We start from the raw sequence: 144,179 nt of genomic DNA on the forward strand, positions 1-144,179 counted from the left end.
ACCCTCCAGTTACAGGCCATTACAGTGTTATTGAAACCTGATAAAGACCAAACACAACCCTCCAGTTACAGGCCATTACAGTGTTATTGAAACCTGATAAAGACCAAACACAACCCTCCAGTTACAGGCCATTACAGTGTCACTAAGACCTGATAAAGACCAAACACAACCCTCCAGTTACCGGCCATTACAGTGTTATTGAGACCTGATAAAGACCAAACACTACCCTCCAGTTACAGGCCATTACAGTGTTATTGAGACCTGATAAAGACCAAACACAACCCTCCAGTTACAGGCCATTACAGTGTTATTGAGACCTGATAAAGACCAAACACAACCCTCCAGTTACAGGCCATTACAGTGTTATTGAAACCTGATAAAGACCAAACACAACCCTCCAGTTACAGGCCATTACAGTGTCACTAAGACCTGATAAAGACCAAACACAACCCTCCAGTTACAGGCCATTACAGTGTTATTGAGACCTGATAAAGATCAAACACAACCCTCCAGTTACTAGCCATTACAGTGTTATTGAGACCTGATAAAGACCAAACACAACCCTCCAGTTACAGGCCATTACAGTGTTATTGAGACCTGATAAAGACCAAACACAACCCTCCAGTTACTAGCTATTACAGTGTTATTGAGACCTGATAAAGACCAAACACAACCCTCTAGTTACCAGCCATTACAGTGTTATTGAAACCTGATAAAGACCAAACACAACCCTCCAGTTACCCGCCACTCTCACTAATGAATACAGACTTGAAAATCATTACAAATGCTCTTGACACTCGTCATTATAATCCATCTTAATCAGACAAACTTCATCAAGACAAGACATGCCTCGGACAACATCCATAGATTATTTAGTCGATACTTCTCAGCATACCCATACTACAACCATGATTACATCATTAGATGCAGAAAAGCCATCTGACAGTCAGTTGGACATTCCTCTTTAATACATTGCATAGATTTGGCTTCGGAGAGTCGTTCACCCACTGGGTTAAAATACTGTACAGCTCAGCCAAAGCTACAGTGTCACAGATGGGATCACATCAGCTGCATTCACACTGCGACGGGGAAGACGGCCTGCATGCCCACTCTCTCCTTCATTGTTTTCCATCTTCATAGAAACACTTGTGGCAGCAATATGACAGAACAGTGAAATAAATGGAATTCATGCTAATAACAGTGCACCATGGGTGTCACAGATAATCATCTGCGTGCTATGTGGGCCTGTGTATATTTTAATGAATATTTCTGAATGGACCAAAGCGAACCTGATTGCTCCTTTGAAAGCCCTATATCTCCCTCTCACATTAAAACAATATTCTATCTGGGGTCTTACCAAGGAATTGTATAATCTTAGCATCAGCTCATTTAACTTAAACTCCACACACCTAGAGATGTAACCCAACATCCTATTGGCCTTTTTAATTGCTTCCCCACACTGGCGAGAGTGGGACATGGAAGCATCAACATACACACCGAAGTCTTTCTCATAATCAATTTCACTGGAACCCATAAAATATCTGTACTTTATATTTCTGCTACCTGCATGGATTACCTTACATTTATCTACATTAAATTTCATTTGCCAGGTATCAACCCAGTCACTAATTAAATCAAGATCCCGTTGTAGCCTCTGTCCTGCTCGGTCAGTATCTGCTACACCACCCACCTTGGTGTCATCTGCAAATGTAACCAGTTTACTGTATGCATTGGTGTCAATTTCATTAATATGAATTAGGAACAATAGTGGTCCTAAAATTGAACCCTGCGGTACCCCACTATGAACACAGGCTGACTGTGACATTGTGCCTCTAATAACATTGTGCCTGTTAACTAGTTTTCAATCCAAGCTGCTACAGTTCCTAAATTCCCTGCAGCTTTCAGCTTAAGTGAGAGCCATTTGAGGGGGACAACATCCAAGGCCTTCTGCAAATCTACGTACTTTATGTGATCAATTTCTCTTGTAGCCTCCTCAAAGAACTCAAGTAGATTAGTTGAACAGGATCTACCTCTCCTAAATACATGTTGGCTACCCCTCAGAATGTTATTTGTATCTGTCATGCCCGGCTTGTCCGATCCTCGTGTGTGCCACGCGCCCTGATTATCCACGTGTGCTTCCGCGATCTTGCCCAGCTGTCTCTGATTATTTTCTTGTCTATTTCAGTCCACGTCTTGCCCTGGTTTTTGTCCGTCATTGATGTTAGTCGATGTCAGATGTTTCCTGGTCTCCATTTCCCGAATAAATCCCCAGTTTTCCCCTTCTTCTGCCTGCCTGCCTCATCCCTGCCTGATTCTTCCTGCCCGCCTGCCTGTTCGCCTTACCCGTCCGATAACCCGTGATTCTGACAGTATCCAGGTAATATACCATTTTCACTTGGATTATAGCTTCCATTACTTTTACAATTATGCAAGATAAAGTAATTGGCCTATAGTTTGTTGGTTTACATCCATCCCCTTTTTTGAATATGGGCGTTATCTTAGCATACTTCCAATAAGAAGGTACCACACCCGCAGATAACGATTTCTGAAATAGTAAAGTTAAAGGTTGGCTAATAATATCCCTCATCTATTTTAAAATTATAGGTAAGATGCCATCAAGCCTCTGCGATTTATTTATTTTGAGCTTAGCCAGGCTTTGTACTACAGCAGCCTCAGTTGTACATACAGTGCCCTCCGCAATTAATGGTACCCCATTGTACAAGGGGTAACCCTTTTTATACAAATCTTTACAAGGGGTGCCAATAATTGTGGAGGGACTGGATATTGTTTATATACGACACTGTATTTGTACTTAATGGTGGTAAGTTAATCATGTCCTCTACTGTGAACACCCCTGTAAAATAATCATTAGACTCATTTACTATATCAATTTTCATTTTCAATTATAAGGCCCTTACTATCCTGCAGATGAGTGATTTCAGCTTTTAGAGCTCTTTTGGAGTGAAAATATTTGAAGAAACTTTTAATACCATCCTTAGCCTCCAATATAATCTTCCTTTCGACATTCCACTTACTGTAGCGAGTCTGATGTTATTTTTTGAGTCAACCTATAGACTTAGATACTCCTGCTTTATTTTGAAATCATTAGTTATGTTCTACCTTAGTATCTCCAGCGTACAGTGTGAAATACCCAGTAATACTCACCTCACTACCCCCAGTTTACAGTGTGGAATACCCAGTAAGACTGACCTCAGTATCTCCAGTTTACAGTGTAAATCCCCCAGTCCAGCAGAGAGCAGCTTCACTCCTGAGTCCTGCAGGTCATTGTCACTCAGGTCCAGCTCTCTCAGGGGTGAGAAGTTTGATCTGAAAGCTGAAGCTAGTGCCTCACAGCACTTCTCTGTGAGCTCACACCGGCCCACCCTTAAAAAAATTAAATACTTTTAAATCCACTTTTTACACTGTAGCACTGTATTCAAATGAGGAGAATAGGGACCATGACATAATGGATTTTCAGAAAACAATTAAATTACGAAAAATTATTTTAACAATCATCCCGATTCTGTTTAGTGTCCATTATTTTTTTGTCCATATCACGTTAAAGTCAGCATGTTTAACTGTAACAGTGCCATTAACTTTTCTAACCAAGACAAATGTTTTGCATGGATTATATGGTTGAATGGATGTTGCCTGCTTCACTGCTTAATGATTTCTAGCCTGGAACGAGGGCTGATAAGATTGTGGGATATAAGGAAGTAGGAGAAGAAAACAGAAGCTGTTTGTGTTTGTTTATCATGTAACTGCTGAAAGGCATTGTGGGTTTTCTTGGTGTCCAGTTACTTTTGTGCAAAATGCATATTCTGTACTCACTGCAGCTTCTCCAGTTTACAGCTGAGATCCTCCAGTGCAGCAGAGAGCAGCTTCACTCCTGAGTCTCCCGGGTGATTGTAGCTCAGATCCAGCTCTCTCAGGTGTGAGGGGTTTAACCTCAGAGCTGAAGCCAGGGAAGAACAGCCTTCTTCTGTGACTCTACAGCCTGACAGCCTGCAGACAGAGAGACAGAAACTCCCCAATAAATAATATCACCTCACCATTACAATTATTAAATAAATGTGATGCTCTAATAAATGTTTCAAGAATTACAGTTTAGAGCCCCCTCCTCCCTATCCCTTAGCTAATTGCTCACTATCTCCTCTTTATAGTGTGGAATAACCAGTAATACTGACCTCAGTATCTCCAGTTTACAGTGTGGAATACCCAGTAATACTGACCTCAGTATCTCCAGCGTACAGTGTAGAATACCCAGTAATACTGACCTCAGTATCCCCAGATTTAAGTGCGGAATACCCAGGAATACTGACCTCAGTATCTCTAGCGTACAGTGTGGAATACCCAGTAATACTGACCTCAGTATCCCCAGATTTAAGTGCGGAATACCCAGGAATACTGACCTCAGTATCTCCAGTTTACAGAGTGGAATACCCAGTAATACTGACGTCAGCATCTCCTCCTCATAGTGTGAAATACCCAGTAATACTGACCTCAGTATCCCCAGTTTACAGTGTGGAATACCTAACAATACTGACCTCATTACCCCCAGTTTACAGTGTGAAATACCCAGTAACACTAACCTCAGTATTCCCAGTTTACAGTGTGGTATACCCAGTAATACTGACCTCAGTACCCTCAGTTTACAGTGTGGAATACCCAGTAATACTGACCTCAGTATCCCCAGTTTACAGTGTAGAATACCTAGTAATACTGACCTCAATATCTCCAGTTTACAGTATAAATCCCCCAGTCCAGCAGAGAGCAGCTTCACTCCTGAATCCTTCAGGTTATTGTCACTCAGGTCCAGCTCTCTCAGGGGGGAAGAGTTTGATCTTAGAGCTGAAGACAGCACTTCACAGTGTTTATCTATGAGATTACAGCTGTTCAGCCTGAAACAGAAAACACTTTAAGACACAGACACATCCTACACATGAGTAAAATACAAAGCATTACAATAAGCATTTGTTTTCAGTATAATTAGCAGCACAGCTTACACTTCAAATGAATTATAGTCTGCAGAGTGTTCTGTGCGTCCTGACAATCTGCTGCAGTCATATGATCACTAATTGTGAGTCAGTGCATCTTTGCTCAAAACTAGAGGTAAAAACATTTAGAAGCTACAGCCAAAAATCACAGAATATACAGGAATATATAGGAACACATCAACAGCAAGATGGACGTGAACCTCCCATAACAGTCAGAGCAGTGCTTCCAGTGAAGTCCTTAGCCATCTTTCTGCCAGGTGTCCCTACACTCAACACGTATCACTGAAAGGAGGAGATGTGAACATTCCCAGCAGCTAATGCAGCAGCAACTGGCACTTGGATTCCTGATCCCATGAGTAAAATCCTTTTTCTCCCTGTATTGTTATACCTGGGAACATGTCAAATCACCAATTACGTCTGGGTGATATGACGATATTATCGGTAATGAGCGTAATCAGACAAGTATCCCGGTGTCGATATCTGACAATGACTAACCGGCGATTATCGTCTTTGCTGGGGAAACGCACTTAGGCTACATACAAAGCAAGATAACAGAAGGATTCATGATTTGCTTTCAGTTCAGCCTTCTAGCCTAAGATTCTGAAGCAGTTAAAAAGAAACATTGAGATTCAAGTGCAGCTTTCTGGTGGGAATTTTGAGCTTCCCAACTCTCTCTCTCTCTCTCTCATCTATCATTTCCGGTGCAAAGGTGCTGGTGCTTCTGCAATATTTCAGTCTGACCTAGGAGTGTCTGAGCAAAGTGCTTATAGCTTTAGCACATTTGAAATTCTTCTTCTTAGTCTTGCGGAATCATTTCTTTGTAGTTCTTCACCTCCAGTCACCATTGTTAATGTGTATAGACCGCCTGGTCCCTAACCTCCAATCAACAATGTTATTGTGTAGACCGTCTGGTGCCTAACCTTCAATCACCATTTCTAATGTGTATAGACCGCCTGGTCCCTAACCTCTAATCACCATTGTTATTGCACATAGACTACCTGGTCCTTAACCTCCAATCACCATTGTTAATGTGTATAGAATGGCTGGTCCCTGACCTCCAATCACCTTTATTATTGTGTATAGACCGTCTAGTCCCTAACCTCCAATCACCATTGCTACTGTGTATAGACCACCTGGTCCCTAACCTCTAATCACCATTCTTATTCTGTATAGACCGGCTGGTCCCTAACCTCCAATCACCATTCTTATTGTGTATAGACCGACTGGTCCCTAACCTCCAATCACCATTCTTATTGTGTATAGACCGGCTGGTCCCTAACCTCCAATCACCATTGTTATTGTGTATAGACCGGCTGGTCCCTAATCTCCAATCACCATTCTTATTGTGTATAGACCGGCTGGTCCCTAACCTCCAATCACCGTTCTTATTCTGTATAGACCGGCTGGTCCCTAACCTCCAATCACCATTCTAATTCTGTATAGACCACCTGGTCCCTAACCTCCAATCACCATTGTTATTGTGTATAGACCGGCTGTCCCTAACCTCCAATCACCATTCTTATTTTGTAAAGACCGGCTGGTCCCTAACCTCCAATCACCATTGTTATTGTGTATAGACCGCCTGGTCCCTAACCTCCAATCACCATTCTTATTGTGTATAGACCGGCTGGTCCCTAACCTCCAATCACCATTCTTATTCTGTATAGACCGGCTGGTCCCTAACCTCCAATCACCATTCTTATTCTGTATAGACCGGCTGGTCCCTAACCTCCAATCACCATTCTTATTCTTTATAGACCGGCTGGTCCCTAACCTCCAATCACCATTCTTATTGTTTATAGACCAGCTGGTCCCTAACCTCCAATCACCATTCTTATTCTGTATAGACCGGCTGATCACTAACCTCCAATCACCATTGTTATTGTGTATAGACCGGCTGTCCCTAACCTCCAATCACCATTCTTATTGTGTATAGACCGCCTGATCCCTAACCTCCAATCAGCATTGTTATTGTGTATAAATTGCCTGGTCTCTAACCTCCAATCACCATTGTTATTGTGTATAGACCGCCTGGTCCCTAACCTCTAATCACCATTCTTATTCTGTATAGACCGGCTGGTCCCTAACCTCCAATCACCATTGTTATTGTGTATAGACTGCCTGGTCCCTAACCTCCAATCACCATTGTTATTGTGTATAGACCGCCTGATCCCTAACCTCCAATCAGCATTGGTATTGTGTATAGATTGCCTGGTCTCTAATCTCCAATCACCATTGTTATTGTGTATAGACCGCCTGGTCCCTAACCTCTAATCACCATTTTTATTCTGTATAGACCGGCTGGTCCCTAACCTCCAATCACCATTGTTATTGTGCATATACCGGCTGGTCCCTGACCTCCAATCAGCATTGTTATTGTGTATAGACCGCCTGTTCCCTAACCTCTAATCACCATTCTTATTTTGTATAGATCGGCTGGTCCCAAACCTCCAATCACCATTGTTATTGTGTATAGACCGCCTGGTCCCTAACCTCCAATCACTATTGTTATTGTGAATAGACCGCCTGATCCCTAACCTCCAATCAGCATTATTATTGTGTATAGATTGCCTGGTCTCTAACCTACAATCACCATTGTTATTGTGTATACACCGCCTGGTCCCTAACCTCTAATCACCATTCTTATTCTGTATAGACCAGCTGGTCCCTAACCTCCAATCACCATTGTTATTGTGTATAGACTGCCTGGCCTTAACCTCCAATCACCATTGTTATTGTGTATAGACCGCCTGATCCCTAATCTCCAATCAGCATTGTTATTGTGTATAGACCGCCTGGTCCCTATCCTCCAATCACCATTTTTATTGTGTATAGACCGCCTGGTCCCTAACCTCCAATCAACATTCTTATTGTGTATAGACCGGCTGGTCCCTAACCTCCAATCACCATTCTAATTCTGTATAGACCGGCTGGTCCCTAACCTCCAATCACCATTCTTATTCTTTATAGACCGGCTGGTCCCTAACCTCCAATCACCATTCTTATTGTTTATAGACCAGCTGGTCCCTAACCTCCAATCACCATTCTTATTCTGTATAGACCGGCTGATCACTAACCTCCAATCACCATTCTTATTCTGTATAGACCGGCTGATCACTAACCTCCAATCACCATTGTTATTGTGTATAGACCGGCTGTCCCTAACCTCCAATCACCATTCTTATTGTGTAAAGACCGGCTGGTCCCTAACCTCAAATCACCATTGTTATTGTGTATAGACCACCTGGTCCCTAACCTCCAATCACCATTCTTATTGTGCATAGACTGGCTGGTCCCTAACCTCCAATCACCATTGTTATTGTATATAGACCGCCTGATCCCTAACCTCCAATCACCATTGTTATTCTGTATAGACCGGCTGGTCCCTAACCTCCAATCACCATTCTTATTCTGTATAGACCGGCTGGTCCCTAACCTCCAATCACCATTCTTATTCTGTATAGACCGGCTGGTCCCTAACCTCCAATCACCATTGTTATTGTGTATAGACCGGCTGGTCCCTAACCTCCAATCACCATTCTTATTCTGTATAGACCGGGTGGTCCCTAACCTCCAATCACCATTCTTATTGTGTATAGACCGGCTGGTCCCTAACCTCGAATCACCTTTGTTATTGTGTATAGACCGGCTGGTCCCTGACCTCCAATCACTTTTATTATTGTGTATAGACCGTCTAGTCCCTAACCTCCAATCACCATTGCTACTGTGTATAGATCGCCTGGTCCCTAACCTCGAAGCACCATTGTTATTGTGTATAGACCGTCTAGTCCCTAACCTCCAATCACCATTGCTACTGTGTATAGACCGGCTGTTCCCTAACCTCTAATCACCATTCTTATTCTGTATAGACCGGCTGGTCCCTAACCTCCAATCACCATTGTTATTGTGTATAGACCGCCTGGTCCCTAACCGCCAATCACCATTCTTATAGTGTATAGACCGCCTGATCCCTAACCTCCAATCACCATTTTTATTGTGTATAGACCGCCTGGTCCCTAACCTCCAATCACCATTCTTATTGTGTATAGACCGGCTGGTCCCTAACCTCCAATCACCATTCTTATTCTGTATAGACCGGCTGGTCCCTAACCTCCAATCACCATTCTTATTCTGTATAGACCGGCTGGTCCCTAACCTCCAATCACCATTCTTATTCTTTATAGACCGGCTGGTCCCTAACCTCCAATCACCATTCTTATTGTTTATAGACCAGCTGGTCCCTAACCTCCAATCACCATTCTTATTCTGTATAGACCGGCTGATCACTAACCTCCAATCACCATTGTTATTGTGTATAGACCGGCTGTCCCTAACCTCCAATCACCATTCTTATTGTGTAAAGACCGCCTGGTCCCTAACCTCCAATCACCATTGTTATTGTGTATAGACGGCCTGATCCCTAACCTCCAATCAGCATTGTTATTGTGTATAAATTGCCTGGTCTCTAACCTCCAATCACCATTGTTATTGTGTATAGACCGCCTGGTCCCTAACCTCTAATCACCATTCTTATTCTGTATAGACCGGCTGGTCCCTAACCTCCAATCACCATTGTTATTGTGTATAGACTGCCTGGTCCCTAACCTCCAATCACCATTGTTATTGTGTATAGACCGCCTGATCCCTAACCTCCAATCAGCATTGGTATTGTGTATAGATTGCCTGGTCTCTAACCTCCAATCACCATTGTTATTGTGTATAGACCGCCTGGTCCCTAACCTCTAATCACCATTTTTATTCTGTATAGACCGGCTGGTCCCTAACCTCCAATCACCATTGTTATTGTGCATATACCGGCTGGTCCCTGACCTCCAATCAGCATTGTTATTGTGTATAGACCGCCTGTTCCCTAACCTCTAATCACCATTCTTATTTTGTATAGACCGGCTGGTCCCAAACCTCCAATCACCATTGTTATTGTGTATAGACCGCCTGGTCCCTAACCTCCAATCACTATTGTTATTGTGAATAGACCGCCTGATCCCTAACCTCCAATCAGCATTATTATTGTGTATAGATTGCCTGGTCTCTAACCTACAATCACCATTGTTATTGTGTATACACCGCCTGGTCCCTAACCTCTAATCACCATTCTTATTCTGAATAGACCAGCTGGTCCCTAACCTCCAATCACCATTGTTATTGTGTATAGACCGCCTGGCCTTAACCTCCAATCACCATTGTTATTGTGTATAGACCGCCTGATCCCTAATCTCCAATCAGCATTGTTATTGTGTATAGACCGCCTGGTCCCTATCCTCCAATCACCATTTTTATTGTGTATAGACCGCCTGGTCCCTAACCTCCAATCAACATTCTTATTGTGTATAGACCGGCTGGTCCCTAACCTCCAATCACCATTCTAATTCTGTATAGACCGGCTGGTCCCTAACCTCCAATCACCATTCTTATTCTTTATAGACGGGCTGGTCCCTAACCTCCAATCACCATTCTTATTGTTTATAGACCAGCTGGTCCCTAACCTCCAATCACCATTCTTATTCTGTATAGACCGGCTGATCACTAACCTCCAATCACCATTGTTATTGTGTATAGACCGGCTGTCCCTAACCTCCAATCACCATTCTTATTGTGTAAAGACCGGCTGGTCCCCAACCCCCAATCACCATTGCTATTGTGTATAGACCACCTGGTCCCTAACCTCCAATCACCATTCTTATTCTGTATAGACCGGCTGATCACTAACCTCCAATCACCATTGTTATTGTGTATAGACCGGCTGTCCCTAACCTCCAATCACCATTCTTATTGTGTAAAGACCGGCTGGTCCCTAACCTCCAATCACCATTGTTATTGTGTATAGACCACCTGGTCCCTAACCTCCAATCACCATTCTTATTGTGCATAGACTGGCTGGTCCCTAACCTCCAATCACCATTGTTATTGTATATAGACCGCCTGATCCCTAACCTCCAATCAGCATTGTTATTGTGTATAGATTGCCTGGTCCCTAACCTCCAATCACCATTGTTATTCTGTATAGACCGGCTGGTCCCTAACCTCCAATCACCATTCTTATTCTGTATAGACCGGCTGGTCCCTAACCTCCAATCACCATTGTTATTGTGTATAGACCGGCTGGTCCTTATCCTCCAATCACCATTCTTATTGTGTATAGACCGGCTGGTCCCTAACCTCCAATCACCATTCTTATTCTGTATAGACCGGCTGGTCCCTAACCTCCAATCACCATTCTTATTCTGTATATACCGCCTGATCCCTAACCTCCAATCAGCATTGTTATTGTGTATATATTGCCTGGTCCCTAACCTCCAATCACCATTGTTATTGTGTATAGACCGGCTGGTCCCTAACCTCCAATCACCATTCTTATTGTGTATAGACCGGCGGGTCCCTAACCTCCAATCACCATTCTTATTCTGTATAGACCGGCAGGTCCCTAACCTCCAATCACCATTCTTATTCTGTATAGACCGCCTGATACCTAACCTCCAATCAGCATTGTTATTGTATATAGATTGCCTGGTCACTAACCTCCAATCACCATTGTTATTCTGTATAGACCGGCTGGTCCCTAACCTCCAATCACCATTCTTATTCTGTATAGACCGGCTCGTCCCTAACCTCCAATCATCATTGTTATTGTGTATAGACCGGCTGGTCCCTAACCTCCAATCACCATTCTTATTGTGTATAGACCGGCTGGTCCCTAACCTCCAATCACCATTCTTATTCTGTATAGACCGGCTGTCCCTAACCTCCAATCACCATTCTTATTGTGTAAAGACCGGCTGGTCCCTAACGTCCAATCACCATTGTTATTGTGTATAGACCACCTGGTCCCTAACCTCCAATCACCATTCTTATTGTGCATAGACTGGCTGGTCCCTAACCTCCAATCACCATTGTTATTGTATATAGACCGCCTGATCCCTAACCTCCAATCAGCATTGTTATTGTGTATAGATTGCCTGGTCCCTAACCTCCAATCACCATTGTTATTCTGTATAGACCGGCTGGTCCCTAACCTCCAATCACCATTCTTATTCTGTATAGACCGGCTGGTCCCTAACCTCCAATCACCATTGTTATTGTGTATAGACCGGCTGGTCCTTATCCTCCAATCACCATTCTTATTGTGTATAGACCGGCTGGTCCCTAACCTCCAATCACCATTCTTATTCTGTATATACCGCCTGATCCCTAACCTCCAATCAGCATTGTTATTGTGTATATATTGCCTGGTCCCTAACCTCCAATCACCATTGTTATTGTGTATAGACCGGCTGGTCCCTAACCTCCAATCACCATTCTTATTGTGTATAGACCGGCTGGTCCCTATCCTCCAATCACCATTCTTATTCTGTATAGACCGGCAGGTCCCTAACCTCCAATCACCATTCTTATTCTGTAAAGACCGGCTGGTCCCCAACCTCCAATCACCATTGCTATTGTGTATAGACCACCTGGTCCCTAACCTCCAATCACCATTCTTATTCTGTATAGACCGGCTGATCACTAACCTCCAATCACCATTGTTATTGTGTATAGACCACCTGGTCCCTAACCTCCAATCACCATTCTTATTGTGCATAGACTGGCTGGTCCCTAACCTCCAATCACCATTGTTATTGTATATAGACCGCCTGATCCCTAACCTCCAATCAGCATTGTTATTGTGTATAGATTGCCTGGTCCCTAACCTCCAATCACCATTGTTATTCTGTATAGACCGGCTGGTCCCTAACCTCCAATCACCATTCTTATTCTGTATAGACCGGCTGGTCCCTAACCTCCAATCACCATTGTTATTGTGTATAGACCGGCTGGTCCTTATCCTCCAATCACCATTCTTATTGTGTATAGACCGGCTGGTCCCTAACCTCCAATCACCATTCTTATTCTGTATATACCGCCTGATCCCTAACCTCCAATCAGCATTGTTATTGTGTATATATTGCCTGGTCCCTAACCTCCAATCACCATTGTTATTGTGTATAGACCGGCTGGTCCCTAACCTCCAATCACCATTCTTATTGTGTATAGACCGGCTGGTCCCTAACCTCCAATCACCATTCTTATTCTGTATAGACCGGCAGGTCCCTAACCTGCAATCACCATTCTTATTCTGTATAGACCGCCTGATACCTAACCTCCAATCAGCATTGTTATTGTATATAGATTGCCTGGTCCCTAACCTCCAATCACCATTGTTATTCTGTATAGACCGGCTGGTCCCTAACCTCCAATCACCATTCTTATTCTGTATAGACCGGCTCGTCCCTAACCTCCAATCATCATTGTTATTGTGTATAGACCGGCTGGTCCCTAACCTCCAATCACCATTCTTATTGTGTATAGACCGGCTGGTCCCTAACCTCCAATCACCATTCTTATTCTGTATAGACCGGGTGGTCCCTAACCTCCAATCACCATTCTTATTGTGTATAGACCGGCTGGTCCCTAACCTCGAATCACCATTGTTATTGTGTATAGACCGGCTGGTCCCTGACCTCCAATCACCATTGCTATTGTGTATAGACTGCCTGGTCCCTAACCTCGAATCACCATTGTTATTGTGTATAGACCGGCTGGTCCCTGGCCTCCAATAACCTTTTTTATTGTGTATAGACCGTCTAGTCCCTAACCTCCAATCACCATTGCTACTGTTTATAGACCGCCTGTTCCCTAACCTCCAATCACCATTCTTATTCTGTATAGACCAGCTGGTCCCTAACCTCCAATCACCATTGTTATTGTGTATAGACCGCCTGGTCCATAACCTCCAATCACCATTGTTATTGTGTATAGACCGCCTGGTCCCTAACCTCCAATCACCATTTTTATTGTGTATAGTTCGCTTGGTCCCTAACCTCCAATCACCATTCTTATTGTGTATAGACCGGCTGGTCCCTAACCTCCAATCACCATTCTTATTCTGTAAAGACCGGCTGGTCCCCAACCTCCAATCACCATTGCTATTGTGTATAGACCACCTGGTCCATAACCTCCAATCACCATTGTTATTGTGTATAGACCGCCTGGTCCCTAACCTCCAATCACCATTTTTATTGTGTATAGTTCGCTTGGTCCCTAACCTCCAATCACCATTCTTATTGTGTATAGACCGGCTGGTCCCTAACCTCCAATCACCATTCTTATTCTGTAAAGACCGGCTGGTCCCCAACCTCCAATCACCATTGCTATTGTGTATAGACCACCTGGTCCCTAACCTCCAATCACCATTCTTATTCTGTATAGACCGGCTGATCACTAACCTCCAATCACCATTGTTATTGTGTATAGACCACCTGGTCCCTAACCTCCAATCACCATTCTTATTGTGCATAGACTGGCTGGTCCCTAACCTCCAATCACCATTGTTATTGTATATAGACCGCCTGATCCCTAACCTCCAATCAGCATTGTTATTGTGTATAGATTGCCTGGTCCCTAACCTCCAATCACCATTGTTATTCTGTATAGACCGGCTGGTCCCTAACCTCCAATCACCATTCTTATTCTGTATAGACCGGCTGGTCCCTAACCTCCAATCACCATTGTTATTGTGTATAGACCGGCTGGTCCTTATCCTCCAATCACCATTCTTATTGTGTATAGACCGGCTGGTCCCTAACCTCCAATCACCATTCTTATTCTGTATATACCGCCTGATCCCTAACCTCCAATCAGCATTGTTATTGTGTATAGATTGCCTGGTCCCTAACCTCCAATCACCATTGTTATTGTGTATAGACCGGCTGGTCCCTAACCTCCAATCACCATTCTTATTGTGTATAGACCGGCTGGTCCCTAACCTCCAATCACCATTCTTATTCTGTATAGACCGGCAGGTCCCTAACCTCCAATCACCATTCTTATTCTGTATAGACCGCCTGATACCTAACCTCCAATCAGCATTGTTATTGTATATAGATTGCCTGGTCCCTAACCTCCAATCACCATTGTTATTCTGTATAGACCGGCTGGTCCCTAACCTCCAATCACCATTCTTATTCTGTATAGACCGGCTCGTCCCTAACCTCCAATCATCATTGTTATTGTGTATAGACCGGCTGGTCCCTAACCTCCAATCACCATTCTTATTTTGTATAGACCGGCTGGTCCCTACCCTCCAATCACCATTCTTATTCTGTATAGACCGGGTGGTCCCTAACCTCCAATCACCATTCTTATTGTGTATAGACCGGCTGGTCCCTAACCTCGAATCACCATTGTTATTGTGTATAGACCGGCTGGTCCCTGACCTCCAATCACCATTGCTACTGTGTATAGATCGCCTGGTCCCTAACCTCGAAGCACCATTGTTATTGTGTATCGACCGGCTGGTCCCTGGCCTCCAATCACCTTTATTATTGTGTATAGACCGTCTAGTCCCTAACCTCCAATCACCATTGCTACTGTGTATAGACCGGCTGTTCCCTAACCTCTAATCACCATTCTTATTCTGTATAGACCGGCTGGTCCCTAACCTCCAATCACCCTTGTTATTGTGTATAGACTGCCTGGTCCCTAACCGCCAATCACCATTGTTATAGTGTATAGACCGCCTGATCCCTAACCTCCAATCACCATTTTTATTGTGTATAGACCGCCTGGTCCCTAACCTCCAATCACCATTCTTATTGTGTATAGACCGGCTGGTCCCTAACCTCCAATCACCATTCTTATTCTGTATAGACCGGCTGGTCCCTAACCTCCAATCAACATTCTTATTCTTTATAGACCGGCTGGTCCCTAACCTCCAATCACCATTCTTATTGTTTATAGACCAGCTGGTCCCTAACCTCCAATCACCATTCTTATTCTGTATAGACCGGCTGATCACTAACCTCCAATCACCATTGTTATTGTGTATAGACCAGCTGTCCCTAACCTCCAATCACCATTCTTATTGTGTAAAGACCGCCTGGTCCCTAACCTCCAATCACCATTGTTATTGTGTATAGACCGCCTGATCCCTAACCTCCAATCAGCATTGTTATTGTGTATAAATTGCCTGGTCTCTAACCTCCAATCACCATTGTTATTGTGTATAGACCGCCTGGTCCCTAACCTCTAATCACCATTCTTATTCTGTATTGACCGGCTGGTCCCTAACCTCCAATCACCATTGTTATTCTGTATTGACCGGCTGGTCCCTAACCTCCAATCACCATTGTTATTGTGTATAGACTGCCTGGTCCCTAACCTCCAATCACCATTGTTATTCTGTATAGACCGGCTGGTCCCTAACCTCCAATCACCATTCTTATTCTGTATAGACCGGCTCGTCCCTAACCTCCAATCATCATTGTTATTGTGTATAGACCGGCTGGTCCCTAACCTCCAATCACCATTCTTATTGTGTATAGACCGGCTGGTCCCTAACCTCCAATCACCATTCTTATTCTGTATAGACCGGCTGTCCCTAACCTCCAATCACCATTCTTATTGTGTAAAGACCGGCTGGTCCCTAACGTCCAATCACCATTGTTATTGTGTATAGACCACCTGGTCCCTAACCTCCAATCACCATTCTTATTGTGCATAGACTGGCTGGTCCCTAACCTCCAATCACCATTGTTATTGTATATAGACCGCCTGATCCCTAACCTCCAATCAGCATTGTTATTGTGTATAGATTGCCTGGTCCCTAACCTCCAATCACCATTGTTATTCTGTATAGACCGGCTGGTCCCTAACCTCCAATCACCATTCTTATTCTGTATAGACCGGCTGGTCCCTAACCTCCAATCACCATTGTTATTGTGTATAGACCGGCTGGTCCTTATCCTCCAATCACCATTCTTATTGTGTATAGACCGGCTGGTCCCTAACCTCCAATCACCATTCTTATTCTGTATATACCGCCTGATCCCTAACCTCCAATCAGCATTGTTATTGTGTATATATTGCCTGGTCCCTAACCTCCAATCACCATTGTTATTGTGTATAGACCGGCTGGTCCCTAACCTCCAATCACCATTCTTATTGTGTATAGACCGGCTGGTCCCTAACCTCCAATCACCATTCTTATTCTGTATAGACCGGCAGGTCCCTAACCTCCAATCACCATTCTTATTCTGTATAGACCGCCTGATACCTAACCTCCAATCAGCATTGTTATTGTATATAGATTGCCTGGTCCCTAACTTCCAATCACCATTGTTATTCTGTATAGACCGGCTGGTCCCTAACCTCCAATCACCATTCTTATTCTGTATAGACCGGCTCGTCCCTAACCTCCAATCATCATTGTTATTGTGTATAGACCGGCTGGTCCCTAACCTCCAATCACCATTCTTATTGTGTATAGACCGGCTGGTCCCTAACCTCCAATCACCATTCTTATTCTGTATAGACCGGGTGGTCCCTAACCTCCAATCACCATTCTTATTGTGTATAGACCGGCTGGTCCCTAACCTCGAATCACCATTGTTATTGTGTATAGACCGGCTGGTCCCTGACCTCCAATCACCATTGCTATTGTGTATAGACTGCCTGGTCCCTAACCTCGAATCACCATTGTTATTGTGTATAGACCGGCTGGTCCCTGGCCTCCAATAACCTTTATTATTGTGTATAGACCGTCTAGTCCCTAACCTCCAATCACCATTGCTACTGTTTATAGACCGCCTGTTCCCTAACCTCCAATCACCATTCTTATTCTGTATAGACCAGCTGGTCCCTAACCTCCAATCACCATTGTTATTGTGTATAGACCGCCTGGTCCATAACCTCCAATCACCATTGTTATTGTGTATAGACCGCCTGGTCCCTAACCTCCAATCACCATTTTTATTGTGTATAGTTCGCTTGGTCCCTAACCTCCAATCACCATTCTTATTGTGTATAGACCGGCTGGTCCCTAACCTCCAATCACCATTCTTATTCTGTAAAGACCGGCTGGTCCCCAACCTCCAATCACCATTGCTATTGTGTATAGACCACCTGGTCCCTAACCTCCAATCACCATTCTTATTCTGTATAGACCGGCTGATCACTAACCTCCAATCACCATTGTTATTGTGTATAGACCGGCTGTCCCTAACCTCCAATCACCATTCTTATTGTGTAAAGACCGGCTGGTCCCTAACCTCCAATCACCATTGTTATTGTGTATAGACCACCTGGTCCCTAACCTCCAATCACCATTCTTATTGTGCATAGACTGGCTGGTCCCTAACCTCCAATCACCATTGTTATTGTATATAGACCGCCTGATCCCTAACCTCCAATCAGCATTGTTATTGTGTATAGATTGCCTGGTCCCTAACCTCCAATCACCATTGTTATTCTGTATAGACCGGCTGGTCCCTAACCTCCAATCACCATTCTTATTCTGTATAGACCGGCTGGTCCCTAACCTCCAATCACCATTCTTATTGTTTATAGACCAGCTGGTCCCTAACCTCCAATCACCATTCTTATTCTGTATAGACCGGCTGATCACTAACCTCCAATCACCATTGTTATTGTGTATAGACCGGCTGTCCCTAACCTCCAATCACCATTCTTATTGTGTAAAGACCGCCTGGTCCCTAACCTCCAATCACCATTGTTATTGTGTATAGACCGCCTGATCCCTAACCTCCAATCAGCATTGTTATTGTGTATAAATTGCCTGGTCTCTAACCTCCAATCACCATTGTTATTGTGTATAGACCGCCTGGTCCCTAACCTCTAATCACCATTCTTATTCTGTATTGACCGGCTGGTCCCTAACCTCCAATCACCATTGTTATTCTGTATTGACCGGCTGGTCCCTAACCTCCAATCACCATTGTTATTGTGTATAGACTGCCTGGTCCCTAACTTCCAATCACCATTGTTATTCTGTATAGACCGGCTGGTCCCTAACCTCCAATCACCATTCTTATTCTGTATAGACCGGCTCGTCCCTAACCTCCAATCATCATTGTTATTGTGTATAGACCGGCTGGTCCCTAACCTCCAATCACCATTCTTATTGTGTATAGACCGGCTGGTCCCTAACCTCCAATCACCATTCTTATTCTGTATAGACCGGCTGTCCCTAACCTCCAATCACCATTCTTATTGTGTAAAGACCGGCTGGTCCCTAACGTCCAATCACCATTGTTATTGTGTATAGACCACCTGGTCCCTAACCTCCAATCACCATTCTTATTGTGCATAGACTGGCTGGTCCCTAACCTCCAATCACCATTGTTATTGTATATAGACCGCCTGATCCCTAACCTCCAATCAGCATTGTTATTGTGTATAGATTGCCTGGTCCCTAACCTCCAATCACCATTGTTATTCTGTATAGACCGGCTGGTCCCTAACCTCCAATCACCATTCTTATTCTGTATAGACCGGCTGGTCCCTAACCTCCAATCACCATTGTTATTGTGTATAGACCGGCTGGTCCTTATCCTCCAATCACCATTCTTATTGTGTATAGACCGGCTGGTCCCTAACCTCCAATCACCATTCTTATTCTGTATATACCGCCTGATCCCTAACCTCCAATCAGCATTGTTATTGTGTATATATTGCCTGGTCCCTAACCACCAATCACCATTGTTATTGTGTATAGACCGGCTGGTCCCTAACCTCCAATCACCATTCTTATTGTGTATAGACCGGCTGGTCCCTAACCTCCAATCACCATTCTTATTCTGTATAGACCGGCAGGTCCCTAACCTCCAATCACCATTCTTATTCTGTATAGACCGCCTGATACCTAACCTCCAATCAGCATTGTTATTGTATATAGATTGCATGGTCCCTAACTTCCAATCACCATTGTTATTCTGTATAGACCGGCTGGTCCCTAACCTCCAATCACCATTCTTATTCTGTATAGACCGGCTCGTCACTAACCTCCAATCATCATTGTTATTGTGTATAGACCGGCTGGTCCCTAACCTCCAATCACCATTCTTATTGTGTATAGACCGGCTGGTCCCTAACCTCCAATCACCATTCTTATTCTGTATAGACCGGGTGGTCCCTAACCTCCAATCACCATTCTTATTGTGTATAGACCGGCTGGTCCCTAACCTCGAATCACCATTGTTATTGTGTATAGACCGGCTGGTCCCTGACCTCCAATCACCATTGCTATTGTGTATAGACTGCCTGGTCCCTAACCTCGAATCACCATTGTTATTGTGTATAGACCGGCTGGTCCCTGGCCTCCAATAACCTTTATTATTGTGTATAGACCGTCTAGTCCTTACCTCCAATCACCATTGCTACTGTTTATAGACCGCCTGTTCCCTAACCTCCAATCACCATTCTTATTCTGTATAGACCAGCTGGTCCCTAACCTCCAATCACCATTGTTATTGTGTATAGACCGCCTGGTCCATAACCTCCAATCACCATTGTTATTGTGTATAGACCGCCTGGTCCCTAACCTCCAATCACCATTTTTATTGTGTATAGTTCGCTTGGTCCCTAACCTCCAATCACCATTGTTATTGTGTATAGACCGGCTGTCCCTAACCTCCAATCACCATTCTTATTGTGTAAAGACCGGCTGGTCCCTAACCTCCAATCACCATTGTTATTGTGTATAGACCACCTGGTCCCTAACCTCCAATCACCATTCTTATTGTGCATAGACTGGCTGGTCCCTAACCTCCAATCACCATTGTTATTGTATATAGACCGCCTGATCCCTAACCTCCAATCAGCATTGTTATTGTGTATAGATTGCCTGGTCCCTAACCTCCAATCACCATTGTTATTCTGTATAGACCGGCTGGTCCCTAACCTCCAATCACCATTCTTATTCTGTATAGACCGGCTGGTCCCTAACCTCCAATCACCATTGTTATTGTGTATAGACCGGCTGGTCCTTATCCTCCAATCACCATTCTTATTGTGTATAGACCGGCTGGTCCCTAACCTCCAATCACCATTCTTATTCTGTATATACCGCCTGATCCCTAACCTCCAATCAGCATTGTTATTGTGTATAGATTGCCTGGTCCCTAACCTCCAATCACCATTGTTATTGTGTATAGACCGGCTGGTCCCTAACCTCCAATCACCATTCTTATTGTGTATAGACCGGCTGGTCCCTAACCTCCAATCACCATTCTTATTCTGTATAGACCGGCAGGTCCCTAACCTCCAATCACCATTCTTATTCTGTATAGACCGCCTGATACCTAACCTCCAATCAGCATTGTTATTGTATATAGATTGCCTGGTCCCTAACCTCCAATCACCATTGTTATTCTGTATAGACCGGCTGGTCCCTAACCTCCAATCACCATTCTTATTCTGTATAGACCGGCTCGTCCCTAACCTCCAATCATCATTGTTATTGTGTATAGACCGGCTGGTCCCTAACCTCCAATCACCATTCTTATTTTGTATAGACCGGCTGGTCCCTAACCTCCAATCACCATTCTTATTCTGTATAGACCGGGTGGTCCCTAACCTCCAATCACCATTCTTATTGTGTATAGACCGGCTGGTCCCTAACCTCGAATCACCATTGTTATTGTGTATAGACCGGCTGGTCCCTGACCTCCAATCACCATTGCTACTGTGTATAGATCGCCTGGTCCCTAACCTCGAAGCACCATTGTTATTGTGTATCGACCGGCTGGTCCCTGGCCTCCAATCACCTTTATTATTGTGTATAGACCGTCTAGTCCCTAACCTCCAATCACCATTGCTACTGTGTATAGACCGGCTGTTCCCTAACCTCTAATCACCATTCTTATTCTGTATAGACCGGCTGGTCCCTAACCTCCAATCACCATTGTTATTGTGTATAGACTGCCTGGTCCCTAACCGCCAATCACCATTGTTATAGTGTATAGACCGCCTGATCCCTAACCTCCAATCACCATTTTTATTGTGTATAGACCGCCTGGTCCCTAACCTCCAATCACCATTCTTATTGTGTATAGACCGGCTGGTCCCTAACCTCCAATCACCATTCTTATTCTGTATAGACCGGCTGGTCCCTAACCTCCAATCACCATTCTTATTCTTTATAGACCGGCTGGTCCCTAACCTCCAATCACCATTCTTATTGTTTATAGACCAGCTGGTCCCTAACCTCCAATCACCATTCTTATTCTGTATAGACCATCTGATCACTAACCTCCAATCACCATTGTTATTGTGTATAGACCGGCTGTCCCTAACCTCCAATCACTATTCTTATTGTGTAAAGACCGCCTGGTCCCTAACCTCCAATCACCATTGTTATTGTGTATAGACCGCCTGATCCCTAACCTCCAATCAGCATTGTTATTGTGTATAAATTGCCTGGTCTCTAACCTCCAATCACCATTGTTATTGTGTATAGACCGCCTGGTCCCTAACCTCTAATCACCATTCTTATTCTGTATTGACCGGCTGGTCCCTAACCTCCAATCACCATTGTTATTCTGTATTGACCGGCTGGTCCCTAACCTCCAATCACCATTGTTATTGTGTATAGACTGCCTGGTCCCTAACCTCCAATCACCATTGTTATTGTGTATAGACCGCCTGATCCCTAACCTCCAATCAGCATTGGTATTGTGTATAGATTGCCTGGTCTCTAACCTCCAATCACCATTGTTATTGTGTATAGACCGCCTGGTCCCTAACCTCTAATCACCATTTTTATTCTGTATAGACCGGCTGGTCCCTAACCTCCAATCACCATTGTTATTGTGCATATACCGGCTGGTCCCTGACCTCCAATCACTATTGTTATTGTGAATAGACCGCCTGATCCCTAACCTCCAATCAGCATTATTATTGTGTATAGATTGCCTGGTCTCTAACCTCCAATCACCATTCTTATTTTGTATAGACCGGCTGGTCCCTAACCTCCAATCACCATTCTTATTCTTTATAGACCGGCTGGTCCCTAACCTCCAATCACCATTATTATTGTTTATAGACCAGCTGGTCCCTAACCTCCAATCACCATTCTTATTCTGTATAGACCGGCTGATCACTAACCTCCAATCACCATTGTTATTGTGTATAGACCGGCTGTCCCTAACCTCCAATCACCATTCTTATTGTGTATAGACCGGCTGGTCCCTGACCTCCAATCACCATTGCTACTGTGTATAGACTGCCTGGTCCCTAACCTCGAATCACCATTGTTATTGTGTATAGACCGGCTGGTCCCTGGCCTCCAATAACCTTTATTATTGTGTATAGACCGTCTAGTCCCTAACCTCCAATCACCATTGCTACTGTTTATAGACCGCCTGTTCCCTAACCTCCAATCACCATTCTTATTCTGTGTAGACCAGCTGGTCCCTAACCTCCAATCACCATTGTTATTGTGTATAGACCGCCTGGTCCCTAACCTCCAATCACCATTGTTATTGTGTATAGACCGCCTGGCCTTAACCTCCAATCACCATTGTTATTGTGTATAGACCTCCTGATCCCTAATCTACAATCACCATTGTTATTGTGTATAGACCGCCTGATCCCTAATCTCCAATCAGCATTGTTATTGTGTATAGACCGCCTGGTCCCTATCCTCCAATCACCATTTTTATTGTGTATAGACCGCCTGGTCCCTAACCTCCAATCAACATTCTTATTGTGTATAGACCGGCTGGTCCCTAACCTCCAATCACCATTCTAATTCTGTATAGACTGGCTGGTCCCTAACCTCCAATCACCATTCTTATTCTTTATAGACCGGCTGGTCCCTAACCTCCAATCACCATTCTTATTGTTTATAGACCAGCTGGTCCCTAACCTCCAATCACCATTCTTATTCTGTATAGACCGGCTGATCACTAACCTCCAATCACCATTGTTATTGTGTATAGACCGGCTGTCCCTAACCTCCAATCACCATTCTTATTCTGTAAAGACCGGCTGGTCCCCAACCTCCAATCACCATTGCTATTGTGTATAGACCACCTGGTCCCTAACCTCCAATCACCATTCTTATTCTGTATAGACCGGCTGATCCCTAACCTCCAATCACCATTCTTATTGTGTATAGACCGGCTGGTCCCTGACCTCCAATCACCATTGCTACTGTGTATAGACTGCCTGGTCCCTAACCTCGAATCACCATTGTTATTGTGTATAGACCGGCTGGTCCCTGGCCTCCAATAACCTTTATTATTGTGTATAGACCGTCTAGTCCCTAACCTCCAATCACCATTGCTACTGTTTATAGACCGCCTGTTCCCTAACCTCCAATCACCATTCTTATTCTGTGTAGACCAGCTGGTCCCTAACCTCCAATCACCATTGTTATTGTGCATATACCGGCTGGTCCCTGACCTCCAATCACTATTGTTATTGTGAATAGACCGCCTGATCCCTAACCTCCAATCAGCATTATTATTGTGTATAGATTGCCTGGTCTCTAACCTCCAATCACCATTCTTATTTTGTATAGACCGGCTGGTCCCTAACCTCCAATCACCATTCTTATTCTTTATAGACCGGCTGGTCCCTAACCTCCAATCACCATTATTATTGTTTATAGACCAGCTGGTCCCTAACCTCCAATCACCATTCTTATTCTGTATAGACCGGCTGATCACTAACCTCCAATCACCATTGTTATTGTGTATAGACCGGCTGTCCCTAACCTCCAATCACCATTCTTATTGTGTATAGACCGGCTGGTCCCTGACCTCCAATCACCATTGCTACTGTGTATAGACTGCCTGGTCCCTAACCTCGAATCACCATTGTTATTGTGTATAGACCGGCTGGTCCCTGGCCTCCAATAACCTTTATTATTGTGTATAGACCGTCTAGTCCCTAACCTCCAATCACCATTGCTACTGTTTATAGACCGCCTGTTCCCTAACCTCCAATCACCATTCTTATTCTGTGTAGACCAGCTGGTCCCTAACCTCCAATCACCATTGTTATTGTGTATAGACCGCCTGGTCCCTAACCTCCAATCACCATTGTTATTGTGTATAGACCGCCTGGCCTTAACCTCCAATCACCATTGTTATTGTGTATAGACCTCCTGATCCCTAATCTACAATCACCATTGTTATTGTGTATAGACCGCCTGATCCCTAATCTCCAATCAGCATTGTTATTGTGTATAGACCGCCTGGTCCCTATCCTCCAATCACCATTTTTATTGTGTATAGACCGCCTGGTCCCTAACCTCCAATCAACATTCTTATTGTGTATAGACCGGCTGGTCCCTAACCTCCAATCACCATTCTAATTCTGTATAGACTGGCTGGTCCCTAACCTCCAATCACCATTCTTATTCTTTATAGACCGGCTGGTCCCTAACCTCCAATCACCATTCTTATTGTTTATAGACCAGCTGGTCCCTAACCTCCAATCACCATTCTTATTCTGTATAGACCGGCTGATCACTAACCTCCAATCACCATTGTTATTGTGTATAGACCGGCTGTCCCTAACCTCCAATCACCATTCTTATTCTGTAAAGACCGGCTGGTCCCCAACCTCCAATCACCATTGCTATTGTGTATAGACCACCTGGTCCCTAACCTCCAATCACCATTCTTATTCTGTATAGACCGGCTGATCCCTAACCTCCAATCACCATTCTTATTGTGTATAGACCGGCTGGTCCCTGACCTCCAATCACCATTGCTACTGTGTATAGACTGCCTGGTCCCTAACCTCGAATCACCATTGTTATTGTGTATAGACCGGCTGGTCCCTGGCCTCCAATAACCTTTATTATTGTGTATAGACCGTCTAGTCCCTAACCTCCAATCACCATTGCTACTGTTTATAGACCGCCTGTTCCCTAACCTCCAATCACCATTCTTATTCTGTGTAGACCAGCTGGTCCCTAACCTCCAATCACCATTGTTATTGTGTATAGACCGCCTGGTCCCTAACCTCCAATCACCATTGTTATTGTGTATAGACCGCCTGGCCTTAACCTCCAATCACCATTGTTATTGTGTATAGACCTCCTGATCCCTAATCTACAATCACCATTGTTATTGTGTATAGACCGCCTGATCCCTAATCTCCAATCAGCATTGTTATTGTGTATAGACCGCCTGGTCCCTATCCTCCAATCACCATTTTTATTGTGTATAGACCGCCTGGTCCCTAACCTCCAATCAACATTCTTATTGTGTATAGACCGGCTGGTCCCTAACCTCCAATCACCATTCTAATTCTGTATAGACTGGCTGGTCCCTAACCTCCAATCACCATTCTTATTCTTTATAGACCGGCTGGTCCCTAACCTCCAATCACCATTCTTATTGTTTATAGACCAGCTGGTCCCTAACCTCCAATCACCATTCTTATTCTGTATAGACCGGCTGATCACTAACCTCCAATCACCATTGTTATTGTGTATAGACCGGCTGTCCCTAACCTCCAATCACCATTCTTATTCTGTAAAGACCGGCTGGTCCCCAACCTCCAATCACCATTGCTATTGTGTATAGACCACCTGGTCCCTAACCTCCAATCACCATTCTTATTCTGTATAGACCGGCTGATCACTAACCTCCAATCACCATTGTTATTGTGTATAGACCGGCTGTCCCTAACCTCCAATCACCATTCTTATTGTGTAAAGACCGGCTGGTCCCTAACCTCCAATCACCATTGTTATTGTGTATAGACCACCTGGTCCCTAACCTCCAATCACCATTCTTATTGTGCATATACTGGCTGGTCCCTAACCTCCAATCACCATTGTTATTGTATATAGACCGCCTGATCCCTAACCTCCAATCAGCATTGTTATTGTGTATAGATTGCCTGGTCCCTAACCTCCAATCACCATTGTTATTCTGTATAGACCGGCTGGTCCCTAACCTCCAATCACCATTCTTATTCTGTATAGACCGGCTGGTCCCTAACCTCCAATCACCATTCTTATTCTGTATAGACCGGCTGGTCCGTAACCTCCAATCACCATTCTTATTCTGTATAGACCGGGTGGTCCCTAACCTCCAATCACCATTCTTATTGTGTATAGACCGGCTGGTCCCTAACCTCGAATCACCTTTGTTATTGTGTATAGACCGGCTGGTCCCTGACCTCCAATCACTTTTATTATTGTGTATAGACCGTCTAGTCCCTAACCTCCAATCACCATTGCTACTGTGTAAAGATCGCCTGGTCCCTAACCTCGAAGCACCATTGTTATTGTGTATCGACCGGCTGGTCCCTGGCCTCCAATCACCTTTATTATTGTGTATAGACCGTCTAGTCCCTAACCTCCAATCACCATTGCTACTGTGTATAGACCGGCTGTTCCCTAACCTCTAATCACCATTCTTATTCTGTATAGACCGGCTGGTCCCTAACCTCCAATCACCATTGTTATTGTGTATAGACCGCCTGGTCCCTAACCGCCAATCACCATTGTTATAGTGTATAGACCGCCTGATCCCTAACCTCCAATCACCATTTTTATTGTGTATAGACCGCCTGGTCCCTAACCTCCAATCACCATTCTTATTCTGTATAGACCGGCTGGTCCCTAACCTCCAATCACCATTCTTATTCTGTATAGACCGGCTGGTCCCTAACCTCCAATCACCATTCTTATTCTTTATAGACCGGCTGGTCCCTAACCTCCAATCACCATTCTTATTGTTTATAGACCAGCTGGTCCCTAACCTCCAATCACCATTCTTATTCTGTATAGACCGGCTGATCACTAACCTCCAATCACCATTCTTATTGTGTATAGACCGGCTGGTCCCTGACCTCCAATCACCATTGCTACTGTGTATAGACTGCCTGGTCCCTAACCTCGAATCACCATTGTTATTGTGTATAGACCGGCTGGTCCCTGGCCTCCAATAAGCTTTATTATTGTGTATAGACCGTCTAGTCCCTAACCTCCAATCACCATTGCTACTGTTTATAGACCGCCTGTTCCCTAACCTCCAATCACCATTCTTATTCTGTGTAGACCAGCTGGTCCCTAACCTCCAATCACCATTGTTATTGTGTATAGACCGCCTGGTCCCTAACCTCCAATCACCATTGTTATTGTGTATAGACCGCCTGGCCTTAACCTCCAATCACCATTGTTATTGTGTATAGACCTCCTGATCCCTAATCTCCAATCACCATTGTTATTCTGTATAGACCGCCTGATCCCTAATCTCCAATCAGCATTGTTATTGTGTATAGACCGCCTGGTCCCTATCCTCCAATCACCATTTTTATTGTGTATAGACCGCCTGGTCCCTAACCTCCAATCAACATTCTTATTGTCTATAGACCGGCTGGTCCCTAACCTCCAATCACCATTCTAATTCTGTATAGACTGGCTGGTCCCTAACCTCCAATCACCATTCTTATTCTTTATAGACCGGCTGGTCCCTAACCTCCAATCACCATTCTTATTGTTTATAGACCAGCTGGTCCCTAACCTCCAATCACCATTCTTATTCTGTATAGACCGGCTGATCACTAACCTCCAATCACCATTGTTATTGTGTATAGACCGGCTGTCCCTAACCTCCAATCACCATTCTTATTCTGTAAAGACCGGCTGGTCCCCAACCTCCAATCACCATTGCTATTGTGTATAGACCACCTGGTCCCTAACCTCCAATCACCAATCTTATTCTGTATAGACCGGCTGATCACTAACCTCCAATCACCATTGTTATTGTGTATAGACCGGCTGTCCCTAACCTCCAATCACCATTCTTATTGTGTAAAGACCGGCTGGTCCCTAACCTCCAATCACCATTGTTATTGTGTATAGACCACCTGGTCCCTAACCTCCAATCACCATTCTTATTGTGCATATACTGGCTGGTCCCTAACCTCCAATCACCATTGTTATTGTATATAGACCGCCTGATCCCTAACCTCCAATCAGCATTGTTATTGTGTATAGATTGCCTGGTCCCTAACCTCCAATCACCATTGTTATTCTGTATAGACCGGCTGGTCCCTAACCTCCAATCACCATTCTTATTCTGTATAGACCGGCTGGTCCCTAACCTCCAATCACCATTCTTATTCTGTATAGACCGGCTGGTCCGTAACCTCCAATCACCATTCTTATTCTGTATAGACCGGGTGGTCCCTAACCTCCAATCACCATTCTTATTGTGTATAGACCGGCTGGTCCCTAACCTCGAATCACCTTTGTTATTGTGTATAGACCGGCTGGTCCCTGACCTCCAATCACTTTTATTATTGTGTATAGACCGTCTAGTCCCTAACCTCCAATCACCATTGCTACTGTGTATAGATCGCCTGGTCCCTAACCTCGAAGCACCATTGTTATTGTGTATCGACCGGCTGGTCCCTGGCCTCCAATCACCTTTATTATTGTGTATAGACCGTCTAGTCCCTAACCTCCAATCACCATTGCTACTGTGTATAGACCGGCTGTTCCCTAACCTCTAATCACCATTCTTATTCTGTATAGACCGGCTGGTCCCTAACCTCCAATCACCATTGTTATTGTGTATAGACCGCCTGGTCCCTAACCGCCAATCACCATTGTTATAGTGTATAGACCGCCTGATCCCTAACCTCCAATCACCATTTTTATTGTGTATAGACCGCCTGGTCCCTAACCTCCAATCACCATTCTTATTCTGTATAGACCGGCTGGTCCCTAACCTCCAATCACCATTCTTATTCTGTATAGACCGGCTGGTCCCTAACCTCCAATCACCATTCTTATTCTTTATAGACCGGCTGGTCCCTAACCTCCAATCACCATTCTTATTGTTTATAGACCAGCTGGTCCCTAACCTCCAATCACCATTCTTATTCTATATAGACCGGCTGATCACTAACCTCCAATCACCATTGTTATTGTGTATAGACCGGCTGTCCCTAACCTCCAATCACCATTCTTATTGTGTAAAGACCGCCTGGTCCCTAACCTCCAATCACCATTGTTATTGTGTATAGACCGCCTGATCCCTAACCTCCAATCAGCATTGTTATTGTGTATAAATTGCCTGGTCTCTAACCTCCAATCACCATTGCTACTGTGTATAGATCGCCTGGTCCCTAACCTCTAATCACCATTCTTATTCTGTATAGACCGGCTGGTCCCTAACCTCCAATCACCATTGTTATTGTGTATAGACCACCTGGTCCCTAACCTCCAATCACCATTCTTATTGTGCATATACTGGCTGGTCCCTAACCTCCAATCACCATTGTTATTGTATATAGACCGCCTGATCCCTAACCTCCAATCAGCATTGTTATTGTGTATAGATTGCCTGGTCCCTAACCTCCAATCACCATTGTTATTCTGTATAGACCGGCTGGTCCCTAACCTCCAATCACCATTCTTATTCTGTATAGACCGGCTGGTCCCTAACCTCCAATCACCATTCTTATTCTGTATAGACCAGCTGGTCCGTAACCTCCAATCACCATTCTTATTCTGTATAGACCGGGTGGTCCCTAACCTCCAATCACCATTCTTATTGTGTATAGACCGGCTGGTCCCTAACCTCGAATCACCTTTGTTATTGTGTATAGACCGGCTGGTCCCTGACCTTCAATCACTTTTATTATTGTGTATAGACCGTCTAGTCCCTAACCTCCAATCACCATTGCTACTGTGTATAGATCGCCTGGTCCCTAACCTCGAAGCACCATTGTTATTGTGTATCGACCGGCTGGTCCCTGGCCTCCAATCACCTTTATTATTGTGTATAGACCGTCTAGTCCCTAACCTCCAATCACCATTGCTACTGTGTATAGACCGGCTGTTCCCTAACCTCTAATCACCATTCTTATTCTGTATAGACCGGCTGGTCCCTAACCTCCAATCACCATTGTTATTGTGTATAGACCGCCTGGTCCCTAACCGCCAATCACCATTGTTATAGTGTATAGACCGCCTGATCCCTAACCTCCAATCACCATTTTTATTGTGTATAGACCGCCTGGTCCCTAACCTCCAATCACCATTCTTATTCTGTATAGACCGGCTGGTCCCTAACCTCCAATCACCATTCTTATTCTGTATAGACCGGCTGGTCCCTAACCTCCAATCACCATTCTTATTCTTTATAGACCGGCTGGTCCCTAACCTCCAATCACCATTCTTATTGTTTATAGACCAGCTGGTCCCTAACCTCCAATCACCATTCTTATTCTATATAGACCGGCTGATCACTAACCTCCAATCACCATTGTTATTGTGTATAGACCGGCTGTCCCTAACCTCCAATCACCATTCTTATTGTGTAAAGACCGCCTGGTCCCTAACCTCCAATCACCATTGTTATTGTGTATAGACCGCCTGATCCCTAACCTCCAATCAGCATTGTTATTGTGTATAAATTGCCTGGTCTCTAACCTCCAATCACCATTGCTACTGTGTATAGATCGCCTGGTCCCTAACCTCTAATCACCATTCTTATTCTGTATAGACCGGCTGGTCCCTAACCTCCAATCACCATTGTTATTGTGTATAGACTGCCTGGTCCCTAACCTCCAATCACTTTTATTATTGTGTATAGACCATCTAGTCCCTAACCTCCAATCACCATTGCTACTGTGTATAGATCGCCTGGTCCCTAACCTCGAAGCACCATTGTTATTGTGTATCGACCGGCTGGTGCCTGGCCTCCAATCACCTTTATTATTGTGTATAGACCGTCTAGTCCTTAACCTCCAATCACCATTGCTACTGTGTATAGACCGGCTGGTCCCTAACCTCCAATCACCATTCTTATTCTGTATAGACCGGCTGGTCCCTGACCTCCAATCAGCATTGTTATTGTGTATAGACCGCCTGGTCCCTAACCGCCAATCACCATTGTTATAGTGTATAGACCGCCTGATCCCTAACCTCCAATCACCATTTTTATTGTGTATAGACCGCCTGGTCCCTAACCTCCAATCACCATTCTTATTGTGTATAGACCGGCTGGTCCCTAACCTCCAATCACCATTCTTATTCTGTATAGACCGGCTGGTCCCTAACCTCCAATCACCATTCTTATTCTGTATAGACCGGCTGGTCCCTAACCTCCAATCACCATTCTTATTCTTTATAGACCGGCTGGTCCCTAACCTCCAATCACCATTCTTATTGTTTATAGACCAGCTGGTCCCTAACCTCCAATCACCATTCTTATTCTGTATAGACCGGCTGATCACTAACCTCCAATCACCATTGTTATTGTGTATAGACCGGCTGTCCCTAACCTCCAATCACCATTCTTATTGTGTAAAGACCGCCTGGTCCCTAACCTCCAATCACCATTGTTATTGTGTATAGACGGCCTGATCCCTAACCTCCAATCAGCATTGTTATTGTGTATAAATTGCCTGGTCTCTAACCTCCAATCACCATTGTTATTGTGTATAGACCGCCTGGTCCCTAACCTCTAATCACCATTCTTATTCTGTATAGACCGGCTGGTCCCTAACCTCCAATCACCATTGTTATTGTGTATAGACTGCCTGGTCCCTAACCTCCAATCACCATTGTTATTGTGTATAGACCGCCTGATCCCTAACCTCCAATCAGCATTGGTATTGTGTATAGATTGCCTGGTCTCTAACCTCCAATCACCATTGTTATTGTCTATAGACCGCCTGGTCCCTAACCTCTAATCACCATTTTTATTCTGTATAGACCGGCTGGTCCCTAACCTCCAATCACCATTGTTATTGTGCATATACCGGCTGGTCCCTGACCTCCAATCAGCATTGTTATTGTGTATAGACCGCCTGTTCCCTAACCTCTAATCACCATTCTTATTGTGCATAGACTGGCTGGTCCCAAACCTCCAATCACCATTGTTATTGTGTATAGACCGCCTGGTCCCTAACCTCCAATCACTATTGTTATTGTGAATAGACCGCCTGATCCCTAACCTCCAATCAGCATTATTATTGTGTATAGATTGCCTGGTCTCTAACCTCCAATCACCATTCTTATTCTGTATAGACCGGCTGGTCCCTAACCTCCAATCACCATTCTTATTCTTTATAGACCGGCTGGTCCCTAACCTCCAATCACCATTCTTATTGTTTATAGACCAGCTGGTCCCTAACCTCCAATCACCATTCTTATTCTGTATAGACCGGCTGATCACTAACCTCCAATCAGCATTGTTATTGTGTATATATTGCCTGGTCCCTAACCTCCAATCACCATTGTTATTGTGTATAGACCGGCTGGTCCCTAACCTCCAATCACCATTCTTATTGTGTATAGACCGGCTGGTCCCTAACCTCCAATCACCATTCTTATTCTGTATAGACCGGCAGGTCCCTAACCTCCAATCACCATTCTTATTCTGTATAGACCGCCTGATACCTAACCTCCAATCAGCATTGTTATTGTATATAGATTGCCTGGTCCCTAACCTCCAATCACCATTGTTATTCTGTATAGACCGGCTGGTCCGTAACCTCCAATCACCATTCTTATTCTGTATAGACCGGCTCGTCCCTAACCTCCAATCATCATTGTTATTGTGTATAGACCGGCTGGTCCCTAACCTCCAATCACCATTCTTATTGTGTATAGACCGGCTGGTCCCTAACCTCCAATCACCATTCTTATTCTGTATAGACCGGGTGGTCCCTAACCTCCAATCACCATTCTTATTGTGTATAGACCGGCTGGTCCCCAACCTCCAATCACCATTGCTATTGTGTATAGACCACCTGGTCCCTAACCTCCAATCACCATTCTTATTCTGTATAGACCGGCTGATCACTAACCTCCAATCACCATTGTTATTGTGTATAGACCGGCTGTCCCTAACCTCCAATCACCATTCTTATTGTGTAAAGACCGGCTGGTCCCTAACCTCCAATCACCATTGTTATTGTGTATAGACCACCTGGTCCCTAACCTCCAATCACCATTCTTATTGTGCATATACTGGCTGGTCCCTAACCTCCAATCACCATTGTTATTGTATATAGACCGCCTGATCCCTAACCTCCAATCAGCATTGTTATTGTGTATAGATTGCCTGGTCCCTAACCTCCAATCACCATTGTTATTCTGTATAGACCGGCTGGTCCCTAACCTCCAATCACCATTCTTATTCTGTATAGACCGGCTGGTCCCTAACCTCCAATCACCATTCTTATTCTGTATAGACCGGCTGGTCCGTAACCTCCAATCACCATTCTTATTCTGTATAGACCGGGTGGTCCCTAACCTCCAATCACCATTCTTATTGTGTATAGACCGGCTGGTCCCTAACCTCGAATCACCTTTGTTATTGTGTATAGACCGGCTGGTCCCTGACCTCCAATCACTTTTATTATTGTGTATAGACCGTCTAGTCCCTAACCTCCAATCACCATTGCTACTGTGTATAGATCGCCTGGTCCCTAACCTCGAAGCACCATTGTTATTGTGTATCGACCGGCTGGTCCCTGGCCTCCAATCACCTTTATTATTGTGTATAGACCGTCTAGTCCCTAACCTCCAATCACCATTGCTACTGTGTATAGACCGGCTGTTCCCTAACCTCTAATCACCATTCTTATTCTGTATAGACCGGCTGGTCCCTAACCTCCAATCACCATTGTTATTGTGTATAGACCGCCTGGTCCCTAACCGCCAATCACCATTGTTATAGTGTATAGACCGCCTGATCCCTAACCTCCAATCACCATTTTTATTGTGTATAGACCGCCTGGTCCCTAACCTCCAATCACCATTCTTATTCTGTATAGACCGGCTGGTCCCTAACCTCCAATCACCATTCTTATTCTGTATAGACCGGCTGGTCCCTAACCTCCAATCACCATTCTTATTCTTTATAGACCGGCTGGTCCCTAACCTCCAATCACCATTCTTATTGTTTATAGACCAGCTGGTCCCTAACCTCCAATCACCATTCTTATTCTATATAGACCGGCTGATCACTAACCTCCAATCACCATTGTTATTGTGTATAGACCGGCTGTCCCTAACCTCCAATCACCATTCTTATTGTGTAAAGACCGCCTGGTCCCTAACCTCCAATCACCATTGTTATTGTGTATAGACCGCCTGATCCCTAACCTCCAATCAGCATTGTTATTGTGTATAAATTGCCTGGTCTCTAACCTCCAATCACCATTGCTACTGTGTATAGATCGCCTGGTCCCTAACCTCTAATCACCATTCTTATTCTGTATAGACCGGCTGGTCCCTAACCTCCAATCACCATTGTTATTGTGTATAGACTGCCTGGTCCCTAACCTCCAATCACTTTTATTATTGTGTATAGACCATCTAATCCCTAACCTCCAATCACCATTGCTACTGTGTATAGATCGCCTGGTCCCTAACCTCGAAGCACCATTGTTATTGTGTATCGACCGGCTGGTGCCTGGCCTCCAATCACCTTTATTATTGTGTATAGACCGTCTAGTCCCTAACCTCCAATCACCATTGCTACTGTGTATAGACCGGCTGGTCCCTAACCTCCAATCACCATTCTTATTCTGTATAGACCGGCTGGTCCCTGACCTCGAATCAGCATTGTTATTGTGTATAGACCGCCTGGTCCCTAACCGCCAATCACCATTGTTATAGTGTATAGACCGCCTGATCCCTAACCTCCAATCACCATTTTTATTGTGTATAGACCGCCTGGTCCCTAACCTCCAATCACCATTCTTATTGTGTATAGACCGGCTGGTCCCTAACCTCCAATCACCATTCTTATTCTGTATAGACCGGCTGGTCCCTAACCTCCAATCACCATTCTTATTCTTTATAGACCGGCTGGTCCCTAACCTCCAATCACCATTCTTATTGTTTATAGACCAGCTGGTCCCTAACCTCCAATCACCATTCTTATTCTGTATAGACCGGCTGATCACTAACCTCCAATCACCATTGTTATTGTGTATAGACCGGCTGTCCCTAACCTCCAATCACCATTCTTATTGTGTAAAGACCGCCTGGTCCCTAACCTCCAATCACCATTGTTATTGTGTATAGACCGGCTGTCCCTAACCTCCAATCAGCATTGTTATTGTGTATAAATTGCCTGGTCTCTAACCTCCAATCACCATTGTTATTGTGTATAGACCGCCTGGTCCCTAACCTCTAATCACCATTCTTATTCTGTATAGACCGGCTGGTCCCTAACCTCCAATCACCATTGTTATTGTGTATAGACTGCCTGGTCCCTAACCTCCAATCACCATTGTTATTGTGTATAGACCGCCTGATCCCTAACCTCCAATCAGCATTGGTATTGTGTATAGATTGCCTGGTCTCTAACCTCCAATCACCATTGTTATTGTGTATAGACCGCCTGGTCCCTAACCTCTAATCACCATTTTTATTCTGTATAGACCGGCTGGTCCCTAACCTCCAATCACCATTGTTATTGTGCATATACCGGCTGGTCCCTGACCTCCAATCAGCATTGTTATTGTGTATAGACCGCCTGTTCCCTAACCTCTAATCACCATTCTTATTGTGCATAGACTGGCTGGTCCCAAACCTCCAATCACCATTGTTATTGTGTATAGACCGCCTGGTCCCTAACCTCCAATCACTATTGTTATTGTGAATAGACCGCCTGATCCCTAACCTCCAATCAGCATTATTATTGTGTATAGATTGCCTGGTCTCTAACCTCCAATCACCATTCTTATTCTGTATAGACCGGCTGGTCCCTAACCTCCAATCACCATTCTTATTCTTTATAGACCGGCTGGTCCCTAACCTCCAATCACCATTCTTATTGTTTATAGACCAGCTGGTCCCTAACCTCCAATCACCATTCTTATTCTGTATAGACCGGCTGATCACTAACCTCCAATCAGCATTGTTATTGTGTATATATTGCCTGGTCCCTAACCTCCAATCACCATTGTTATTGTGTATAGACCGGCTGGTCCCTAACCTCCAATCACCATTCTTATTCTGTATAGACCGGCAGGTCCCTAACCTCCAATCACCATTCTTATTCTGTATAGACCGCCTGATACCTAACCTCCAATCAGCATTGTTATTGTATATAGATTGCCTGGTCCCTAACCTCCAATCACCATTGTTATTCTGTATAGACCGGCTGGTCCGTAACCTCCAATCACCATTCTTATTCTGTATAGACCGGCTCGTCCCTAACCTCCAATCATCATTGTTATTGTGTATAGACTGGCTGGTCCCTAACCTCCAATCACCATTCTTATTGTGTATAGACCGGCTGGTCCCTAACCTCCAATCACCATTCTTATTCTGTATAGACCGGGTGGTCCCTAACCTCCAATCACCATTCTTATTGTGTATAGACCGGCTGGTCCCCAACCTCCAATCACCATTGCTATTGTGTATAGACCACCTGGTCCCTAACCTCCAATCACCATTCTTATTCTGTATAGACCGGCTGATCACTAACCTCCAATCACCATTGTTATTGTGTATAGACCGGCTGTCCCTAACCTCCAATCACCATTGTTATTGTGTATAGACCGGCTGTCCCTAACCTCCAATCACCATTCTTATTGTGTAAAGACCGGCTGGTCCCTAACCTCCAATCACCATTGTTATTGTGTATAGACCACCTGGTCCCTAACCTCCAATCACCATTCTTATTGTGCATATACTGGCTGGTCCCTAACCTCCAATCACCATTGTTATTGTATATAGACCGCCTGATCCCTAACCTCCAATCAGCATTGTTATTGTGTATAGATTGCCTGGTCCCTAACCTCCAATCACCATTGTTATTCTGTATAGACCGGCTGGTCCCTAACCTCCAATCACCATTCTTATTCTGTATAGACCGGCTGGTCCCTAACCTCCAATCACCATTCTTATTCTGTATAGACCGGCTGGTCCGTAACCTCCAATCACCATTCTTATTCTGTATAGACCGGGTGGTCCCTAACCTCCAATCACCATTCTTATTGTGTATAGACCGGCTGGTCCCTAACCTCGAATCACCTTTGTTATTGTGTATAGACCGGCTGGTCCCTGACCTCCAATCACTTTTATTATTGTGTATAGACCGTCTAGTCCCTAACCTCCAATCACCATTGCTACTGTGTATAGATCGCCTGGTCCCTAACCTCGAAGCACCATTGTTATTGTGTATCGACCGGCTGGTCCCTGGCCTCCAATCACCTTTATTATTGTGTATAGACCGTCTAGTCCCTAACCTCCAATCACCATTGTTATTGTGTATAGACCGCCTGGTCCCTAACCGCCAATCACCATTGTTATAGTGTATAGACCGCCTGATCCCTAACCTCCAATCACCATTTTTATTGTGTATAGACCGCCTGGTCCCTAACCTCCAATCACCATTCTTATTTTGTATAGACCGGCTGGTCCCTAACCTCCAATCACCATTCTTATTCTGTATAGACCGGCTGGTCCCTAACCTCCAATCACCATTCTTATTCTTTATAGACCGGCTGGTCCCTAACCTCCAATCACCATTCTTATTGTTTATAGACCAGCTGGTCCCTAACCTCCAATCACCATTCTTATTCTATATAGACCGGCTGATCACTAACCTCCAATCACCATTGTTATTGTGTATAGACCGGCTGTCCCTAACCTCCAATCACCATTCTTATTGTGTAAAGACCGCCTGGTCCCTAACCTCCAATCACCATTGTTATTGTGTATAGACCGCCTGATCCCTAACCTCCAATCAGCATTGTTATTGTGTATAAATTGCCTGGTCTCTAACCTCCAATCACCATTGCTACTGTGTATAGATCGCCTGGTCCCTAACCTCTAATCACCATTCTTATTCTGTATAGACCGGCTGGTCCCTAACCTCCAATCACCATTGTTATTGTGTATAGACTGCCTGGTCCCTAACCTCCAATCACTTTTATTATTGTGTATAGACCATCTAGTCCCTAACCTCCAATCACCATTGCTACTGTGTATAGATCGCCTGGTCCCTAACCTCGAAGCACCATTGTTATTGTGTATCGACCGGCTGGTGCCTGGCCTCCAATCACCTTTATTATTGTGTATAGACCGTCTAGTCCCTAACCTCCAATCACCATTGCTACTGTGTATAGACCGGCTGGTCCCTAACCTCCAATCACCATTCTTATTCTGTATAGACCGGCTGGTCCCTGACCTCCAATCAGCATTGTTATTGTGTATAGACCGCCTGGTCCCTAACCGCCAATCACCATTGTTATAGTGTATAGACCGCCTGATCCCTAACCTCCAATCACCATTTTTATTGTGTATAGACCGCCTGGTCCCTAACCTCCAATCACCATTCTTATTGTGTATAGACCGGCTGGTCCCTAACCTCCAATCACCATTCTTATTCTGTATAGACCGGCTGGTCCCTAACCTCCAATCACCATTCTTATTCTGTATAGACCGGCTGGTCCATAACCTCCAATCACCATTCTTATTCTTTATAGACCGGCTGGTCCCTAACCTCCAATCACCATTCTTATTGTTTATAGACCAGCTGGTCCCTAACCTCCAATCACCATTCTTATTCTGTATAGACCGGCTGATCACTAACCTCCAATCACCATTGTTATTGTGTATAGACCGGCTGTCCCTAACCTCCAATCACCATTCTTATGGTGTAAAGACCGCCTGGTCCCTAACCTCCAATCACCATTGTTATTGTGTATAGACCGGCTGTCCCTAACCTCCAATCAGCATTGTTATTGTGTATAAATTGCCTGGTCTCTAACCTCCAATCAACATTGTTATTGTGTTTAGACCGCCTGGTCCCTAACCTCTAATCACCATTCTTATTCTGTATAGACCGGCTGGTCCCTAACCTCCAATCACCATTGTTATTGTGTATAGACTGCCTGGTCCCTAACCTCCAATCACCATTGTTATTGTGTATAGACCGCCTGATCCCTAACCTCCAATCAGCATTGGTATTGTGTATAGATTGCCTGGTCTCTAACCTCCAATCACCATTGTTATTGTGTATAGACCGCCTGGTCCCTAACCTCTAATCACCATTTTTATTCTGTATAGACCGGCTGGTCCCTAACCTCCAATCACCATTGTTATTGTGCATATACCGGCTGGTCCCTGACCTCCAATCAGCATTGTTATTGTGTATAGACCGCCTGTTCCCTAACCTCTAATCACCATTCTTATTGTGCATAGACTGGCTGGTCCCAAACCTCCAATCACCATTGTTATTGTGTATAGACCGCCTGGTCCCTAACCTCCAATCACTATTGTTATTGTGAATAGACCGCCTGATCCCTAACCTCCAATCAGCATTATTATTGTGTATAGATTGCCTGGTCTCTAACCTCCAATCACCATTCTTATTCTGTATAGACCGGCTGGTCCCTAACCTCCAATCACCATTCTTATTCTTTATAGACCGGCTGGTCCCTAACCTCCAATCACCATTCTTATTGTTTATAGACCAGCTGGTCCCTAACCTCCAATCACCATTCTTATTCTGTATAGACCGGCTGATCACTAACCTCCAATCAGCATTGTTATTGTGTATATATTGCCTGGTCCCTAACCTCCAATCACCATTGTTATTGTGTATAGACCGGCTGGTCCCTAACCTCCAATCACCATTCTTATTGTGTATAGACCGGCTGGTCCCTAACCTCCAATCACCATTCTTATTCTGTATAGACCGGCAGGTCCCTAACCTCCAATCACCATTCTTATTCTGTATAGACCGCCTGATACCTAACCTCCAATCAGCATTGTTATTGTATATAGATTGCCTGGTCCCTAACCTCCAATCACCATTGTAATTCTGTATAGACCGGCTGGTCCGTAACCTCCAATCACCATTCTTATTCTGTATAGACCGGCTCGTCCCTAACCTCCAATCATCATTGTTATTGTGTATAGACCGGCTGGTCCCTAACCTCCAATCACCATTCTTATTGTGTATAGACCGTCTGGTCCCTAACCTCCAATCACCATTCTTATTCTGTATAGACCGGGTGGTCCCTAACCTCCAATCACCATTCTTATTGTGTATAGACCGGCTGGTCCCTAACCTCGAATCACCATTGTTATTGTGTATAGACCGGCTGGTCCCTGACCTCCAATCACCATTGCTACTGTGTATAGACTGCCTGGTCCCTAACCTCGAATCACCATTGTTATTGTGTATAGACCGGCTGGTCCCTGGCCTCCAATAACCTTTATTATTGTGTATAGACATTCTAGTCCCTAACCTCCAATCACCATTGCTACTGTTTATAGACCGCCTGTTCCCTAACCTCCAATCACCATTCTTATTCTGTATAGACCAGCTGGTCCCTAACCTCCAATCACCATTGTTATTGTGTATAGACCGCCTGGTCCATAACCTCCAATCACCATTGTTATTGTGTATAGACCGCCTGGTCCCTAACCTCCAATCACCATTTTTATTGTGTATAGACCGCCTGGTCCCTAACCTCCAATCACCATTCTTATTGTGTATAGACCGGCTGGTCCCTAACCTCCAATCACCATTCTTATTCTGTAAAGACCGGCTGGTCCCCAACCTCCAATCACCATTGCTATTGTGTATAGACCACCTGGTCCCTAACCTCCAATCACCATTCTTATTCTGTATAGACCGGCTGATCACTAACCTCCAATCACCATTGTTATTGTGTATAGACCGGCTGTCCCTAACCTCCAATCACCATTCTTATTGTGTAAAGACCGGCTGGTCCCTAACCTCCAATCACTATTGTTATTGTGTATAGACCACCTGGTCCCTAACCTCCAATCACCATTCTTATTGTGCATAGACTGGCTGGTCCCTAACCTCCAATCACCATTGTTATTGTATATAGACCGCCTGATCCCTAACCTCCAATCAGCATTGTTATTGTGTATAGATTGCCTGGTCCCTAACCTCCAATCACCATTGTTATTCTGCATAGACCGGCTGGTCCCTAACCTCCAATCACCATTCTTATTCTGTATAGACCGGCTGGTCCCTAACCTCCAATCACCATTGTTATTGTGTATAGACCGGCTGGTCCTTATCCTCCAATCACCATTCTTATTGTGTATAGACCGGCTGGTCCCTAACCTCCAATCACCATTCTTATTCTGTATATACCACCTGATCCCTAACCTCCAATCAGCATTGTTATTGTGTATAGATTGCCTGGTCCCTAACCTCCAATCACCATTGTTATTGTGTATAGACCGGCTGGTCCCTAACCTCCAATCACCATTCTTATTGTGTATAGACCGGCTGGTCCCTAACCTCCAATCACCATTCTTATTCTGTATAGACCGGCAGGTCCCTAACCTCCAATCACCATTCTTATTCTGTATAGACCGCCTGATACCTAACCTCCAATCAACATTGTTATTGTATATAGATTGCCTGGTCCCTAACCTCCAATCACCATTGTTATTCTGTATAGACCGGCTGGTCCCTAACCTCCAATCACCATTCTTATTCTGTATAGACCGGCTCGTCCCTAACCTCCAATCATCATTGTTATTGTGTATAGACCGGCTGGTCCCTAACCTCCAATCACCATTCTTATTGTGTATAGACCGGGTGGTCCCTAACCTCCAATCACCATTCTTATTGTGTAAAGACCGGCTGGTCCCTAACCTCGAATCACCATTGTTATTGTGTATAGACCGGCTGGTCCCTGACCTCCAATCACCATTGCTACTGTGTATAGACTGCCTGGTCCCTAACCTCGAATCACCATTGTTATTGTGTATAGACCGGCTGGTCCCTGGCCTCCAATAACCTTTATTATTGTGTATAGACCGTCTAGTCCCTAACCTCCAATCACCATTGCTATTGTTTATAGACCGCCTGTTCCCTAACCTCCAATCACCATTCTTATTCTTTGTAGACCGGCTGGTCCCTAACCTCCAATCACCATTCTTATTGTTTATAGACCAGCTGGTCCCTAACCTCCAATCACCATTCTTATTCTGTATAGACCGGCTGATCACTAACCTCCAATCACCATTGTTATTGTGTATAGACCGGCTGTCCCTAACCTCCAATCACCATTCTTATTGTGTATAGACCGGCTGGTCCCTGACCTCCAATCACCATTGCTACTGTGTATAGACTGCCTGGTCCCTAACCTCGAATCACCATTGTTATTGTGTATAGACCGGCTGGTCCCTGGCCTCCAATAACCTTTATTATTGTGTATAGACCGTCTAGTCCCTAACTTCCAATCACCATTGCTACTGTTTATAGACCGCCTGTTCCCTAACCTCCAATCACCATTCTTATTCTGTATAGACCAGCTGGTCCCTAACCTCCAATCACCATTGTTATTGTGTATAGACCGCCTGGTCCCTAACCTCCAATCACCATTGTTATTGTGTATAGACCGCCTGGCCTTAACCTCCAATCACCATTGTTATTGTGTATAGACCTCCTGATCCCTAATCTCCAATCACCATTGTTATTGTGTATAGACCGCCTGATCCCTAATCTCCAATCAGCATTGTTATTGTGTATAGACCACCTGGTCCCTATCCTCCAATCACCATTTTTATTGTGTATAGACCGCCTGGTCCCTAATCTCCAATCAACATTCTTATTGTGTATAGACCGGCTGGTCCCTAACCTCCAATCACCATTCTAATTCTGTATAGACTGGCTGGTCCCTAACCTCCAATCACCATTCTTATTCTTTATAGACCGGCTGGTCCCTAACCTCCAATCACCATTCTTATTGTTTATAGACCAGCTGGTCCCTAACCTCCAATCACCATTCTTATTCTGTATAGACCGGCTGATCACTAACCTCCAATCACCATTGTTATTGTGTATAGACCGGCTGTCCCTAACCTCCAATCACCATTCTTATTCTGTAAAGACCGGCTGGTCCCCAACCTCCAATCACCATTGCTATTGTGTATAGACCACCTGGTCCCTAACCTCCAATCACCATTCTTATTCTGTATAGACCGGCTGATCACTAACCTCCAATCACCATTGTTATTGTGTATAGACCGGCTGTCCCTAACCTCCAATCACCATTCTTATTGTGTAAAGACCGGCTGGTCCCTAACCTCCAATCACCATTGTTATTGTGTATAGACCACCTGGTCCCTAACCTCCAATCACCATTCTTATTGAGCATAGACTGGCTGGTCCCTAACCTCCAATCACCATTGTTATTGTATATAGACCGCCTGATCCCTAACCTCCAATCAGCATTGTTATTGTGTATAGATTGCCTGGTCCCTAACCTCCAATCACCATTGTTATTCTGTATAGACCGGCTGGTCCCTAACCTCCAATCACCATTCTTATTGTGTATAGACCGGCTGGTCCCTAACCTCCAATCACCATTCTTATTCTGTATAGACCGGCTGGTCCGTAACCTCCAATCACCATTGTTATTGTGTATAGACCGGCTGGTCCCTAACCTCCAATCACCATTCTTATTCTGTATAGACCGGGTGGTCCCTAACCTCCAATCACCATTCTTATTGTGTATAGACCGGCTGGTCCCTAACCTCGAATCACCTTTGTTATTGTGTATAGACCGGCTGGTCCCTGACCTCCAATCACTTTTATTATTGTGTATAGACCGTCTAGTCCCTAACCTCCAATCACCATTGCTACTGTGTATAGATCGCCTGGTCCCTAACCTCGAAGCACCATTGTTATTGTGTATCGACCGGCTGGTCCCTGGCCTCCAATCACCTTTATTATTGTGTATAGACCGTCTAGTCCCTAACCTCCAATCACCATTGCTACTGTGTATAGACCGGCTGTTCCCTAACCTCTAATCACCATTCTTATTCTGTATAGACCGGCTGGTCCGTAACCTCCAATCACCATTGTTATTGTGTATCGACCGGCTGGTCCCTGGCCTCCAATCACCTTTATTATTGTGTATAGACCGTCTAGTCCCTAACCTCCAATCACCATTTTTATTGTGTATAGACCGCCTGGTCCCTAACCTCTAATCACCATTCTTATTCTGTATAGACCGGCTGGTCCCTAACCTCCAATCACCATTGTTATTGTGTATAGACCGCCTGGTCCCTAACCGCCAATCACCATTGTTATAGTGTATAGACCGCCTGATCCCTAACCTCCAATCACCATTTTTATTGTGTATAGACCGCCTGGTCCCTAACCTCCAATCACCATTCTTATTCTGTATAGACCGGCTGGTCCCTAACCTCCAATCACCATTCTTATTCTGTATAGACCGGCTGATCACTAACCTCCAATCACCATTGTTATTGTGTATAGACCGGCTGTCCCTAACCTCCAATCACCATTCTTATTGTGTAAAGACCGCCTGGTCCCTAACCTCCAATCACCATTGTTATTGTGTATAGACCGCCTGATCCCTAACCTCCAATCAGCATTGTTATTGTGTATAAATTGCCTGGTCTCAAACCTCCAATCACCATTGTTATTGTGTATAGACCGCCTGGTCCCTAACCTCTAATCACCATTCTTATTCTGTATAGACCGGCTGGTCCCTAACCTCCAATCACCATTGTTATTGTGTATAGACTGCCTGGTCCCTAACCTCCAATCACCATTGTTATTGTGTATAGACCGCCTGATCCCTAACCTCCAATCAGCATTGGTATTGTGTATAGATTGCCTGGTCTCTAACCTCCAATCACCATTGTTATTGTGTATAGACCGGCTGTCTCTAACCTCCAATCACCATTCTTATTCTGTAAAGACCGGCTGGTCCCCAACCTCCAATCACCATTGCTATTGTGTATAGACCACCTGGTCCCTAACCTCCAATCACCATTCTTATTCTGTATAGACCGGCTGATCACTAACCTCCAATCACCATTGTTATTGTGTATAGACCGGCTGTCCCTAACCTCCAATCACCATTCTTATTGTGTAAAGACCGGCTGGTCCCTAACCTCCAATCACCATTGTTATTGTGTATAGACCACCTGGTCCCTAACCTCCAATCACCATTCTTATTGTGCATAGACTGGCTGGTCCCTAACCTCCAATCACCATTGTTATTGTATATAGACCGCCTGATCCCTAACCTCCAATCAGCATTGTTATTGTGTATAGATTGCCTGGTCCCTAACCTCCAATCACCATTGTTATTCTGTATAGACCGGCTGGTCCCTAACCTCCAATCACCATTCTTATTCTGTATAGACCGGCTGGTCCCTAACCTCCAATCACCATTCTTATTCTGTATAGACCGGCTGGTCCGTAACCTCCAATCACCATTGTTATTGTGTATAGACCGGCTGGTCCCTAACCTCCAATCACCATTCTTATTCTGTATAGACCGGGTGGTCCCTAACCTCCAATCACCATTGTTATTGTGTATAGACCGCCTGATCCCTAACCTCCAATCAGCATTGTTATTGTGTATAAATTGCCTGGTCTCAAACCTCCAATCACCATTGTTATTGTGTATAGACCGCCTGGTCCCTAACCTCTAATCACCATTCTTATTCTGTATAGACCGGCTGGTCCCTAACCTCCAATCACCATTGTTATTGTGTATAGACTGCCTGGTCCCTAACCTCCAATCACCATTGTTATTGTGTATAGACCGCCTGATCCCTAACCTCCAATCAACATTGGTATTGTGTATAGATTGCCTGGTCTCTAACCTCCAATCACCATTGTTATTGTGTATAGACCGGCTGTCCCTAACCTCCAATCACCATTCTTATTCTGTAAAGACCGGCTGGTCCCCAACCTCCAATCACCATTGCTATTGTGTATAGACCACCTGGTCCCTAACCTCCAATCACCATTCTTATTCTGTATAGACCGGCTGATCACTAACCTCCAATCACCATTGTTATTGTGTATAGACCGGCTGTCCCTAACCTCCAATCACCATTCTTATTGTGTAAAGACCGGCTGGTCCCTAACCTCCAATCACCATTGTTATTGTGTATAGACCACCTGGTCCCTAACCTCCAATCACCATTCTTATTGTGCATAGACTGGCTGGTCCCTAACCTCCAATCACCATTGTTATTGTATATAGACCGCCTGATCCCTAACCTCCAATCAGCATTGTTATTGTGTATAGATTGCCTGGTCCCTAACCTCCAATCACCATTGTTATTCTGTATAGACCGGCTGGTCCCTAACCTCCAATCACCATTCTTATTCTGTATAGACCGGCTGGTCCCTAACCTCCAATCACCATTCTTATTCTGTATAGACCGGCTGGTCCGTAACCTCCAATCACCATTGTTATTGTGTATAGACCGGCTGGTCCCTAACCTCCAATCACCATTCTTATTCTGTATAGACCGGGTGGTCCCTAACCTCCAATCACCATTCTTATTGTGTATAGACCGGCTGGTCCCTAACCTCGAATCACCTTTGTTATTGTGTATAGACCGGCTGGTCCCTGACCTCCAATCACTTTTATTATTGTGTATAGACCGTCTAGTCCCTAACCTCCAATCACCATTGCTACTGTGTATAGATTGCCCGGTCCCTAACCTCGAAGCACCATTGTTATTGTGTATCGACCGGCTGGTCCTTGGCCTCCAATCACCTTTATTATTGTGTATAGACCGTCTAGTCCCTAACCTCCAATCACCATTGCTACTGTGTATAGACCGGCTGTTCCCTAACCTCTAATCACCATTCTTATTCTGTATAGACCTGCTGGTCCCTAACCTCCAATCACCATTGTTATTGTGTATAGACCGCCTGGTCCCTAACCGCCAATCACCATTGTTATAGTGTATAGACCGCCTGATCCCTAACCTCCAATCACCATTTTTATTGTGTATAGACCGCCTGGTCCCTAACCTCCAATCACCATTCTTATTCTGTATAGACCGGCTGGTCCCTAACCTCCAATCACCATTCTTATTCTGTATAGACCGGCTGATCACTAACCTCCAATCACCATTGTTATTGTGTATAGACCGGCTGTCCCTAACCTCCAATCACCATTCTTATTGTGTAAAGACCGCCTGGTCCCTAACCTCCAATCACCATTGTTATTGTGTATAGACCGCCTGATCCCTAACCTCCAATCAGCATTGTTATTGTGTATAAATTGCCTGGTCTCAAACCTCCAATCACCATTGTTATTGTGTATAGACCGCCTGGTCCCTAACCTCTAATCACCATTCTTATTCTGTATAGACCGGCTGGTCCCTAACCTCCAATCACCATTGTTATTGTGTATAGACTGCCTGGTCCCTAACCTCCAATCACCATTGTTATTGTGTATAGACCGCCTGATCCCTAACCTCCAATCAGCATTGGTATTGTGTATAGATTGCCTGGTCTCTAACCTCCAATCACCATTGTTATTGTGTATAGACCGCCTGGTCCCTAACCTCTAATCACCATTTTTATTCTGTATAGACCGGCTGGTCCCTAACCTCCAATCACCATTGTTATTGTGCATATACCGGCTGGTCCCTGACCTCCAATCAGCATTGTTATTGTGTATAGACCGCCTGTTCCCTAACCTCTAATCACCATTCTTATTTTGTATAGACCGGCTGGTCCCAAACCTCCAATCACCATTGTTATTGTGTATAGACCGCCTGGTCCCTAACCTCCAATCACTATTGTTATTATGAATAGACCGCCTGATCCATAACCTCCAATCAGCATTATTATTGTGTATAGATTGCCTGGTCTCTAACCTACAATCACCATTGTTATTGTGTATACACCGCCTGGTCCCTAACCTCTAATCACCATTCTTATTCTGTATAGACCAGCTGGTCCCTAACCTCCAATCACCATTGTTATTGTGTATAGACCGCCTGGCCTTAACCTCCAATCACCATTGTTATTGTGTATAGACCGCCTGATCCCTAATCTCCAATCAGCATTGTTATTGTGTATAGACCGCCTGGTCCCTATCCTCCAATCACCATTTTTATTGTGTATAGACCGCCTGGTCCCTAACCTCCAATCAACATTCTTATTGTGTATAGACCGGCTGGTCCCTAACCTCCAATCACCATTCTAATTCTGTATAGACCGGCTGGTCCCTAACCTCCAATCACCATTCTTATTCTTTATAGACGGGCTGGTCCCTAACCTCCAATCACCATTCTTATTGTTTATAGACCAGCTGGTCCCTAACCTCCAATCAACATTCTTATTCTGTATAGACCGGCTGATCACTAACCTCCAATCACCATTGTTATTGTGTATAGACCGGCTGTCCCTAACCTCCAATCACCATTCTTATTGTGTAAAGACCGGCTGGTCCCCAACCTCCAATCACCATTGCTATTGTGTATAGACCACCTGGTCCCTAACCTCCAATCACCATTCTTATTCTGTATAGACCGGCTGATCACTAACCTCCAATCACCATTGTTATTGTGTATAGACCGGCTGTCCCTAACCTCCAATCACCATTCTTATTGTGTAAAGACCGGCTGGTCCCTAACCTCCAATCACCATTGTTATTGTGTATAGACCACCTGGTCCCTAACCTCCAATCACCATTCTTATTGTGCATAGACTGGCTGGTCCCTAACCTCCAATCACCATTGTTATTGTATATAGACCGCCTGATCCCTAACCTCCAATCAGCATTGTTATTGTGTATAGATTGCCTGGTCCCTAACCTCCAATCACCATTGTTATTCTGTATAGACCGGCTGGTCCCTAACCTCCAACCACCATTCTTATTCTGTATAGACCGGCTGGTCCCTAACCTCCAATCACCATTGTTATTGTGTATAGACCGGCTGGTCCTTATCCTCCAATCACCATTCTTATTGTGTATAGACCGGCTGGTCCCTAACCTCCAATCACCATTCTTATTCTGTATATACCGCCTGATCCCTAACCTCCAATCAGCATTGTTATTGTGTATATATTGCCTGGTCCCTAACCTCCAATCACCATTGTTATTGTGTATAGACCGGCTGGTCCCTAACCTCCAATCACCATTCTTATTGTGTATAGACCGGCTGGTCCCTAACCTCCAATCACCATTCTTATTCTGTATAGACCGGCAGGTCCCTAACCTCCAATCACCATTCTTATTCTGTATAGACCGCCTGATACCTAACCTCCAATCAGCATTGTTATTGTATATAGATTGCCTGGTCCCTAACCTCCAATCACCATTGTTATTCTGTATAGACCGGCTGGTCCCTAACCTCCAATCACCATTCTTATTCTGTATAGACCGGCTCGTCCCTAACTTCCAATCATCATTGTTATTGTGTATAGACCGGCTGGTCCCTAACCTCCAATCACCATTCTTATTGTGTATAGACCGGCTGGTCCCTAACCTCCAATCACCATTCTTATTCTGTATAGACCGGGTGGTCCCTAACCTCCAATCACCATTCTTATTGTGTATAGACCGGCTGGTCCCTAACTTCGAATCACCATTGTTATTGTGTATAGACCGGCTGGTCCCTGACCTCCAATCACCATTGCTACTGTGTATAGACTGCCTGGTCCCTAACCTCGAATCACCATTGTTATTGTGTATAGACCGGCTGGTCCCTAGCCTCCAATAACCTTTATTATTGTGTATAGACCGTCTAGTCCCTAACCTCCAATCACCATTGCTACTGTTTATAGACCGCCTGTTCCCTAACCTCCAATCACCATTCTTATTCTGTATAGACCAGCCGGTCCCTAACCTCCAATCACCATTGTTATTGTGTATAGACCGCCTGGCCCATAACCTCCAATCACCATTGTTATTGTGTATAGACCGCCTGGTCCCTAACCTCCAATCACCATTTTTATTGTGTATAGACCGCCTGGTCCCTAACCTCCAATCACCATTCTTATTGTGTATAGACCGGCTGGTCCCTAACCTCCAATCACCATTCTTATTCTGTAAAGACCGGCTGGTCCCCAACCTCCAATCACCATTGCTATTGTGTATAGACCACCTGGTCCCTAACCTCCAATCACCATTCTTATTCTGTATAGACCAGCTGATCACTAACCTCCAATCACCATTGTTATTGTGTATAGACCGGCTTTCCCTAACCTCCAATCACCATTCTTATTGTGTAAAGACCGGCTGGTCCCTAACCTCCAATCACCATTGTTATTGTGTATAGACCACCTGGTCCCTAACCTCCAATCACCATTCTTATTGTGCATAGACTGGCTGGTCCCTAACCTCCAATCACCATTGTTATTGTATATAGACCGCCTGATCCCTAACCTCCAATCAGCATTGTTATTGTGTATAGATTGCCTGGTCCCTAACCTCCAATCACCATTCTTATTCTGTATAGACCGGCTGGTCCCTAACCTCCAATCACCATTGTTATTGTGTATAGACCGGCTGGTCCTTATCCTCCAATCACCATTCTTATTGTGTATAGACCGGCTGGTCCCTAACCTCCAATCACCATTCTTATTCTGTATATACCGCCTGATCCCTAACCTCCAATCAGCATTGTTATTGTGTATAGATTGCCTGGTCCCTAACCTCCAATCACCATTGTTATTGTGTATAGACCGGCTGGTCCCTAACCTCCAATCACCATTCTTATTGTGTATAGACCGGCTGGTCCCTAACCTCCAATCACCATTCTTATTCTGTATAGACCTGCAGGTCCCTAACCTCCAATCACCATTCTTATTCTGTATAGACCGCCTGATACCTAACCTCCAATCAGCATTGTTATTGTATATAGATTGCCTGGTCCCTAACCTCCAATCACCATTGTTATTCTGTATAGACCGGCTGGTCCCTAACCTCCAATCACCATTCTTATTCTGTATAGACCGGCTCGTCCCTAACCTCCAATCATCATTGTTATTGTGTATAGACTGGCTGGTCCCTAACCTCCAATCACCATTCTTATTGTGTATAGACCGGCTGGTCCCTAACCTCCAATCACCATTCTTATTCTGTATAGACCGGCTGGTCCCTAACCTCCAATCACCATTCTTATTCTGTATAGACCGGCTGGTCCGTAACCTCCAATCACCATTGTTATTGTGTATAGACCGGCTGGTCCCTAACCTCCAATCACCATTCTTATTCTGTATAGACCGGGTGGTCCCTAACCTCCAATCACCATTCTTATTGTGTATAGACCGGCTGGTCCCTAACCTCGAATCACCTTTGTTATTGTGTATAGACCGGCTGGTCCCTGACCTCCAATCACTTTTATTATTGTGTATAGACCGTCTAGTCCCTAACCTCCAATCACCATTGCTACTGTGTATAGATCGCCTGGTCCCTAACCTCGAAGCACCATTGTTATTGTGTATCGACCGGCTGGTCCTTGGCCTCCAATCACCTTTATTATTGTGTATAGACCGTCTAGTCCCTAACCTCCAATCACCATTGCTACTGTGTATAGACCGGCTGTTCCCTAACCTCTAATCACCATTCTTATTCTGTATAGACCGGCTGGTCCCTAACCTCCAATCACCATTGTTATTGTGTATAGACCGCCTGGTCCCTAACCGCCAATCACCATTGTTATAGTGTATAGACCGCCTGATCCCTAACCTCCAATCACCATTTTTATTGTGTATAGACCGCCTGGTCCCTAACCTCCAATCACCATTCTTATTCTGTATAGACCAGCTGGTCCCTAACCTCCAATCACCATTCTTATTCTGTATAGACCGGCTGATCACTAACCTCCAATCACCATTGTTATTGTGTATAGACCGGCTGTCCCTAACCTCCAATCACCATTCTTATTGTGTAAAGACCGCCTGGTCCCTAACCTCCAATCACCATTGTTATTGTGTATAGACCGCCTGATCCCTAACCTCCAATCAGCATTGTTATTGTGTATAAATTGCCTGGTCTCAAACCTCCAATCACCATTGTTATTGTGTATAGACCGCCTGGTCCCTAACCTCTAATCACCATTCTTATTCTGTATAGACCGGCTGGTCCCTAACCTCCAATCACCATTGTTATTGTGTATAGACTGCCTGGTCCCTAACCTCCAATCACCATTGTTATTGTGTATAGACCGCCTGATCCCTAACCTCCAATCAGCATTGGTATTGTGTATAGATTGCCTGGTCTCTAACCTTCAATCACCATTGTTATTGTGTATAGACCGCCTGGTCCCTAACCTCTAATCACCATTTTTATTCTGTATAGACCGGCTGGTCCCTAACCTCCAATCACCATTGTTATTGTGCATATACCGGCTGGTCCCTGACCTCCAATCAGCATTGTTATTGTGTATAGACCGCCTGTTCCCTAACCTCTAATCACCATTCTTATTTTGTATAGACCGGCTGGTCCCAAACCTCCAATCACCATTGTTATTGTGTATAGACCGCCTGGTCCCTAACCTCCAATCACTATTGTTATTATGAATAGACCGCCTGATCCATAACCTCCAATCAGCATTATTATTGTGTATAGATTGCCTGGTCTCTAACCTACAATCACCATTGTTATTGTGTATACACCGCCTGGTCCCTAACCTCTAATCACCATTCTTATTCTGTATAGACCAGCTGGTCCCTAACCTCCAATCACCATTGTTATTGTGTATAGACCGCCTGGCCTTAACCTCCAATCACCATTGTTATTGTGTATAGACCGCCTGATCCCTAATCTCCAATCAGCATTGTTATTGTGTATAGACCGCCTGGTCCCTATCCTCCAATCACCATTTTTATTGTGTATAGACCGCCTGGTCCCTAACCTCCAATCAACATTCTTATTGTGTATAGACCGGCTGGTCCCTAACCTCCAATCACCATTCTAATTCTGTATAGACCGGCTGGTCCCTAACCTCCAATCACCATTCTTATTCTTTATAGACGGGCTGGTCCCTAACCTCCAATCACCATTCTTATTGTTTATAGACCAGCTGGTCCCTAACCTCCAATCAACATTCTTATTCTGTATAGACCGGCTGATCACTAACCTCCAATCACCATTGTTATTGTGTATAGACCGGCTGTCCCTAACCTCCAATCACCATTCTTATTGTGTAAAGACCGGCTGGTCCCCAACCTCCAATCACCATTGCTATTGTGTATAGACCACCTGGTCCCTAACCTCCAATCACCATTCTTATTCTGTATAGACCGGCTGATCACTAACCTCCAATCACCATTGTTATTGTGTATAGACCGGCTGTCCCTAACCTCCAATCACCATTCTTATTGTGTAAAGACCGGCTGGTCCCTAACCTCCAATCACCATTGTTATTGTGTATAGACCACCTGGTCCCTAACCTCCAATCACCATTCTTATTGTGCATAGACTGGCTGGTCCCTAACCTCCAATCACCATTGTTATTGTATATAGACCGCCTGATCCCTAACCTCCAATCAGCATTGTTATTGTGTATAGATTGCCTGGTCCCTAACCTCCAATCACCATTGTTATTCTGTATAGACCGGCTGGTCCCTAACCTCCAATCACCATTCTTATTCTGTATAGACCGGCTGGTCCCTAACCTCCAATCACCATTGTTATTGTGTATAGACCGGCTGGTCCTTATCCTCCAATCACCATTCTTATTGTGTATAGACCGGCTGGTCCCTAACCTCCAATCACCATTCTTATTCTGTATATACCGCCTGATCCCTAACCTCCAATCAGCATTGTTATTGTGTATATATTGCCTGGTCCCTAACCTCCAATCACCATTGTTATTGTGTATAGACCGGCTGGTCCCTAACCTCCAATCACCATTCTTATTGTGTATAGACCGGCTGGTCCCTAACCTCCAATCACCATTCTTATTCTGTATAGACCGGCAGGTCCCTAACCTCCAATCACCATTCTTATTCTGTATAGACCGCCTGATACCTAACCTCCAATCAGCATTGTTATTGTATATAGATTGCCTGGTCCCTAACCTCCAATCACCATTGTTATTCTGTATAGACCGGCTGGTCCCTAACCTCCAATCACCATTCTTATTCTGTATAGACCGGCTCGTCCCTAACCTCCAATCATCATTGTTATTGTGTATAGACCGGCTGGTCCCTAACCTCCAATCACCATTCTTATTGTGTATAGACCGGCTGGTCCCTAACCTCCAATCACCATTCTTATTCTGTATAGACCGGGTGGTCCCTAACCTCCAATCACCATTCTTATTGTGTATAGACCGGCTGGTCCCTAACTTCGAATCACCATTGTTATTGTGTATAGACCGGCTGGTCCCTGACCTCCAATCACCATTGCTACTGTGTATAGACTGCCTGGTCCCTAACCTCGAATCACCATTGTTATTGTGTATAGACCGGCTGGTCCCTAGCCTCCAATAACCTTTATTATTGTGTATAGACCGTCTAGTCCCTAACCTCCAATCACCATTGCTACTGTTTATAGACCGCCTGTTCCCTAACCTCCAATCACCATTCTTATTCTGTATAGACCAGCTGGTCCCTAACCTCCAATCACCATTCTTATTCTGTATAGACCGGGTGGTCCCTAACCTCCAATCACCATTCTTATTCTGTATAGACCGGCTGGTCCGTAACCTCCAATCACCATTGTTATTGTGTATAGACCGGCTGGTCCCTAACCTCCAATCACCATTCTTATTCTGTATAGACCGGGTGGTCCCTAACCTCCAATCACCATTCTTATTGTGTATAGACCGGCTGGTCCCTAACCTCGAATCACCTTTGTTATTGTGTATAGACCGGCTGGTCCCTGACCTCCAATCACTTTTATTATTGTATATAGACCGTCTAGTCCCTAACCTCCAATCACCATTGCTACTGTGTATAGATTGCCTGGTCCCTAACCTCGAAGCACCATTGTTATTGTGTATCGACCGGCTGGTCCTTGGCCTCCAATCACCTTTATTATTGTGTATAGACCGTCTAGTCCCTAACCTCCAATCACCATTGCTACTGTGTATAGACCGGCTGTTCCCTAACCTCTAATCACCATTCTTATTCTGTATAGACCGGCTGGTCCCTAACCTCCAATCACCATTGTTATTGTGTATAGACCGCCTGGTCCCTAACCGCCAATCACCATTGTTATAGTGTATAGACCGCCTGATCCCTAACCTCCAATCACCATTTTTATTGTGTATAGACCGCCTGGTCCCTAACCTCCAATCACCATTCTTATTCTGTATAGACCGGCTGGTCCCTAACCTCCAATCACCATTCTTATTCTGTATAGACCGGCTGATCACTAACCTCCAATCACCATTGTTATTGTGTATAGACCGCCTGATCCCTAACCTCCAATCAGCATTGGTATTGTGTATAGATTGCCTGGTCTCTAACCTCCAATCACCATTGTTATTGTGTATAGACCGCCTGGTCCCTAACCTCCAATCACCATTGTTATTGTGTATAGACCGCCTGATCCCTAACCTCCAATCAGCATTGTTATTGTGTATAAATTGCCTGGTCTCAAACCTCCAATCACCATTGTTATTGTGTATAGACCGCCTGGTCCCTAACCTCTAATCACCATTCTTATTCTGTATAGACCGGCTGGTCCCTAACCTCCAATCACCATTGTTATTGTGTATAGACTGCCTGGTCCCTAACCTCCAATCACCATTGTTATTGTGTATAGACCGCCTGATCCCTAACCTCCAATCAGCATTGGTATTGTGTATAGATTGCCTGGTCTCTAACCTCCAATCACCATTGTTATTGTGTATAGACCGCCTGGTCCCAAACCTCTAATCACCATTTTTATTCTGTATAGACCGGCTGGTCCCTAACCTCCAATCACCATTGTTATTGTGCATATACCGGCTGGTCCCTGACCTCCAATCAGCATTGTTATTGTGTATAGACCGCCTGTTCCCTAACCTCTAATCACCATTCTTATTTTGTATAGACCGGCTGGTCCCAAACCTCCAATCACCATTGTTATTGTGTATAGACCGCCTGGTCCCTAACCTCCAATCACTATTGTTATTATGAATAGACCGCCTGATCCATAACCTCCAATCAGCATTATTATTGTGTATAGATTGCCTGGTCTCTAACCTACAATCACCATTGTTATTGTGTATACACCGCCTGGTCCCTAACCTCTAATCACCATTCTTATTCTGTATAGACCAGCTGGTCCCTAACCTCCAATCACCATTGTTATTGTGTATAGACCGCCTGGCCTTAACCTCCAATCACCATTGTTATTGTGTATAGACCGCCTGATCCCTAATCTCCAATCAGCATTGTTATTGTGTATAGACCGCCTGGTCCCTATCCTCCAATCACCATTTTTATTGTGTATAGACCGCCTGGTCCCTAACCTCCAATCAACATTCTTATTGTGTATAGACCGGCTGGTCCCTAACCTCCAATCACCATTCTTATTCTGTATAGACCGGCTGGTCCGTAACCTCCAATCACCATTGTTATTGTGTATAGACCGGCTGGTCCCTAACCTCCAATCACCATTCTTATTCTGTATAGACCGGGTGTCCCTAACCTCCAATCACCATTCTTATTGTGTATAGACCGGCTGGTCCCTAACCTCGAATCACCTTTGTTATTGTGTATAGACCGGCTGGTCCCTGACCTCCAATCACTTTTATTATTGTGTATAGACCGTCTAGTCCCTAACCTCCAATCACCATTGCTACTGTGTATAGATCGCCTGGTCCCTAACCTCGAAGCACCATTGTTATTGTGTATCGACCGGCTGGTCCCTGGCCTCCAATCACCTTTATTATTGTGTATAGACCGTCTAGTCCCTAACCTCCAATCACCATTGCTACTGTGTATAGACCGGCTGTTCCCTAACCTCTAATCACCATTCTTATTCTGTATAGACCGGCTGGTCCGTAACCTCCAATCACCATTGTTATTGTGTATCGACCGGCTGGTCCCTGGCCTCCAATCACCTTTATTATTGTGTATAGACCGTCTAGTCCCTAACCTCCAATCACCATTTTTATTGTGTATAGACCGCCTGGTCCCTAACCTCTAATCACCATTCTTATTCTGTATAGACCGGCTGGTCCCTAACCTCCAATCACCATTGTTATTGTGTATAGACCGCCTGGTCCCTAACCGCCAATCACCATTGTTATAGTGTATAGACCGCCTGATCCCTAACCTCCAATCACCATTTTTATTGTGTATAGACCGCCTGGTCCCTAACCTCCAATCACCATTCTTATTCTGTATAGACCGGCTGGTCCCTAACCTCCAATCACCATTCTTATTCTGTATAGACCGGCTGATCACTAACCTCCAATCACCATTGTTATTGTGTATAGACCGGCTGTCCCTAACCTCCAATCACCATTCTTATTGTGTAAAGACCGCCTGGTCCCTAACCTCCAATCACCATTGTTATTGTGTATAGACCGCCTGATCCCTAACCTCCAATCAGCATTGTTATTGTGTATAAATTGCCTGGTCTCAAACCTCCAATCACCATTGTTATTGTGTATAGACCGCCTGGTCCCTAACCTCTAATCACCATTCTTATTCTGTATAGACCGGCTGGTCCCTAACCTCCAATCACCATTGTTATTGTGTATAGACTGCCTGGTCCCTAACCTCCAATCACCATTCTTATTGTGTATAGACCGGCTGGTCCCTAGCCTCCAATAACCTTTATTATTGTGTATAGACCGTCTAGTCCCTAACCTCCAATCACCATTGCTACTGTTTATAGACCGCCTGTTCCCTAACCTCCAATCACCATTCTTATTCTGTATAGACCAGCTGGTCCCTAACCTCCAATCACCATTCTTATTCTGTATAGACCGGGTGGTCCCTAACCTCCAATCACCATTCTTATTCTGTATAGACCGGCTGGTCCGTAACCTCCAATCACCATTGTTATTGTGTATAGACCGGCTGGTCCCTAACCTCCAATCACCATTCTTATTCTGTATAGACCGGGTGGTCCCTAACCTCCAATCACCATTCTTATTGTGTATAGACCGGCTGGTCCCTAACCTCGAATCACCTTTGTTATTGTGTATAGACCGGCTGGTCCCTGACCTCCAATCACTTTTATTATTGTATATAGACCGTCTAGTCCCTAACCTCCAATCACCATTGCTACTGTGTATAGATTGCCTGGTCCCTAACCTCGAAGCACCATTGTTATTGTGTATCGACCGGCTGGTCCTTGGCCTCCAATCACCTTTATTATTGTGTATAGACCGTCTAGTCCCTAACCTCCAATCACCATTGCTACTGTGTATAGACCGGCTGTTCCCTAACCTCTAATCACCATTCTTATTCTGTATAGACCGGCTGGTCCCTAACCTCCAATCACCATTGTTATTGTGTATAGACCGCCTGGTCCCTAACCGCCAATCACCATTGTTATAGTGTATAGACCGCCTGATCCCTAACCTCCAATCACCATTTTTATTGTGTATAGACCGCCTGGTCCCTAACCTCCAATCACCATTCTTATTCTGTATAGACCGGCTGGTCCCTAACCTCCAATCACCATTCTTATTCTGTATAGACCGGCTGATCACTAACCTCCAATCACCATTGTTATTGTGTATAGACCGCCTGATCCCTAACCTCCAATCAGCATTGGTATTGTGTATAGATTGCCTGGTCTCTAACCTCCAATCACCATTGTTATTGTGTATAGACCGCCTGGTCCCTAACCTCCAATCACCATTGTTATTGTGTATAGACCGCCTGATCCCTAACCTCCAATCAGCATTGTTATTGTGTATAAATTGCCTGGTCTCAAACCTCCAATCACCATTGTTATTGTGTATAGACCGCCTGGTCCCTAACCTCTAATCACCATTCTTATTCTGTATAGACCGGCTGGTCCCTAACCTCCAATCACCATTGTTATTGTGTATAGACTGCCTGGTCCCTAACCTCCAATCACCATTGTTATTGTGTATAGACCGCCTGATCCCTAACCTCCAATCAGCATTGGTATTGTGTATAGATTGCCTGGTCTCTAACCTCCAATCACCATTGTTATTGTGTATAGACCGCCTGGTCCCAAACCTCTAATCACCATTTTTATTCTGTATAGACCGGCTGGTCCCTAACCTCCAATCACCATTGTTATTGTGCATATACCGGCTGGTCCCTGACCTCCAATCAGCATTGTTATTGTGTATAGACCGCCTGTTCCCTAACCTCTAATCACCATTCTTATTTTGTATAGACCGGCTGGTCCCAAACCTCCAATCACCATTGTTATTGTGTATAGACCGCCTGGTCCCTAACCTCCAATCACTATTGTTATTATGAATAGACCGCCTGATCCATAACCTCCAATCAGCATTATTATTGTGTATAGATTGCCTGGTCTCTAACCTACAATCACCATTGTTATTGTGTATACACCGCCTGGTCCCTAACCTCTAATCACCATTCTTATTCTGTATAGACCAGCTGGTCCCTAACCTCCAATCACCATTGTTATTGTGTATAGACCGCCTGGCCTTAACCTCCAATCACCATTGTTATTGTGTATAGACCGCCTGATCCCTAATCTCCAATCAGCATTGTTATTGTGTATAGACCGCCTGGTCCCTATCCTCCAATCACCATTTTTATTGTGTATAGACCGCCTGGTCCCTAACCTCCAATCAACATTCTTATTGTGTATAGACCGGCTGGTCCCTAACCTCCAATCACCATTCTAATTCTGTATAGACCGGCTGGTCCCTAACCTCCAATCACCATTCTTATTCTTTATAGACGGGCTGGTCCCTAACCTCCAATCACCATTCTTATTGTTTATAGACCAGCTGGTCCCTAACCTCCAATCAACATTCTTATTCTGTATAGACCGGCTGATCACTAACCTCCAATCACCATTGTTATTGTGTATAGACCGGCTGTCCCTAACCTCCAATCACCATTCTTATTGTGTAAAGACCGGCTGGTCCCCAACCTCCAATCACCATTGCTATTGTGTATAGACCACCTGGTCCCTAACCTCCAATCACCATTCTTATTCTGTATAGACCGGCTGATCACTAACCTCCAATCACCATTGTTATTGTGTATAGACCGGCTGTCCCTAACCTCCAATCACCATTCTTATTGTGTAAAGACCGGCTGGTCCCTAACCTCCAATCACCATTGTTATTGTGTATAGACCACCTGGTCCCTAACCTCCAATCACCATTCTTATTGTGCATAGACTGGCTGGTCCCTAACCTCCAATCACCATTGTTATTGTATATAGACCGCCTGATCCCTAACCTCCAATCAGCATTGTTATTGTGTATAGATTGCCTGGTCCCTAACCTCCAATCACCATTGTTATTCTGTATAGACCGGCTGGTCCCTAACCTAAAATCACCATTCTTATTCTGTATAGACCGGCTGGTCCCTAACCTCCAATCACCATTGTTATTGTGTATAGACCGGCTGGTCCTTATCCTCCAATCACCATTCTTATTGTGTATAGACCGGCTGGTCCCTAACCTCCAATCACCATTCTTATTCTGTATATACCGCCTGATCCCTAACCTCCAATCAGCATTGTTATTGTGTATATATTGCCTGGTCCCTAACCTCCAATCACCATTGTTATTGTGTATAGACCGGCTGGTCCCTAACCTCCAATCACCATTCTTATTGTGTATAGACCGGCTGGTCCCTAACCTCCAATCACCATTCTTATTCTGTATAGACCGGGTGGTCCCTAACCTCCAATCACCATTGTTATTGTGTATAGACCGGCTGGTCCCTGACCTCCAATCACCATTGCTACTGTGTATAGACTGCCTGGTCCCTAACCTCGAATCACCATTGTTATTGTGTATAGACCGGCTGGTCCCTAGCCTCCAATAACCTTTATTATTGTGTATAGACCGTCTATTCCCTAACCTCCAATCACCATTGCTACTGTTTATAGACCGCCTGTTCCCTAACCTCCAATCACCATTCTTATTCTGTATAGACCAGCTGGTCCCTAACCTCCAATCACCATTCTTATTCTGTATAGACCGGCTGGTCCCTAACCTCCAATCACCATTCTTATTCTGTATAGACCGGCTGGTCCGTAACCTCCAATCACCATTGTTATTGTGTATAGACCGGCTGGTCCCTAACGTCCAATCACCATTCTTATTCTGTATAGACCGGGTGGTCCCTAACCTCCAATCACCATTCTTATTGTGTATAGACCGGCTGGTCCCTAACCTCGAATCACCTTTGTTATTGTGTATAGACCGGCTGGTCCCTGACCTCCAATCACTTTTATTATTGTGTATAGACCGTCTAGTCCCTAACCTCCAATCACCATTGCTACTGTGTATAGATTGCCTGGTCCCTAACCTCGAAGCACCATTGTTATTGTGTATCGACCGGCTGGTCCTTGGCCTCCAATCACCTTTATTATTGTGTATAGACCGTCTAGTCCCTAACCTCCAATCACCATTGCTACTGTGTATAGACCGGCTGTTCCCTAACCTCTAATCACCATTCTTATTCTGTATAGACCGGCTGGTCCCTAACCTCCAATCACCATTGTTATTGTGTATAGACCGCCTGGTCCCTAACCGCCAATCACCATTGTTATAGTGTATAGACCGCCTGATCCCTAACCTCCAATCACCATTTTTATTGTGTATAGACCGCCTGGTCCCTAACCTCCAATCACCATTCTTATTCTGTATAGACCGGCTGGTCCCTAACCTCCAATCACCATTCTTATTCTGTATAGACCGGCTGATCACTAACCTCCAATCACCATTGTTATTGTGTATAGACCGGCTGTCCCTAACCTCCAATCACCATTCTTATTGTGTAAAGACCGCCTGGTCCCTAACCTCCAATCACCATTGTTATTGTGTATAGACCGCCTGATCCCTAACCTCCAATCAGCATTGTTATTGTGTATAAATTGCCTGGTCTCAAACCTCCAATCACCATTGTTATTGTGTATAGACCGCCTGGTCCCTAACCTCTAATCACCATTCTTATTCTGTATAGACCGGCTGGTCCCTAACCTCCAATCACCATTGTTATTGTGTATAGACTGGCTGGTCCCTAACCTCCAATCAACAACAACAACAACAACAAATTTATTTTTATATAGCGCATTATCACAACATTACATTGTCTCAAAGCGCTTTACAGTATCCTCACCCAAAGCCCCCAGTGAGTAAGCCATAGGCGACAGTGGCAAGGAAAAACTCCCTAGAAGGAAGAAACCTTGAGAGGGACCAGACTCAAAGGGGAAGCCCATCCTCCAGGGGCCGGCAGGGATAGTCAAATAGAGAGAGGAGAGCAAGGAAGATAAGCCAATGCCGAAGCCGAGTCTTCTTCCAATTGCCAGGCAACCAGAGGTAAGGCAGCGGGTCATACATGGAAGATCAGAACGGCGAGCTGGATGCAGGGACGTCACTGGTGGTGGTCGGGTGTGCTGGATATCTTGATAGATTGAGGTCTCCAGGCATCACCCCCAGGAGGAGTAGGAGAAATAAAATGTACAATTAGGCATAGTAGAGGAGGCTATTGGCAGTGCTAAAAGCTAGGTGAGTACAATATGAAGTGCAATCTGCAAGCTCCGGCAGATATGGCTATGGCAGCATCAGTAGGAGGGAGAGGCAAGTGGGAATGCCGGCATGGGGAGTCCCTGAAATGTCAGCACTCCAGTTCCACAAGAGATTGCAAAGCTAGAGTGACAGCACTGACAATCCAGTTCATCCAAAGCCAATGGCACCGATCCCCACCCAGCTCTACACCTCACACTACAGGTCTGACTGGGAGTGAAGAGTTAGCTAGGGCTAGAACTAGTGTCCCTATACGCTAAACTAAACAGGTGTGTTTTTAGTCTGGACTTGAATATTGAGAGTGAACCTGAAACCCGCACATCCGGTGGAAGACCATTCCACAGCAGAGGAGCTTTGTAGGAGAAAGCTCTGCAGCCTGCCGTAGCTCTTTCTACCCTAGGCACTAACAGATATCCCATGGCTTGAGAGCGAAGCAAGCGTGGAGGGTTGTATGTGGTCAGCAGTTCACTAAGGTATTCTGGTGCAAGGCCATTTAGTGCTTTATAAGTTAATAGCAGTATTTTATAGTCAATTCGAGACTTAACTGGCAGCCAATGAAGAGAGGATAAGACCGGTGTAATATGATCAAATTTTTTAGTGTTTGTTAGAACTCTGGCTGCAGCATTCTGTACCATCTGAAGTTTATGCAAGGATCCAGACGGGCAACCCGATAGGAGGGCATTACAGTAATCCAGTCTGGAACTTACGAAGGCATGTATTAGTTTTTCTGCATCATTAAGTGAGAGCATCTTACGAAGCTTGGCTATGTTCCGTAGATGATAAAATGCAGTTCTAGTAATACTTCTTATGTGAGCATCAAAGCATAGATCTGAGTCGACAAGAACGCCAAGATTTCTAACTACCATGTTAGGTTGTGTAGGAAGGTTACCAACGTTGAGGTGGTGGAACTTATTTCTAGCAGCCTTGGGACCAATTACCAGAACTTCTGTTTTTTCTGTGTTTAACATAAGGAAATTTTTTGCCATCCAGCACTGGATATCTAATAGACAGTCTTCTAACCGAGATAGCAGTGATATATCATCAGGGTTAACAGATATGTACAACTGTGTATCATCTGCATAACAATGAAACCCAATACCATGATTTCTAATAATGTTACCAAGAGGTAGCATGTATAGGGTAAACAGTAGCGGGCCCAGGACTGATCCCTGTGGGACACCATATTCAACTTTAGTGGCCTTGGATGATTCATTGTTCACATGGGCATACTGATAGCGATCAGACAAATATGAGCGGAACCAAGAGAGCGCTGTCCCTGTAATGCCAACTACACCTTCTAACCGGTCCAAGAGGATATTATGGTCCACAGTATCGAACGCTGCAGTTAAATCTAGCAATACCAACAGAGATACACAGCCACGGTCAGAAGCCACAAGTAGATCATTCATTACTTTGACTAGAGCAGTTTCTGTGCTATGGTTTGGTCTAAAGCCAGACTGATATAATTCATTGGCATTAGTTTTTTGTAGGAAAGAGGACAACTGACGAACTACAACCTTTTCCATGATCTTTGAAATGAAAGGAAGATTTGAGATAGGTCTATAGTTTCCTAAAACACTGGGTTCAAGATTTGGTTTCTTTAGGACGGGTCTGATAACAGCCATTTTAAAAGGTTTTGGAACATATCCAAGCCTAAGAGAAGAGTTTAACACATTTAACACGGTAGTGCCAATCTGTGGTGCAATTTCCTTGAAGAATTTTGTAGGAATTGGGTCTACAAGGCTAGTAGAGGATTTACAGGAGAAAATTAAGCTCAAAAGTTCTGAGTGTGTAATAGGAATGAATGATTCAAAGGTCTCATTATTGGTAGGCATAAGACTAGCAGGAGGCAGGCAGCCGTAAGTAGGTAAAGGTGTGCACTGTATAGTCTGTCTAATTGTAGTTATCTTACCATTAAAAAATATAAGAAAGTCATCACTCTTAAGAGCTTGTGGGATTTGCAAGTTTAATGAGGAATTCTGTGTTATCCTAGCCACGGATTCAAATAGGAATTTAGGATTGGTTTTGTTCATGTCTATTAATCGGGAGAGATACACAGACCGAGCAGTTACTAGTGCTTGTCTGTATTTAGAGAGGCTCTCTTTCCAGGCAGATTTGAAAACTTCCAGTTTAGTTGAGCGCCATTTTCGCTCTAGCTTGCGTGATGCCTGTTTGAGTTCACGTGTATTATCAGAGTACCAGGGGGCAGGTTTGTTATTGCTATGCTTTATACTCCTAAGTGGAGCCACAAGATCTAGAGTGCTGCGAAGGGATTTTTCCATGTTTGAAGTTGCCTGTTCAAGTTCATTTACACACGATGCTTCAGATGTAAGGCTAAAGGACTGTGGAAGTTGTTTCATAAATGTTGTTGTAGTTAGTGCCTTAATAGAACGTCTGATTCTATACTTTGGAGTGGTGGTCAACGGGAGGCTATACTGGATTTCAAATGTTAACAAGTAATGATCTGAGAGCAGAGGACTCTGTGGCATAATAGACACATGTTCTACCAGGATGCCATGACTAATGATCAAATCAAGGGTATGGTTACAGACATGAGTAGGCCCGACTACATTCTGACATACACCTACAGAGTCAAGAATAGCTGCAAACGCTGTTTTTAAAGGATCATTATCCTTCTCCATATGAATGTTAAAATCACCCACAATAACGGCTTTGTCAGTACTGACCACCAGGTTTGTTAAAAAATCAGCAAATTCCTTAAGAAAATCACTGTACGGCCCAGGCGGTCTATACACAATAACCATGGTGATTTGGGGTGACGAACTAGAAAGAGATGAGCCAGCAAGGCTAAGAACAAGAGTTTCAAATGTGCTGAAACTCACACCACATTTCTCAGACACTCCTAAGTTGGACTGAAAAATTGCAGCAACACCACCACCTTTGCGATTTGGTCGCGGGTTATGCTTATAACTGTATTCCGCTGGAGTAGATTCATTTAGTGCCATGAATTCATCTGGTTTAAGCCAGGTCTCAGTAAGGCACAGGGCACCAAGACTAAAATCAGTAATTATTTCATTTATTAGTAGTGCTTTAGGGGCCAGTGATCTTATATTCAGAAGTCCAAGTTTAAGTTTAAATATTGCATCACAACTGTTTTCTAGTAACGGATTCATTGTGATTTTAATTAAGTTATTATGGCACACTCCACGGTGGAATAGTCCTCCATGATTAAAGACGCGGGGAGCAGACACAGTCTCAATGAAATGAACCCTAGGCGACGACTCTAAGCGACTAGCAGGCGGTCGGTTATGCCGGTTTGCCTGCCGCCTGGACTTGGCTCTAGTTAGTCAGCGATTTGCCTGTAGACTACGAGCTATGCTTTTAGACAGGAGGTCGGCACCAGCCCGCGAGGGGTGAATACCGTCCCTCTTCAAAAGCCCAGGCCTACCCCAGAACATCCTCCAGTTGTCTATATAACCTACACCATTTATCGGGCACCATTCCGACAGCCAGCGATGTAGCGACGATAATCTGCTGTACATTTCATCGCCACGCCTAGCAGGGATGGGGCCAGAGCACGTTACTGACACACACATCTTCTTCGCAATGTTGCACACCTCTTTAAAATTTGCCTTTGTGATCTCCGATTGCCTCAATCGGACATCATTAGTGCCGACGTGGATAACTATCTGAGAGTATTTACGTTTACTTTTAGCCAGCACTTTTAAATTTGCCGAGATGTCGGTCGCTCTGGCACCCGGGAGACAATTTACAATGGTCGCTGGAGTCGCTACTCTCACGTTTCTTAGAATAGAATCACCAATTATTAGAGCACTTTCAACAGGCGTCTCAGTGGGAGTTTCACTGAGTGGGGAGAACCTGTTGGAAACGCGGATAGGCGAATGGTGCCGGTGTAAGTTTGGTTTGGATTTGCGACTATGCCGCCGGGTCGTCACCCACTCGCCTTGCTGCGAAGGCTCTGCTGCCGGAGCAGGGGGAGACTTACTGGCTATCGCGGACATATCCGGAGCCGCTAATACTGAGTCAATAAAACTCTCATTCTCCTGAATGTTATGTAACGTCCGGATACGTCCCTCTAACACTACAATCTTCTCCGTCAGTCTAGCGACTAACTGACACTTCTCACATGTATAAATACCGCTAATGACTGGAGAAGAATAGCTAAACATATTACACTCAGAACACGGAACAGTAGACATGGCGTTGTACTTACGTAAACTGAGGCTGTAAGGCTGGAAGCACCTTCTTAATTGAACGAAGATCGTGGGTCGGTACTTGCGTAGGTGATTAATCCGTCGGGGTCTGGGAAATTGTATTTATTTATTTTGGAGGATTATTAATCTTGCGAAGCTTTTTCCCAATGACTTAACTCGAATTATTATTTAGGTGATATCTATGGTTTCAAAGTTCGCGCGCTAGCAGTCAGTATCACTCTCGCAGGAAACAGGAAACAACGGAAATGACGTATCTCTACACACAGGAAAACACCCAATCGCTGAATCACCATTGTTATTGTGTATAGACTGCCTGGTCCCTAACCTCCAATCACCATTGTTATTGTGTATAGACCGCCTGATCCCTAACCTCCAATCAGCATTGGTATTGTGTATAGATTGCCTGGTCTCTAACCTCCAATCACCATTGTTATTGTGTATAGACCGCCTGGTCCCTAACCTCTAATCACCATTTTTATTCTGTATAGACCGGCTGGTCCCTAACCTCCAATCACCATTGTTATTGTGCATATACCGGCTGGTCCCTGACCTCCAATCAGCATTGTTATTGTGTATAGACCGCCTGTTCCCTAACCTCTAATCACCATTCTTATTTTGTATAGACCGGCTGGTCCCAAACCTCCAATCACCATTGTTATTGTGTATAGACCGCCTGGTCCCTAACCTCCAATCACTATTGTTATTATGAATAGACCGCCTGATCCATAACCTCCAATCAGCATTATTATTGTGTATAGATTGCCTGGTCTCTAACCTACAATCACCATTGTTATTGTGTATACACCGCCTGGTCCCTAACCTCTAATCACCATTCTTATTCTGTATAGACCAGCTGGTCCCTAACCTCCAATCACCATTGTTATTGTGTATAGACCGCCTGGCCTTAACCTCCAATCACCATTGTTATTGTGTATAGACCGCCTGATCCCTAATCTCCAATCAGCATTGTTATTGTGTATAGACCGCCTGGTCCCTATCCTCCAATCACCATTTTTATTGTGTATAGACCGCCTGGTCCCTAACCTCCAATCAACATTCTTATTGTGTATAGACCGGCTGGTCCCTAACCTCCAATCACCATTCTAATTCTGTATAGACCGGCTGGTCCCTAACCTCCAATCACCATTCTTATTCTTTATAGACGGGCTGGTCCCTAACCTCCAATCACCATTCTTATTGTTTATAGACCAGCTGGTCCCTAACCTCCAATCAACATTCTTATTCTGTATAGACCGGCTGATCACTAACCTCCAATCACCATTGTTATTGTGTATAGACCGGCTGTCCCTAACCTCCAATCACCATTCTTATTGTGTAAAGACCGGCTGGTCCCCAACCTCCAATCACCATTGCTATTGTGTATAGACCACCTGGTCCCTAACCTCCAATCACCATTCTTATTCTGTATAGACCGGCTGATCACTAACCTCCAATCACCATTGTTATTGTGTATAGACCGGCTGTCCCTAACCTCCAATCACCATTCTTATTGTGTAAAGACCGGCTGGTCCCTAACCTCCAATCACCATTGTTATTGTGTATAGACCACCTGGTCCCTAACCTCCAATCACCATTCTTATTGTGCATAGACTGGCTGGTCCCTAACCTCCAATCACCATTGTTATTGTATATAGACCGCCTGATCCCTAACCTCCAATCAGCATTGTTATTGTGTATAGATTGCCTGGTCCCTAACCTCCAATCACCATTGTTATTCTGTATAGACCGGCTGGTCCCTAACCTCCAATCACCATTCTTATTCTGTATAGACCGGCTGGTCCCTAACCTCCAATCACCATTGTTATTGTGTATAGACCGGCTGGTCCTTATCCTCCAATCACCATTCTTATTGTGTATAGACCGGCTGGTCCCTAACCTCCAATCACCATTCTTATTCTGTATATACCGCCTGATCCCTAACCTCCAATCAGCATTGTTATTGTGTATATATTGCCTGGTCCCTAACCTCCAATCACCATTGTTATTGTGTATAGACCGGCTGGTCCCTAACCTCCAATCACCATTCTTATTGTGTATAGACCGGCTGGTCCCTAACCTCCAATCACCATTCTTATTCTGTATAGACCGGCAGGTCCCTAACCTCCAATCACCATTCTTATTCTGTATAGACCGCCTGATACCTAACCTCCAATCAGCATTGTTATTGTATATAGATTGCCTGGTCCCTAACCTCCAATCACCATTGTTATTCTGTATAGACCGGCTGGTCCCTAACCTCCAATCACCATTCTTATTCTGTATAGACCGGCTCGTCCCTAACCTCCAATCATCATTGTTATTGTGTATAGACCGGCTGGTCCCTAACCTCCAATCACCATTCTTATTGTGTATAGACCGGCTGGTCCCTAACCTCCAATCACCATTCTTATTCTGTATAGACCGGGTGGTCCCTAACCTCCAATCACCATTCTTATTGTGTATAGACCGGCTGGTCCCTAACTTCGAATCACCATTGTTATTGTGTATAGACCGGCTGGTCCCTGACCTCCAATCACCATTGCTACTGTGTATAGACTGCCTGGTCCCTAACCTCGAATCACCATTGTTATTGTGTATAGACCGGCTGGTCCCTAGCCTCCAATAACCTTTATTATTGTGTATAGACCGTCTAGTCCCTAACCTCCAATCACCATTGCTACTGTTTATAGACCGCCTGTTCCCTAACCTCCAATCACCATTCTTATTCTGTATAGACCAGCTGGTCCCTAACCTCCAATCACCATTGTTATTGTGTATAGACCGCCTGGCCCATAACCTCCAATCACCATTGTTATTGTGTATAGACCGCCTGGTCCCTAACCTCGAATCACCATTTTTATTGTGTATAGACCGCCTGGTCCCTAACCTCCAATCACCATTCTTATTGTGTATAGACCGGCTGGTCCCTAACCTCCAATCACCATTCTTATTCTGTAAAGACCGGCTGGTCCCCAACCTCCAATCACCATTGCTATTGTGTATAGACCACCTGGTCCCTAACCTCCAATCACCATTCTTATTCTGTATAGACCAGCTGATCACTAACCTCCAATCACCATTGTTATTGTGTATAGACCGGCTGTCCCTAACCTCCAATCACCATTCTTATTGTGTAAAGACCGGCTGGTCCCTAACCTCCAATCACCATTGTTATTGTGTATAGACCACCTGGTCCCTAACCTCCAATGACCATTCTTATTGTGCATAGACTGGCTGGTCCCTAACCTCCAATCACCATTGTTATTGTATATAGACCGCCTGATCCCTAACCTCCAATCAGCATTGTTATTGTGTATAGATTGCCTGGTCCCTAACCTCCAATCACCATTCTTATTCTGTATAGACCGGCTGGTCCCTAACCTCCAATCACCATTGTTATTGTGTATAGACCGGCTGGTCCTTATCCTCCAATCACCATTCTTATTGTGTATAGACCGGCTGGTCCCTAACCTCCAATCACCATTCTTATTCTGTATATACCGCCTGATCCCTAACCTCCAATCAGCATTGTTATTGTGTATAGATTGCCTGGTCCCTAACCTCCAATCACCATTGTTATTGTGTATAGACCGGCTGGTCCCTAACCTCCAATCACCATTCTTATTGTGTATAGACCGGCTGGTCCCTAACCTCCAATCACCATTCTTATTCTGTATAGACCTGCAGGTCCCTAACCTCCAATCACCATTCTTATTCTGTATAGACCGCCTGATACCTAACCTCCAATCAGCATTGTTATTGTATATAGATTGCCTGGTCCCTAACCTCCAATCACCATTGTTATTCTGTATAGACCGGCTGGTCCCTAACCTCCAATCACCATTCTTATTCTGTATAGACCGGCTCGTCCCTAACCTCCAATCATCATTGTTATTGTGTATAGACTGGCTGGTCCCTAACCTCCAATCACCATTCTTATTGTGTATAGACCGGCTGGTCCCTAACCTCCAATCACCATTCTTATTCTGTATAGACCGGCTGGTCCCTAACCTCCAATCACCATTCTTATTCTGTATAGACCGGCTGGTCCATAACCTCCAATCACCATTGTTATTGTGTATAGACCGGCTGGTCCCTAACCTCCAATCACCATTCTTATTCTGTATAGACCGGGTGGTCCCTAACCTCCAATCACCATTCTTATTGTGTATAGACCGGCTGGTCCCTAACCTCGAATCACCTTTGTTATTGTGTATAGACCGGCTGGTCCCTGACCTCCAATCACTTTTATTATTGTGTATAGACCGTCTAGTCCCTAACCTCCAATCACCATTGCTACTGTGTATAGATCGCCTGGTCCCTAACCTCGAAGCACCATTGTTATTGTGTATCGACCGGCTGGTCCTTGGCCTCCAATCACCTTTATTATTGTGTATAGACCGTCTAGTCCCTAACCTCCAATCACCATTGCTACTGTGTATAGACCGGCTGTTCCCTAACCTCTAATCACCATTCTTATTCTGTATAGACCGGCTGGTCCCTAACCTCCAATCACCATTGTTATTGTGTATAGACCGCCTGGTCCCTAACCGCCAATCACCATTGTTATAGTGTATAGACCGCCTGATCCCTAACCTCCAATCACCATTTTTATTGTGTATAGACCGCCTGGTCCCTAACCTCCAATCACCATTCTTATTCTGTATAGACCGGCTGGTCCCTAACCTCCAATCACCATTCTTATTCTGTATAGACCGGCTGATCACTAACCTCCAATCACCATTGTTATTGTGTATAGACCGGCTGTCCCTAACCTCCAATCACCATTCTTATTGTGTAAAGACCGCCTGGTCCCTAACCTCCAATCACCATTGTTATTGTGTATAGACCGCCTGATCCCTAACCTCCAATCAGCATTGTTATTGTGTATAAATTGCCTGGTCTCAAACCTCCAATCACCATTGTTATTGTGTATAGACCGCCTGGTCCCTAACCTCTAATCACCATTCTTATTCTGTATAGACCGGCTGGTCCCTAACCTCCAATCACCATTGTTATTGTGTATAGACTGCCTGGTCCCTAACCTCCAATCACCATTGTTATTGTGTATAGACCGCCTGATCCCTAACCTCCAATCAGCATTGGTATTGTGTATAGATTGCCTGGTCTCTAACCTCCAATCACCATTGTTATTGTGTATAGACCGCCTGGTCCCTAACCTCTAATCACCATTTTTATTCTGTATAGACCGGCTGGTCCCTAACCTCCAATCACCATTGTTATTGTGCATATACCGGCTGGTCCCTGACCTCCAATCAGCATTGTTATTGTGTATAGACCGCCTGTTCCCTAACCTCTAATCACCATTCTTATTTTGTATAGACCGGCTGGTCCCAAACCTCCAATCACCATTGTTATTGTGTATAGACCGCCTGGTCCCTAACCTCCAATCACTATTGTTATTATGAATAGACCGCCTGATCCATAACCTCCATTCAGCATTATTATTGTGTATAGATTGCCTGGTCTCTAACCTACAATCACCATTGTTATTGTGTATACACCGCCTGGTCCCTAACCTCTAATCACCATTCTTATTCTGTATAGACCAGCTGGTCCCTAACCTCCAATCACCATTGTTATTGTGTATAGACCGCCTGGCCTTAACCTCCAATCACCATTGTTATTGTGTATAGACCGCCTGATCCCTAATCTCCAATCAGCATTGTTATTGTGTATAGACCGCCTGGTCCCTATCCTCCAATCACCATTTTTATTGTGTATAGACCGCCTGGTCCCTAACCTCCAATCAACATTCTTATTGTGTATAGACCGGCTGGTCCCTAACCTCCAATCACCATTCTAATTCTGTATAGACCGGCTGGTCCCTAACCTCCAATCACCATTCTTATTCTTTATAGACGGGCTGGTCCCTAACCTCCAATCACCATTCTTATTGTTTATAGACCAGCTGGTCCCTAACCTCCAATCAACATTCTTATTCTGTATAGACCGGCTGATCACTAACCTCCAATCACCATTGTTATTGTGTATAGACCGGCTGTCCCTAACCTCCAATCACCATTCTTATTGTGTAAAGACCGGCTGGTCCCCAACCTCCAATCACCATTGCTATTGTGTATAGACCACCTGGTCCCTAACCTCCAATCACCATTCTTATTCTGTATAGACCGGCTGATCACTAACCTCCAATCACCATTGTTATTGTGTATAGACCGGCTGTCCCTAACCTCCAATCACCATTCTTATTGTGTAAAGACCGGCTGGTCCCTAACCTCCAATCACCATTGTTATTGTGTATAGACCACCTGGTCCCTAACCTCCAATCACCATTCTTATTGTGCATAGACTGGCTGGTCCCTAACCTCCAATCACCATTGTTATTGTATATAGACCGCCTGATCCCTAACCTCCAATCAGCATTGTTATTGTGTATAGATTGCCTGGTCCCTAACCTCCAATCACCATTGTTATTCTGTATAGACCGGCTGGTCCCTAACCTCCAATCACCATTCTTATTCTGTATAGACCGGCTGGTCCCTAACCTCCAATCACCATTGTTATTGTGTATAGACCGGCTGGTCCCTAACCTCCAATCACCATTCTTATTCTGTATATACCGCCTGATCCCTAACCTCCAATCAGCATTGTTATTGTGTATATATTGCCTGGTCCCTAACCTCCAATCACCATTGTTATTGTGTATAGACCGGCTGGTCCCTAACCTCCAATCACCATTCTTATTGTGTATAGACCGGCTGGTCCCTAACCTCCAATCACCATTCTTATTCTGTATAGACCGGCAGGTCCCTAACCTCCAATCACCATTCTTATTCTGTATAGACCGCCTGATACCTAACCTCCAATCAGCATTGTTATTGTATATAGATTGCCTGGTCCCTAACCTCCAATCACCATTGTTATTCTGTATAGACCGGCTGGTCCCTAACCTCCAATCACCATTCTTATTGTGTATAGACCGGCTGGTCCCTAACCTCCAATCACCATTCTTATTCTGTATAGACCGGGTGGTCCCTAACCTCCAATCACCATTCTTATTGTGTATAGACCGGCTGGTCCCTAACTTCGAATCACCATTGTTATTGTGTATAGACCGGCTGGTCCCTGACCTCCAATCACCATTGCTACTGTGTATAGACTGCCTGGTCCCTAACCTCGAATCACCATTGTTATTGTGTATAGACCGGCTGGTCCCTAGCCTCCAATAACCTTTATTATTGTGTATAGACCGTCTAGTCCATAACCTCCAATCACCATTGCTACTGTTTATAGACCGCCTGTTCCCTAACCTCCAATCACCATTCTTATTCTGTATAGACCAGCTGGTCCCTAACCTCCAATCACCATTGTTATTGTGTATAGACCGCCTGGCCCATAACCTCCAATCACCATTGTTATTGTGTATAGACCGCCTGGTCCCTAACCTCCAATCACCATTTTTATTGTGTATAGACCGCCTGGTCCCTAACCTCCAATCACCATTCTTATTGTGTATAGACCGGCTGGTCCCTAACCTCCAATCACCATTCTTATTCTGTAAAGACCGGCTGGTCCCCAACCTCCAATCACCATTGCTATTGTGTATAGACCACCTGGTCCCTAACCTCCAATCACCATTCTTATTCTGTATAGACCAGCTGATCACTAACCTCCAATCACCATTGTTATTGTGTATAGACCGGCTGTCCCTAACCTCCAATCACCATTCTTATTGTGTAAAGACCGGCTGGTCCCTAACCTCCAATCACCATTGTTATTGTGTATAGACCACCTGGTCCCTAACCTCCAATCACCATTCTTATTGTGCATAGACTGGCTGGTCCCTAACCTCCAATCACCATTGTTATTGTGTATAGACTGCCTGATCCCTAACCTCCAATCACCATTGTTATTGTGTATAGACCGGCTGGTCCCTAACCTCCAATCACCATTGTTATTGTATATAGATTGCCTGGTCCCTAACCTCCAATCACCATTGTTATTCTGTATAGACCGGCTGGTCCCTAACCTCCAATCACCATTCTTATTCTGTATAGACCTGCTCGTCCCTAACCTCCAATCATCATTGTTATTGTGTATAGACCGGCTGGTCCCTAACCTCCAATCACCATTCTTATTGTGTATAGACCGGCTGGTCCCTAACCTCCAATCACCATTCTTATTCTGTATAGACCGGCTGGTCCCTAACCTCGAATCACCATTGTTATTGTGTATAGACCGGCTGGTCCCTGGCCTCCAATAACCTTTATTATTGTGTATAGACCGTCTAGTCCCTAACCTCCAATCACCATTGCTACTGTTTATAGACCGCCTGTTCCCTAACCTCCAATCACCATTCTTATTCTGTATAGACCAGCTGGTCCCTAACCTCCAATCACCATTGTTATTGTGTATAGACCGCCTGGTCCCTAACCCCCAATCACCATTGTTATTGTGTATAGACCGCCTGGTCCCTAACCTCCAATCACCATTTTTATTGTGTATAGACCGCCTGGTCCCTAACCTCCAATCACCATTCTTATTGTGTATAGACCGGCTGGTCCCTAACCTCCAATCACCATTCTTATTCTGTATAGACTGGCTGGTCCCTAACCTCCAATCACCATTGTTATTGTGTATAGACCACCTGGTCCCTAACCTCCAATCACCATTCTTATTGTGCATAGACTGGCTGGTCCCTAACCTCCAATCACCATTGTTATTGTGTATAGACTGCCTGATCCCTAACCTCCAATCACCATTGTTATTGTGTATAGACCGGCTGGTCCCTAACCTCCAATCACCATTGTTATTGTATATAGATTGCCTGGTCCCTAACCTCCAATCACCATTGTTATTCTGTATAGACCGGCTGGTCCCTAACCTCCAATCACCATTCTTATTCTGTATAGACCTGCTCGTCCCTAACCTCCAATCATCATTGTTATTGTGTATAGACCGGCTGGTCCCTAACCTCCAATCACCATTCTTATTGTGTATAGACCGGCTGGTCCCTAACCTCCAATCACCATTCTTATTCTGTATAGACCGGCTGGTCCCTAACCTCGAATCACCATTGTTATTGTGTATAGACCGGCTGGTCCCTGGCCTCCAATAACCTTTATTATTGTGTATAGACCGTCTAGTCCCTAACCTCCAATCACCATTACTACTGTTTATAGACCGCCTGTTCCCTAACCTCCAATCACCATTCTTATTCTGTATAGACCAGCTGGTCCCTAACCTCCAATCACCATTGTTATTGTGTATAGACTGCCTGGTCCCTAACCCCCAATCACCATTGTTATTGTGTATAGACCGCCTGGTCCCTAACCTCCAATCACCATTTTTATTGTGTATAGACCGCCTGGTCCCTAACCTCCAATCACCATTCTTATTGTGTATAGACCGGCTGGTCCCTAACCTCCAATCACCATTCTTATTCTGTATAGACTGGCTGGTCCCTAACCTCCAATCACCATTGTTATTGTGCATAGACCACCTGGTCCCTAACCTCCAATCACCATTCTTATTGTGCATAGACTGGCTGGTCCCTAACCTCCAATCACCATTGTTATTGTGTATAGACTGCCTGATCCCTAACCTCCAATCACCATTGTTATTGTGTATAGACCGGCTGGTCCCTAACCTCCAATCACCATTGTTATTGTGTATAGACCGGCTGGTCCCTAACCTCCAATCACCATTCTTATTGTGTATAGACCGGCTGGTCCCTAACCTCCAATCACCATACTTATTCTGTATATTCCGCCTGATCCCTAACCTCCAATCAGCATTGTTATTGTGTATAGATTGCCTGGTCCCTAACCTCCAATCACCATTGTTATTGTGTATAGACCGGCTGGTCCCTAACCTCCAATCACCATTCTTATTGTGTATAGACCGGCTGGTCCCTAACCTCCAATCACCATTCTTATTCTGTATAGACCGGCTGGTCCCTAACCTCCAATAACCATTCTTATTCTGTATAGACCGCCTGATCCCTAACCTCCAATCAGCATTGTTGTTGTGTATAGATTGCCTGGTCCCTAACTTCCAATCACCATTCTTATTCTGTAAAGACCGGCTGGTCCCCAACCTCCAATCACCATTGCTATTGTGTATAGACCACCTGGTCCCTAACCTCCAATCACCATTCTTATTCTGTATAGACCGGCTGATCACTAACCTCCAATCACCATTGTTATTGTGTATAGACCGGCTGTCCCTAACCTCCAATCACCATTCTTATTGTGTAAAGACCGGCTGGTCCCTAACCTCCAATCACCATTGTTATTGTGTATAGACCACCTGGTCCCTAACCTCCAATCACCATTCTTATTGTGCATAGACTGGCTGGTCCCTAACCTCCAATCACCATTGTTATTGTATATAGACCGCCTGATCCCTAACCTCCAATCAGCATTGTTATTGTGTATAGATTGCCTGGTCCCTAACCTCCAATCACCATTGTTATTCTGTATAGACCGGCTGGTCCCTAACCTCCAATCACCATTCTTATTCTGTATAGACCGGCTGGTCCCTAACCTCCAATCACCATTCTTATTCTGTATAGACCGGCTGGTCCGTAACCTCCAATCACCATTGTTATTGTGTATAGACCGGCTGGTCCCTAACCTCCAATCACCATTCTTATTCTGTATAGACCGGGTGGTCCCTAACCTCCAATCACCATTCTTATTGTGTATAGACCGGCTGGTCCCTAACCTCGAATCACCTTTGTTATTGTGTATAGACCGGCTGGTCCCTGACCTCCAATCACTTTTATTATTGTGTATAGACCGGCTGGTCCCTAACCTCCAATCACCATTCTTATTCTGTATAGACCGGCTGGTCCCTAACCTCGAATCACCATTGTTATTGTGTATAGACCGGCTGGTCCCTGGCCTCCAATAACCTTTATTATTGTGTATAGACCGTCTAGTCCCTAACCTCCAATCACCATTGCTACTGTTTATAGACCGCCTGTTCCCTAACCTCCAATCACCATTCTTATTCTGTATAGACCAGCTGGTCCCTAACCTCCAATCACCATTGTTATTGTGTATAGACCGCCTGGTCCCTAACCCCCAATCACCATTGTTATTGTGTATAGACCGCCTGGTCCCTAACCTCCAATCACCATTTTTATTGTGTATAGACCGCCTGGTCCCTAACCTCCAATCACCATTCTTATTGTGTATAGACCGGCTGGTCCCTAACCTCCAATCACCATTCTTATTCTGTATAGACTGGCTGGTCCCTAACCTCCAATCACCATTGTTATTGTGTATAGACCACCTGGTCCCTAACCTCCAATCACCATTCTTATTGTGCATAGACTGGCTGGTCCCTAACCTCCAATCACCATTGTTATTGTGTATAGACTGCCTGATCCCTAACCTCCAATCACCATTGTTATTGTGTATAGACCGGCTGGTCCCTAACCTCCAATCACCATTGTTATTGTATATAGATTGCCTGGTCCCTAACCTCCAATCACCATTGTTATTCTGTATAGACCGGCTGGTCCCTAACCTCCAATCACCATTCTTATTCTGTATAGACCTGCTCGTCCCTAACCTCCAATCATCATTGTTATTGTGTATAGACCGGCTGGTCCCTAACCTCCAATCACCATTCTTATTGTGTATAGACCGGCTGGTCCCTAACCTCCAATCACCATTCTTATTCTGTATAGACCGGCTGGTCCCTAACCTCGAATCACCATTGTTATTGTGTATAGACCGGCTGGTCCCTGGCCTCCAATAACCTTTATTATTGTGTATAGACCGTCTAGTCCCTAACCTCCAATCACCATTACTACTGTTTATAGACCGCCTGTTCCCTAACCTCCAATCACCATTCTTATTCTGTATAGACCAGCTGGTCCCTAACCTCCAATCACCATTGTTATTGTGTATAGACCGCCTGGTCCCTAACCCCCAATCACCATTGTTATTGTGTATAGACCGCCTGGTCCCTAACCTCCAATCACCATTTTTATTGTGTATAGACCGCCTGGTCCCTAACCTCCAATCACCATTCTTATTGTGTATAGACCGGCTGGTCCCTAACCTCCAATCACCATTCTTATTCTGTATAGACTGGCTGGTCCCTAACCTCCAATCACCATTGTTATTGTGCATAGACCAGCTGGTCCCTAACCTCCAATCACCATTCTTATTGTGCATAGACTGGCTGGTCCCTAACCTCCAATCACCATTGTTATTGTGTATAGACTGCCTGATCCCTAACCTCCAATCACCATTGTTATTGTGTATAGACCGGCTGGTCCCTAACCTCCAATCACCATTGTTATTGTGTATAGACCGGCTGGTCCCTAACCTCCAATCACCATTCTTATTGTGTATAGACCGGCTGGTCCCTAACCTCCAATCACCATACTTATTCTGTATATTCCGCCTGATCCCTAACCTCCAATCAGCATTGTTATTGTGTATAGATTGCCTGGTCCCTAACCTCCAATCACCATTGTTATTGTGTATAGACCGGCTGGTCCCTAACCTCCAATCACCATTCTTATTGTGTATAGACCGGCTGGTCCCTAACCTCCAATCACCATTCTTATTCTGTATAGACCGGCTGGTCCCTAACCTCCAATAACCATTCTTATTCTGTATAGACCGCCTGATCCCTAACCTCCAATCAGCATTGTTGTTGTGTATAGATTGCCTGGTCCCTAACTTCCAATCACCATTCTTATTCTGTAAAGACCGGCTGGTCCCCAACCTCCAATCACCATTGCTATTGTGAATAGACCACCTGGTCCCTAACCTCCAATCACCATTCTTATTCTGTATAGACCGGCTGATCACTAACCTCCAATCACCATTGTTATTGTGTATAGACCGGCTGTCCCTAACCTCCAATCACCATTCTTATTGTGTAAAGACCGGCTGGTCCCTAACCTCCAATCACCATTGTTATTGTGTATAGACCACCTGGTCCCTAACCTCCAATCACCATTCTTATTGTGCATAGACTGGCTGGTCCCTAACCTCCAATCACCATTGTTATTGTATATAGACCGCCTGATCCCTAACCTCCAATCAGCATTGTTATTGTGTATAGATTGCCTGGTCCCTAACCTCCAATCACCATTGTTATTCTGTATAGACCGGCTGGTCCCTAACCTCCAATCACCATTCTTATTCTGTATAGACCGGCTGGTCCCTAACCTCCAATCACCATTCTTATTCTGTATAGACCGGCTGGTCCGTAACCTCCAATCACCATTGTTATTGTGTATAGACCGGCTGGTCCCTAACCTCCAATCACCATTCTTATTCTGTATAGACCGGGTGGTCCCTAACCTCCAATCACCATTCTTATTGTGTATAGACCGGCTGGTCCCTAACCTCGAATCACCTTTGTTATTGTGTATAGACCGGCTGGTCCCTGACCTCCAATCACTTTTATTATTGTGTATAGACCGTCTAGTCCCTAACCTCCAATCACCATTGCTACTGTGTATAGATCGCCTGGTCCCTAACCTCGAAGCACCATTGTTATTGTGTATCGACCGGCTGGTCCCTGGCCTCCAATCACCTTTATTATTGTGTATAGACCGTCTAGTCCCTAACCTCCAATCACCATTGCTACTGTGTATAGACCGGCTGTTCCCTAACCTCTAATCACCATTCTTATTCTGTATAGAACGGCTGGTCCCTAACCTCCAATCACCATTCTTATTCTGTATAGACCGGCTGATCACTAACCTCCAATCACCATTGTTATTGTGTATAGACCGCCTGGTCCCTAACCTCTAATCACCATTCTTATTCTGTATAGACCGGCTGGTCCCTAACCTCCAATCACCATTGTTATTGTGTATAGACTGCCTGGTCCCTAACCTCCAATCACCATTGTTATTGTGTATAGACCGCCGGATCCCTAACCTCCAATCAGCATTGGTATTGTGTATAGATTGCCTGGTCTCTAACCTCCAATCACCATTGTTATTGTGTATAGACCGGCTGTCCCTAACCTCCAATCACCATTCTTATTCTGTAAAGACCGGCTGGTCCCCAACCTCCAATCACCATTGCTATTGTGTATAGACCACCTGGTCCCTAACCTCCAATCACCATTCTTATTCTGTATAGACCGGCTGATCACTAACCTCCAATCACCATTGTTATTGTGTATAGACCGGCTGTCCCTAACCTCCAATCACCATTCTTATTGTGTAAAGACCGGCTGGTCCCTAACCTCCAATCACCATTCTTATTGTGTATAGACCGGCTGGTCCCTAACCTCCAATCACCATTCTTATTCTGTATAGACTGGCTGGTCCCTAACCTCCAATCACCATTGTTATTGTATATAGACCGCCTGATCCCTAACCTCCAATCAGCATTGTTATTGTGTATAGATTGCCTGGTCCCTAACCTCCAATCACCATTGTTATTCTGTATAGACCGGCTGGTCCCTAACCTCCAATCACCATTCTTATTCTGTATAGACCGGCTGGTCCCTAACCTCCAATCACCATTCTTATTCTGTATAGACCGGCTGGTCCGTAACCTCCAATCACCATTGTTATTGTGTATAGACCGGCTGGTCCCTAACCTCCAATCACCATTCTTATTCTGTATAGACCGGGTGGTCCCTAACCTCCAATCACCATTCTTATTGTGTATAGACCGGCTGGTCCCTAACCTCGAATCACCTTTGTTATTGTGTATAGACCGTCTAGTCCCTAACCTCCAATCACCATTGCTACTGTGTATAGATCGCCTGGTCCCTAACCTCGAAGCACCATTGTTATTGTGTATCGACCGGCTGGTCCCTGGCCTCCAATCACCTTCATTATTGTGTATAGACCGTCTAGTCCCTAACCTCCAATCACCATTGCTATTGTGTATAGACCGGCTGTTCCCTAACCTCTAATCACCATTCTTATTCTGTATAGACCGGCTGGTCCCTAACCTCCAATCACCATTGTTATTGTGTATAGACCGCCTGGTCCCTAACCGCCAATCACCATTGTTATAGTGTATAGACCGCCTGATCCCTAACCTCTAATCACCATTTTTATTCTGTATAGACCGGCTGGTCCCTAACCTCCAATCACCATTGTTATTGTGCATATACCGGCTGGTCCCTGACCTCCAATCACCATTCTTATTCTGTATAGACCGGGTGGTCCCTAACCTCCAATCACCATTCTTATTGTGTATAGACCGGCTGGTCCCTGACCTCCAATCACTTTTATTATTGTGTATAGACCGTCTAGTCCCTAACCTCCAATCACCATTGCTACTGTGTATAGATCGCCTGGTCCCTAACCTCGAAGCACCATTGTTATTGTGTATCGACCGGCTGGTCCCTGGCCTCCAATCACCTTTATTATTGTGTATAGACCGTCTAGTCCCTAACCTCCAATCACCATTGCTATTGTGTATAGACCGGCTGTTCCCTAACCTCTAATCACCATTCTTATTCTGTATAGACCGGCTGGTCCCTAACCTCCAATCACCATTGTTATTGTGTATAGACCGCCTGGTCCCTAACCTCCAATCACCATTCTTATTCTGTATAGACCGGCTGGTCCCTAACCTCCAATCACCATTCTTATTCTTTATAGACCGGCTGGTCCCTAACCTCCAATCACCATTCTTATTGTTTATAGACCAGCTGGTCCCTAACCTCCAATCACCATTCTTATTCTGTATAGACCGGCTGATCACTAACCTCCAATCACCATTGTTATTGTGTATAGACCGGCTGTCCCTAACCTCCAATCACCATTCTTATTGTGTAAAGACCGCCTGGTCCCTAACCTCCAATCACCATTGTTATTGTGTATAGACCGCCTGATCCCTAACCTCCAATCAGCATTGTTATTGTGTATAAATTGCCTGGTCTCTAACCTCCAATCACCATTGTTATTGTGTATAGACCGCCTGGTCCCTAACCTCTAATCACCATTCTTATTCTGTATAGACCGGCTGGTCCCTAACCTCCAATCACCATTGTTATTGTGTATAGACTGCCTGGTCCCTAACCTACAATCACCATTGTTATTGTGTATAGACCGCCTGATCCCTAACCTCCAATCAGCATTGGTATTGTGTATAGATTGCCTGGTCTCTAACCTCCAATCACCATTGTTATTGTGTATAGACCGCCTGGTCCCTAACCTCTAATCACCATTTTTATTCTGTATAGACCGGCTGGTCCCTAACCTCCAATCACCATTGTTATTGTGCATATACCGGCTGGTCCCTGACCTCCAATCAGCATTGTTATTGTGTATAGACCGCCTGTTCCCTAACCTCTAATCACCATTCTTATTTTGTATAGACCGGCTGGTCCCAAACCTCCAATCACCATTGTTATTGTGTATAGACCGCCTGGTCCCTAACCTCCAATCACTATTGTTATTGTGAATAGACCGCCTGATCCCTAACCTCCAATCAGCATTATTATTGTGTATAGATTGCCTGGTCTCTAACCTACAATCACCATTGTTATTGTGTATACACCGCCTGGTCCCTAACCTCTAATCACCATTCTTATTCTGTATATACCAGCTGGTCCCTAACCTCCAATCACCATTGTTATTGTGTATAGACCGCCTGGCCTTAACCTCCAATCACCATTGTTATTGTGTATAGACCGCCTCATCCCTAATCTCCAATCAGCATTGTTATTGTGTATAGACCGCCTGGTCCCTATCCTCCAATCACCATTTTTATTGTGTATAGACCGCCTGGTCCCTAACCTCCAATCAACATTCTTATTGTGTATAGACCGGCTGGTCCCTAACCTCCAATCACCATTCTAATTCTGTATAGACCGGCTGGTCCCTAACCTCCAATCACCATTCTTATTCTTTATAGACGGGCTGGTCCCTAACCTCCAATCACCATTCTTATTGTTTATAGACCAGCTGGTCCCTAACCTCCAATCACCATTCTTATTCTGTATAGACCGGCTGATCACTAACCTCCAATCACCATTGTTATTGTGTATAGACCGGCTGTCCCTAACCTCCAATCACCATTCTTATTGTGTAAAGAACGGCTGGTCCCCAACCTCCAATCACCATTGCTATTGTGTATAGACCACCTGGTCCCTAACCTCCAATCACCATTCTTATTCTGTATAGACTGGCTGATCACTAACCTCCAATCACCATTGTTATTGTGTATAGACCGTCTGTCCCTAACCTCCAATCACCATTCTTATTGTGTAAAGACCGGCTGGTCCCTAACCTCCAATCACCATTGTTATTGTGTATAGACCACCTGGTCCCTAACCTCCAATCACCATTGTTATTCTGTATAGACCGGCTGGTCCCTAACCTCCAATCACCATTCTTATTCTGTATAGACCGGCTGGTCCCTAACCTCCAATCACCATTGTTATTGTGTATAGACCGGCTGGTCCTTATCCTCCAATCACCAATCTTATTGTGTATAGACCGGCTGGTCCCTAACCTCCAATCACCATTCTTATTCTGTATATACCGCCTGATCCCTAACCTCCAATCAGCATTGTTATTGTGTATATATTGCCTGGTCCCTAACCTCCAATCACCATTGTTATTGTGTATAGACCGGCTGGTCCCTAACCTCCAATCACCATTCTTATTGTGTATAGACCGGCTGGTCCCTAACCTCCAATCACCATTCTTATTCTGTATAGACCGGCAGGTCCCTAACTTCGAATCACCATTGTTATTGTGTATAGACCGGCTGGTCCCTGACCTCCAATCACCATTGCTACTGTGTATAGACTGCCTGGTCCCTAACCTCGAATCACCATTGTTATTGTGTATAGACCGGCTGGTCCCTAGCCTCCAATAACCTTTATTATTGTGTATAGACCGTCTAGTCCCTAACCTCCAATCACCATTGCTACTGTTTATAGACCGCCTGTTCCCTAACCTCCAATCACCATTCTTATTCTGTATAGACCAGCTGGTCCCTAACCTCCAATCACCATTGTTATTGTGTATAGACCGCCTGGCCCATAACCTCCAATCACCATTGTTATTGTGTATAGACCGCCTGGTCCCTAACCTCCAATCACCATTTTTATTGTGTATAGACCGCCTGGTCCCTAACCTCCAATCACCATTCTTATTGTGTATAGACCGGCTGGTCCCTAACCTCCAATCACCATTCTTATTCTGTAAAGACCGGCTGGTCCCCAACCTCCAATCACCATTGCTATTGTGTATAGACCACCTGGTCCCTAACCTCCAATCACCATTCTTATTCTGTATAGACCAGCTGATCACTAACCTCCAATCACCATTGTTATTGTGTATAGACCGGCTGTCCCTAACCTCCAATCACCATTCTTATTGTGTAAAGACCGGCTGGTCCCTAACCTCCAATCACCATTGTTATTGTGTATAGACCACCTGGTCCCTAACCTCCAATCACCATTCTTATTGTGCATAGACTGGCTGGTCCCTAACCTCCAATCACCATTGTTATTGTATATAGACCGCCTGATCCCTAACCTCCAATCACCATTCTTATTCTGTATAGACCAGCTGGTCCCTAACCTCCAATCACCATTGTTATTGTGTATAGACCGCCTGGCCCATAACCTCCAATCACCATTGTTATTGTGTATAGACCGCCTGGTCCCTAACCTCCAATCACCATTTTTATTGTGTATAGACCGCCTGGTCCCTAACCTCCAATCACCATTCTTATTGTGTATAGACCGGCTGGTCCCTAACCTCCAATCACCATTCTTATTCTGTAAAGACCGGCTGGTCCCCAACCTCCAATCACCATTGCTATTGTGTATAGACCACCTGGTCCCTAACCTCCAATCACCATTCTTATTCTGTATAGACCAGCTGATCACTAACCTCCAATCACCATTGTTATTGTGTATAGACCGGCTGTCCCTAACCTCCAAACACCATTCTTATTGTGTAAAGACCGGCTGGTCCCTAACCTCCAATCACCATTGTTATTGTGTATAGACCACCTGGTCCCTAACCTCCAATCACCATTCTTATTGTGCATAGACTGGCTGGTCCCTAACCTCCAATCACCATTGTTATTGTATATAGACCGCCTGATCCCTAACCTCCAATCAGCATTGTTATTGTGTATAGATTGCCTGGTCCCTAACCTCCAATCACCACTGTTATTCTGTATAGACCGGCTGGTCCCTAACCTCCAATCACCATTCTTATTCTGTATAGACCGGCTGGTCCCTAACCTCCAATCACCATTGTTATTGTGTATAGACCGGCTGGTCCTTATCCTCCAATCACCATTCTTATTGTGTATAGACCGGCTGGTCCCTAACCTCCAATCACCATTCTTATTCTGTATATACCGCCTGATCCCTAACCTCCAATCAGCATTGTTATTGTGTATAGATTGCCTGGTCCCTAACCTCCAATCACCATTGTTATTGTGTATAGACCGGCTGGTCCCTAACCTCCAATCACCATTCTTATTGTGTATAGACCGGCTGGTCCCTAACCTCCAATCACCATTCTTATTCTGTATAGACCTGCAGGTCCCTAACCTCCAATCACCATTCTTATTCTGTATAGACCGCCTGATACCTAACCTCCAATCAGCATTGTTATTGTATATAGATTGCCTGGTCCCTAACCTCCAATCACCATTGTTATTCTGTATAGACCGGCTGGTCCCTAACCTCCAATCACCATTCTTATTCTGTATAGACCGGCTCGTCCCTAACCTCCAATCATCATTGTTATTGTGTATAGACTGGCTGGTCCCTAACCTCCAATCACCATTCTTATTGTGTATAGACCGGCTGGTCCCTAACCTCCAATCACCATTCTTATTCTGTATAGACCGGGTGGTCCCTAACCTCCAATCACCATTCTTATTGTGTATAGACCGGCTGGTCCCTAACCTCGAAACACCATTGTTATTGTGTATAGACTGGCTGGTCCCTGACCTCCAATCACCATTGTTATTGTGTATAGACCGGCTGGTCCCTGACCTCCAATCACCATTGCTACTGTGTATAGACTGCCTGGTCCCTAACCTCGAATCACCATTGTTATTGTGTATAGACCGGCTGGTCCCTGGCCTCCAATAACCTTTATTATTGTGTATAGACCGTCTAGTCCCTAACCTCCAATCACCATTGCTACTGTTTATAGACCGCCTGTTCCCTAACCTCCAATCACCATTCTTATTCTGTATAGACCAGCTGGTCCCTAACCTCCAATCACCATTGTTATTGTGTATAGACCGCCTGGTCCCTAACCCCCAATCACCATTGTTATTGTGTATAGACCGCCTGGTCCCTAACCTCCAATCACCATTTTTATTGTGTATAGACCGCCTGGTCCCTAACCTCCAATCACCATTCTTATTGTGTATAGACCGGCTGGTCCCTAACCTCCAATCACCATTCTTATTCTGTATAGACTGGCTGGTCCCTAACCTCCAATCACCATTGTTATTGTGTATAGACCACCTGGTCCCTAACCTCCAATCACCATTCTTATTGTGCATAGACTGGCTGGTCCCTAACCTCCAATCACCATTGTTATTGTGTATAGACTGCCTGATCCCTAACCTCCAATCACCATTGTTATTGTGTATAGACCGGCTGGTCCCTAACCTCCAATCACCATTGTTATTGTATATAGATTGCCTGGTCCCTAACCTCCAATCACCATTGTTATTCTGTATAGACCGGCTGGTCCCTAACCTCCAATCACCATTCTTATTCTGTATAGACCGGCTCGTCCCTAACCTCCAATCATCATTGTTATTGTGTATAGACCGGCTGGTCCCTAACCTCCAATCACCATTCTTATTGTGTATAGACCGGCTGGTCCCTAACCTCCAATCACCATTCTTATTCTGTATAGACCGGCTGGTCCCTAACCTCGAATCACCATTGTTATTGTGTATAGACCGTCTGGTCCCTGGCCTCCAATAACCTTTATTATTGTGTATAGACCGTCTAGTCCCTAACCTCCAATCACCATTACTACTGTTTATAGACCGCCTGTTCCCTAACCTCCAATCACCATTCTTATTCTGTATAGACCAGCTGGTCCCTAACCTCCAATCACCATTGTTATTGTGTATAGACCGCCTGGTCCCTAACCCCCAATCACCATTGTTATTGTGTATAGACCGCCTGGTCCCTAACCTCCAATCACCATTTTTATTGTGTATAGACCGCCTGGTCCCTAACCTCCAATCACCATTCTTATTGTGTATAGACCGGCTGGTCCCTAACCTCCAATCACCATTCTTATTCTGTATTGACTGGCTGGTCCCTAACCTCCAATCACCATTGTTATTGTGCATAGACCACCTGGTCCCTAACCTAAAATCACCATTCTTATTGTGCATAGACTGGCTGGTCCCTAACCTCCAATCACCATTGTTATTGTGTATAGACTGCCTGATCCCTAACCTCCAATCACCATTGTTATTGTGTATAGACCGGCTGGTCCCTAACCTCCAATCACCATTGTTATTGTGTATAGACCGGCTGGTCCCTAACCTCCAATCACCATTCTTATTGTGTATAGACAGGCTGGTCCCTAACCTCCAATCACCATACTTATTCTGTATATTCCGCCTGATCCCTAACCTCCAATCAGCATTGTTATTGTGTATAGATTGCCTGGTCCCTAACCTCCAATCACCATTGTTATTGTGTATAGACCGGCTGGTCCCTAACCTCCAATCACCATTCTTATTGTGTATAGACCGGCTGGTCCCTAACCTCCAATCACCATTCTTATTCTGTATAGACCGGCTGGTCCCTAACCTCCAATAACCATTCTTATTCTGTATAGACCGCCTGATCCCTAACCTCCAATCAGCATTGTTGTTGTGTATAGATTGCCTGGTCCCTAACTTCCAATCACCATTCTTATTCTGTAAAGACCGGCTGGTCCCCAACCTCCAATCACCATTGCTATTGTGTATAGACCACCTGGTCCCTAACCTCCAATCACCATTCTTATTCTGTATAGACCGGCTGATCACTAACCTCCAATCACCATTGTTATTGTGTATAGACCGGCTGTCCCTAACCTCCAATCACCATTCTTATTGTGTAAAGACCGGCTGGTCCCTAACCTCCAATCACCATTGTTATTGTGTATAGACCACCTGGTCCCTAACCTCCAATCACCATTCTTATTGTGCATAGACTGGCTGGTCCCTAACCTCCAATCACCATTGTTATTGTATATAGACCGCCTGATCCCTAACCTCCAATCAGCATTGTTATTGTGTATAGATTGCCTGGTCCCTAACCTCCAATCACCATTGTTATTCTGTATAGACCGGCTGGTCCCTAACCTCCAATCACCATTCTTATTCTGTATAGAACGGCTGGTCCCTAACCTCCAATCACCATTCTTATTCTGTATAGACCGGCTGGTCCGTAACCTCCAATCACCATTGTTATTGTGTATAGACCGGCTGGTCCCTAACCTCCAATCACCATTCTTATTCTGTATAGACCGGGTGGTCCCTAACCTCCAATCACCATTCTTATTGTGTATAGACCGGCTGGTCCCTAACCTCGAATCACCTTTGTTATTGTGTATAGACCGGCTGGTCCCTGACCTCCAATCACTTTTATTATTGTGTATAGACCGTCTAGTCCCTAACCTCCAATCACCATTGCTACTGTGTATAGATCGCCTGGTCCCTAACCTCGAAGCACCATTGTTATTGTGTATCGACCGGCTGGTCCCTGGCCTCCAATCACCTTTATTATTGTGTATAGACCGTCTAGTCCCTAACCTCCAATCACCATTGCTACTGTGTATAGACCGGCTGTTCCCTAACCTCTAATCACCATTCTTATTCTGTATAGAACGGCTGGTCCCTAACCTCCAATCACCATTCTTATTCTGTATAGACCGGCTGATCACTAACCTCCAATCACCATTGTTATTGTGTATAGACCGGCTGTCCCTAACCTCCAATCACCATTCTTATTGTGTAAAGACCGCCTGGTCCCTAACCTCCAATCACCATTGTTATTGTGTATAGACCGCCTGATCCCTAACCTCCAATCAGCATTGTTATTGTGTATAAATTGCCTGGTCTCAAACCTCCAATCACCATTGTTATTGTGTATAGACCGCCTGGTCCCTAACCTCTAATCACCATTCTTATTCTGTATAGACCGGCTGGTCCCTAACCTCCAATCACCATTGTTATTGTGTATAGACTGCCTGGTCCCTAACCTCCAATCACCATTGTTATTGTGTATAGACCGCCTGATCCCTAACCTCCAATCAGCATTGGTATTGTGTATAGATTGCCTGGTCTCTAACCTCCAATCACCATTGTTATTGTGTATAGACCGGCTGTCCCTAACCTCCAATCACCATTCTTATTCTGTAAAGACCGGCTGGTCCCCAACCTCCAATCACCATTGCTATTGTGTATAGACCACCTGGTCCCTAACCTCCAATCACCATTCTTATTCTGTATAGACAGGCTGATCACTAACCTCCAATCACCATTGTTATTGTGTATAGACCGGCTGTCCCTAACCTCCAATCACCATTCTTATTGTGTAAAGACCGGCTGGTCCCTAACCTCCAATCACCATTGTTATTGTGTATAGACCACCTGGTCCCTAACCTCCAATCACCATTCTTATTGTGCATAGACTGGCTGGTCCCTAACCTCCAATCACCATTGTTATTGTATATAGACCGCCTGATCCCTAACCTCCAATCAGCATTGTTATTGTGTATAGATTGCCTGGTCCCTAACCTCCAATCACCATTGTTATTCTGTATAGACCGGCTGGTCCCTAACCTCCAATCACCATTCTTATTCTGTATAGACCGGCTGGTCCCTAACCTCCAATCACCATTCTTATTCTGTATAGACCGGCTGGTCCGTAACCTCCAATCACCATTGTTATTGTGTATAGACCGGCTGGTCCCTAACCTCCAATCACCATTCTTATTCTGTATAGACCGGGTGGTCCCTAACCTCCAATCACCATTCTTATTGTGTATAGACCGTCTAGTCCCTAACCTCCAATCACCATTGCTACTGTGTATAGATCGCCTGGTCCCTAACCTCGAAGCACCATTGTTATTGTGTATCGACCGGCTGGTCCCTGGCCTCCAATCACCTTTATTATTGTGTATAGACCGTCTAGTCCCTAACCTCCAATCACCATTGCTATTGTGTATAGACCGGCTGTTCCCTAACCTCTAATCACCATTCTTATTCTGTATAGACCGGCTGGTCCCTAACCTCCAATCACCATTGTTATTGTGTATAGACCGCCTGGTCCCTAACCGCCAATCACCATTGTTATAGTGTATAGACCGCCTGATCCCTAACCTCCAATCACCATTTTTATTGTGTATAGACCGCCTGGTCCCTAACCTCCAATCACCATTCTTATTCTGTATAGACCGGCTGGTCCCTAACCTCCAATCACCATTCTTATTCTGTATAGACCGGCTGATCACTAACCTCCAATCACCATTGTTATTGTGTATAGACCGGCTGTCCCTAACCTCCAATCACCATTCTTATTGTGTAAAGACCGCCTGGTCCCTAACCTCCAATCACCATTGTTATTGTGTATAGACCGCCTGATCCCTAACCTCCAATCAGCATTGTTATTGTGTATAAATTGCCTGGTCTCAAACCTCCAATCACCATTGTTATTGTGTATAGACCGCCTGGTCCCTAACCTCTAATCACCATTCTTATTCTGTATAGACCGGCTGGTCCCTAACCTCCAATCACCATTGTTATTGTGTATAGACTGCCTGGTCCCTAACCTCCAATCACCATTGTTATTGTGTATAGACCGCCTGATCCCTAACCTCCAATCAGCATTGGTATTGTGTATAGATTGCCTGGTCTCTAACCTCCAATCACCATTGTTATTGTGTATAGACCGCCTGTTCCCTAACCTCTAATCACCATTTTTATTCTGTATAGACCGGCTGGTCCCTAACCTCCAATCACCATTGTTATTGTGCATATACCGGCTGGTCCCTGACCTCCAATCAGCATTGTTATTGTGTATAGACCGCCTGTTCCCTAACCTCTAATCACCATTCTTATTTTGTATAGACCGGCTGGTCCCAAACCTCCAATCACCATTGTAATTGTGTATAGACCGCCTGGTCCCTAACCTCCAATCACTATTGTTATTGTGAATAGACCGCCTGATCCCTAACCTCCAATCAGCATTATTATTGTGTATAGATTGCCTGGTCTCTAACCTCCAATCACCATTCTTATTCTGTATAGACCGGCTGGTCCCTAACCTCCAATCACCATTCTTATTCTTTATAGACCGGCTGGTCCCTAACCTCCAATCACCATTCTTATTGTTTATAGACCAGCTGGTCCCTAACCTCCAATCACCATTCTTATTCTGTATAGACCGGCTGATCACTAACCTCCAATCACCATTGTTATTGTGTATAGACCGGCTGTCCCTAACCTCCAATCACCATTCTTATTGTGTAAAGACCGCCTGGTCCCTAACCTCCAATCACCATTGTTATTGTGTATAGACCGCCTGATCCCTAACCTCCAATCAGCATTGTTATTGTGTATAAATTGCCTGGTCTCTAACCTCCAATCACCATTGTTATTGTGTATAGACCGCCTGGTCCCTAACCTCTAATCACCATTCTTATTCTGTATAGACCGGCTGGTCCCTAACCTCCAATCACCATTGTTATTGTGTATAGACTGCCTGGTCCCTAACCTACAATCACCATTGTTATTGTGTATAGACCGCCTGATCCCTAACCTCCAATCAGCATTGGTATTGTGTATAGATTGCCTGGTCTCTAACCTCCAATCACCATTGTTATTGTGTATAGACCGCCTGGTCCCTAACCTCTAATCACCATTTTTATTCTGTATAGACCGGCTGGTCCCTAACCTCCAATCACCATTGTTATTGTGCATATACCGGCTGGTCCCTGACCTCCAATCAGCATTGTTATTGTGTATAGACCGCCTGTTCCCTAACCTCTAATCACCATTCTTATTTTGTATAGACCGGCTGGTCCCAAACCTCCAATCACCATTGTTATTGTGTATAGACCGCCTGGTCCCTAACCTCCAATCACTATTGTTATTGTGAATAGACCGCCTGATCCCTAACCTCCAATCAGCATTATTATTGTGTATAGATTGCCTGGTCTCTAACCTACAATCACCATTGTTATTGTGTATACACCGCCTGGTCCCTAACCTCTAATCACCATTCTTATTCTGTATAGACCAGCTGGTCCCTAACCTCCAATCACCATTGTTATTGTGTATAGACCGCCTGGCCTTAACCTCCAATCACCATTGTTATTGTGTATAGACCGCCTCATCCCTAATCTCCAATCAGCATTGTTATTGTGTATAGACCGCCTGGTCCCTATCCTCCAATCACCATTTTTATTGTGTATAGACCGCCTGGTCCCTAACCTCCAATCAACATTCTTATTGTGTATAGACCGGCTGGTCCCTAACCTCCAATCACCATTCTAATTCTGTATAGACCGGCTGGTCCCTAACCTCCAATCACCATTCGTATTCTTTATAGACGGGCTGGTCCCTAACCTCCAATCACCATTCTTATTGTTTATAGACCAGCTGGTCCCTAACCTCCAATCACCATTCTTATTCTGTATAGACCGGCTGATCACTAACCTCCAATCACCATTGTTATTGTGTATAGACCGGCTGTCCCTAACCTCCAATCACCATTCTTATTGTGTAAAGACCGGCTGGTCCCCAACCTCCAATCACCATTGCTATTGTGTATAGACCACCTGGTCCCTAACCTCCAATCACCATTCTTATTCTGTATAGACTGGCTGATCACTAACCTCCAATCACCATTGTTATTGTGTATAGACCGGCTGTCCCTAACCTCCAATCACCATTCTTATTGTGTAAAGACCGGCTGGTCCCTAACCTCCAATCACCATTGTTATTGTGTATAGACCACCTGGTCCCTAACCTCCAATCACCATTGTTATTCTGTATAGACCGGCTGGTCCCTAACCTCCAATCACCATTCTTATTCTGTATAGACCGGCTGGTCCCTAACCTCCAATCACCATTATTATTGTGTATAGACCGGCTGGTCCTTATCCTCCAATCACCAATCTTATTGTGTATAGACCGGCTGGTCCCTAACCTCCAATCACCATTCTTATTCTGTATATACCGCCTGATCCCTAACCTCCAATCAGCATTGTTATTGTGTATATATTGCCTGGTCCCTAACCTCCAATCACCATTGTTATTGTGTATAGACCGGCTGGTCCCTAACCTCCAATCACCATTCTTATTGTGTATAGACCGGCTGGTCCCTAACCTCCAATCACCATTCTTATTCTGTATAGACCGGCAGGTCCCTAACCTCCAATCACCATTCTTATTCTGTATAGACCGCCTGATACCTAACCTCCAATCAGCATTGTTATTGTATATAGATTGCCTGGTCCCTAACCAATCACCATTGTTATTCTGTATAGACCGGCTGGTCCCTAACCTCCAATCACCATTCTTATTCTGTATAGACCGGCTCGTCCCTAACCTCCAATCATCATTGTTATTGTGTATAGACCGGCTGGTCCCTAACCTCCAATCACCATTCTTATTGTGTATAGACCGGCTGGTCCCTAACCTCCAATCACCATTCTTATTCTGTATAGACCGGGTGGTCCCTAACCTCCAATCACCATTCTTATTGTGTATAGACCGGCTGGTCCCTAACCTCGAATCACCATTGTTATTGTGTATAGACCGGCTGGTCCCTGACCTCCAATCACCATTGCTACTGTGTATAGACTGCCTGGTCCCTAACCTCGAATCACCATTGTTATTGTGTATAGACCGGCTGGTCCCTGGCCTCCAATAACCTTTATTATTGTGTATAGACCGTCTAGTCCCTAACCTCCAATCACCTTTGCTACTGTTTATAGACCGCCTGTTCCCTAACCTCCAATCACCATTCTTATTCTGTATAGACCAGCTGGTCCCTAACCTCCAATCACCATTGTTATTGTGTATAGACCGCCTGGTCCCTAACCCCCAATCACCATTGTTATTGTGTATAGACCGCCTGGTCCCTAACCTCCAATCACCATTTTTATTGTGTATAGACCGCCTGGTCCCTAACCTCCAATCACCATTCTTATTGTGTATAGACCGGCTGGTCCCTAACCTCCAATCACCATTCTTATTCTGTATAGACTGGCTGGTCCCTAACCTCCAATCACCATTGTTATTGTGCATAGACCACCTGGTCCCTAACCTCCAATCACCATTCTTATTGTGCATAGACTGGCTGGTCCCTAACCTCCAATCACCATTGTTATTGTGTATAGACTGCCTGATCCCTAACCTCCAATCACCATTGTTATTGTGTATAGACCGGCTGGTCCCTAACCTCCAATCACCATTGTTATTGTGTATAGACCGGCTGGTCCCTAACCTCCAATCACCATTCTTATTGTGTATAGACCGGCTGGTCCCTAACCTCCAATCACCATACTTATTCTGTATATTCCGCCTGATCCCTAACCTCCAATCAGCATTGTTATTGTGTATAGATTGCCTGGTCCCTAACCTCCAATCACCATTGTTATTGTGTATAGACCGGCTGGTCCCTAACCTCCAATCACCATTCTTATTGTGTATAGACCGGCTGGTCCCTAACCTCCAATCACCATTCTTATTCTGTATAGACCGGCTGGTCCCTAACCTCCAATAACCATTCTTATTCTGTATAGACCGCCTGATCCCTAACCTCCAATCAGCATTGTTGTTGTGTATAGATTGCCTGGTCCCTAACTTCCAATCACCATTTTTATTCTGTATAGACCGGCTGGTCCCTAACCTCCAATCACCATTTTTATTGTGTATAGACCGGCTGGTCCCTAACCTCCAATCACCATTCTTATTGTGTATAGACCGGCTGGTCCCTAACCTCCAATCACCATTCTTATTCTGTATATACCGCCTGATCCCTAACCTCCAATCACCATTCTTATTCTGTATATACCGCCTGATCCCTAACCTCCAATCAGCATTGTTATTGTGTATAGATTGCCTGGTCCCTAACCTCCAATCACCATTGTTATTGTGTATAGACCGGCTGGTCCCTAACCTCCAATCACCATTCTTATTGTGTATAGACCGGCTGGTCCCTAACCTCCAATCACCATTCTTATTCTGTATAGACCGGCAGGTCCCTAACCTCCAATCACCATTCTTATTCTGTATAGACCGCCTGATACCTAACCTCCAATCAGCATTGTTATTGTATATAGATTGCCTGGTCCCTAACCTCCAATCACCATTGTTATTCTGTATAGACCGGCTGGTCCCTAACCTCCAATCACCATTCTTATTCTGTATAGACCGGCTCGTCCCTAACCTCCAATCATCATTGTTATTGTGTATAGACTGGCTGGTCCCTAACCTCCAATCACCATTCTTATTGTGTATAGACCGGCTGGTCCCTAACCTCCAATCACCATTCTTATTCTGTATAGAACGGGTGGTCCCTAACCTCCAATCACCATTCTTATTGTGTATAGACCGGCTGGTCCCTAACCTCGAATCACCATTGTTATTGTGTATAGACCGGCTGGTCCCTGACCTCCAATCACCATTGCTACTGTGTATAGACTGCCTGGTCCCTAACCTCGAATCACCATTGTTATTGTGTATAGACCGGCTGGTCCCTGGCCTCCAATAACCTTTATTATTGTGTATAGACCGTCTAGTCCCTAACCTCCAATCACCATTGCTACTGTTTATAGACCGCCTGTTCCCTAACCTCCAATCACCATTCTTATTCTGTATAGACCAGCTGGTCCCTAACCTCCAATCACCATTGTTATTGTGTATAGACCGCCTGGTCCCTAACCCCCAATCACCATTGTTATTGTGTATAGACCGCCTGGTCCCTAACCTCCAATCACCATTTTTATTGTGTATAGACCGCCTGGTCCCTAACCTCCAATCACCATTCTTATTGTGTATAGACCGGCTGGTCCCTAACCTCCAATCACCATTCTTATTCTGTATAGACTGGCTGGTCCCTAACCTCCAATCACCATTGTTATTGTGTATAGACCACCTGGTCCCTAACCTCCAATCACCATTCTTATTGTGCATAGACTGGCTGGTCCCTAACCTCCAATCACCATTGTTATTGTGTATAGACTGCCTGATCCCTAACCTCCAATCACCATTGTTATTGTGTATAGACCGGCTGGTCCCTAACCTCCAATCACCATTGTTATTGTATATAGATTGCCTGGTCCCTAACCTCCAATCACCATTGTTATTCTGTATAGACCGGCTGGTCCCTAACCTCCAATCACCATTCTTATTCTGTATAGACCGGCTCGTCCCTAACCTCCAATCATCATTGTTATTGTGTATAGACCGGCTGGTCCCTAACCTCCAATCACCATTCTTATTGTGTATAGACCGGCTGGTCCCTAACCTCCAATCACCATTCTTATTCTGTATAGACCGGGTGGTCCCTAACCTCCAATCACCATTCTTATTGTGTATAGACCGGCTGGTCCCTAACCTCGAATCACCATTGTTATTGTGTATAGACCGGCTGGTCCCTGACCTCCAATCACCATTGCTACTGTGTATAGACTGCCTGGTCCCTAACCTCGAATCACCATTGTTATTGTGTATAGACCGGCTGGTCCCTGGCCTCCAATAACCTTTATTATTGTGTATAGACCGTCTAGTCCCTAACCTCCAATCACCTTTGCTACTGTTTATAGACCGCCTGTTCCCTAACCTCCAATCACCATTCTTATTCTGTATAGACCAGCTGGTCCCTAACCTCCAATCACCATTGTTATTGTGTATAGACCGCCTGGTCCCTAACCCCCAATCACCATTGTTATTGTGTATAGACCGCCTGGTCCCTAACCTCCAATCACCATTTTTATTGTGTATAGACCGGCTGGTCCCTAACCTCCAATCACCATTCTTATTCTGTATAGACTGGCTGGTCCCTAACCTCCAATCACCATTGTTATTGTGCATAGACCACCTGGTCCCTAACCTCCAATCACCATTCTTATTGTGCATAGACTGGCTGGTCCCTAACCTCCAATCACCATTGTTATTGTGTATAGACTGCCTGATCCCTAACCTCCAATCACCATTGTTATTGTGTATAGACCGGCTGGTCCCTAACCTCCAATCACCATTGTTATTGTGTATAGACCGGCTGGTCCCTAACCTCCAATCACCATTCTTATTGTGTATAGACCGGCTGGTCCCTAACCTCCAATCACCATACTTATTCTGTATATTCCGCCTGATCCCTAACCTCCAATCAGCATTGTTATTGTGTATAGATTGCCTGGTCCCTAACTTCCAATCACCATTGTTATTCTGTATAGACCGGCTGGTCCCTAACCTCCAATCACCATTTTTATTCTGTATAGACCGGCTGGTCCCTAACCTCCAATCACCATTGTTATTGTGTATAGACCGGCTGGTCCCTAACCTCCAATCACCATTCTTATTGTGTATAGACCGGCTGGTCCCTAACCTCCAATCACCATTCTTATTCTGTATAGACCGGGTGGTCCCTAACCTCCAATCACCATTCTTATTGTGTATAGACCGGCTGGTCCCTAACCTCCAATCACCATTCTTATTGTGTATAGACCGGCTGGTCCCTGACCTCCAATCACCATTGCTACTGTGTATAGACTGCCTGGTCCCTAACCTCGAATCACCATTGTTATTGTGTATAGACCGGCTGGTCCCTGGCCTCCAATCACCTTTATTATGGTGTATAGACTGTCTAGTCCCTAACCTCCAATCACCATTGCTACTGTGTATAGACCGCCTGGTCCCTAACCTCCAATCACTATTGTTATTGTGTATAGACCGCCTGATCCCTAACCTCCAATCACTATTGTTTTTGTGAATAGACCGCCTGATCCCTAACCTCCAATCAGCATTGTTATTGTGTATAGATTGCCTGGTCTCTAACCTCCAATCACCATTGTTATTGTGTATAGACCGGCTGGTCCCTAACCTCTAATCACCATTGCTATTGTGTATAAACCATCTGGTCCCTAACCTCTAATCACCATTGTTATTCTGTATAGACCGGCTGGTCCCTAACCTCCAATCACCATTCTTATTCTGTATAGACAGGCTGGTCCCTAACTTCCAATCACCATTGTTATTGTGTATAGACCGGCTGTCCCTAACCTCCAATCACCATTCTTATTGTGTAAAGACCGGCTGGTCCCTAACCTCCAATCACCATTGTTATTGTGTATAGACCACCTGGTCCCTAACCTCCAATCAGCATTGTTATTGTGTATAGACTGGCTGGTCCCTAACCTCCAATCACCATTGTTATTGTGTATAGACCGCCTGATCCCTAACCTCCAATCAGCATTGTTATTGTGTGTAGATTGCCTGGTCCCTAACCTCCAATCACTATTGTTATTGTGTATAGACCACCTGGTCCCTAAACTCCAATCACCATTGTTATTGTGTATAGACCGCCTGGTCCCTAACCTCCAATCACTATTGTTATTGTGTATAGACCGCATGATCCCTAACCTCCAATCAGCATTGTTATTGTGTATAGATTGCCTGTTCCCTAACCTCAAATCACCATTGTTATTGTGTATAGACCGCCTGGTCCCTAACCTCCAATCACCATTGTTATTGTGTATAGACCGCCTGGTCCCTGGAGTTTGCAGATTTTTCAACAATCCTGGTGATCACTACTGACAAAGCCGTGAAATTAATATTGATATTGAGAACGACAGTGATCCTTTAACAACAATGTTTTCTGCTATCCTAGACTCTGTAGGCGTTTGTCAGAATGTAGTCGGCCTACTCATGCCTGTAACCACACCCTGGATTTGATTCCTAGCCATGGTGTCCTGGTGGATCACATATCTATTATAGCTCAGAATCCTCTGCTTTCAGATCATTACTTGTTAACATTTGATATACAGTATAGCCTCCCTTCAGCTCCAGGTCCAAAGTACAGTATCAGACGTTCCATTGCCTCATTCACTACAACAGTGTTTCTCAACCAACTTCCACAGTCCTTCAGCCGTATATCTGAAGCCCCGTGTGAAAATGAACTTGAACAGGTAACTGTGCACATGGAGAAATCGCTTCGCAGCACCTAGATCTTGTAGCTCCACTTTTATAAAAAAATATTTTATTTACAAATTATAAATCAATCTCAAATCTTCTGTTCATTTCAAAGATCCTGGAAAAGCTGTTGCTCGCCAGCTGTCTTCTTTCCTACAGAAAAATAATGCTAATGAATTATATCAGTCTGACTCTGGACCAAACCACAGCACAGAAACAGCCAAAGTCAAAGTAGTGAATGATTTGCTTATGGCTTCTGACAGTGGCTGTATATCTCTGTTGGTATTACTAGACTTAACTGCAGCATTCGATACTGTGAACCATAATATCCTCTTGGAGCAGCTAGAATCTGTGGTTGGCATTAAGGAGACAGCCCTCTCTTGGTTTGGCTCTTTTTTAACTGATCGTTATCAGTTTGTCAACGTGAACAATGAATCTTCCAAGATCACTAAAGTCAAATATGGTGTAATATCACACACATACATACGACAGGGCTGAGATTCCAGGCTGCCTGAGACAAGGCCTAGTCTGGTATGAGAGGTACTCGCTGGCCTAGGCACAAAAGGGGGGTCAGTGACCCCACACACACATACACACACACGCACATACACAGATAGACACAGATAACAAGGGAGGCCAGCATTCCATCTTTTATGGCCCAAAGATTTAGGGACCTACGGACAGCAGAGTGGACCTCAAGGATAGGGGCCCCACAACTTGGCACACAACCCCCTCCCCATACATCCTGCCTTACATACCACACATTCACCCTACACCCTAAAGAAAGTTTCTTTTAAATTCGGCCTTTGTATTCCCTGTATATTGATTTACTCATGACTATTAGTCTCGATATCCAGACAGGTTATGTTTGTGTGTCCTTAGACAATCTTAGTGTTTAGCTACCCCTGCATACATACTCTCATGATTATCCCAGAGGAATCTTGAAAATTAAATAATGTAACCAGGTATCTTAGTGTGGCTCCTAACTATCAGAGGTTCTTTCTTTCTTTGTTTAACAACCCCCCCCCCTTTCCCACAATCCTCTGTGGCCCTCATCTGATCTTTGTGGTCCATTAGCACTTCTTTGTCCTCTACTATTCTGCATTAAAAGACTGAATCAATGTGTATATTATCAATTCTGGAGAGCAGATAATTGGGATAATCCACACCAACCAAAATATGTTGTTCCCAGATATGCAATTTAAATTGGTATGACCACAAACTAACAGCCACGTCTATCTAAGGGTAAGATGTGCTGTTTAAATGTGAATATGTAATGCAATGTCTGTACAAATGATCCAAAGTAGGAACCTCTGTTGATGTATATGGATGGGATTTATTAACATACATAATATCAGAAATTGTTAATTCATTAAAACAGATGGTATGAGGTGTGACCCACCAGGCTGGTATGGCATGATTGGTGTCAAACTGATGGAAAATCACTCCTGATTCCAAATCTGGTCAGTGGTTACCATGAAACTGTATGTAGTTACACCAGTTTAATGAAAATCCTCGGTAAAGTGGTACCAGTCTAGTCATGAATACCAAAAGGACTGTCACAGACACCCCTCCGTAAGCCACCAACTAGATGATCAGCCAGTGCTTCAGGTGTCCAATTCCTGGTCATCCCTATTCATGAACCTTAGACCATAAGACATGGCACCTCAGAGCAGAGCAGGGGGAAGAAGAGAGAGGAGCAGAGGAGAACATCAGCCCCGCAGAGGGAGGAGAAGAGAAGCCCCGGGAGAAGAGCAGCCCGTGAGAAGCCCTCCTGAAGCCTGCCGGTGAAGGCCTGCTACCCAACAGAGAACTGCAACCAAGACAGAGCCTTTCACCTTAAAGCTTCACAAGGAGAGAGAATCCAAGAGGCTCCACTCCAACAACCGCTCCAGACGCCGCGCCTTCTTGGGTGCTACCATTCCCTCAGCTCATCACCTCTGCAACCTACTGCCAAGACCCCCTCCACTCTGCAAACAAGTAAACCAGCTTCCTTTCATTCTAACAACCTAAGCAGTTCTATTAACCTGCTTTATGACTTTAGGGTCGTGTTTCCACAAACTGTGCTTGCTTTACTTTTAGTTAATAAACATCATTAAATAATAATTAATTAAAATCTAATTAATTTCCAAGCATATTGGTAGAGATATCAAAATTTACCCAAGCTAAATATTCCTACAATGGTGTCCCACAAGGATTAGTGCTGGGCTGCTACTGTACACTGTATATAATAATAATAACTACAACAACTGATACTTTATTGATCCCTCTGTGGTGAAATTGTGTTTATGCCTCCCTCAGCTTGCTCCATGTAGAGTAAGCTGTCCGCGAAGGGCTGCCACCTGCAATGGCACCCAGGGAGCTGGGGGTTACAGGCCTTGCTCAAGGACCCACAGACATGCTGCGGCTGGGTTTGAACCTGTGACCTGCTGCTTACAGGCACACAGGCTTAGCCCACTGCACCACACGCTGTCCCCAATTGGTCAGTTTATCAGAAATCATGGTGTTGGGTTTCATTGTTTTGCTGATGATACACAGTTATATATATCTGTTAAGCCGGATGATGCATCACAGCTCTCGGTTAGAAGACTGTCGACTAGATAACGGTGCTGGATGGCAAATCATTTCTTTATGTTAAAGACAGAAAAACAGAAGTACTGTTAACTGGTCCGTAGGCGGCTTGAAATAAGTTTGACAACCTCAACCTTGGTGGTCTTCCTACCCAACCTAACACAGTGGTCAGAGATCTTGGTCTTCTGGTTGATTCAGATTTATGTTTCGATGCTCACATAAAAAGCATCACTAAAGCTGTGTTCTATCATGTACGGAACCTAGCCAAGCTTCGGAAGATGCTCTCCTTTCATGAAGTGGAAACACTAACACCTTTATAACTTCCAGGCTGGATACTGTAATGCCAGGCTGGATACTGTAATACCAGGCTGGATACTGTAATGCCTTCCTTTCTGGGTGCCCATCTGGATCCTCACATAAACTTCAGCTGGTAAAAAATGCAGCAGCCAGAGTTCTTACAAACACTAAAAAATGTGATTATATTAGCCCTGTTCTATGCTCCCTTCATTGGCTTCCAGTTAAGTCTCGGATTAACTACAAAATACTGCTATTGACTTATAAAACACTGAATAGTCTTGCACCAGAATACCTTAGTAACCTGCTGGCCTTATACAACCCTCCTCGCTTTCTTCCATCTCAAGCAGCAGGATATCTGTGAGTACCCAGGGTAGAAAGAGCTAAGGCAGGCTGCAGAGCTTTCTCTTATAGAGCTCCTCAGCTGTGGAATGGTCTTCCAGCGGATGTGCGGGATTCAGACTGACTCTCAATATTCAAGCCTAGACTAAAAACACACCTGTTTAGTTTAGCTTGTAGGGACTCTAGTTCTAGCTCTAGCTAACTGCTCACTCCCAGTCAGACCTATAGTGTGAGGTGTAGAGCTGGGTGGGGATCGGTGCCATTGGCTTTGGATAAACTGGACAGTCAGTGCTGTCACTCTGGCTTCACAATCCCTTGTGGAACTGGAGTGTTGATGTTCAGGGACTCCCCATGTCTGCGTTCTCACCTGCCTCTCCCTCCTACTTATGCTGCCATAGCCATATCTGCCGGAGCTTACATACTGCACTCACCTAACTGTTAGCACTGCCTCTAGTCTCCCCTACTTTGGCTAATTGCACATTTTATTTCCCCTACTCCTCCTGGGCTGTGCTACCTGGAGACCCCAAATTATCAAGATGTCCTGCCTACCCCGCTGCCTGCAACGTCTCCACTACCTGTGACGTCCTACCTGCTCACCCTTCTGCCTGTGACATCTTCCCTGTTTACCCTGCTGCCGTACTACTGTTCTCCCTCCCATCTGAAGCAGCTCCAGCACTTGCCTGTCATCACCTCCCTGCCTCCCGCTTTGTGACTAAAATGTTAAAATTGGGATAATGTGAATTAGGACTTTGCCATCTTGATCATTTGACTTCCTCTGCTGCCCCCTGGAGGATGGGCTCCACCTTTGAGTCTGGTTAGGGTTAGGGCTTCCTCTGCTGCCCCCTGGAGGATGGGCTCCCCCTTTCAGTCTGGTTCCTCCCAAGAATTCTTCTTTCTAGGGAGTTTTTCCTTGCCACTGTCCCCTCTGACTTGCTCACTGGGGGCTTTGGGCAGGGATGCTGTAAAGTGCTTTTAGACCATGGGGAAATTGTCTTTTCGCCCCTCCCATCTTGCTCTCCAAGAGACACGCGACACATATACAGGTGAGAGGAAGTTTGGGGGTCGCAGCGCAGGATCGGCTAGCATCCAGCGCCCCTGCAGCTCAAGGACCCAGTGATGACATCACTCTGCCGGCCAGGAGATCTGAACCTGCGACCTTCCGCTCATGGACACAGAGTGCAAACCCAAAGAGTCACGCATCACACCCAGTATTTACAGAAATGCTTCCTACAGCATCCAGAACTGAAACGAATATGAGTGGTTTTCCCCCTATTAATGAAAACTGGACCATTCTGTATGATGCGGTATCTTTGGTTATTTGTTACACAAAGGAAGGTCGTGGAAATCTTGTCTTTTTTGTCTTTACTACATCACTGCCTTCAGTCCATCCATCCATCCATTTTCCAAACCGCTTATCCTACTGGGTCGCAGGGGGTCCGGAGCCTATCCCGGAAGCAATGGGCACGAGGCAGGGAACAACCCAGAATGGGGGGCCAGCCCATCGCAGGGCACACTCACACACCATTCACTCACACATGCACACCTACGGGCAATTTAGTAACTCCAATTAGCCTCAGTATATTTTTGGACTGTGGGGGGAAACCTGAGTACCCACAGGAAACCCCACGACGACATGGGGAGAACATGCAAACTCCGCACACACATGACCCAGGCGGAGACTTGAACCCGGGTTCCAGAGGTGTGAGGCAACAGTGCTAACCACTGCACCACCATGCCGCCCCCCTCAGTTAATATAAACTAGATTAAAAAGGAACCTTGTTGATAAAAGAGGGGAAATAAATTACATATATACATATTCATTTTATATTTTAAACAATGTTTATCAATGTCTGCCGGACTAGATGTGTCGTCACATCCTCAGCCAGGTGCAGCTGTGGCCAGCAGAGGGCGCCAGTGAGCAGCCAGAGACAGCAGTCATACGGAAGATCCCAGCTCTGGGCTCCATCACATGAACACGCCTGCTGACAATAACACTCACATACCACTTATACACCCTGTGGATAAAGAGCCCTCACTGTTTCTATAGCAGGTTAGGATGCTGTGCCTGTGATCAGAAGGCAGACTGGATGGGAACGGAAACGTAGTAACAAACAACAAGTGACATCACTACCTTCAGTCATTATAAAGTCTGTGGTCAGGATTAGCTACTGCTATACAAACAGCTATAGCTGTGATTATCAAAATAAAACCCACTTATTAATCCACGAGGAGAAATATATAATATATATTATACATTTCAAACAATATTCATGTATCACTGCCAGACCAGACATGATTTCCCATCCCCACGTCACTTACAGAGCCGTCCTGGAGTTCTTGACCACAGGCAGCAGCCTGCAGTGCTGTTTATTCGATCTGATGTATTTCTTCAGGTCAAACACATCCAGCTCCTCATCTGACATCAGCATCACAAAGGCCAGAGCTGAGTACTGTGCAGGTGCGAGGGCTGAAATATTTCCTGAATTCAGGTATCTTTGTACTTCCTCTACTAGAGAATTGTCACCGAGCTCAGTCAGACAGTGGAAAAGGTTGATGGTCCTTTCTGGAGATAAATTCTTCTGTATTTTCTTCTTGATGTATTGGGCTGTTTCCTTAATGGTATGTGAGCTGATTCTTGTCGGCCCCAGTAGCCTTTGTAACAGAGTCTTACTGGAGTCAGTTGAGAGGCCCAGGAGGAAGCGGAGGTAGAGGTCCAAGTGTCCATTCTTGCTCTTTAATGCCTGATCCACTGCAGTCTTCAGCAGATCAGTTGATGAGTTTGACAGAAACACATATAAAGCAGCGAGATACTCCTGGATGCTCAGATGCATAAAGCAGTACACCTTCTCCTGGTACAACCCATACTCCTCTTTAAAGACTTCTGTGCACACTCCAGAGTAAACTGAAGTTTCAGTGACATCAATGCCATTCTCTGTCAGATCTTGCTCATAAAATATGAGATTACCGTTCTCAAGGTTGTCAAAAGCCAGTTTACCAAGTTTTAAAAGGAATTCCTTGCTGTATTCCATAAGCTTAGTTTCATGGTTTTTCATATACTTGTCATTTTTTAATCTTGTCTGAAAGATCAGGAAGTGTGTGTACATTTCTGTCAGAGTCCTTGGAATTTCTCCCCTGTCAGTCTCACTAAAAAACCTCTTAAGCACAGTGGCTGAAATCCAGCAGAACACAGGTATGTGGCACATGATGAAGAGGCTCCTAGATGATTTCACATGTGTGATAATCCTGCTGGCCAGGCTCTGATCATTAAATCTCTTCTTGAAATACTCCTCCTTCTGGGCATCACTGAACCCTCGTATGTCTGTCACCTGGTGGACACACTCAGGAGGTATCTGATTGGCTGCTGCTGGTCGGGATGTTATCCAGAGGAGAGCGGATGGGAGCAGATTCCCCTTAATGAGGTTAGTCAACAGTCCATCCAGTGACGTTTTCTTTGTTACATCAAACCAGCTCTCATTGTTCTGAAAATCCAGAGGAAGGCGACACTCATCCAGGCCATCAAAGATGAACAAGACTTTGTACCTAAACAGCTCAGTGGATTGAAGTGATTTCAGTTCCGGGACAAAGTAGTGAAGCAGTTCAATCAGACTGTATTCATCCTTAATCAAATTCAGGTCCCGGAAAGGAAGAGCAAATATGAAGTGAACATCCTGGTTTGCTTTTCCTTCTGCCCAGTCGAGAATGAATTTCTGCACAGAGACTGTTTTCCCGATACCTGCCACCCCTTTAGTGAGTACAGTTCTGATAGGTGTCTCACACCCACATAAGGGTCTAAATATATCTTTGCACTTGACTGTAATATCTTCTGTTCGCCTTTTCTTGGATGCTGTTTCAATCTGTCTCACTTCATGTTCATCATTGACTGCTCCAGTCCCACCTTCAGTTATGTAGAGTTCTGTGTAAATCTCACTGAGAAGTGTTGGCTGTCCTTCCTTAGCTTTCCCTTCAAATACACACTCAAATTGCTTCTTAAGTTTACATTTGATTTCCTGCTGATGTTGCAGCATGAGCTGTCCTGAAAAGAAATGAGAGGAAAATGCACTAATTCTACTCGTGATCCAGAGCAGCATGAGGAAGAATATTTTCCAAAAACACACTTTTTTTTACTCATACATATTCAGATATTTCCCTGTCAATGTGAAACTGAAAGTTTTATCATGCGTATTTTACTGGAACACCACATACAGGACCGTGAATAAGCCTTAGGCAGCTAAAGGAAATGTTTAAAGCCATTTATCTGTGTATATCTGTGATATATAAGTGTATATCTGCTCAGACCCAAAAAGAACACAAAACCCCTTTTCATTTCCCAAACCTCTCCTCAGGGGCACCACAGCTAGTCCATGTATTTGTTAAATTTCACCAGCAGCTCACTTCATTTATTAATTTAGTTTAAAAACTCAATGAGATATTGATCAGCCACATGAGGTGTGTTAGTGGTCAAGTAAAAAAATACGTGGATATACTGCACAATTTCTGCAAATATTAGGGTGATTTTGGGAGAGGTTCTGAAATGGCAAACACACTTTGACATACATATTATAGTAGTTCTACACCAACATGAAGACCATTTAAACATCCTTTTCTCTGGCTGCCTAAGACTTTTGCACAATATTGTACATGTACATAATGTAATAAAGCTCTTACTCTTCTCCAGCATGTCAGCAAGATCATTTTGCTTCATGGTCCTCAGGATGTACAGTGTGATCTTCAGAGCTACCTCTCTAACACTGGTCTTCTGCATCTGACCATCACTGTCCAGGTCATTGTCCTCCTCCAGCTGGGGCTCAGAGCATTCTGGGTAATTCTGATCTAGGTGCCTCACAAACGTCTTCAGCTCGTCCTTTAGGAACTTCATGGCTTTTTCCTCTAGTGACTAAAATAAACAGTCACAGTTAATTATTGCTACTTACACCAAACCTTTTCAGAGTTTCACTTGTGAATCATAGTTTAAAACATTTCCTTTAACATGATGAATTTCTTATTATACAGCTGTTTAAAATATAAGCTAATTCAAATAACAGGCAAGAAAATATATATCAGCAATATATACAAACCTTCAATATGGATGATAAACCTGATTTATATTGTAGATCTGAACTGCATTCTTCCATTTGGTCTCTGTGAATCAGGCAGAAACATCTCAGTTCATCTACATAAATGTAACAGAGAGACTGAAAAGTTCCTCATTAAAATTGCTGTTACTGCAGATAAAGAATAACACTGTGGTATATTACAACACCAATTCCAAAAAGTTGAGACATTGTGCAAATTGTAAATAAAAACAGAATGCAATGACATGGAAATCTCACAAACCTGTATTTTATTCATAACAAAGCATAGAAAACATATCAAATGTTTAAACTGAGACATTTTGCTATTTCATGAAAAAAAGGCTTATTTTGAATTTCATGACAGCAACACGTCTCAAAAAAGTTGGGATGAGGGCAACAGGAGGCTGGAAAAGTTAGTGGTACAAAAACCAAACAGCTGGAGGAACAATTTGCAAATAATTAGGTCAGTTGGCAACAGGTGAGTAACATGACTGGGTATAAAAAGAGCATCTTAGAGTTGCAGTGTCTCTCAGAAGTAAAGATGAGCAGAGGGTCACAATCCCCCTAATACTGCACTGACAAATAGTAGAGCAATTTCAGAAAGAAGTTCCTCAGTATAAAACTGCAAAGAGGTTGAATATTTCATCATCTACAGCACATAATGTAATCAAAAGATTCCGAGAATTTGGAAAAATCTCTGTGAAAAACCGGACTAGATGCCTGTGATATTTTGGCCCTTAGGCAGCACTGCATCACAAACAGACACGATTCTGTAATGGAATCACTAAATAGGCTCAGGAATATTTCCCACAAACATTGTCAGTGAACACAATTCGTGCTGCCATGCACAGATGCCAGTTAAAACTCTATCATTCAAAGAAGAAGCCGAATATGAAGATGATCCAGAATCACCGACGTCGTCTCTGGGCCAAAGCTCATTTAAAATGGACTGCGGCTGAGTGGAAAACTGTTCTGTGGTCAGTCGAATCTAAATTTGAAATTCCCTTTGGAAACCAGGGACACCATGTCATCCGGACTAAAGAGGAGAAGGACCACCCAGCGTGTTATCAGCACTCAGTTCAGAAGCCAGCATCTCTGATGGTGTGGGGGTGCATTGGTACATATGGCAGGGGCAGCCTGCATACCTGGAAAGGCACCATCGATGCTGAAATTTGATCATATTACACCGGTCCTATCCTCTCTTCATTGGCTGCCAGTTAAGTCTCGAATTGACTATAAAATACTGCTATTAACTTATAAAGCACTAAATGGCCTTGCACCAGAATACCTTAGTGATCTGCTGACCACATACAACCCTCCACGCTTGCTTCACTCTCAAGCCATAGGATATCTGTTAGTGCCTAAGGTAGAAAGAGCTACAGCAGGCTGCAGAGCTTTCTCCTACAGAGCTCCTCAGCTGTGGAATGGTCTTCCACCGGATGTGCGGGTTTCAGGTTCACTCTCAATATACAAGTCCAGACTAAAAACACACCTGTTTAGTTTAGCTTATAGGGACACTAGTTCTAGCTCTAGCTAACTGCTCACTCCCAGTCAGACCTGTAGTGTGAGGTGTAGAGCTGGGTGGGGATCGGTGTCATTGGCTTTGGATGAACTGGATTGTCAGTGCTGTCACTCTGGCTTCACAATCCCTTGTGGAGCTGGAGTGCTGACATTCAGAGACTCCCCATGCCTGCGTTCCCACTTGCCTCTCCCTCCTACTGATGCTGCCATAGCCATATCTGCCGGAGCTTGCACATTGGACTTCATATTGCACTCACCTAGCTTTTAGCACTGCCAATAGCCTCCTCTAATTTGCCTAATTGTACATTATTTCCCCTACTCCTCCTGGGGGGTGATGCCTGGAGACCTCAATCTATCAAGATATCCAGCACACCCGGCCACATGTGACGTCGCCACCACCAGTGACGTCCCTGCATCCAGCTCGCAGTTCTGATCTTCCATGCATGACCCGCTGCCTTACCTCTAGTTGCCTGGCAATTGGAAGAAGACTCGGCATCGGCATTGGCTTGTCATCTTCCTTGCTCTCCAGTTATTTCCCAAATCTTATGATTGGGACAATGTGACTTGGCCCATCTCTGGCACTTAACCATCTCTCTATTTGACTATCCCTGCCGGCCCCTGGAGGATGGGCTCCCCCTTTGAGTCTGGTCCCTCCCAAGGTTTCTTCCTTCTAGGGAGTTTTTCCTTGCCACTGTCACCTAAGGCTTACTCACTGGGGGCTTTGGGTGAGGATGCTGTAAAGCGCTTTAAGACAATGTAATGTTGTGATAATGCGCTATATAAAAATAAATTTGTTTGTTATTTGTTTGTTTGAAATGTGTATCCAGGTTCTAGAGCAACAGATGCTCCCATCCAGACGACGTCTCTTTCAGTGAAGACCTTGCATTTTCCAACATGACAATGCCAAACCACACACTGCATCAATTACAACATGATGGATTCCTAGAAGAAGGGTCCGGGTACTGAACTGGCCTGCCAGCGGTCCAGATCTTTCAGCCTTTGAGAACATTTGTTGCATCATAAAATGAAAAATTTGACACAGAAGATCTAGGACAGTTGAGCAACTAGAATCCTGTATCAGACAAGAATGGGACAACATTCCTCTCCCAAAACTCAAACAACTGATATCCTCAGTGCCCAGACATTTACAGACTGTTGTTAAAAGAAGCGGAGATGCCACACAGTGGTAAACATGGCATTGTCACAACATTTTTGGAATTGGGGTTGTAGTTTGGAAAGATGTATCTGCCATGTTAAGCTTTATTCACTGGGGCGGCTTCCTAATTTTCTCATGACAGCAGAAGAGAACCAGTGACATCAGGCTCCAGCACACAGAGACACAGCAGGCAGGAAGGACAGTTTTCTATGCAGCCCTTTGTACCCAGTGACATTTAGAGTCATTCACTTGGTTAGCAGAGTAAATTTCAGCCTATCAGCTTGTTGCTCGTATCCCTGCCCCCCCCCCCCCCCCCCCCACTTCTGTACCAGCTGGTCCCCGGGCCCCCACTATCTGGGACGATACTGCTGCCTAAATATAACTAAACATTAAACATATCATCATCGCGCACCTATTCTCCATCCCAGTGGACATAATGTGCGTGATGTCATCAACGTGCGCCACTTCCTCTAGAATGTTCTACTGCAGGGAGCCCAACCTTTTTTAACTCAAGATCTACTTTACAAGTGGCCAGTGTGCCGAAATCTACCAGCTCAAATAGGGAGCCACAGCTATTACTCTTTTACTCTATTATTACTCTAGCTATTGTCTTTCGACATAGTTAACATGCACATAGCAAATCCAGACAAATCCAGGTAATTCTCCAAACTGAAAAAGTGTAAATAAATGTATTTCTCTACCTTAGTGGGACCGCTGGCACTGGGAAGATGCAGCTGGTAAAAACTGACTGCTGTGCCGCTGACTGACTTTTCAGTTCTCGGACTTTTCAGCTGCGTGTGGCTGTTTTAGCAGGGAACTCGGTCTCCTAGCTTTTGTGCATCGACTGAGCCAAATCCAGCTAGGAGCCCAGTTTACTTTTATGTTATGGCCTGACTATAGACCCAGAGAGACATGCATGCTAGTCGGCTGTATCACTGTTACCTCTCAGGGCTCTTTCTGTTACACCCCACAGGGGGGCGCATTTTAAAGCTTGCAGTGTAATTGTTGGGACTCGGGGCCATTAGTGCTCTGAGGGCCCTTGCAGCCCAGCTTGAGGCCCCCAGGCACTAACCCTTCTGTCCCGGCCCATAACCCAGCCAAGGCTCCAGGGGGCGCTATCTTGGGGCACCTTCAGCCACTGGCTCATTCCCCCACCGTGAGCTAAGAAGCTACTGGGGATCTTTCCTGCCTGCTGCCGTTAGACACCACAATGCCTGCTGTCGATGTGCAGCCCCCACAGCCAGCCTTAACGTCCCATTTTTAATGTGGTAAAAACTGCTCTCTGTTCTTAATCATATAAATAACATACATTAATATTTATATTTATTTCTTGAGCAATATGGAATTTTCAGGATTTTTTCATTATGCACTGTGTACTTCTTAATCTTGTTAACTTACAAAAATTTTGTTTACTTCTATAAATGTTTACTCACTTGCACTATATCTGCTGTCGTTGCACGTTGTCTTTATTTTACATTGTATGTTTGTATCTGTGCACTTTGCTGCTGAACGCAAGAGAATTTAACCCTGGGATCAACAAATCATCGTGTTTTATACTCAGGGGATGTGAACCACTACAGTGTCACATTAATTATGATCTGAATCAGCAAGTATTTAAACGTCACCTTTGGCGTGACCTCTGACCAATAGTCTTTCTCTTTTTTTGTCTGATGATAGTAGTTTATTGTTTAAGCCACACAGTTCGATTAAACATGTTAAACTGAAGTCTTCGTCTGAGTCTGATCTAATGAATTCATGAGAGTGAAATTATTTGTTATCAAAACAGAAACATCCGTCTCACGAGACGACAATCTATTGTCGAGTCATTATTTAATGGACATGCGGGGGGGGGGGGGGGGGGGGGAACAGGCAAACCAGTTTATCTCCAGCTCTGTGCTGAGGACTGAAATTTAAGATCCACTTTGCGATTAAATAACTTCCAATTCCAGCTCGCAGAAAGTCAGGTTTTACAGTCATCCTCAACCATTTACCTCGGATGTTATTTATATAGAACACAGGCAAAAGTCATGTTTAAATTCTCAAGGTGATGGAATCTGTTAAAGGTAAAGATTGGTACATTCATTATAAATATGTTATTTCCTCATAGCTTGTGTGTGTCTCTGTGCCATTTGACTTAGAGTCTGAATGTCATTAACAGTGTTTGTTTAAATGCACATTTACCTTTGATCTGTATGAAAAGGTCCCTCTCTGAAGTGGAGTGGGGGCTCCATTGACTCGTCACTCTTCAGGGAAACACAGCTGGGTACAGGGGAGTCTGCTCTCTTCATCAGGACACTGTGGGCAGCGAGAGGAAACAAACCCTCATGGTATAAATATAATTTATACAATGGGGACAGCATCACACTGCTGTTTAGCCTTCTGCTCTGCCTTCATGTACTTTGATATGCTGTGAAGCTCTTGATGTAATCAGACTTATTTGCAGTCAGCTTTTAAGGAAATTGTCTAATCTACAATTTAGATATTATATGAAACTTTTAGCATCACCGTTAAAAACCTCCACAACTAGACTTGACTGATGTTCCTTTTTACCTGTTTATATATGTTTTTGTTTGTTTGTTTAGTTTTGTTATGTGGCCATTTTGTATAGGAGGGATGGTCTGTTACTCGCCTCTAGTATAAAAGAACTGGCGGATTGTGGAAGAAGACGGCGAAGACAGAAGATGGCGAGGTCTTTTTATGAAGCTACACATTAAAGTGCTGCCCACTGACCAGCCCTAGCTAGGAGCCCAGTTTACTTTTATGTTATGGACTGGCTAAAGACCCAGAGAGACATGCATGCTAGTGGGCTGTAACACTGTTACCTCTCAGCGCTCTGTCTGTTACATCCCACAGGGGGGCGCATTTCAGAAGCAGCTCTTCTTTTTCCTCTCTTCTTTCCCATTTTTGTGCTGATCCAGACCAGTTGATTCCTGCTGGGGCCTCTGTGAACATGAAGGGTTAATAGATACATCCTATAATCTTTAAATTGTATTTCATAATACCATTGTGATTCTCATTAGTCATTATTATGAAATGTTATTTCATGTGATGCAAATGTGACTACTAGAATAATTGTAACTGTCCTGCACAATAAAGTACAACTTTATTGTAAAAGTACAACACTGATATTGTATTGCCAAATTAAATATTTACCGGTGTTCGGTCGAACCACACAACCGCCGGTGTGCGTTATGGTAGCACGTTTCGACAAGGGAGCAGAACCCGTCAGAACATCGGATCCTGCTCTTCCACTCCCATCTTCTTTGCACTCCATGTGCGCATCTATGTAATAATGTTCTTGCAGCGATCATGTGTAACTTATTTTGAAATTTACCCCGAAAAATCAGATGCTATTTTCTGATTGGCTGGTAGGTGGCTATCAACTTTACATAACTCAGCACAGCTATGAACTCGGCGGAAAACTCCACTCCTATTGGCTGCGCCTCGTCCATTAATCCTATATAAGGGGACGCCGTGGTGGGGGGTTATTCCTTACTTCTCAGCGTGAGAACTGGTTGAAATGCGTGTGTCTGACGGTCAATGGGTGGGACCTGATAGCCCTGTTTTAGGAAGGGGCACCAAATATCCTGCATTTCAGGAAATGTTTCCCCCTCATATTTGGTCAGAGAAGTATGTGAGATGGCAGAAAGCCATTCAGATAAATAAATGGCATGTGAATAAACTACGTTTTTTTGTACTGAGGTCCAGAGTCACTGTGTGTCTTTTAGCAGGGGAACCAATGTTTTAGGCTTAAGGTACCAATGTTCCCTTTTCAAATACATGCACGAATGTATTTTTGATGTATGTAAAACTGCTTCATGTATCTGTGTGATAACCCTCTGTCTGTGTAATTGTAAATAGCCCTTGTGTTGATGTTGTTGTTATGGCTATACAGTAGTTGCCGTCTAAATATAAAGTAGCGGATGACGTCATGATTTCTAATCAGCACTCGACGAGAGAACATGGGGGAACTGAATATCCTGTAACATCTATCAGAAACAAAATAAGTATGACGGTGCGAAGCTGAAACAGGTTGTCAAAAAAAATATTTTACAGTCTCACAATGTTAACCAGCAAGTTCCCTCCTGGACACACACACACTCAATAAACCACAACTGCTCTGCTTAGTGGAGCACAAATACCTGGCACCCGTGTCAGTGTGGTTGCTTATCATTTAGCATTTAGAATGAGTGCAGTGCGCGGGTGTGGAGGTGCCGTGAGTGATTACTTACTATTGCTGATCTCTGTGTTATGACCTGATTGTACGATCCTCTTGTGTGCCACTCCCCCTCATGTGATCATCCGAAGCCACCTCTGAGTATCCCCGGAGTTCGCTTTGCTGCCGCTGCCCCCTAGAGGAAGCTGGAGGCTCAGCTGCCTGCCGCTAAGTCTCTGGCTGGGACGTTCTTCACCCTCCAAGGCCTTTTCTGGAAGGTGATGGAGGTTTTAACAGTGAATGACTCCCCAGAGGCTGCCCAGTTGTGCTCACACCTTCAAGGGGGGTATGCAGCATTCGCCCCAACTTCACCACCACGTGAGCTAGACAAAATAGCAGAGAACCCTGCGTTTCAGAGACTTTGTGGGGGTTCTGGGACAGTTAACCCCAGAGATGGAGTGCAGTGTAGCGCTGAGGTACCGGCAGGCAGCGCAGCAGGTTGGACTGATGCTAGCCTTGTAAATAATTCTCCATGGTCACATGCATTGTAATGTCAATTATGGTGTTAAATATTAATGTGTGTGTGTGTGTGTGTGTGTGTGTGTGTGTCTGTGTGTGTGCGCCCACCGTACGTGTTAGCAGTGTGCGCATCAACGGGTACGGTGGGCAGTATGAATGCGTTGTGAGTACGATTGACCCGGGTGCAATAAAGGCCACCTTGTGGTTGAGACCAGAATTATCTCAGTCACATTAATAAGCAGCGTGGCTCCGTCACACACGCTGTTCAAGAAATATGTTGTTAAACTCGTTTTTCCCAACCGACCGGGAAAGCTGCAGTTTTACAGGCTATTATGAAACTGACTGTAGGAATGAAGAGGTCTTTCCGATAGTCACGCAGATTACTGTGGTTACAATACGAAGTATCTTTTACACTATATTTGGAGTTGGCTTAAAGTAAAAGGCAGGTTAAATGGATTATTCTGTTTTTATATATTGAATATTAAAATAAACTGATTTGTGTTCATTATAATTGCGCTCTGGGGTAATGGATTTCCACAACGTCAGTTTTGCTTATTTACAAAGAAAAATATAAATATGGTTAATATTTAATAGTTAACTAATTTCTAGAATATGGCCTATAAGTTATTATATGAATACGGATGCTGAAATCCGTCTGCACATTTACTGTACATGAGTTCCCCATGAACCCCAAGCCGAATAAAAAAAAGAAAGAATACGAAATATGGGGTTTACTAGCTACAGTTTGCACGGTATATAGGTCTATTTGTTTAAGAAATTCACCTTTTCCAAATGACCCCCGAAAGCTAATTTTACAGACAACTGCGAAAATGAAAGTTCAATGCATTTTATATAGTCGCACAGGTAATGGTGGCCACGCAACTGTTCATGAATATTTAATATTGCAGCAATTGTCATTTCAGGGTTACCGTAAAGTTGTTGACTTAAAATGCTGTGCTATAGCCTAATATAAACATAAAACAATTACATCGCTTAAAAGTAAAACTACAGTCAAATAGATTCTTCTATTTTGTATCTGATCTTTTAAAATAAACTGATTTGAATTATAACAGGGCTCCGGGGTAATGGCGTAATTGCAACGTCTGTTTTCCTACTTTACAATGAAAATTTGCTAGAAAGAGTTAATATATTAATACAGATTTGTAGAAAGATTTCAAAATCTTTATGAATTCCCCAGGAATGCCGCGGTCGGTGAACAAGCGTAAAGACTAATTCCAGCCAAAGACGTTTCAACAAAACATGGATCAGCTGGACACAAAACCACTAAACGAACGAGTTATATTAGATTTCTTACATTTTGAACGCTACTGAAATATACAAATATTTGTATAAAAAACTCGGCTTCTCCAAACCACATTCGACCGCCGCAGTTTTTACAGACAGTTGTGGAAGTAAAAGTTCAAAAGCATTGGATATAGTTTCACGGATAACGGAGGTTAAAGTACATCTGGAATTTAACAATATTAATATACAATTGCTAGAATAACTGCCATTATTAATACAGATTTTGAAATCCTTCTGCACATCTACTACTGCACATAAGTTCTTTAGATATAAAATGATTAGAGAGCATTACTGACAGTTCCAGAAGAGAGCTTAAAAAATTAGAAAAAAATTACAGAATGACCAAATTAACGAGTTATGGGGTTTACTAGACTACAGTTTATACGGTGTATAAGTCAATTTTTTTAACAAGCTCACCTTTTCCAAACGACCCTCGAAAGCTGCAGTTTTACAGACAAATGCGAAAATGAAAGTAGGAGCAGTTTATATAGTCGCACAGGTAATGGTGGCCGCACCTTAATTCATGAATATATAATACTGCGGCAATTCTCATTTCAGGGTTACAGTGCAGTTGTTGTTATATATCCTAATTTATGCATACAAGTAGTTACATCTTAACGACTACGGTCAAATCACGCGCGCTTAACGTAACATTACGATATCAAATGGCAAATAATACTCTAAGCGATCGCGCATAGAAAATGGCTCAAGATTCACTGTCATATCTACGAAGTGCAGGATGCACTAAAATACAATGAAGTTCTTGTTTTCCCATAATGCAAAAAAACAAGTGATACACTATCTGAGAGGCAAGGTCCTAAGCAATTTCCAGACAAAATTTAGTAAATTGTACAATTTTCTAGTGATTCCACTTTGAAAACTATGGTTCTACGTGAATTTGCTTATGTGAGCCGAATTTGACAGGACACATCTCAGAATTTTCCCATAGTGTATGAACAAGCCTTATACCCTCCAAATGGCAAGGTCCCAAGCTATTACCAATACACAATTTGCTTAACATTCACTGAACCATTTTCAAGAAAAGGTACTTTGAAATCTGTGTTTGTTTATTTATTTTAGTTTTTAAGCTAAGTTTAACAGGCCTTAACTCCCAGAATTTTCCCATAATGCATCAACAAATACATTTGTACAACAAATGCAGTTGTAGTTATTAGATTCTCCTTTTTAAAACCTTCAAAATGATGTATGGTTTGTTGGAATCGGACAAAAAAATTACCGAGTTACATCCGTTAGAAGTTGTTTACATCAACAGGGCTTTATAAAATCGAGTTCTATTGATTCAGAGTGATGTAGTTGGAAATTCTATGCAAATTTTTTGAAAGTAGGCGAGCCTCTCTTCAAGGTGATACCAAACAATCGGTGGGGGGATTCCCAGTCATGCTGCGAGTAAGTGGAGAAAAACACGGATTTTCTAAGAAAATTTAAGATAAAGGACTAATTTCTGAAGACAAAGCCCGTACAAAACATTCAAATTATGATGGTTCAAGGTATTTATTTGCTACTTTGATTATTGGGATCGATAGATGATGACTTAATGGACTCATTTTGAGAAAATCTAAATTTCGACGAAAAATAACTTTAACATTTTTGTCTCTAGGTCCGCATTCCGGCTCATTTTGCCAACACGGGTCACAAATTTATTGGTACACTAGGCTCCGCCCAGTGGGCGATGACGTCACATGTGGAAAACACTTAAGGGTAACAATTTATTATAGGAGTCATTTAAAAACCCAAATCTAAAACATCAGCAATTCATCACATGCAAATGTTTTACATAAATTAATAAATGTCTTAAGAATTTGTAAATGATTTCTTCATCATTGACTACAGGATTAATAATCATTTAGGAATGATGTGTTTATCATCATTTCCCCTTTTAATCATTTATAAATGTTTAAGGTTTTTACAAATGATTAGTTAACCCTTAACTTCATGCTTATACATGTCTTATTAAGAGTTTGTGAATGATCTGTTCATCATTACCTACAGGCTTCTAAATGTCTTAATGTGGTGTTATAAATCATTAGTTAATATTTAACACTTCCCTCCCCTTTCAACAGACCTCACTATAGTCTGTTTCTTAGACACTTTGATCTCATGTAGCAGCTGACCGATAACACCTTCAGGGCCTGTGTAAATGGTTTTTGTCGTAGTGATGGCGATGTTTATTCTATTCCTGGGGGGGGGGGCTCCAACAATGGAGACAGTGGTGACTCAGTCTGATTATAGTGCTGCATGATGAGCCCATAGGCAGAGTATTTGTTTGCTCCTGGGGGGGGGAGGGCAAACAAAAAACACCTACCTTGTGTGCCAAGGCACGTACTGATACACACACAACCTGCCATTTTCTCTGCCCATATGCAGTGTTTCATTGTACTGATACACACACAACCTGCGCTTTTCTCTGCCCATATGCAGTGTTTCATTGTACTGATGCACAGACAACCTGCCATTTTCTCTGCCCATATGCAGTGTTTCATTGTACTGATACACACACAACCTGCCATTTTCTCTGCCTATATGCAGTATTTCATTGTACTGATGCACACACAACCTGCCATTTTCTCTGCCCATATGCAGTGTTTCATTGTACTGATGCACAGACAACCTGCCATTTTCTCTGCCCATATGCAGTGTTTCATTGTACTGATACACACACAACCTGCGCTTTTCTCTGCCCATATGCAGTGTTTCATTGTACTGATACACACACAACCTGCGCTTTTCTCTGCCCATATGCAGTGTTTCATTGTACTGATGCACAGACAACCTGCCATTTTCTCTGCCCATATGCAGTGTTTCATTGTACTGATACACACACAACCTGCCATTTTCTCTGCCTATATGCAGTATTTCATTGTACTGATGCACACACAACCTGCCATTTTCTCTGCCCATATGCAGTGTTTCATTGTACTGATGCACAGACAACCTGCCATTTTCTCTGCCCATATGCAGTGTTTCATTGTACTGATGCACAGACAACCTGCCATTTTCTCTGCCCATATGCAGTGTTTCATTGTACTGATACACACACAACCTGCCATTTTCTCTGCCTATATGCAGTGTTTCATTGTACTGATACACACACAACCTGCCATTTTCTCTGCCTATATGCAGTATTTCATTGTACTGATGCACACACAACCTGCCATTTTCTCTGCCCATATGCAGTGTTTCATTGTACTGATGCACAGACAACCTGCCATTTTCTCTGCCCATATGCAGTGTTTCATTGTACTGATGCACAGACAACCTGCCATTTTCTCTGCCCATATGCAGTGTTTCATTGTACTGATACACACACAACCTGCCATTTTCTCTGCCTATATGCAGTATTTCATTGTACTGATGCACACACAACCTGCCATTTTCTCTGCCCATATGCAGTGTTTCATTGTACTGATGCACAGACAACCTGCCATTTTCTCTGCCCATATGCAGTGTTTCATTGTACTGATGCACACACAACCTGCCATTTTCTCTGCCCATATGCAGTGTTTCATTGTACTGATGCACACACAACCTGCCATTTTCTCTGCCCATATGCAGTGTTTCATTGTACTGATGCACACACAACCTGCCATTTTCTCTGCCCATATGCAGTGTTTCATTGTACTGATGCACACACAACCTGCCATTTTCTCTGCCCATATGCAGTATTTCATTGTACTGATGCACACACAACCTGCCATTTTCTCTGCCCATATGCAGTGTTTCATTGTACTGATACACACACAACCTGCCATTTTCTCTGCCCATATGCAGTGTTTCATTGTACTGATGCACACACAACCTGCCATTTTCTCTGCCCATATGCAGTATTTCATTGTACTGATGCACACACAACCTGCCATTTTCTCTGCCCATATGCAGTGTTTCATTGTACTGATACACACACAACCTGCCATTTTCTCTGCCCATATGCAGTGTTTCATTGTACTGATGCACAGACAACCTGCCATTTTCTCTGCCCATATGCAGTGTTTCATTGTATTGATGCACACACAACCTGCCATTTTCTCTGCCTATATGCAGTGTTTCATTGTACTGATACACGCACAACCTGCCATTTTCTCTGCCTATATGCAGTGTTTCATTGTACTGATACACACACAACCTGCGCTTTTCTCTGCCCATATGCAGTGTTTCATTGTACTGATGCACAGACAACCTGCCATTTTCTCTGCCCATATGCAGTGTTTCATTGTACTGATGCACACACAACCTGCCATTTTCTCTGTCTATATGCAGTGTTTCATTGTACTGATGCACAGACAACCTGCCATTTTCTCTGCCCATATGCAGTGTTTCATTGTACTGATGCACACACAACCTGCCATTTTCTCTGCCCATATGCAGTGTTTCATTGTACTGATGCACACACAACCTGCCATTTTCTCTGCCCATATGCAGTGTTTCATTATACTGATGCACAGACAACCTGCCATTTTCTCTGCCCATATGCAGTGTTTCATTGTACTGATGCACAGACAACCTGCCATTTTCTCTGCTTATATGTAGTGATACCCATAGAGTCTAGTATATTCGTAAAGGCTATTGTCAGGGGATCATGTTCGTTGTCTACATGAATATTAAAATCCCCCCACAATTATTGCTCTCTCAGGTGAAGTAACCAGGTCTGAAAGGAATTCTGCAAATTCAGCTAAGAATTCTGAATAAGGACCCATTGGACGATACATTATAATGAGGGGGAGGCAGAGTTTTAGATTTTGAACAGATGCTTGAGATTTTGAGGAACAATAATTCGAATGATTTAAATTTAAATCCCGACTTCTGCATTATTGGTAGTGTTTTTTTCATAAATTGCTGAAACGCCTCCCCCTTTACCATGGAGTCGGGGTCTGTGCTCATAACTATATACCCCGGAGACGTCGCCTCATTTAAGGCTAAGTACTCATTAGGTTTTACCCATGTCTCTGTTAGACAGAGCAGGTTTAGGACGTGGTCAGAAATGATTTCATTTAGAATAAGTGCCTTAGTCGTTAGTGGTCTAATATTTAGTAATCCTATTTTTAGCTTAGTGGTGCAGGTGGTCTGCATCAGCTGCTCTAACTTAATACAAATTAAATTTGAAAGGGATGCTTTTTGTGATCTACGTGTACTATTTTTAGTTCGGGGCACAGACACAATGTCAGTATGGTGGCACCTGGGTGACGACTCAAGGCAACTTGCAGGCGGCCGGTTTAGGCTTCCTGCCTGTGGCCAGGTCTTAGCTCCGGTTTGTCAAAGGCCGCCTAAACCTGCACCTGCATAAAGGCTAAAAATGCAAGACAGGAGGATCTGATCCAGTTCTGGCAGGTTCAGGAACCTGACCCAAGGAGGTCAGGACATTAAATACCCTGCTGGTCATCTCCCCCCCCCCCCAATAGGCACTGTAATATTTATTCAATTCTCTATGATTATTGCTTCCTTTAATTCTACTGTATTTGTTTACATTCACATTGCACTGTATATATGAAGCTTTGTGTCCAGCCCCCCTATTCTTCACTGTGTAAACCCCCCCCCCCCAATAGGCACTGTATAATTTATTCAATTCTCTATGATTATTGCTTCCTTTAATTCTACTGTATTTGTTTACATTCACATTGCACTGTATATATGAAGCTTTGTGTCCAGCCCCCCTATTCCTCACTGTGTAAACCCCCCCCCCCTTGCCACTTTCTTTGTGTGTCACACTGTCTGGAACGTTATGTCATGTGACTGTATATCTGTCTCTGGTTGGTTTGGCAATAAAGCCCTCTTGAGTTGTGTTGATTCTGCGGGGTAGATGAAGTAAAAACAAACCGACACAGTACAGATACATTGTAATGCTTCTCTTCACTGACACTATTTTGCTCCCTATTACTTGGAGATCACAGTGTAAGATCAGCTAACGTGCAGCACCCCTGGAAGAATGCGGTAATATGACTGCGTACGTCGCAGACGTAATTTCATTTAAACATGCGGATAAAAACATGGCATGTTATGTACAAACATTCCGGACATGCCTCAAACCGCAATCTGCATGCCAGAGGATGGCAGAATGGCAAGTTACGTTTTCCTACTCATACATATGTATTCATGGGAGGATCAAGCTAAAAGTGGGAGTTTTGCCCAAACACATGGGAGGAGATGGTCAAAGAGACACGGGTTGCGGATTCTGCTGCATGTATGAAAATTGGGTGGAAAGATAACGTTTGGTTTCTGCTGAAATTCCTTTGCATGTGACCAGCAGGTGTAATCCAGGTAGCGCTTTTTCATACACAAAAAAATCTGGAAGAATCGCCCCCCCCCCCTCCCCAATCCACGAGCACATTTACCGACACATAAAACACACAGCACATTCCATTAATGTGTAAGTCATATGTGATCCCGAACTACAGATTACAAATGTTCTGGCAAAATATCCTGGGTCTGTCGATCGCCAGGCCCTAGTCAGAATTTGCAAACGGTTGTAGATTTGCTGAGCTGCAGTTGTTGGGTTGGTAACCGATTGTTAGGGATGCCCAATGTCAACTTAATTATAATAAAACATATAAGAGCACGGTAGCATATTGACTAAATATGACAAGTGCTGGTTGTTCTAAATGCTTGCAACAGTAGTTGAAATTGAGCTGGTGGGCAAACAAATTCCAATAATTTGTTGTGGAATAAATAAAATGATGCTTAGCACATAACTATGCATTTCCAAAAGCCCTTTTGCTTAATCTGTAGTAGACAGCACTGTTTCAGAAGGTGAAACTGCAATGAAAAAATAAACATCATTTTACGATCACTAGTGCACAGTAATATAACGAAATACATAGATAAGTGTATACAGAGTGACAAATAATCAACACGTCATAATTAATAACCACAGTCAACATAAGATCAGAATATAAAGTATTGGAGAATTTCGCAAAATTAACACAACTACATATTAACATGGCTTCACTCTCACCAGTATAACTGTTTCAGAGATGGTATATGTGAAAAGTAACATTGCAATGTAACAGTAAATGGCAAAGTTCAGTTCATAAACAGTCTGCCCTACTGTAAGATAAATTTCATAGAATTAATCAATGTAGAAGTGTCATGGTATTTCATTGACCTCTAGTGGTTAATATTGCACTGCAGATATATGAGAGGGATTGCTTGGAAAGTAAGTACAAAATGTTCCATTTACAATTTAACGTGTGGAATAGGCGGCATGGTGGTGCAGTGGTTAGCACTGTTGCCTCACACCTCTGGGACCCGGGTTTGAGTCTCCGCCTGGGTTACATGTGTGTGGAGTTTGCATGTTCTCCCCATGTCGTTGTGGGGTTTCCTCCGGGTACTCCGGTTTCCCCCCACAGTCCAAAGACATGCTGAGGCTAATTGGAGTTGCTAAATTGCCCATAGGAGCGCATGTGTGAGTGAATGGTATGTGAGTGTGCCCTGCGATTGGCTGGCCCCCCCATCATGGGCTGTTCCCTGCCTCGTGCCCATTGCTTCTGGGATAGGCTCCGGACCCCCAGCGACCCAGTAGGATAAGCGGTTTGAAAAAAAGGATGGATGTATGAAAATCGGTTTCACCATCATCATACTATGTAAACAGGGAAAATGTGAATGACTAACATTTCAATTTATTAGCCACAGTTATGACTGTTTCTCTTCTGAAAAATCAGGAGGAAAATGTAGAGTTAATGAGCATTTCAGATGATGGCCAGAATGACGTGATTATATTTCATACCTGAAACTTCTCAGTGACCTTCTCACAACATCAACTCCCTGTTGTAAAACCAATATGATTCCTTGTGTTTGTTGCTGATGCTACTAAATGGAAATATACTCCAGTGAAAAGAACAACTCTGTTGTAGGTACTTAAAAGCCTTGTGAACACAGATGGGGATCATGTGGGTTTGTCCATCCAATCAGATGTTGCATAATTTCACACTTAACAGAAACCCTGACACATGATTTCACTTCTCTGTTTTATAGATGGTAACTCCTGTGTTAATGCTGAGACCATATTACTACACCGATGATGGCAGAGTTGGTGATGATGGTAGAGATGACTGAAGTTATGACGGCAGTGATGATGATGGAGGGGATGTAGACAGGTGATGCAGATGATGCTCATTGTGCTGATGAAGCAGATAATGGTCATGACTGTGATCCTGTCTTTGCTGGTCTGTGTGCCTACAGAAATGGTTTTGGTCGTAATGATGGTGGTGTTTATTCTGCCTGCTGTCTAGCTGCCCCGGCAGTGAGGACGTTACTGTGGGGATCCCTGAGGCGGATCCCAGCCCTGACTTCCCTCCTGGGGCTGCTGCTGTCTGCTCTGCACTAGGGGCCTCATCTTATCTGCTCCCTGTCGGCTGTCTGCCCCCCAGGACCTGTTTTCATCCTGCACGTGTTGCATGTTGAGCCACGTAGATATTCAGCCCTTCCCTTCATCAGAAGGTCTCATTTTTACACCACATCTGAGGTGAATTACACAAGTTATTAGTTTGATTACCTGAAATATTACATATTACAAACAAGCTGTCAGTGACTAAATTTGCTGCTTATCTGTTAGCAGTCGGTGTAGAAGCGCAAAAATACCTTTAAACTAGCAAGCTAATTACATTGAAAATTATATTCTAAAGAACATTCATGTCACACATTCTTTGACTAAGAACTCCAGTAATGAAGAACGTGAATCTGGGACCATTTCTATTGATCATTTCCAAAACCATAATCTAGTAATCAAATTGACAGAGACACTGAGGCAAATTCAAAATATAGACATAGAACACTGAGCCAAGCCATGGTTAAGATTGAGGCAGATACTAACCCATGCTGGAATCATCATAGCTTAGTGACTAATCTAGTGTAGGGTTACAGTGTGTTCTTGATTATATTGTAGCTAATGTTAGGTTTAAAACTGATTAATAGAGATTTGCCGTAAGATTTCTTGCTGTGTGCGTTTGAGTCTCAAAGCCCGAGTCTCGCGCCAGATGCGACAGAGTTGGCAACCTGCATACAGCCGAATCGGACCTACGACCGGTCAGTCGGAGCCGAACGCGGCCGAAAGTCGCCGACGAGCTGCGTAGGATCGCATTGTCTGTTATGGTACGAATGCCTGGGCGTCCGTGACAACAGCTTGATTACTTTTGAATCACATGTACTTATCTTATCAAATTTCTTTCGCGACTGGTCATATTTTGAAGACTCTTAACGTTTAAAAATGGAAAACAAAGAAATTAAGGTTGTTAAGATTCAAATTAAAATTAAAATCAAAGTGAAAATAACACATAAGGAAGGTGAGACATTTTCTGAAAAAAACGAGGCACTGGAGACGAACAGCGGTGAGGGGGTGGATATGGTGAAGGTGATTAAGAAGATGGATGACACGGACAAGCCCCGATGGACAGTGTGTTACATGCCGAAGGTAAAGTCCTGGCTTAAGAGACCTTATTATAACACTTGAATTAGAGTATAAAATGTGCTATATCAATAATCTTTCCTTGTTTTCACAATCGGCTGTGCCAGACTGGAAGAAAAGAAAATGACCGTGGCCTGAAGATTCGCCCATGGAACGGGAGGGACGAGCCACCCCCCCTGGAGGAAGCAGGAGCCACAAGAAAGAGGACTGATGGACTTATGGGTTATGGCCGGGGACGGAGGGTTAATACACATATTGTTGGCGGACTTGTGGGTTATGGCCGGGGACGGAGGGTTAATACAGGTATTACTTAAGTGTTGTTATAAATATAAGATAGGATAAGAGGTTTAGATGAGATAAGATAAGTTAAAATATAATAAGATAGGCTGTTAAAATATAATTATAGGCTAAGATAAATATATATGATAGGCTAAGTTAAAATATAATAAGATAGACTGTTAAAATATGATAGGCTGTTAAAATATGATAAAATAGGCTGTTAAAATATGATAAGAGCTTAACAATAAACCATATAATTCCTATTCAAACTGTGTGTTTGTCTTCTCTTCAGTGTTGTGTCTGTCTTTGATAATTTTGCATCTTTAATTTATACTTGACACTTTCCTTAACGTCAATAAGCAGAGACGGAGGAAGGTACGGTTAAGTAAAGAAAAATAATAAATTATCAAACTTACAGTGTTACCTTATTTTGAAGCAGAAAACGTAATTTCAGTGTTACTACCACCTATGAATTAATGGCTGCAAATGTTGGTGTTAGAAGTGCCTGTAAATAACGTGGCGTAACGTTGTATTTTTGAAAAACGCGCCGCCTTCTGCCTGCTGTCATTCGGTGAACGTATAGGAGACTATTCTGGTAAGTAACAGGTAAAGTTGTCATTTAACGTAATGCTAACGTGCATTACCAGTTAGTAAGTGTTTTACTATGTCATACACCTTACTTCCTTTATAGTTTTAGTCCGGTGCACTCTGTATCCATGCTAACTAGCTACCTAATGTTAACATGACGCAGTACAGTCTTCCAGCTTGGGGATTCCCACCCCGGTCCACGGCCAGTATTCCGCTGGGGGTTTGCGGAGGGTTTGGTTGCAAATGCAAACCACCCCTTCATGTTCGTGCGTTGTGTTTGGATGTGAAAATAAAAGATAACTATCAAATTAAATGTTTATGTCCTATTATACAAGATAAGACTGTAAAATAGTTTGCCATGCATCTGGCAACATGCACTCAGTTTTAGCCTAAAATAAGTATACTCGTAGTACACTTGAATAAACTACTTTTTGCTAAGGGAGAGCATGATCAAGACAGGGTGTGAGTGTGGAAAAAACACAAATGTGACAGTATTTGAGGGAAGAGTGGGAAGGAGGGAAATGTAAGGAGAAGGAGGTTCCTCGGTGCTCCCAGATGTGTTTGGCTGTAATAAATCTGGAATATAGCCACATAACATAGTTTTTGATACCAGCATTTGTTTTTAGGCAAAAATCGCAAGCAGATCAGAACTGCACCTAATGCCACAACTACCCCAGCTTCTGTAGCTGCAGCTCCTGCTTCCCCTAATGCCCCAGCTCCTGCTGCCCCTAATGCCCCAACTGCCCCAGCTCCTGCTGCCCCTAATGCCCCAGCTCCTGCTGCCCCTAATGCCCCAGCTCCTGCTGCCCCTAATGCCCCAACTGCCCCAGCTCCTGCTGCCCCTAATGCCCCAGCTCCTGCTGCCCCTAATCCCCCAACTGCCCCAGCTCCTGCTGCCCATAATGGCCCAGCTTCTGCAGCTCCTGCTTCCCCTAATGCCCCAACTGCCCCAGCTCCTGCTGCCCCTAATGCCCCACCTCACTCTCTCTTGCTCTTCTCCTGATCTCAGACTCCCCTGCTTCCTCTCCCCTCTCCTCCATCTCTTCTTTTGTCTTTTTCACCTCCATTTCTATAGCGTCTGTTATTACCTGTAGTGATTTATTTGTGTAATGACTGCTGCCATTGTTTGTCACCATGTTCTCTATAGATGTCAGCAGCTGTTTAATCTGAAGGCTGTTACTCATGTACTCTGATTCATCCAGGTTTCCATCTGAGCTTGAAGGTCTTCCTGACCCTTGGCCTGGTTCCTGATCAGGTGTGATGATCTTTGTTCTAACTGCCAGTTCTTCATCTCCTCCAGTGTCTGAACAGCCTGTGATTCCCCAGCTTCTCTCCTCTCTATCATCACTTGCTGTAGTTGTTCCATGAGATCTGCAGACTGAGCATTTTTATCTTTTCTGTTCCAGTGCTTAGAGTGAATGACATGGACTTGGCCTCCACACTTATCAACAAGTTCCTTCAGATCCTTGTTCTCCTTCACATATTCCTCAGTGGTTTGGTTTTCTTTAAGCTCATCAGCCTGTGTGAAGAGGACACCTGTGTGTTTCAGGGCTTCCTCCCCAAACCACTTCAGTACCATCTTCACTGACTCTTTCTCTTCCCTCAGGATAACATTTCCTGTGCTGATCTTCCCAGATCCTGTTTTTCCCAAAAGCACAATTCTTACTTCAGCAGGTCCTTTGGGAGAGAAACACAATATCAGTTACCATGAATGTTATAAATTTGTGTCAGTTTGACTGAAGACTCATAGCAATGTGCTACGATCAAGCCTGTGAGCAGGAGGCACCGTGAATGTGGTTGTTGTGCAGAACTAGCCTACTATTACTGATTGGTGAGAGAGGTGTGGCCGCTGTGGTACATCCAATGAAGATGCCAAGAGTATATTCTCCAGAACTTTTAATAAAGGCTTGGAACAAGGGCTCTGTACTAGTATGTGTGTGTGTGTGGTCCTGAAAGTAGAAATAACAAAAATAGAATAAAGAATATAAATCCGTTATACATACAGAGTCCAGTATCAAATAAACAGTTCACAATATTACCTTCAACGTTGTCTTACGGTAACTTTAAGCGGCCATCCCGCAAGTTTAATAGAATAAACAATCATAATACACAAAGTAATATAAATAAGATTTGTTGAGATAAATAAGTATGTAAATATAAACCGTTTAAAATAAACATAGGCATTGCATGACATCCGAGGTAAATGAAACATAAATCTACGCAGCAAGTTAGAAATAAAACGTTCGCCGCACTTAAGGGGCTCATTTCCGATTAACTGTACATAATATCCTAACATAAACACTCTTGTACAATGCACATGTAGAAACTTACGGGTATCTGAACGCACACAATCAAAGATTCCCAGCGCGGTATATCGCTCCCTTCCCGATATGACTAAACCCGCGTTCTAAAAGAAGAAAAGGAAAAACATGGCGGGGATAACGTCCAGTTTACGCTTGCCTCAGTCAGAGTCCCTATTGGTCACGTGTCTCTGGCGAAGTCGTCCAATGAGAGCAGGAACTGGGCGGGACTCGCAGGGTGCGAGCTGAGCATAACAGGCAGACTAAACCCGCAGCCCTTTAGCACAGTGGTTATAATGAACACGAACATGTGATATTGCTGTGGAAATTCTCCAGCATGTCTTTAGCATGTCTTGGGTGCAACTACTTTATTCTGTCAGTAGATGGCAGTGCAGAGCCACACAAAGCATGAGCGCACGGGAAAGAGACTGACAGTCAGAGGTACTTATTCAACTCATTTTATTACTGACCACAGAAATTTCATCTGTCTGCTTAGCAAAAGGAAAACCTCATTTATATCCATAGTTTGTTTACCTGAACACTAACAGAAAAGCTTAGACATGCAGCCACACTTAGCAATTTCACGACAGATGCTTCTGTCCAGCTCAGTGGATGTCAGTCTGGCTCAGGGGTCGGCCACCGAAATGAGAAGAGCCACTTTTCGGAAAAACCATTGAAGCCAGAGAATTTTGCTGGAAACAAACATTTATTCTAAACAGATTAGCATCTTTTTATACATACCAACGACAGAGTAAAACAATTTTCAATGTTTCATGCACTTTTGAACAAAAACAGCATGCTTGCCCTAATTTTATGAATTATATCGTTTTCTTTTCTTTAAACTAACAGGTTAAGGTGTTCCGTTACTTTGATGAAACACTCAGCAAGGTAATTTTTTTTTTTTTTTTGTAATGAACTGTATGCCAAAACAAAATGTTCACGTAAGCGTGTCAATTTTCAGCTTATTAACGCAAAACAAACAATACGTTTTGACCCTTTCGGCTCTCCGTACGGAATGAGGTTTTGGGGTAGAGCGGTCTGGATGCTGACAGATGAAATTACGTCACGGGGCAACTCAGACAAGAAAACAAAAAGACATTCGACATCAACGTCATAAAAGAGGCGTGTTTCCGACGGGAAATGACGTTTTTCGTGGCGTTTCGTGACTTTTTCATCCGAGTTCCGAGTTGGAGAGAAATAATCGAACGCACCATATTGATACTGACCACAAACACATTCTCAAATTTCACTGTACCAATCACAGCATATGCAGGCAGAAAAATTATAGCAAAAAACATTCAGCATTAGATTCTAAAACCGTCTGTAATGTCTGTGTTTATCCAGTGGACCATAAATAAAATAAGCATTTTATTTCAGTTTCTTTCATATGTTATAAAGTAATAAATAAACAATCATAATAATTATACCATGCATTACTGACTATCAGACAACTTCAACAAGTTATCAAATGGATGCAAAACCAAAGATATTCATTTGCGCCTGGCACTAACCATGTATTCCTTCACAGTACTAAGCCATAGAAAGGTCCCCAATGAAACCCCTGCATTCCTGCATCGCAGACACTCTAATCTCAGCATTTATAAGATTATATTTGTACTGCCTGCCAAGGTTTATATTAGATTAAAAATTGAGAAATATCTATATGCACAAGTAGTGTTTTCTGATAAGAAGGATGATATCAAGACTGTCAGCATTTACACATCAAATTATGACATATCTGAGTAGCCCAGACTGTCCGGAAAACAAAGCCGTACAGCATATGTGGCTGACTAATGTACATACAATATCCATACATCCACATGCGGGTCATTGTTGCAGGGGAGCCTGGGCCCATCCCAGCCAGCACAAGGCAGGGGTTCACCCTGGGCGTGACGTGCACCAGTTTAAAGTGATCAATATATTAAACAGTCTGTGGACATTTAGAATATTATATTTCCAAAATTTAATGATAAATTAAGCTTTCCTTTGCTTTGAGAAATTTAAAGAGAAAGTTATAACTCTGTTCTGTTGTGTTTCAGTCTGAGCCTCTTTTGTCTGTGAATATACTCTGACCCATCGACTGTATAAAACATGGACACTTGTCTGCACTGCCTTCTGTTCTTAGGAAGGGAAGCAAACCCTCAGCATGTTGTCAAATTTGGAGCCCGAGTCCGTGCAGTAGAGAATAGAGTCGATGTCAGGTAGGCCTACTTACAATATAGTTAGAATAATGTTTTAAAGACTAATTTCTGGAGGAAAATTAAAAATCTGCAGATATTAGCATAGGGAAAACTAACTGTTTGAATTAGAGACTGTAGATAGAAAGACATGAAAGTGATGTGGAAAATCGCCTCTTTCACCACTGAAACACATAGGGATGGGTGGTACTAATAATGGTACTGCAGCCAGCCAGTAGGGGGCGCTTGACATGTAGTGTTTTCACCTTTTAGAGACGTTATGGTCTCCATGTATTTTGCAGTCAGTGATTTGATCACAGAATAAATGTTAAAGAAGTGAGTACTTCTGCCATGCTTTAGTAAGATTAGTAGCACACTGCTTCAGATTCCAGTGACCTGATCTCTGCTTGCAAAGATCCTGAGATGGACCTTGTAAAAAGGGAAGGGGTTTCTCTATGACTTCGGTTGGTAGTAGCGTTTGGGGGGTCAAGGAGTCCGATGTTAGTGGTTTATGGTAGTATATTGTGTGAAGTTTATTGAATTGGCGGACTACACATCCCATCATCCCCTGCGCACCACAAAATAATAGTCCATGCTTAGTGTGCTGTTTGGTTTATTTCTTTCTTTATTCAAGGCAATAACTTAGAGCTGTGAGGTACCCACTGTTCTAGTTTTATCCATCGGCCATGGTAAAGGGAGAACTTGGGTAAATCAGCAGAAGTCTCTCACCAGTCTCTCACCAGCTTCCACCCCGGTTGCTGTTTCCTCTGGTCCCTCAGCATATGGGTTCCCTGCGGAAGCGCGCGCCGCCTGGGGAAGGTTCCCTTATAGCCCAGGGTGGAACAGGGGAAGGTGAAGTTTGGCACAAAGGGGGGGGGGGGGGGGAATAGGTGAGAAAGTTGTTGTTTGTTCTTGCTTTTGTTGTGTGAGGTGGGATGTGCTGTGTGAAAGAGCAGGGGACGGTAATGCTTAAGGGCCAGCTATTATGATGTGTTCCATGTTAAATGTATGTGTTGTAATGTATGTTGTTAGTACATGAAACTCCAACTGGTTTCCCCTTGTCGTTGGGCTGTCCCAATTAGTTTAATGGGAAGCCGTATATAAGGGCAGGGGATTAGAGTAAAACGGGTGGTTTGGTGCTCTTTCTTTTGGTCTAATTGTTGTTTGTTTTTATTATTATTTTTTTTTTTGTTCTTTTTGTCGTGCTGTGGCCTGTGTGGATTATGGGCATGTCAAGGCCAAGAGAGAAGGGTAACAGCTTGAGGTGAGGCTGGAAAGGCCCCATGAAATAAAAGCTACCTTTGTTCTGAGGCCTACTGCGTTTGTGCCTGGTTTCTCCCCATTTGCATACTGGGTTGTTTGCATTCCCTCAATAAGGCAGGGCCTGTCCAGCTCTTGCCTTTTTCACAGACCTTAAATATACATTTGCAGATAAATGAAATGCTATGTGGCTGGTGGCACAGTAGGTGGCGCTGTCTGGGGATTTGAGCCCCTCCTACTGCATGTTCATGTTTGTGCTGGTTTGCCCGAGTCACTGCTGTTTCTGCCGCATGTGACAAACATACAGGCAGCTGAACTGGTGTCTTTAAACGAGCCATTATGGGTGCATGCCGATTGTAGGTCCTAGGAGGTTATTCCTGAACTGTTTTTTAGTTCCTACTCCAGATGTACTTTTCACTCAACCAAGAGCTACTGGGTGGGGCTTATAGTGATTAACTTTGCTAATTGGTTGACCACAAGCCCCAGTGCCAACTTGAAAGTTTCATGGAAATGAGGGGAAAAGAGAAGTGGAGCAAAAATTGAGCAGAAGGATTTTTTTTGTCCCTCAGTTACATTAAAGGCATCAATGACCTTTTTGCTTATGTCCCCAAAGTTCTGCATCTGAAAAGTCGATTGATAGCCAGTATAATGTACTTCTGTCTATTAGTGGTTCCAGTCCAGAAACTTGCCAGCACTTATTAGTAGAATAACGTGACATAATTTTTAGTCTGTGGAGGTCGAGAGACTGTGGGAGGTTGAGAGATTTGGGATCGTGGTGTAATTTCGTATGAAGTTAATCCTACACGCTTTTTGCGTCTTCTTAGAATAAAGGTCACAGTTCCTGTTGTGCAGTGGGAAAGCAACACATGGAAGTGATCAAGAGCTACATAAGTTCCTGGTCGACACAGCCCAGGAACTCAAATCCAGGAACTAGATTCCTGAACTTCAATGGGAAAGTTGCTATAGAGACATTATCAGCTGTAAGAATATCAGCTACATCTGGATGGATGGATGGATGGATGGATGGATGGAAGAAAAACTTATTAGTTGCAATTTTAGGCATATTTGTCAGTTTGGCTCATTCTCTGACTGACTGTGACATAGATTAACTGCGACTCCAGCTCAGCTTCTCGCTATTCTCATCACTCAGCTGTGTGGAGGATATAGAACATCTAAGCCCTCATCATGAACTAATGTCAGGACCTGTGTCAGTGCTACATCTCCAACCTCAAATTCCTTTGCCTATGCTTGTGTCATTTCGCATGATGAAAACACAGACTGTTTATTATAGTCTCAGTGCACCAGTCTGTCTACAAGGACGAGCTTGATGGGCCGAATGGCCTCCTCTCATTTGGAAATTTCTTATGTTCTTACGGTTCTGTGGTCCAATTACACTGAGTTCTGCTCTAATGCAAAGATACAGTGAGCTTAATAAATTACTGCATCTCTGTTTGTTTTGTTTTCCAGAAGACACCACTGCAGAATGACACATGGGAACGCCTTCATAGACCAACCAGATCCATGGAGGAGATCAATGACGTAATCATTCCCCAATTATGTAATAATTACCAAACAAGTAATAAAGAGGATGTGTTTAACAGGACTGTTAGCAGGACATCAGGAAAAGAAAATTAAGAAAAGCCCAGGTCTCACCTAAAACTGACTCCTGACTGATGCCATTATCCCCTCATTCTCTTTGTGAGACAAAGTGAGAGTTTTCAGTTTACAGGTGAATTTACATGTGACAGTTATAGGTCCTCATGAATGATAATGATAGACTATATGTCTGCTGTATTTTGTTTTACTAGGTGCCATAAAGCTGGTGCTTAAGTCAGCGTTTCTCTACAGGGAAACACGAGCTGGAATCCAAGAAGTCAAGGAACACGGGGTTTATTCAGGATCGTACACAGGGAAACACGCGATGACTTTACAGTGACCGCACTGGGGAAACAAACTTAAACGCAGACTTTGTCACGGATCCGGGGGGGTTCTGAGCGCGAACGAGGCGTCATGCAGGCGGGGAACAGAAATGGTGGACGACCCACTTGCGGCTCACAGCAAATGGGGATTTATTACATAAAACAGAAAAGACAAAAAGCAAAAGGAGCACGAGGGGTCAGAAACAAAAGTTGTATTATAAGATAGAGTTTGCTGAGGTGGCATCACCATATGCACTGTCAGCCCCTGGACATGGAGCTCTGTACACATGTAGGTGAGAGTCAGCTTGGCAGCAAAGGGCAGCCACCTGCAGTGGCACCTATGGAGCTGGGAGTTAAGGGCTCTGCTCAAGGGCCCAGAGACATGTGGCTATTCTGCCAAAGCCAGGCTGGATCGAGCAACCTTCTGATCTTCCGAGGCTTAGCCCAATCTGCCTCATATTAGGATCTGTGTGGACCTAACAAGACTCAATGGAAGTGTCTGCTGAAAGAGGCACATACTCCCAGCTGTGGATGACACACTTGCCAAATTGGGCGGGGCAGTAGCGTTCTCCAAACCGGATGCCTGATCAGGATTTTGGCAAATACCCTCATATAAAGACTCCGAGCCCTTGATGACCTTCATTACACTCCTTCAGCAGGTACCGTTTTAACAGACTGCCTTTTGGGATCTCCTCGGCACTCGAGCACTTCCAGCTGAGAATCTGTGTGATTGTTTCAGGCGCACCTAGAACAATGTGCTATACCGATGACATTTTGGTAATTTGTCAAAGACCAGAGGGAGCATGACAATAGGCTATGCAAAGTTCCCCAGAAGTTTGAGAATGCAGACCTCACTCTAAATGAACACTGTGAGTTCAGAGTGAATGAAGTGAAGTTCCTGGGACATAAAATAAGCGTCACAGGAACTGAGGTGAACCCCGACAACATTAAAGCCATTATCAACATGCCCAAACCTCAGAGTACTGAAGGAGTGACACGCATCGTGGGGATGGTGAACTACACTGGCAGGTTTTCTCCCTGCCTGCCCCCAGCCAGATGGAGAATACAGACCAGTGATGTACATGTCTGTGTAGGAGTCTGACTCCCAGTGAAACCCGATACGCACTGATCAAAAAAGAGGCCCTTGGTGTGACACAGGCCTGTAAGTGAATGATCATATGTCTCTTGGGATTGGACGTCACAGTCCATACAGACCACAAGCCCCTGATCTCCTTGATAGGTTCTTCACCACTTGATGACTTTCCTCGAGGAACTCAGACTCAGATTGAGGATGAAGAGATTCAAATACAGAATCATTCATGTTGCAGGATAACAACTGGTGGCAGCTGGTGTGTGACCACAAGCTCCACTCGGATCCGAAAACACAAGGGAGAGTGACACACTGGAAAGGGAGAGTGACACACTGGAAAGGGAGAGTGGCGTCTATATCGATCATGTCATGGAGCACATACCTGTGACAAAGACTAAACTGGGTCAGATTAGAGACGTGCTGAATGAAGACAGAACCACGAGGCACTAAGACAGTTCGCAGACAGAGTTTAGCCTGTTCACAGGAAAGCCGTCCCAGGGAATCTCTTACCTTACTGGTCGTTCAGATTGGACACACATGTAGCAGAGGATCTCCTGCTAAAGGGAGAACAAATCCTTATTCTGACCAGAGACATCAGAGAAATGGTGGAACAGTGTGACATAATCTGCCAGCATTCTGGCCAAGTAGCAGAACCTCTCCTCACAGCACCTTTGCCTGCAGGACCACGGTAGAGAGCGGCTGCAGATATTTTCCAGTGGGAAAAAGGTCACTACTTAGCTGCAGTGATCACTTCTCCAGATACATAGAAGGAGCCAATCTGCCAACTTTCACAACTTGAACATGTCACTAGTAGCCCCTGAGTTTTCCCAATGCAGCAGAGAGGCAGAGAGCTGTTAGAGCGGTCAAACAGATACTGAATAAAGATTAGGACCAGAAAGCCCTCTTGGCTTACAGAACAGCTCCATTAGGACATGGAGTCTCACCAGCAGAACTGCTGATGGGGAGAAGGTTAAGGTCTACAGATCCAGTCCCTCCTCAAACACTCAGAGCGGAGTGACCAGACCTCTAGGCAATTAAAACGAAAGACATGAAGATAAAATTAATCAAAGAAAGTTTACGGGGCAAGAGGCAGAGCAAGAGAGCAAAAATCAGACAGTCTACCGTTTCAGCTTAGAAAAGAACAATAAGCTTAAGGCTGATCATTTTTACAGAAGAGTAATAATGCTGTTCATGATTTAAGAACAGACACAATACTGTTACATTACTGTTGGGTTCTATTACCAGCCTGATACAATTCAAAAGAAGAGTAAAGAATTATGTTAATTGAATAAAGGGGCAGGGTGCAGTAATACCATGTCAGGACACTAGGGGTCACTAAAGTATTTGGGAAGGGGAGATACAGTAAAAGGAGAGGAAATAAGAAAGTAAAAGATATTTTTCTGCTCACCACCATCCCCCCTCTTCGGAAGACTTTATTATTTTATTTAAAATTAAAGTTACAGTGTAAAATTATTCAACCCCAGTGTGGCCACTCCGAAATCCTCACCCTACTACCGTGATTATACAAAAAAAAAGGGGGGGGGGGGAGGCACAGAAACAACAATCATAACAATAACAGACATTAATCACCGTGGAGAAAGAGAAAAAAATAACAAAAAAACAAAAGGAGGTGAATAGAAATAATAATAATAAAAATAATAATAATAATATAGTACATGTAGGGCAGCATGGTGGTGCAGTGGTTAGCACTGTTGCCTCACACCTCTGGGACCCGGGTTCGAGTCTCCGCCTGGGTCACATGTGTGCGGAGTTTGCATGTTCTCCCCATGTCGTCGTGGGGTTTCCTCCAGGTACTCCGGTTTCCCCCCACAGTCCAAAAACATGCTGAGGCTAATTGGAATTGCTAAATTGCCCGTAGGTGTGTGTGAATGGTGTGTGCCCTGCGATAGGCTGGCCCCCCATCCTGGGTTGTTCCCTGCCTCGTGCCCATTGCTTCCGGGATAGGCTCCAGGCCCCATGTGACCCAGTAGGAAAAGGTTTGGAAAATGGATGAATGAAAATGTCAGATCAAAGTTGCCATCCCTGTGAACCTACGGAATGTATGTAAATAAGCGGGAAACCTTTTCCTGCCACTGAATTGTTTTTCATTAGTGTGTCATTCAGGCCACACACTGGTTTGTGTTAAATTTGCTAGACAAAAAATAAAGATCAGGCTAAATAAAGATGCGACTCAGAAATGCCTGAGTGATTCGGTGTCCAAGGCCTGTGAGATACTGGCACCATATCCAAGGGGCCCCATCGCGGGGACCCAGATAAACAGCTTTTGGAATTGGATTCATGCATTTCATCTAACTCCGTACAGAAAATCACCTCCAGACATCCAGACAGGACATCAAGGGCCGTGCTGCATTTAATCGTAAGTTTGTTAAGGTATGGAGGGCTTCATAAATGTCGAGTTTTGCAAGAACAATGAGGTCAATCCTCTTTGAAAGCTGCCAGCTGGGAAAGTATGTTGGATTATTGAAGATGACATACAGTAATAACTGCTTAAACCAGCTGATTTATCAGTCTGTTTTATAATAATACACTCGTCCTTTCTGAATAACCCCTCACTCTGCTGAATACAGTGATCTGATGCCCATTGCTAATGTATGGGGTGCAGCACTTGATACTCACAGGATGCTAATTCATTGCATGGAGATTTCAGTTCACTTAAATTTTCTTCATATTGTGTGCGGTAAGTGCAATAACCAGAGATAACCTGGTAATCTACTCAAACATGTCTAGGTCTGACTTACATGGGACTTAATATAGCGCATATATCCGATTTCTTGTAATTTAATTCTGAACCTCTTTTATTTAGTTATCAGTCTTTTGTCTCCACCTAGTGGCGTCACAGAAAAGTACACATTGTTTCGAGAAGGATCCTTGTTCTGTGTGGATGTAAGAAATATGGCAGCAGCTTGATAGAGAGATATTATAACTGACTACAGTCTTTGTATAAAACGTTAAAATACAATAGATAATGAATGGAATGCTGGATTGTTAATGGATGTCTGTGTATATTCTTACATGTCTGTTATTAATAATGATGCATGTAGATAAATTTAGTGGCTTTTGCCAGTCAAGGGTGGGAGGGGACAATGGATTCAGTATCTATCTATGCATAAATTTCTCAGGGTCAGGCACATAAGGGGGGGGGGGGGTGGCAAGGCTGCCTGGGCACTTGCCCGTTCTGTCTGACGGGGGAGTAAGCAGACCTTTTACAGTGGGGTGGGGGTGGGGGTGGCAAGGCTGCCTGGGCACCTGCCCGTTCTGTCTGACGGGGGAGTAAACAGACCTTTTACAGTAGGGTGGGCGTGGCCAAGCTGAATGGGCACCTGCCCATTCTCTCTGACGGGGGAGTAAACAGACCTTTTACAGTGGGGTGGGGGTGGCAAGGCTGCCTGTGCACCTGCCCGTTCTCTCCGACGGGGAGTAACCAGACCTTTTACAGTGGGGTGGGGGTGGCAAGGCTACCTGAGCACCTGCCCGTTCTGTCCGACGGGGGAGTAACCAGACCTTTTACAGTGGGGTGGGGGTGCCAAGGCTGCCTGGGCACCTGCCCGTTCTGTTCGACGGGGGAGTAACCAGACCTTTTACAGTGGGGTGGGGGTGCCAAGGCTGCCTGGGCACCTGCCCGTTCTGTCCGACGGGGGAGTAACCAGACCTTTTACAGTGGGGTGGAGGTGGCAAGGCTGCCTGTGCACCTGCACGTTTTGTCTGACGAGGGAGTAACCAGACATTTTACAGTGGGTTGGGGGTGGCAAGGCTGAATGTGTACCTGTCCGTTCTGTCCGACGGGTGCATTACCAGACCTTTTACAGTGGGGTGGGGGTGGCAAGGCTGCCTGTGCACCTGCCCATTCTATCCGACGGGGGAGTAAAAAGACCTTTTACAGTGGGGTGGGGGTGGCAAGGCTGCCTGGGCACCTGCCCGTTCTGTCCGACGAGGGAGTAACCAGACCTTTTACAGTGGGGTGGGGGTGGCAAGGCTGTCTGTGCACCGGCCCGTTCTCTACGACGGGGGAGTAACCAGACCTTTTACAGTGGGGTGGGGGTGGGGGTGGCAAAGCCACCTGGGCACTTGCCTGTTCGGTCCGACGGGGGCATTACCAGACCTTTTACAGTGGGGTGGGGTTGGCAAGGCTGCCTGTGCACCTGCCCGTTCTCTCCGACGGGGTAGTAACCAGACCTTTTACAGTGGGGTGGGGGTGGCAAGGCTGCCTGTGCATCTGCACGTTTTGTCTGACGAGGGAGTAACCAGACATTTTGCAGTGGGGTGGGGGTGGCAAGGCTGAATGGGCACTTTCCTGTTCTGTCTGACGGGGGAGTAACCAGACTTTTTACAGTGGGGTGGGGGTGGCAGGCCTACCTGGGCACCTTCCCGTTCTGTCTGACGGGGGAGTAACCAGACCTTTTACAGTGGGGTGGGGGTGGCAAGGCTGCCTGGGCACCTTCCTGTTCTGTCTGACGGGGGAGTAACCAGACTTTTTACAGTGGGGTGGGGGTGGCAAGGCTGCCTGTGCACCTGCCCGTTCTCTCCGACGGGGGAGAAACCAGACCTTTAACAGTGGGGTGGGGGTGGCAAGGCTACCTGGGCACTTGCCTGTTCGGTCCGACGGGGGCATTATCAGACCTTTTACAGTGGGGTGGGGGTGGCAAGGCTGCCTGGGCACCTGCCCGTTCTGTCTGACGGGGGCATTACCAGACCTTTTACTGTGGGGTGGGGGGGGAAGGGTTCCTGGGCACCTGCCTGCCCCTTCTGTCTGATGGGGGCAAAGCCAGACTACACCGGGGGGGGGGGGGTTAATCGTTTAACAACATATAACTTCATTATACATTGAAATATATAATCATTTTATTTACTTTAATCCACTGAACCAGGACAGTAACAGGATATAATTATATTTTCCAATTTTTTTTGTGCCTGTTATGTCTCCAGCTATATGATTATTATACACATTGACTGAGTGTCAGTGTGTCAGTTATGTTCAGCTGCAGTAATACAGTGAATTTAACTTAATCCAGCAGACTGTGGTTTCATTATGTTACTCAGTTATGCTTTGGGTGACGCTGAAGCAGGACATTAATAGGACAGAACAGAAAGCCTTTATTGTCATTGTACAGAGAGGGAATACAGTAAATGGAGATAAATATATAAAATGTATATATACAGGGGAGGGGGAAAGCCCCCCACTCATCAGGATTACATTTAATTACATATTAGCCAGAGAGAAAAACTATTAAAATATATTTTTCATGGTTATCCAGCTCACTGAACACAGGCATTTATATTTGTCAAACATACATTTCAGAGTGAAAAGGATTATAAAGGTTAAAAAGCAGAGATTTCACCCTTTTGCCAGAAGAACCAGCAACACGTCACAGTGACACTGAGGAGTTAAAAACCCCAAACCCTGGATAGAGGGACTCAGTGAATGAGGAGGTGAGTCTGTGCAGGAGGGTCAGTCCATCAGAGGAGACTCTGTAGAAGGACAGAGCACCAGCCCCCCAGTCCAGATACACTCCTACTCTGTGGGAGTCTGAGGGCCGTATGGGTATGAGAGTCTGTTTCTTATTGTGCCGGACAGAGTAACTGTCAGTATTACAGCGCAGACACCATGACTTGTCATTGTCTCCAAGCCCACAGTCACTCCCTCCTTTCCTCCTGATCCCTTTATAAGTCACTCCTATCAGGACTGCAGGTCCTCTCCACTCAGCCTCCCAGTAACAGCGGCCAGTCAGACTCTCTCTGCACAGAACTTGGGGGGAGCTGTCAAACCTCTCTGGATGATCAGGATATGGCTGCCGCTCTGCCCCCCATGTCACCTTCCTGTTCCTCCCTGACAGAGACAGGCGTCTGTTTGCTGTGTTGGGGTCCAGCGTCAGCTGGCAGGAGTCTGTAGGCAGGAGGAAGAATTATTAATCCCATCAGGCCGCCTGTACTTTATGTTTCTGTACGATATAAAAACAGCACAGCTTCCCCTAACGAAGCGGGAACTGAAGTTTATGAAACATAAAGTGGGCGCGCGACGGCGGCGGGAAGAGCCGCCAAAATGCGGCGCGAGCTAAACTAACGGCGTAATTACGGAGAAATAAAATTACAAAGCAGCGACATTCAGACATATTCACCACAAGCATATTTACCACAAAACGGCACCAGAGATCAATAGTAAAGTCAGTGTCTTTCCTTCTAACCACTAAAGCCGGCTTGAAAATGGCCATCAATAACAAAATATTTAAGCAATATTATTACATGTTTAAAGTGATATTTGATAAAAGTTTGGACCTGGATTCTGATACAAAGGATGATTCCGGCGCCGGAGTTGCGCTCCATGAGGATCCAGTATTTGCAGAGATTGTCTGACATGGTCTTTAGTCACAGCAAAGATGGTCTGAATGCATTTCACATGCATCGGCTTATTTCCGTGAAGCGTGTCAGACTGTATCTACTGATCCGGGAGAAACACTGCAGTGTCGAGCGGGGCGAATAGGTGCTGCGCAAAGCCGGCAAACTAATGAAAATACCGTCTACAAACCATCAATAAAAGCGGATTAAACTACACAGAGCGTGCATCATGAAAAACAGAAAGGTTGTCTCATTAATTCAGAAAAACAGAAAAATATTGTTCAGAAAAAAGGGATTATTTCATTAATTCGGAAAAACAGAAATGATTTTTTTTTTCAGATGAATGCAATACGCTTCCATAGAGAACCGCTTATCGCGCGCGTGACTCTAGATGCGGCGCCGCTGCCGCGAGGCGTGAGCCCCGCATCTCGCGCAGGCACGTGGCCGCTCTAATCTGTTAACGTGGGCGCCGAAATTAAATCTGATATTTTCCACCGCACATCCAGTGTGTCCTGGACGTTTATTTCTTTTAGCACCGTGGATCAGGAGAACTTTTTAATATTCATGAGTGAAGCCCTACGTGATTGGCTGGCTGATTAATATTTATGAGAGGGGCACTACCCGATTGGCCAGTTAACATCGACATCCGCTGCCTGTTTCTTCTGCCTAAAACAGGGGTGTCCAAATCCAGTCCTGGGGGGGGGGCGGAGCCCTGTGTAGCTTAGTTCTTTCCCTGTTCCACCATAAATTATTCAACTCAAAAGCTGTGTGCTAATTAGCAGAAGGAGTTGGATCAGGTGTGTTAAATGAGGAGAACATAGAAAGTTCTCACCTAACTGTTAGCACTGCCTATAGTCTCCCCTACTTTGACTAATTGCACATTTTATTTCTCCTACTCCTCCTGGGCTGTGCTGCCTGGAGACCACAACCTATCAAGATGTCCAGCACACCCTGCTACATGTGACGTTGCCACTACCAGTGATGTCCCTGCATCTAGCTCGTCATTCTGTCTGTGTGATCTTCCATGTATGACCCACTGCCTTACTTCTGGTTGCCTGGCGAATGGAGGGAGTGTCGGTACCGGCTTGTCATCTCCCCCCTGCTCCCTGGTTATGTCTCAAATCTTATGATTTGGACAGTGTGACTTGAAACTTAGGGTTAGAGCTTCCTCTACTGCCCCCTGGAGGATGGGCTCCCCCTTTGAGTCTGGTTAGGGTTAGGGCTTCCTCTGCTGCCCCCTGGAGGATGGGCTCCCCCTCTGGGTCTGGTTAGGGTTTGGGCTTCCTCT

The 144,179-nt window shown here is 44.3% G+C and overlaps 2 protein-coding genes across 6 annotated transcripts in view; both read right to left on the reverse strand.

Annotated features, from left to right (window-relative positions):
* Positions 1–2,732: 2,732 nt before the first annotated feature.
* Positions 2,733–118,040, reverse strand: LOC125724954 (NLR family CARD domain-containing protein 3-like). Of its 5 annotated transcripts, none has more exons than XM_049001447.1 (10): positions 117,933–118,040; positions 115,768–115,962; positions 114,358–114,477; positions 113,717–113,830; positions 108,862–108,925; positions 108,452–108,680; positions 106,106–107,819; positions 4,728–4,901; positions 3,832–4,005; positions 2,733–3,384 (listed from the first exon to the last, which is right to left on the reverse strand). In XM_049001447.1, exons 3-10 carry the CDS (start codon positions 114,435–114,437, stop codon positions 3,162–3,164), a joined length of 2,772 nt encoding a protein of 923 aa, XP_048857404.1. In that variant the 5' UTR covers positions 114,438–114,477; positions 115,768–115,962; positions 117,933–118,040; the 3' UTR covers positions 2,733–3,161. The 5 variants fall into 5 exon arrangements, with proteins under 5 accessions (XP_048857404.1, XP_048857406.1, XP_048857405.1 ...); XM_049001449.1 differs by having other exon boundaries at positions 115,768–116,074; positions 117,933–117,978; XM_049001448.1 differs by lacking the exon at positions 115,768–115,962 and having other exon boundaries at positions 117,933–117,990.
* Positions 118,041–141,628: 23,588 nt separating this feature from the next.
* The window catches only part of LOC125724952 (NACHT, LRR and PYD domains-containing protein 12-like), a 41,466-nt gene continuing 38,915 nt past the window's right edge, over positions 141,629–144,179 (reverse strand). Inside the window, exon 18 of the mRNA XM_049001443.1 lies at positions 141,629–142,442. Coding sequence (XP_048857400.1) covers positions 141,925–142,442 — 518 coding nt within the window. The 3' untranslated portion in view covers positions 141,629–141,924. The remainder of the gene's footprint in view (positions 142,443–144,179) is intronic.

This window comes from Brienomyrus brachyistius, unplaced genomic scaffold (assembly GCF_023856365.1).
Source record: "Brienomyrus brachyistius isolate T26 unplaced genomic scaffold, BBRACH_0.4 scaffold58, whole genome shotgun sequence".
NCBI lineage: Eukaryota > Metazoa > Chordata > Actinopteri > Osteoglossiformes > Mormyridae > Brienomyrus > Brienomyrus brachyistius.

Excerpts from the sequence above, each read along its gene's own strand:
- LOC125724954 (XM_049001446.1), bottom strand. The coding sequence starts at position 114,846 with ATGATCGCTGCAAGAACATTATTACATAGATGCGCACATGGAGTGCAA. Across the intron at positions 114,478-114,688 it reads TGTGGTTCGACCGAACACCG|AGGCCCCAGCAGGAATCAAC; the intron begins GTAAATATTTAA and ends TCATGTTCACAG. Across the intron at positions 108,926-113,716 it reads CCTTTTCATACAGATCAAAG|AGACCAAATGGAAGAATGCA; the intron begins GTAAATGTGCAT and ends CCTGATTCACAG.